Source organism: Salminus brasiliensis, chromosome 17, assembly GCF_030463535.1.
Source record: "Salminus brasiliensis chromosome 17, fSalBra1.hap2, whole genome shotgun sequence".
Classification (NCBI taxonomy): domain Eukaryota; kingdom Metazoa; phylum Chordata; class Actinopteri; order Characiformes; family Bryconidae; genus Salminus; species Salminus brasiliensis.
Genome location: NC_132894.1, coordinates 9,796,321 through 9,912,498, shown reverse-complemented (window position 1 = coordinate 9,912,498; position 116,178 = coordinate 9,796,321). Strand labels below are relative to the sequence as shown.

The window sequence follows — 116,178 nt, the reverse complement described above, 5'->3', positions numbered from 1 at the left end:
GTAAGGATCTGCTGACTGGCTACTTTGCATACAAAAAAAGAATTAGCAAACATTTCCAAAATAAAGACATATTTAGTTAGTATACTCTGTCTACACTCTGTTTCACAAGTAACATGCTAACCTGTGAAATCAGGGTGGGAACGTGAGACCAGAACCATCCAACAACAGCAACTGTCGCAAAATTATTATGAGGCTCTGTGCCCTTCCTGGTCCTGATTAAGCAACCATTAGTAACCATTTGGTCCTGCGGTGAAAAGAGGCCTTTGTTGCAAAAGTTACAAAAGTGCTGATAAACAAACACTTCTAAACAAGGAACTCAGACATAATGATTTTATGATTTTACTTTTCTGAGAATATAAGAGATACTGTAAAAGCTAAAAGCTAACCCAGCCAAGCAACTACAAATTATTCAGCTAGCTAACTACACAATGCGCCGAGTATGCAAAGAGGATAGCAACACTATCCAGTAAGACTAATTACAAAAAACAAATACAGTGTTTTTGTTACAGTGCTGACTTATACTGAGCTATGCAATTTTGAAGAATCATCAAAATATATTTGTGCCATCCCTTTCTACACAATTCAGCAAAAGTGACATGAAATATTAAAACACAGTTATTGGGTTTCTGAAAGTAGCTCACGGTGATGGACATTAACATGTGTGGCTGTTCAAGATTAAATACAGAATTGTGAAGCTTATAAAAGATATTCTGTATGATTTTCTTAGACTTGTATCGGACACGGCCACAACCTTTTTCCCTTTGGGAAGTGTTCTTTACATTGATTCAATATTTAATGATGAATGGACCAAAATAAACTTTTTACATTCAGGATTCAAGGCTTTATTGTCATATGCACAGTAAGGAAACTAGTTTCCCTGTACAATGAAATTCTTACTTTGCTGCCCACATTGGATGTCATAGAATAAAAAGTATAAATATAAATAGACAAATAACAAGGATCAAAAATTAAACATGCAGAGAATATATAAAATAAAATATAAAATGTAAACAATTTAGAATTATACAGGCTATATACATTGTGCAGGTATGTGCTACATTAGTTACATTGTAACAGTCTGTAGTAAAGTGGTGCTTGTGCAAAATGAGCTGAAATATAACCATACAAGAACAGTTACATGTGCAAAACGATGTGTGCAGCTGTATGCAGACACAAACAGTCAAGTACAGTAGTGCAACTATTCATGTGCAAAATGATATGAGTTAGTGCATTGACTTCCATTCAAAGTTTTTTTTTTTTTTTTAAGATACTAGGTCTTCCATTTCTGACAGAGTTATGAAGTTTACCAAAAATCTCCAGCTTAAAGTTTGCTAAAACTAAGTAAGACAGTCTTCAAATGAATTGTTGCCAGTGTCAATTTTCATATGTCTGTCTTTAAGTTTAAATGGCCAGGACATGACTTTAAGCTGGCTATCAGTGTGCCATTAAATGTTGATACACACTTTTTTCGGCTGCTTCATAACTATAGTTTCCTTAACATAGCTATCTGCTCTTGGGTTTCCAGCTATTCAACACCAGGACAGGTAAACATTCATAATATGCTTCATTTTGTCATTTTCTAAAGAAATAATTAAAAACTGCACCCTATGACAGAGCAATTATGTAGGAAACCATAAAATTGCAACCACATGACTGAAGCCTTTTTAGTTTACCACTTGTGTTTTAGCCAGTTAAGCATTTCAAGATCTTTACCCCTTAAAAACAACTAGTACAATAATGCAAAAGAATATAAATTACAGACATTATCTGACGGCCTAGAAGGCATGAGGATACCCTTCTAAAAAAGTGTACAATGTAGCCAGCAAAAAATGTATTGTCCATCTATCTCCAGGAATATATCCTGACTGTAAATTCTAAATTATGTGTAAAAAATAGAAGCTAATAATGTGCTAATTAAACCTGCTGGTCTGGATTATAATTTTCTGTTTTGTTCTATGACCTCTGACATATGTCCACCACCACCTGCCTCTGTCTATTGGTAAAACATAACCCACTCAGTGACCTAAGGCAGCATTAAACGTATGATGATGACACTTACGATTATTCATATCTGGCAGCGCTCCATAAGGTGCTGTTGTGCTGTACAGGATCACACGTTTAGTCCAGGGCCACACGTTTGATCTGTTTAAATGTAATGTAAATGTTACTTGCGTCCTGCTGATTACAGCTGACTCGCCTTGCTTTTTATCACTGTTTTTGAACACATAAACAGCAACTGACTGCTGGTCAAACAAGTGCTTGGTTGGAATAAAAAGGCAGCGCCATCGTCGAAAAAGACTAGACAGTCTGGTTTAAAAGATTATTTCCATCTGAGAGTCAAGATAAAAAAAGCTGACATACGGTAAGTAGTAAGGCTGACATGTGTTCACAAAAAGTTTGCCACTGATAAGATTCAGCTTCTCTATTTTTAAACCCATGACCACTTTCAGTATGTGAAAGAAGATGGGGTGGGGATTAAATGTCAGGCAGAATTGTATGGCAGAAAGATCAGCCTTGAAAATAAAAAAAGAGGCTTAAACAAATGTTCATGTACATGTTCATACTGTACATGCTGTGATGAGTCCAAACACTTTTTAAAATCCAACTTAATGCTTTTTAATACCTTTGTAAGTCGTCAACAATGAACAAATAAAATGACTTCCACTACACAGATGTGTGGACTGTGTTAATGTTATTTTTTTTTAAACATATTTTTTTGGCTGAAGGATTGCTGTAGGCTGTATTTCGTATAATACACTATTTATGGATTAGTTAATATCCACAATGACTGTTTTCAACCTGGTCTTTTTGAATCATCTTGGAAATGAAAATCGCAGACATTTTAGACATTTTACAAACCTAAACAACCTATTTTTAAAACCCGTTAAAGACTTTTTAAAGATCTGTGGGAACTCGGTGAGGCCTTTACTGCAGGCCAACTCCTTTCTCTACATTGCACGTTTGTTTGCTGCTATTAGTTCTGCAGCATGTGAGGTCACAGGAAATGCTTACAGAATCTCTACTGTTTCTACCTCTAAGAGGAATATGTGGCAAGGCCATAAGCAGCTGGAAAAATCCCCCCTAAGTGAGTTCCTCTTAGAGTATACAGGTGTTGCATTTATGAGGTTAGTTAGAACGGCAGCAGTCCATGTGCAGGCACACACTTGTATCTCATCATCTCAAGTGATTTCCTGTTATTTCAGATTAACAATGAACGCCCAGGAACATTTGACTAGACACATGCTTCTGAATTAAAAGTAAAACATGACAAGCTGGACAGCTGCTTCTCACTCTCCAACATAATTATATCTCGCCCAGCGCAGTCACATGACACAAGCTGTTGTTTCACACTTACAAAGCGAGAAAATATTCCCCCCATGTGAAGGCCAAAAAAAAGTAAACTGATGAAACCAACAGTGTTATATCACACAAGAGCAGAATCCTACATATGTATTTGTATAGGCTACCACCCTTACAAATGAACAAGCACACTACGCAATGACTGTAATTAAGAAGTTACAATTCATATTGAAGTGAAAAGTGAAATTTCTAAAATTCATACTTTGCACTAAGTTCTCCTTTCCCCTCGCCTTTCATATGCTTTACTGTAACTTGGTGGAGTCATGTGACAGCCGACCCACCCACCGTGCAGATTGTTTGCATGCATGGACTTTTTTTTTTTGCTTGCCTTCCGCTAACGCTGAAGATGGGCCATCACTAAGAGAAACGGTGACATCACAGGCAGCAGCGACAGTTTCGTTTCCTCATGCAACTTTCCTGCTCGGTGAGTGCATAATGTTCTTGTTTGACATTGCTTGCTATGTGAACACTAACCCTTTCAGTTCTAGGATTTCATGGAAATGCCACCATGACACAATCAATTCTGCTTGTACTGTAAAGAAAGTGTTGCCGAATGGACGTGATGAAAAAGTGAAAGATTTAAATCTTAACCCTAAAATCAATGACAAAGGTCAGCCTGGCTTTAAGTAAGTTATAATAGAGACTCACCACTGCTACTGTAGTTTAACCCACAATTTAATCACATTCACCTTCATCCACAGCAGTAAGACCCACCTATTTCACACTGAAGTTATAAGGAGTGTTTCAGGCCAGACAGTTTGAGGGACAACACAGGTCAGCAAATATACATATTCATCAGTATTTAATAGAACAGTACCAAAACTTGACTGATCAATTGTAAGAGTATGCAATATGGTCATGTAAAATTTATTTAGGACAGTTTTTTGTACATAAACCCACATGTCTGGTATTAGTGAACAATTGATCTTTTTTAAATCTAAGACAAAAGTAGCTACTGGGCCCTTAAACCTGCAGGACATCTAGTAAAGTGATGGACTTGAAATCAAAGTACCAGTTTACGCCACTGGATGGCAGTGTGCATCCATCTCTACTCTTAATGCCTTTATTCCAAAGACCCCTTTCTTCGTCTGCCACTAAAAAACAACCTGCGCTTTTTACGTACCTGCATGGCCTACCTCCGTCCTCAGCGTTACACACAGGGTGACACGCCACATCATCAGCTACAGTCTTTCACTATGAGGCCTCTGAGTACAGCACTGGTCCCTGAACTGACACCTCCTCAGAGCTTTAGAAGACTGTTGTACATGGGCTGTGCTGAACACTGCATGTGTCTCGGGGTCCAGGCTTTCTGCACATTTTTTAAAAAACAAATTCAGTGTTTTTACAGAAAAAAAAAACATTTCCACCACAGTACACACACACACAACATAAATATGGCATATGGTATAATAATAGCTGTGGTAGTCAAACATTTGTTGAAAATTAAATATGGGTACATGCTTTGAGATATACGCACGACAGATGCCAAATTTATTTACAATTTCCCTCTTTAATATGTTTTTGCTATCAGTTCTGCCACCATTTACAACATTCATCACTGGTATAACTGTGACCACAAGACCGTAGTCAGCAGGATATTTCTAACTGAAGGACTACATTGAATGAATGTGTAATGTATTTTGGCATCATGCAGGAATTTATCAGAGCTAGAGAAAGTACTTAAGAGTGCGTCTGTAAAAGCAAATACCTCTGCCGACATATGGTTATGGTCTCAGTATTGTACTTAATTAGAAGTGTGAAGTAAAAGGTAAGAAGCTAATTATATAGTTAAGTGTACATGCATTGATCAGCCATAACATTAGTACCATATGCTGAGTACACTGACTAGACCCCCTTGTGCTGCCACTGTAGGTGTCCTGTGGTATCTGGCACCAAGACATTAGCAGCAGATCCTTTAAATCCTGTAAATTGTGAGGTGGGCCCTCCATGAGCATCAATGAGCCTTAGGTGCCAGTAGTCTAGCCATGACAGGTTATGACTTCACCCATCAGTGGTGCTACTATTATGGCTGGTTGAAATACATACAAAATAAGGTTTTAAGACAATATGCTCAAATATAATATTTTGGTCATATGTGATGTAGCTACTAATTTTACATTCAAATGAATGTGGCTGGATATTTTAATATCACAATTTGGGAGAAATTTGAGAGCCCGAATAAAAATATTAAGCAGTAAAAGTACCTCTTGGAAATGTAGCGCTAACTAACAGATTTCCCAGACAGGGATTAAGCCTAGTCCTGTACTACACAGAATCCTGAATAGACATTCAGCTAATATAGCATTAGCTATAGTCCTGGATTAGGCCTAATCCCTGATCAGGAAACTGACCCTTCCCTGGCCAGTCTTTTACAACCAATACACAAAAGCTGTTCATTTTGTACCTCAATAACACTGTAAACCTGGTAGCTAACATCTTTATACAGGTTTTAGTAGCTACAGGGACTAGGAGTGCTACTGTGGTGCACCCAATAGAGCACATTTGGCTAATGCTAGCTAGCTATCTAGCTAATTTAGCTAGCTAGCTACCTACTGGCGGAGAGTCTGGGCTATCTTAGCAGTGATTTCTGGCTAAACTTGTCTACCTCAGTTACAAGGTTCTCTTTAACGGGGATTTGATGGGGTTTGTTTCTGTCCATAACCAAGTCTGTGTGTCCTGCCACGTCTCCTCTCAAACCTGACCGAAACTTAGCTAGCTAGCTAGCTAGCACTAGCTCTGCTGAGTTTACTCATGACAGAAGCGGTCCGTTTACCAATGAAAGTTTCGAAGGGCTTCATCTTTGCAGCTTTCTCCATTCAATGTATAGAAATATTTATTTATAGAGGACATTACTTCACCTCCTCCATCAAACTCCTCTCATTTCGCTAGCGCTAGCTTGTTTAGCTAGTTCGCGCTCACTCGCTAACCGTAACGGTCGAGCGCGAGAGCGGGTAAGACCGGCAGCGGAGACGACCAATCACCGTCTGCCGTGTCATGACGTAATCAATCATAGACTAACCAGCTATACACGTATTTATTAAATATTATCTATTTATAAACTGGTCATAAGCACACACGACATGGACAAAAGTATTGGGACATTAAAAAAAAAGAGTATTAAAAAAGAGTTTATCCTGCTGTTGTTGGAGTAACTTTCTCTATAGTCCAGGGGAGGCTTTCTACTAGATTTTGGAGCATTGCTGTTTGATTTGATTGCATTCAGCGATTGTTTTTTTGTTACTGATATGCATAAGCAGAGACTACATACTAAATAACACAAAAAGGAGATCACACATCCATACACATCACTGCTGTCTAATAAAAAACAAGAACATCACCAAAATGGTAAAAAAAATAAATAAATAAAAAGTCCTTAGCTTTGAACAGAAGTGGTAAAATTAAAGAAAAAAGAGCATTGCTGTTTAATTTGATTGCATTTAGCGAGTTTTTTTTTTTTTTTTTGTTATTTATTATTTTACCTTTATTTAGCCAGGGTAGTCGCATACATGTGAGTCCTGGCCAAGACAGCTATGCATAAGCAGAGACTACATACTAAATAACACAAAAAGGAGATCACACATCCATACAAATCACTGCTGCCTAATAAAAAACAAGAACATCACCAAAATGGTAAAAAAAAAAAAAAAAAAGTCTTATTTTAAAATAAGACTCTTTTTTTTAAATAATAAATGTACAATAAATGTATTCCAAGAGCATTTTGTCTATTCATCCAGAATTATGGAGATACATGTTTTTCATTGGACAGCTGTAAAATATACAATAACAAGAGCAAACGCACGTCTAGATGTTTGAGACAGCTACTTTAAAGTTTTAGAAAGAAATAAACTGCTAGCACGTTTCTGCAGGTCATTCCATGTGAAAGGTGCACTGAAACTTTCCGGACAAAGTGAAGTTTAGATCTTTTTAAAGAAGGTCCGTGAAGACATTTTGTTGGGGTTGAGGTGCCTGGTCTTGACTGACAGCCTCCTAACGAGGACAGCCCGAAGCTCCCCTCCCACAATACTCTGGGATGCAGCATGCGGGCCACACGGGTGGTTGCCTTCATCCTTCTTTACCTGCGCACACACACACAAACACTTGTGTAGGAGTCTGACACCACACACACCACAGACCAAGACGTTTGGAAGCTAGCTGTTTTATTGTTCAGAATCAGCATCAGAATCAGAATCTCTTTATTTCACCAAGTATGTTGCACATACAAGGAATTTGTCTTGGTGAGAGCAACACGTATGACAAGTCACGTGTTCTGACATCTAGTCAAACCAAAGCTGTAGTTTCATTAAAAACACTTTACAGAAAGGTAAAAGCACCTCCTTTTTCAGAGTGTAAGCCATCTTGAAGTCATTCACAGTCTCAACAATAAGGGTGCTTTGGAGTGAAGCTATAAAAGACAGAAAGAAGAAAGTATTCAATTAATACTTTGTAAAAGCAACCTCAGGACATGTGACTGTCCATACCATTTCTTGTCTGGAATATATTTTCTGTACTGTATTAACCAAGAACCCTTAAGGAACCCATTAGGAACCTCAAAATAATCTTAACACACTGAATCTGAATTTGAGCTCAACAGGCCTTCAGGGGCTTCTGATTGTGAGAATCAGCTGAATGTGTTAAGGGGGTAATCTCCAGGAAAAGGCTGACCTTGGTGTAGAAGCTCATTCTGGAAAAGAGGATATAAAGAGAGGAGTAAACAGATACTATAGGTCCAAAAGGTCAGGTGTATGTTTGTCACCCCTTTGTTGCAGTAACAGCCCCAACTCTTTTAGGGAAGACTTTACTCAGCACCCTTAAAGAAGAGGGATTTTATCTAGTATACCTCTAGTACAATGCTTACATTGTTCTTTGCCTGAATGATTGATATCCATGACAGTCAAAGAATCAGATAAAATATTTTTGCTTGTGGGTACTGATGTTGGATGATAATGATGGAAGACTGACCACCGGACTGCCCTCCCTACAGATACTGCTAGTTGCCCACCCTCCAGTATTGACGATGCTGAAGATTACATGGACTCTGACTATTTGCAACTATTATTATTGCTATTACCACCATTAACCATCATCTTTACTTTCATTATTCATTACTTTCATTATTATTAGTTCTTTTATATTATGATTATTTCATCTCACCTGTGCAGAGGAACAGTCTCATGTTGAGGTGCGGTGACTTTTTATAAATCATTTATAAATAGTTCTTTATAAAGAGTCGTCTTTGGCTCGCTCACTGGGAATTTTCTGTTTTTAATGTTTTATGTTTAGTCCATCTGTTGTTGTATTAACATGTTCCTGTAAAGCTGCTCTGCAGCTATACAAATATTTCTTAATCATTTAGATCGACCACTTCTTTATCATGAACACCACTACAACTCATCTCAAAGGTATTGGATGGAGCTTCACAACTCCCGTTCCACTGCACCACCGCCTAATGCTGAAATGTTCTTATTGACTTCTAGACATGACACTTGGTCATTTCCCAGACATGCAGACTAGTAAGCTTAGTTTTGAACTACATTTCAATGGTGTTGGTAAACCACTATTGTAAATTGGTTTTTGGTCAAGGCTTGGGCTTAATCTGGCTCTGGGAAACTGGTGCTAGACATGTTGCCCTTCTTTCAGATTACCACAGACAAACCATGCACTAGATGTAGGAGTTGGCTAGGGTAAACACTGGTAGATTATTGCTACACAAGTATGGGAGGATCAGGAATTCTGATTTGGTGATTTCCCTTCTCAAACATTTCCAATTTAACTCTTTCTGAGCAGGGAAATCACCAGACTATGCAGAACACCAGCCCTTTAGGACCGGGACTGAAGAACCCTTCTCGACCCAAGAAAGAACAAAGGTTACAGCTGCTGTGCTTCTGTTTGTGTTGTGTCTTTACAGAAACTACAGATTCAATATTAGCAATTAAGTTATCCCTACACATTTCTGCATTATTAAAGTCAGGGTTTTTTGGACGTCTTGGTCAGTTGATGAACCTTGAAGCTGCTGAATCGTTTTTGCATCCTTTTTCTTGAAGAATGTTTCCAATGGTGATGAAAGGTTTCTAAGACCAAGGCCTGTGTCTGCTTCTTACACAGATTCGTTGCCATGACACTGTCTTGAGGATGCATATTTGGTGTCCCTCACAGGGAATGAACGTAACAAACACACACGAGCGTGTTCATTATGTACCAGCAGAACGGGACTAAAGCAGCATAGCTGACCGGTAGAAACCTGAAAACCGAGAACACCTGTTCAAAAGCCTGCTTTGAAAACATTCTCTGCGTGGTGTGGACAAAAAAAAACCCTACAGATTGCAATTAAAATTCCACATCGAGGGATACAAGGGTGTGAGCCACTCGTTTGACAGCAGCGAGCCTGGTCCGTTTCATGTGCATGTGAGCTGACCACTGCCTCGCGTCCCACTGTCAGCAACACTGAAGAGGTGGTGGAAGAATAGAGGTAGAGAGAGAAAGGGGAGGGGGCGAGAGACATACATCACACATACAAAGAGACATATGAAAGGCTGCAAACACCATAGTGGATGCAGTTTGATCCAGGCATCTATTTTTAAATATATACATACAGATCATATAGTTGTATGATTCTTCAGACTGTGGTTGTATAATCCCTTGAGACACCCATCTTCCTTCAGCCACAAGCAGGCCCAGTTTAATCCTTCGCTTCTTCCCCCATTCCCTCTTCTATATGGAACCAGCTGTTAGTCTCCACTCCCCAGCCTAGAGCCGTTGTCTTTGCTTGATCATCATCGAATATTTCATATGCTTTCGGTGTTCCATTATTTGTAACTATGGCATGGGGCGAAGAACCCAGAGGCAACCAACCCAAGCCTGAGGTCTCTACAGCATGGACCACTGCAGGCCAGGAGCTCTTGCTTGTTCAGTATAGGACCGCCAGTGCTGACATCAAATGAATGAAGGTGAATTACTCACTGACTCACTGATTCTAGGATTGGATGTGTGGTTTTAAACTCTTAAAAGGGGTTCTTCAGGGTTTTGTTTAGAACCATGACACCTCAAACAACCATTTTAATGCTTAATGGATTTTCACAATTTAGAACCATTTTGCTTAGACTGTAGAGAAAAGGCTTTCATTTGTATACATTGAGGTTCTTCACACAGCTCAAAGAACCAAAATGGATGTTTAAAGAATTATCCATTTAAATGCTGAACCAACATAAATGTGACAAATAGGGTTCTTTACATGATGCCTTTTGGTTCCACTAAAAGATTCTCTTTTAAGAACTATTTTGTAATGTTAAACCCTGAAATTATTAGAGGTATACGACTACCCCATCTCTTGCACATAAAAAGATTCTATGCTAATTGTAGTGTTCACTCATATTTCACTCATAAACATGGATGCTACTTCTGGTCATCCAGCTGTAACAGAGTAAATTCCCAATGTGGTTTACTGGTTCTCTAGCTACTGGAAACCAGAAAATTAAGAGGGTTTATTCACAATCCCCTTCAAGCAGGTAACATTACCAGTGATTCCCAAATCAGAGTAGAACAAATCAGTCTTCTAAAGAACAAATCAGTCTTCTAAAGAACAAATCAGTCTTCTAAAGCCTTTGTTACAACGACACTTGCTGGAAGCAATGTCTTGGCCTGTGGTGGTTTGACCACTGCAGACAAATAGAGCAATTTAAAGGTGACGTACAGTCGTTCAGTGTGACTACGGGAGCTCCCTGGGCTGCCCAGAGGGATTTGAGGTAGAGCGTGCTACTGACCGCATCTAGTGAGAGATGTAGCAGAGCCGAGAGATTCAGCGACCTAATGAGGATCTATGGCCTCCCCCAGATCCTGCTCACAGCCAGGCTGGGCAGACATAGGTGGCCTTTATAATGACTACAACGGCCAATGCTGACACACCGCAGAGGTTATATATATATATATGTGTACACACACACAGACTGGACTTGTGAATTTTTGAGGGGGAGGCCAGCACTTAGACAGCTGTGCCACCCAAGGCATTGGTTCTATAGGCATTAATATAATCATGTTTACTCACCGGTAGAACCATATCATTTTTAAGAACCTTTAAAACGGTTCTACATAAGGGTTCCGTTATTCTTACATGACATGCAATCTTTTTAGCACTGTATGGATCTCTTTTTGCTAACAATGTAATAACATTTCAGCCATCAGCCTAGAGCACCAGTTTGCTTGAGCCATAGCAATATTGTAGCAAACAAACGATGAACACTGTCTTTCAGGCAAAGCACAGTTTAAGGTCTAATAAGATCCTAGTCACTTCCCTAAACACGAACAATGTGATTAGGAGAGAAGTGGTGGTCGTTATCAGGAAATAATGACCACTCGTTGACTAGTCAGTGCATACATCATAACAGCACTGCGGAACAATGCACAACACTAGCTTATTACTAAGACAGGGACTGTGCTGTATCGGCTCTCATAAAAGAACCCTGAATATTAAATCAGGAATATTTAGTCGTATTTACCGTCTGATAAAAGAGGGTTAAATTGGTGATTCTGAGGCGTGCAACAGCACTCCCGAGAGAGGCGTCCTTTTGGAAATGTATAATGTGGCTGCACCCCAGAGACACAGTTCTCAAAGCTAGCCACACACAGGGTGCTGCCTTTGTTCTGCTGCTAGTGTTCATCTTCAGCAGAGGAGCTACAGTGATCCTGGGCTCACAGAAAGGGAGATAACTAACAGACTGTATGGCCACTCCCTCCCTTCCCCTGCTGGGAGCCTCAAATACAATACAAAATGTTGGGAGCTTCAACATCAAATTCTCAGTCAGTCACTGTTCAGTGATTTAGATGCATGTGGAGAAAGCCTTACTATTTCCATGAGGACCTTGGACCAAATGGCAGACAATGGGGATATTACCCTATGGTATTACTGTAAACAAACAAATTTAGCGAATAAATAAGGAATTAAACAGTTTAACCCTTTAAATGATACTCCTCTTATTCCGTTATTAAGTTTGAGGCTTATTTATTCTGTGTTCACCCTAATGATTTCTGGGAACTGATCTATAAATTTGTACTTTATTTTAAATCATGCTTGTATTTAACAGTTGGTTAACTTTTTGAAATTCCAAATAAAAAATGGGAACATTTTTCTCACTACTATCTACACAGACATGCATCTCTGAAGGGTCTCAAGCAACCTGCTTATCTCAGAGTTGAGTGAAGTCAATTGGTGGGGTTAAATGACCTGTTGTAATCATGCCTATTTGCCTCTTACAGCGGTGATGATAAAACCCAAATATATTTTATTTACATGACCTGTATTGTATGTCTCTGATAAACCTGTGATTCTCATTACTTCTCCTGTCCACTGCAGGCAGTGTTTTACCAAATACAGAGCCTGTTTTTTTAAGTAGAACTGAGAAAACAGGCTGCAGCCTGGTGGTTAAGGTTAGGTTTAGAGGTGTATGTTAGAATTAGGTTTAGGTGTAGTAGGTTAAGTTTAGGTTTAGGCTAAGGTTAGAATTAGGTCTAGGTGCAGTAGTTCAGGTTTAGTTACATTCAGATTGTGTTATAGTTCGAATAAGGTTGAGGTGTAGTAGGTTAAGTTTAGGTTGAGGCTGAGGTTCAGGTGTAGTAGGTTAAGTTTAGGTTAAGGTTCAGGTTCAGGTGTAGTAGGTTAAGTTTAGGTTGAGGCTGAGGTTCAGGTGTAGTAGGTTAAGTTTAGGTTGAGGCTGAGGTTCAGGTGTAGTAGGTTAAGTTTAGGTTGAGGTTCAGGTTGAGGTGTAGTAGGTTAGGCTTAGGTTGAGGTTGAGGTTGAGGTTGAGGTGTAGTAGGTTAGGTTTAGGTGGAGGCTGAGGTTCAGGTGTAGTAGGTTAAGTTTAGGTAGAGGCTGAGGTTCAGGTGTAGTAGGTTAAGTTTAGATGGAGGCTGAGGTTCAGGTGTAGTAGGTTAAGTTTAGGCTGAGGCTGAGGTTCAGGTGTAGTAGTTTAAGTTTAGGTTGAGGTTCAGGTGTAGTAGGTTAGGTTTAGGTGGAGGCTGAGGTTCAGGTGTAGTAGGTTAGGTTTAGGCTGAGGCTGAGGTTCAGGTGTAGTAGGTTAGGTTTAGGTGGAGGCTGAGGTTCAGGTGAAGATTCTGGTAATAAAATGTCACTGGTTGTTTTGAAACATCCTCTGTTCAGATGGTTTGATTTCTGTGGGTCTGGGTTGTGTCAGTAATTAGTAGATATGCAGGCTAGTCGAGCTATATTTAGTACAGATTGTAGAAATCCTGAAATGCTCTTTCAGTCACATACTGTATGTACAACTTCCTCTCAAATTCCTCCAGGCTGGGATAAGAACTTGCAGTGTTTATTTGGAGCAGCTTAGTAGTAACACTGTGTTAAAACTAACCCCACTGAATGGAGACTGTACTTTAACCTGGCTCGCTCTCACTGTGAGTTTCTTTCCCCTTATTTCAAACCCGTGCTTTTGTGTGACAGCGACAACATATATTATAACAATAACAAAAACGCTTGTTTAATGCTAAGGGATGTAATGCTAAGAGAAGTAACAACCCGCACACCTCCTTCTTACCTTTTTAAACTCAGACAGGTCTGATCTGTGTGCCTTTGTTTTCTCTCTCTTGTGTTATTATTACAGTGAGAAACGAAAATGTGGAACCACATACGGACCCTTAGGCTTTAAGGGTTTAAACCACTATGAAGGGCATCAATTGAAAACAAGCTTTAAAAAGAAATGGGTGTCCCTGCAGCTCTGCCTGTGCGACCGGCAATTTCTGGAGGATGAATGAAAGCTATCATATTTTCTGCATTAGCAAATCCTTCTCTCTGCCTCCAGCCTGTTCCCTCACCTGCCAGAGCAGAGCACCCCCCCTCCCCCCAAGTGCCCACCTCCCCCTGCCCCCGCCCGCCCTTTCCGCCTCCCCTCCAGGTTAACCCTGTGTGTCCGAGCTAATGAGGAGTTTCCGCGGCGTTCCAGGCGCCCGGCTTGGGCTCCAGCTTCTACACCACCCCTTCCCCCACTTTTCCCTGGCTATGGGGCCTGAGGAACGGGACAGCGGCCCCAAGTCGCGGTGTCAGCCACCGCTCCATCGCACATACATCATGCTGGTCATTAGCAGAGGATCAGGCTAGACCTTTGGCCAGTGCACCACTGGCGGCAGGGAGAGCAGGGCTTAAAAAAAAAAAAAAGAGGGCAAAAAAAAAGCCCAGGATCTGTCACTCATTGTCACTTAAAGTGAGAATTTATCAGGGTCCTCTGCCTGCGCGCACATGAATAATGAATGCGCTTTCGGAGCTTTGCCATCGCACCCAGGTACTAATGGGGCCGGAAAGCAGCGGCAGAAGCTTTCTTTGTGCTCAGAGGCGGCTGCGGAGGAGAGGTATGTGTGTGGGGGCCAGAATCTGGCCTAGGGTTCGCCGGCCACCTCAGCTTCCACTTTTGGATCTCACATTGGGCACAGTGTTCCATGTGGCGGACGTGGGAAGAATTTTTGCACTAATAGATGAGTTCAGAGTCTTGTTTTCTACCTCATATGTTTCTTTCTTCTGGCTGATCTGAGAGCCTCTGCTGACCCTTTACACTCTAAGGGCCTGTGTGGGGGTTCACACTGCAAGTCCTTACTCTCACAACTATCTGAACTACATCAATTACATATTAGTTGCTGAACAGTTGCCAAATAATTGCTAAGTGAAAAAAACAAGCCTCAAGATTACAGGAGCCTGCACCTTATCCCCACCCACTCAGACTGAATTTATAACAAGTGTTTCAACTCTTAATGCTTTATGAATAAGGCACAATGCAGGCCAGCCAATCAGAACAAAGCTTATTTACATATAGCAGTCTTAAAGGCACAGGCTATATAATTACAGTGAATAAAGAGGGGCTGGAAAATGGTCACATAAAAATTAAGCATGACTTATTTTGATACATAGAGCCACATAAATGTTGTGAACCTCAACCTTAAAAAAAGATACAAAGCAGAAGTAGGACATGTTAACCCCTTAAATGGCCAATGGCTCACGACGGGTAGAAGATTTTATTACACACTTCTATTACCAGCGAATAGCCCCACCTGTTTGTACAGAAGTCACTGTAGTTATTCACCTTAGTGTGTAATAAGCCTTGGTGTGCTAAGGGATTAAAGTGACTGTCCGATTCAGAGGAAGCAGCGCACTGTTGGCCACAGCCTTCTTGTTTGAGGGCCCAAATACTGTTATATATATATCCACTCTTATTAGTATATATTGACAAACACAGTGAGAACAACTTTTGGTTCCCTAAAACATACTTGTACATAATAGTTGATGTTTCATTGAGGAAATGAGATGCATGAGGGTGAAGGGTGAAGTTTCTCTAACAGGCCCAATTCAATTATAAAAAACTAAGCTGCAGAAACAGCCCCTTTTGGATTCCCTGTTTTTGTGATAAAACCAGTAAATAAAAAATAAATTAAAAAGATGTAGCTCCGTCATTTCACTGCAACAACACAAGGAGTGATTCAGGGCAGACTGCTAAACACATGGTTGCCAATTAAAACAGAATCCATTTACATACACGAATATGTCCAAATGTCTGAGTTTCACACACTGCTGACACAGATGTGCAAATGCACACACAAACACTTAGTCTAGACCCTGTAGAGAAGTATTGCCATAAAATCCGGACTCTCTGGAGCAAATAAACATAAACTTACTGGAACAGCATGTCTAATGCACGTTCAATGACGTTGGCTAGAGGTGCATAAAGCCCCCCAGCATTGAGCTGTGGGGCAGTCGAAGAACTATGTTCTCTGGAATGATGGATGGTGCTCTGTTCAATGCATTTGGGAAGAGTTGAGGAGTTGGGGATGAGATGGGCTGGAAAGAAAGTTACTCTAACAGTTACTCCAACAAAAGCAGGACACAAATAACAAATAAATAACACCCTTGACTCCAAAAGCAACAATGAATGACCAGGTGGCCCAATACTTTTGTCCATACAGTGAATATCAGTCTTAAAGACACAGTAACAAAAACAGGCTGTTTGGAGAGGCTGATAAATGGTCATGTAAAAATGAATTAGGAAGGTTGGGCGAGAAAGGCACACAAACAGCATGCGTGACTCATAAAATAGAAGCATATGCAAATGGAGAAATCGCAAATGACCATCCATTTGCATGAGTGCTGAAGATTGTTGCACAAAAGAAAGCGGAACAGATGTGCAGAGGAAATAAAAGGGGCAAATGAGTGAAAAGGCAGACTGCAGAACTGACTATTAGATCATTTCCAGTCCTCAGCATACAATAAAGCAGATTCAGGACAGACAGAGCGAGTCCGGCTCCGTTTGACAGCTCTAATAATTCACATAACTCAGAGGGGGAGCAGATGGAGAGAATCAAGAAATTTCATAATCTATAAATTAATCATAGCATCTCCACGCTACACTTTGCCTGCAGGCCTTGGGTGTAAATTAAAAGTGGGATCTATACGGAGAGCGGTGGATTGCAGGAAATATCATCAGAAAAGTCGGAGAAGCCACAGAGGCACGCAAGCTCATCGGAACGCCGGGGTGTCTTGGGGGATGTTTGAAGGGATTTTTGTTTGGACTGTAAAGGACAACTCACTCTGCGAGTTCATTCTCTAATATGCTGTAACCGAGCGTAAGGCAGGCCTCGCTAATGGAAACGAGAGACAGAGTGAAGGGCTGAGACTCAGGCTTATATAGGCCTCTATGCTCTGAGAAACGCTTTGATCTGATGGAACATTCTTGGAGGGGTAAAAAGAGAGAGGGAGGGGAAAAAAGGGAAGAGGAGAAGACAGACAAACAAACAAGGAAGACATTTCTGAGCTTCAGCCTGCACTCGCCTTTATGTCAGGGCTTGGAAAAAAGTTTCAGCTAATTACAAGCGCTCCTTCCTTCCAACACACACACACACACACACCACAGAGAGCTAGCACCCATCACCATCTGAGGATGACAAAAGGCGAAGAGAGGGAGAGCGCGGGAGTGCGAGAGCATGAGAACGCAAGAGAAACAAACAAGGAGTGAGGAACAAGAAAAAAAAAAGCTTTTCCAGCTAGTGGGACTCGAGTGGCGGCGAAGCCTAATCAGCCGCGTGTGTGTGTTGTGTGTTTCCAGGGCGCGCCTTCAGCAGTGTGTCGGTGGCATACAATTCCTCTGATCGGTGCACACAGGGACTCCCCCTGCTGAGCCCAGTCCCTTCCCCTGGACCACTGGGGTCAGTTCTGGCACAGCCCAACTTCCAGCACTGCCTTAACTGCCTTCATGTTAGTGCCTCTCGCCCTCATTATGGCACTTGGAAAACGGGTGCCGGCAGTAACGCCACCCCGGGTGTGCCTGGAGGGGGCTGCGCTGCACGCAGCCGGGTGGAAGCGGTGCTGTTCAGAGGGGTTCTGGGGGGGGAGGGTTCTGTGAGGTTTGGGGGTGGAATAGAAGGTTCGGAGGCACATCGAGTGACTGTGCGCCTCGGGGTCAGAGTGGAGGCGAGGCAGCATCTACCTCGGAGTGCAAGCGCAAACAAGCAAAGGACCGTCAGATCCCAACCCCCTCCTCCTCCTCCTCCTCCTCCTCCTCCTCCTCGTCCTCCTCCTCCTCCTCCTCCTCCTCCTCGTCCTCCTCCTCCTCGCCAGCTTTATTATGCTGATTTGCGCCCAACAGTGTAAACTAATCAGGAGAACTTCCACCTCATCCTCGCCGCTGGGGAGAGCGCGCGTAAAGGTTACAAGAAAAGGGAAAAGAGCTTCGCATCCCAAACTTCAGCGCCCCCAAGACCACTCGAATGAGCCTGAAAGTGTCTGAACTGTCTACAGGCACAGTTAATTGCCAATGCAGAGGTTTGATGGAGCTCTCTGCTGCTCCAACAGTAAAAAAAAATTACATTTGGGGGCGCTCGCCGGGACTCAAGTTGTAAATAGTTAATTATGACTCTGTATGCAAATGTTGGCCTTTAAACGTATTCAAGGAATAATTCCCATTCATGCATTTGCATAAATGCATATTACATGCATTTTTCACACCGAGCTCCTCAAAATGTCATTAAGAGTGACACAATTAAGAGAGCTCAATTCCAGTTTGTCCATTACTGCTCTGGCAAACAAACATGACAACAGTAAACAAAAGCAAAGTGCATTTCTTTGATACACATCAAGCAGGCTTACTGGTTCTCTCCCTTGATTTTTTCCCCAAACAAGGCCAAACATTACTTTTTTTTAATTAGTTGTTTGCCCCTAATTAAATTTCCCCTTTTTCTCCTGAATGGACACTGTTCATAGCTCCCCCTAGCACTTACAATGCTCCTGCCACAAGTCCTTACGAGTGTCTTGCGATACATGCTTTTCGAACTGCTACTGATGCAGCATTGCCAAGCAGCCAGCATGCTCGGAGGAAAGCGCTGAGTCCCCAGCTCCACCACACCAGCCAAGATCACTTAAGAGTAAGGAGAGGAGAGATCACCTTCTACCCACCCGGAGAGAGCATGGCCAATTGTGCTCTCTCAGATTCCGGATACTCGAACTCGTGACCCTGAGGCCCTAGTGGCAGCGCATTAGACCGCTTAGCCACTCAGAGACCGCCAAACATCAGTCTAAAATGAACCAACTTCAGTCTGGTTGGTAAAATGAAACGTTGTCTGGTGAATCATTCAGGAACCTTTATTTGTTGTAGCCACACCCTTAAAATGGGCTTCTTTAAGGGTAAAGACGGTGGTTCTATACAAATTCATTACAACTCAAGGAACCATTTGAATGGTTAAATTGGTTCTTGTCTTTGATAAACAGGCTTATATATATATATATATTTTTTTATTATTATTATTTATTTATTATTATTTTTATTTTTTTTTTAAGCTGTGGTTTTCAAACCAGTCCTTAGAGACCTCCAGATCCAGGTCCATACATTTGCTCTGTATCTAATTATTGCAAGTTACTTTGTTACACTGTTACTTTGAATGAGCAGGTGTCTACAGACTTTTGGACACTGTCAATTAGCAGATGTTTGTATTGCATTACTGGTCAAATAGAACAGGGCTTACCGTATCAGTGGAAGATCTACAGGCTCAGTGAATTACAGAAGGTAGTTTTTACTGTCACACCTGTAAAAATACAGATATTGCAAATTCATACTGGATAAAAACCATGGATCTCATTGGCAATTAGGCTGCAGTAGTCAGCCTCCTCAGGTGAAACAGATTCAGATCCAATAAGGCTTTAGGGCAGAGGAATATATGTACACCAGAAGTAGCCTGCTGTCACTCTCCAGCCTGGTGGGCTCCAGCAAGCTCAAATAAACGCAGAGCTGAATGCTGGAGAGAAGCTTCAGGCTGACGGCGTTAATTGGGCTTTACGGTAACAGCATGGCAGGTGTTTGGAAGGGAAAACTCTGCAAACACTTAGCGCCAGGTGACAGGGAAAGGATGCTCTTTCTTAGCTTCACCACCTACCCCCCTCCCCCCCCTAGTTTCCCCAGCCCCTTTCTTTCTCTTTCTCCTCCTCATCCTCGTCCTCATCCTCGTCCTCCACACTGCCTTAAAAATAAAACAAACAACTTGTTCTTGTCTACCACCTCGGTTACAGTAAGGGATGTAGAGGCCTGCCTCCGCACACCCATTTGGCCCTGGCGTGAGGGGGTGGGGCTTATTTTAATCCCCTGTGATGTAAGCCTGGGCTATACAAGAGGAACGTACACCCCCAGCCAAAGACAGCAGCTATAACTCTGGTATAACAAGGTGTTTTCTCAGATTCGGCAGGTCATGGCGCTTTGTTGTTGTGCTCCTGTCAGAGAGAACCACTTTAAAAAAAAAAAAAAAAAGAAAGAAAGAAACACAAGACGTCTTCTCTCGCAATAAAAGCTGTCAGCTCTCCGTGTTGGCAAACTGCTCGTTCTCAGCATTCTCCCCGGGCAAAGGAATTTGTCCAAGACAGGCGTTTCACCTCTAAATATAGTGCTGCGCGCACCGAGGTTGCGCACAAATAAGCGGAACGCAATTTTTTGTTTTCTGTAACTACTGATACACGCAGAGGATTCTGCCAGCCTTACAAAAACCCTTTCTCCAGTTCTGTCATCTCCAAATGGAGCGCTGCATGCTGTGCTTTCATTCACCAAAATGTATGTTAAAAGTTATATTATGGGCATATTTCTGCCCAAAGGAATACTGCAGGTTTTTTCCCCACTTACAAGCCACATCTGCAGTGTACGGTTGCTTATCACAGACAAGAGTTTCCATGCTTTTCTCAGTACTTTGCACCAGTTTAATGGGAACACTCTTACTAGAGGCCGTTGTTGAAATTATTTAAAAAAACTGAATGTGAAAAAAGTTTATGAATTTGCAAATGTCCGGATTTTAACACCTTTGGAACGGCAAAAGTTTGGGAAGATAACTTTTACCAAGGTCTCGGACCTTAATTAGCATATTAGGGCTATGGCTTGTTCGCAAGTCATCATTATTGGGAAAGGCAAGGAGATGCAAATTTGAAAGCTTTATCAAAACTTAATCAATAGAAACAAACGACTCATTAACCTCTTAAAGCAGAAAGGCTTATTACACACTAAGGTTTGTTATTTAGCAGCTACAGGGACTTCTGTGCAAACTGGTGGGGCTATTCTCTGGTAATAGAAGTTTGTAATAACACTTTTTGGTCCACCAGCAGTCCATAGGCTGTGAAAAAAAATCTGCAGTCATGGGCTCCTCTAAGCAGCTGCCTAGCTGTCTCAAAACAGCAACAACTGATGTCCACAAAGCAGAAGGCTATACAGTTAGAAAAGCATTTTCCTCAGCAGTCATTTCCTCAGTTTGTAATGTAAATTAGAAAATGGCAGTTACGAGGAATGGTGACGGGGAGGTCAACTGAAGGTCTGGAAGACCAAGAAAATTTAGAAACTAATCAACCCTGATTGCAAAAAGACCCTTCAGGAAATTCCAGGAAAGTAGACTGTGTAGTGGTGGTGCACTGTTCTACTATGCAAATATCACCTTCATGGAGGAGTAGAGAAAAAACATTTTCGCATCTTCACCACAAATAAAGAAAGGTCAGTCAACAGGATCGGAGGTATGAAAGATCAAGAAAACTTCAAAACAGAACTGCTTGTTTTCTAGGATTTCTAGAAAGGCTAATCAAAACCCCTGATTGACTACATAAGACCTTCAGGAAGGTTTATTTAGGGAAATTTCCCCACTGCGGGACTAATAAAGGACTATCTTATCTTATCTTAGTAGACTCTGGAGTGGTGGTGCACTGTTCTACTATGCAGCGACACCTGCACAAATATGACCTTTATGGAAGAGTCAAATGAAGAGAAACCCTTTCCTCAGTCTTCACCATAACATTCTGCATTAGATGTATTCAAAGGAACATCTAAACAAACCTGACACACTGAGCAAAGGTACGTTTGGAGAAAAACAGGTGCTGAATTTCATGAAAAGGACATCTCTCCTACTGTGAAGCAGATGGATGGATTAATTAAGGGTTGTGTTGCAGCCAGTGGCACAGGGCACATTTCAGTGGTAGAGGGAAGAATGGGTTCAGTTAACATAGACTGTTCAGTTCAGTTAACAAAGACTGTAAGGAAGAAGAGGACAGTGAAGAGGAAAGCTTCTACAGCAGGATAACACCTCAAAACCCACCTCAAAATCTACAATGGACTTCCTCGAGAGGCACAAGCTGAAGGTTTTGCTATGGCCCTCACAGTCTCCTGACCTATACATCATAGAGAATCAGTAGCTAGGCCTCTTAAAAGAGCAGTGCAGGCGAAATCCCCTGAACAAGAGCTGAAAAACTCTTAGCTGCTACAAAAAGTGTTTACAAGCTGTGATACTTGCCGAAGGGGGTGTTGCTAAGTACTGGCCACGCAGGGTGCCCAAATCCGTGCTTCAGGTCCTTTTCTTTTTGTTATGTTTACTCTGTCAAGAGTAATCTCGCTTAAAATCTTAGGTCATCAGGTCATCTTTAACTCATTTAGCTATTCACATTAGCACAGCCATTTGGACGAGGGATGCCCAAACTGTATACGTGTGTTTTCAGTCAACAAGGTTTCATTTATTTGCTACTTGCAAGGAAACATGTTGTAATTACAGTCGCTGGTAAGATACAGATGTGGCAGACAGAGCTCAGGCTAAAAGACCACACCAACTCCTCCTGTAATGACAAACGAAGCTGCTTGTCCTTTCAGCTCCTCCGCTGTCCTCTGCCCCTCCTTTCCTCGCTTCCTTTCTGCTCCTAATGGTTGGAGAGCAGTGGAGCTGCCTATGCTGGCTGGCAGAACAGAGGAAAGCGTGGGAACGGACGAGCGCACACAGGCTGGAGCTCCAGCGGGCCGCAGAGTCGTGGCTTTTTTACGCAGGAATGTCTGCGGTGGCGCGCTGGCGGTGTAAATCAAGGCCCCGAAAAGGCCCCGCCTCCTGAAGCGCAGCTAGCCAGCATCTGCTAGTGGTTTTGATTTACTAGAGACCTGTACAACATTACAGCGCTGGAAAACGGTGGGAGCCCTGAGTCCAAAGGCCTGAGACGCAGAAGGAAAGGGCGCAGGGGAGGTGGGCTTTACCGGCTGGCCTCCAGGAGTGCTTCATCATTCCAGAGGATATGAGAAAAGGAGTAAATATGCTGGGGTTGATTAGCCTTTAAAACTGCACGACAGAGTCAGTGAACAATCTGTTATGGCAAAGCCTAGTCTAAGATCGAGTCTGAACACTGGGATGAGTGCTGGATTAAATTACATTACTATTTTTCTAACATCTCTTTTACAGATTTACAAAAAACAGGGTATAATGCTCATGTCTATTTTATATGTGCTTGTTTCACATACAATCTTATACAAAGGTTTGGGCACCTCTGGACAAAGCATCTTTTTGTTTATTTTCTGGAAGTAGCCAAATAAATTGGGAACATATGTATGTGCTATATACATCTACATACAAAACATATTATTTATTTATATTTTGCAATATGCAAGTATGCTACTAAACTGTAAAGATGCTTTAGAGCATGCTGACGTGTGTTCCCAAAGACTGTGAATGTATTTTCATTCATAAAATGTAACTTTTGCATAACATTTTATATTTAAAAATTTTTTTTAATTATTTTGTCATCGTTTTCTTTTTATAATAAAGCATTTGGAAATCTTTGAAATATATATATATTTTGTTACCAAACAGTAAATTCAATTTTTATTGTTAAATTAAAAAATTATAATCAGTAGATTCCAGTCAAAGGTAATTTTAAAGCCTTAATTTAAAGACTTGGCAATACACTGTCTATAGTGGGTAGTGGGTGTCAAAACTGCTCTCCATGTGGCAGACTGGGGTTCAATCTCTTTACATTTATTGGTCCACCATTTGGATTCAAATGTTAGTCGCTCTGGATAAGCGTGCCAGTCACATGGTGTAAATGCCAAAAATGCCCAAAAGAGTGTAATTTCAATGAGTTTACTAAAACACCATACAGTTCACAAATGTGTTTCTTAAGTGTTCACATTCTCTGCGTTTTATTTGCTAAATATTTTCATTGATTTCATTTGCAAAAGTAAGGGCACAAATTTTGTTTGTACACGTTTTAGTTTGAGTTCTGTTGAGGATTTTGTGAAGGTTCACTTATGTACATGCTTGCAAAAGCAAAAAAAGATGTATTAGTCCAGGGGTACCCAAACATTTGCATGAGGCTCGACAAACTCCAAAGTAATTGGTAATGCTTTATTTTAATGTCCCACTGTAGATGCTTACCCTGTTTTGACTTCCACTGAATAAAATATCAGTTAAATTCAGCTAACGCTTTCTCCAACGCTAAACTTCTCACTCAGTCTAGTCATAGGTCTTAACCTCAATCCAAAACCCTGAGAATCCAAATCCTGAGCTTTAGCACTGTACATAATTTACTGAATTTCAAAAATCCTGCATTTGTAGATATGCTATAGTGGATCACTGTAATGAAGTGTCACACAATAAAACCGCCCAACACATTAGAAATACAACAGTGATGCATTACAAAACAGTTCAGCTGGAGGTGCATCAGGTCTATCTGAAGGAAGCATGCCTTACTGCAGGCTTTAGGAGTAAGGTCACTTATCAGATGTCTGCGAGCTCTTGCTGGGAGGAAAAATGCCGGACATCTTAAAACTGACTCTTTAGTTGCTGGCTAAACAGAGGGGACAGACGTGGTTATTTGAGGACAGGTCATTGGCAAGTTTACGACTAGGGTGCTTATTTTACTAGAGCTGGGCATTAGTGGAAGTGACAGTGAGGGAAATCCTTTTAGAAGTCGGCCGTATATCTTCCACACAGGACGATTACGGCCCCACAAAACAATGAGATTACACCGACCTGCACTAAGCTTAAGCTTCTGAGACATACACTAAATAATGCTCACCAAAGGGGAAGCTACACCTCTGCTGAGGAGGTGTGCTAGCATAAAGGTAAACCCTGCAGAGAATGAATGAAATAAATAAAGGATTACAGGAGATTACAGCCTACAGCTTACAGAACTACATTAATAAACAGGAGGAAAAGAATCTCAAAAAGAAAGCTGTTCTTTAAGCTATGACACAGAACAACCATTTTTTGAAGAACCTTCACATTACGTAAAGATCATAGACTAGTTTCGAGGTTCTTCCTAGAACATGTGCAGTGGCATGCAAAAGTTTGGTCATCCCGTTCTCAGATGACTTTTACCAAGGTCTCAGAACTTAATTAACTTACGGCTATTGGTTGTTCACAGTCATCACTCTGAAAGGCCAAGTGATGCAAATTTCAAAAGACTTCTCAAACCTTGCCTCCTACAATCAGAAGCCATGGATTACTCTAAGAAGCTGTTTTTTTTTTTTTTAAGTGAGGCCTAGTTTGTAATGTAATTAGCAAACAGCAATTAACATGAACGGTGGAGGTTAAGTTGAGGTCTGGAAGACAAAAAAAAAAAACATTCCATGAAAACTGCTCATAAGATTATTAGAAAGCCAAATTTAAACACCTGTTTGACTGCAAAAGACTTTCAGGAAGGTTTAGCAGGCTGGGGTGGGGTGGTGGTGCACTGTTCTACTGTGCAGCAACTCCTGCACAAATATGACCTTTTATGGGCATCAGTCATCAGAAAAAATCCATCCCTACATCCTCACCATATTTGTTTTTATTTTTAGGGAACCAAATGTGGTTCTTCTAGTTTGTGTAAAGAACCCATTTTGTCATCTTTATTTTCAAGAATATAGAGCTTTCTTTAATACCAAGACCACTCAAATATATACCAATGCAGCATACACTTCTAAACAATAATGGTTCCTAAAGGGTTCTTGACTGAGATGTAGGGTTCTAAGAAAAACATTTCACTATTATGGAAATTTCCCTTTAAAACTTAAAACTTTTAAAAATGTTCTTCATACTCACATCTCATTCCTGAAAAGGTGATTCAAAGGTCCATCTTCTAAACCATGTTTTAGATGCTCACAGTTTAGGCATCTTCATTGTTCTCCAATGGTGCTGATAAATTTCTTTGACTGGCTAAAGGGTTCCTCTGTAATCCTGGTGCAATCAAGAAGTTATACAGAAGCATCAAACGGTTTTCCACCAATGTAAAGAATCCGTTAACCAGGCAAAGAACCATTTAAGCACACAATGGTTCTTTAAGTTTGTATAGTTTTATACAGAACCACTGTCTTTACTAAAGAACCCTTGAGGAACCCCTCTGGGTGCACTATGAATGATTCTGTATTCTGCAGACTAGTATTTAAGTGATATAGTTATGAGGGTGGGGGATTATTGCAATTTGAGGGTTAACGCTGTGAGCATTTCTTTGCTTTGCTTTTTTTTTTTTTTTTTTTAGCAGAAGTCTGCTCTCCCTCCCAGTCTCCCTCTCAGTCTCCTTCAGCAGGCTGTCGCAGGAAGGTGACTGGATGGGACGTGACATTTCGGACGGCTCCACAACTAGAATCAGCTGTGGACAGCAGCCACCTGTAAAGGCGCTCTCTGAATCAAGCTTCTTTTGAAACTCTGGCCAAGCATTTGTTTCCAATAGTTCCAGCATGGGAACAGGCAGTAATGTTCAGGTAATGCGTTCTTGCTTGGGCCAGGGTGGGCCAAGTGTGCCACGCGATGCCAGACCAACAGTAACCAGCAGAGAGGAGGGCCTGATCGCCTATGAACCACAGATAGTTGAACCACAGATAGTTGAACCACAGATAGTTGAACCACAGATAGTTGGCCGATTTGTTTTATGTATTTACTAAATTTACTACACCTACATATAATCTGGCAAACATAGTTGTGTTATTTTTTTCGAGGGGTGGATTTTCGCTTAATTAACTCTGATGCAAAGTCTATTTATACTCAAATGTGGCTGAGAAGAGTCACTGATCACGTCCAAATGTGGTCACGTGAAATCCGAACATGATCCGATCACAAGTTGTCCTGAGTGGTTGTTGGCTTTTCATCTAATCTTGTGAAACCTGAAAACCATGCTCTTTGCAATCAGCAGCCTGAGTCAGAGAGAGCACAAATGGCCTTGCTCTCTCAAATGGTGGCACTTCCTCCCCACATCGCTTCTAGTGTGATGTTGGCCAGCACAGGCGTCTATTAGCTGTTGTATCAGAGCTGGGGAGCCGCACACTGGCTGAGCGCACTGGCTGCCTAGCGATGTTCGAACAGAGACGGTCACTGGCTTTACATGCTAGTGTTTGCCCTCCTAGTGTTGGGTACTGCTCGTGATAGAGGGAGTTCACATGAATGGGGATTGAGTAAGTGGCCTTCCAAACTGGGTAGAAAATGGAAAATTTGTAATAAAAGATGTAAGAAAGAAAGGAATTCGTATGAGACTGTAGAGATGCTTCACTTCAGTTTTTTTAAGTACAAAATGTCAGCAAGACAGCTGCAGTATTCAAAGCAAATGAGGAAAGAAAAACAGATTTCTTGCAATTATGGTAAGAAATGAGCAGAAAAGACAACAATCTGAAAGGATTCCGGCACAGCGATACAAATGATAAACAGGACTGTGAGTGCTGTATGTTTGGAGAGTATCTCTTGACAATTCCTTTTTTTCCCTCACAAACTAATATGTTTGAAGTATAAGTTGCCAAGTGTGCGCCATGAGCTATTTCGAATCGGCGCGCTATTGATATTTCACACTTCAGAACAAACAACACACAAACACGCTCAGGCCTTGTGAGGACTTAGCTATTTTCCTGCCTGTCTGTCCACTGGGGGCGAAAGAAAAGGCATGGTTTTTAAGCAGCAGCTATTGTTTATGCCCCCCACACCACTTCTCATCTCCCCTGCCCTCGACGCTCCGAAAACTTGGGCCGACTTTCCGGCTTACACAATGACATGCTCTGCTGACGACAGCCCGACTCAATAAAGTGACAACTTTCTGGCGACTTCAAACGGCTCCACATCACAGCACGGAAACTTGTTCCAAGAAGGAGACACAAAGTAGCAGCACACTTCTCTCCCTGCCTGAACGCTGAAAAAATCTATGAGGGAAAAAAAAAAAAAAAGTGCTTCCAGCAGCCGATTCCAGCACCAGCGCAGAAGGGACACTTTACATGTGCTGGTCCCTCTGGCAAGCCGCTAGATATGGAAGCACCTGGACGGAGGGTTTAAAAAGAACACTGATAAATGCAGCACATTTACAGTTTGGCATGTACTGGGACAGAGTCAGGCAACGCACTGCCACAAACTAGAGGTACAACAACAACAACAACAACAAAAACCCTTTACAAAATTCATTACATATTTTGTGTGTGTATATATATATATAGCTGGAGTTTATAGCTAACATCAATATCTGATATTTTTCATATACAAAGGTTTGGGCTCACTTGTTTTGTTGACTTTCCAAGAGAACACAGTTCTCATTAACCTCACAGAATTCTGCATATTTTACAGTATAATTACTGTTTATTTATTTATTGTACCTTTTTTTTATTTACCTAACAAATTTATTTATTTTTGGGAGCATCTACAAAGCTCATACATTTTTATGCATTTTTTCTCCTAATTTTGTGCAATTCAGTAAATAAACAGACCCACTTATTATTATTTTCACTTTCGAAAATCAACACATCAGTACGTCATTTGGGCAGGGGACCTCAAACTTTTGCACATGACCGTATCTGCAGCTACTGATCCATTAGCAACTGTAAAAAAAAATATATAGAAACTGGGATTTAACTGTTGTGGTCGGGGGTTTACATAAACTCATCATGGACAGGAACATCATAGCAAAATTAGGCAGACGCCTATGGTGACCATCAACAAGCTTCTGGCAGAATTCTGATATCTGGATTTGGACCACTTCTCATTGCAGAACTAAAAGAGTTCAATGAAATTTCCTGTCAGGTTTCCTGGAACGGACCTGACCGTTCACACATTTTCAACAGGGTTAAGGACAGGACTTTGGGAAGGCCTGCTTTATGCCTTTCACAGCCACCTGTGATGCATGTTTGGGGTCACTGTCCTGTTGGACTAACCCATCTAGCTGATGGTTTGAGGTTATGCTGAAAAATGTGGAGGTGGTCTCACTTCTTTATTAGTCCATTCACTCGATCAGTTCCACTGGCAGCATGATGGTCCCACCACCACCGCTCAACAGCTGGAACACTGCTCTTGTGGTTGAATGGCAAACAGGAAGTTAGGAGGCCTTGGCAAGTTAACCCCTTAACGCAACAAGGCTCATTACACACTAAGGTGTATTACTCAGTAACTACAGGAGTTTCTGTGCAAACTGGTGGGGCTATTCTTTGGTAATAGAAGTTTGTGGTAACAGGCCATAGGCAGTTTAAGGGGTTAAGAGACATTTTGGGTATATGTATGTAGGTGTATGTATATTTTTGACACTGTCTGTATAATTTTGACTCTGTGTTGATTTAAGAACCACCGCCAAAAAGAAAATGTGTAATTAACTCTGTTTTTAATAAAGGCATATTTTGTGACATCCATGATGGGTATTTGCAAACTTCCAACCACAGCAGCAAACTGCAGATATTTTAAGGTTGCCTTAACATCTGAAGCCATTATCGGTCAGCTCTAACATCGTCCAATGTCATTTGTTGAAATTAGCCCAAACAAACCCAAAACAAAAAGCTTTTGCTGAAACACAGCACAAAAGCCATTACTGCCAGATCCTCCTGTAAGCAATACAGTAGTTTCATCAGACAGTTTGGCTAACACTGCTACACTTTATTTAACATGACTACTGCAACACTGCATTTCATCATCACGCATCTTATTAAACTTTGATTTCCTCTCACTTAAGTACCCTGTTAAAACCAGAGAGAGCGGCTTGTGTTTGAGTGTAGTTCAATATTCTCACCACTAGATGGATGCGTATGACTTCAAAGGATACCTTCCATATAGTCCATCAATGAAATGCTTATATATGTGTTCCCAACTTTACATTAAGCAGTAAAACAAAAAAGGTGAGCCAAAACTTTCTCAAACTGTTCACACATCCGACACATCTGTTCGCACATCCGACATTGCCTCAGCCTGTTACTGGGGGTAAAAATAAACTTTTGAGAGGTGCAAAACCCTCAAAAAGCCTCATATCAATTGCGAGGCTTACTTTTGTTTGTTTTCATTGTGTGTGCAGTTTCATGGGAGCAATTTCCTGTGATGACATTGAACTGTACTCCTCCTGGAATTCATTAGAATGCACGAGCAGGGAGGGGGGGGTGGTCCCATGCCTGTGTCTGTCCACAGGGGGAATAATCTAAACGAAGACCCGGGGGCATGACACTCCGCAACAGCCCATTATAATGCTCGGGGCTAGCAGAAGGTGCTTGTTAAAAGGATACAAATAAACACAATCAAACGAGAGCGGGTGGGGCTACGGGAATTGACTGGCGTGCACAAGCGAGATGATTCTATTAGCAGGATAGCGGATACATTGTCACCCATATCATTTCCACAAGCAAGAAATGAGCGTTTATTTTGTTAGTAAACACATCAATTATATGTTCAATTTTGTAAAACGTTGTTGTGTGCCAGGTTTTGCTTAAATTCAATATTCTGATATTCTCGGAGTATTAACAAAGAGAATCTTGTACAGTATCTTGTAGGAAAAAAAACACAAAAACCATCAGAAAGGACTATTCATTTAATTTTGTATTATTTTTTTTATATAAGAAAACAATACCAGTACACTGGCACTGAAGCACAGAGGTGATGAGAGTAGCTCAAAGCCATACTCATGACAAAATATAGTTACTGTAGTGACGTAATTGTAAACGTGAGCATAAGAACCTTTTAAAAAGTAGCAGCTCAACCAAACTATTTAAGGCCCGAGTAACTACAGGAGAACATCTTGGGATATTCAGCCCCTTTTAGCACAGGAACTAAAGTTTGGTGTGTGTTGTTCTTCTCCTTTGATCTGATCATAACCCTCAAAAGTCGTATATGTAACCAAAGCAATCCAGATGCTGTTGCCAACATAAATGAATAAGAAAATACATGACTAAAAAGTGAAGAGAAGAAGTGAAAGTAGTGGGTATTTAAAAACACACATTATTTCACTGAGCAAATCATAAGAAATTGTCAGTACTTATCCCCCTTATGCTCCTTGACTTTTACTACACCTCAAGGATTGCTAATCGGAAACTGTATGAAAAATGAAGTAAACTGTCTGAGTTGTAACAGTTGTAACAGTGTGGGGGGGAAAGCCAGAAACCACTGGCGGTTCAGAGATATTTAAAGGTTATTATTCAGAATAGTATAATTCGTCATGGATGTCATGTGATTTAGTCAGTGATTTTGTTTTTTTTGGCAGTTTTACTTTTTTATATGGGGAACTGCAGGGTTTGCCATCAGCAGCAAGTTTCAGAGAGAGCACAATTGGTCTTGCTCTCTCAGGGGTGGGCTGATAGCACTTCCTCTCCACATCACTCCCAGTGTGATGTTGATCAGCACAGGTGTCCGTTAGCTGTAGTATCGAAGCTGGGGAGCCACGCTTTCCTCTTAACGCACAGGCCACCTAGCGATGCTGCACCAGTGGCAGTTGGAAACAAGGAGGGGGCTGGCTAGTTTTCACCATCATGCTAGGAGACATCCTAGTGTTGGAGGCATTGTTCGCATGAACAGAATTTGCGTAATTGGCCTTTGAAAGATAAAAGTTTAGATCAGGGGAGGGCAACGGAGGCCGGAGTCTAGCATGGTTTGCTAATTTCCCTGCTCTAGACCTACTAACCCTGGCAATTAACAGGCGAGTTAAATTAGGTGTGCTTGAGCAGGAAAAGCAAAAAAATGGTGCAGGAATCCTGCCCTCCAAGACCGGTTTTGCCCATCCCTGGTTTAGATTGTCACAAAAGAACTCCATTATCATGCAATAAAAGGAATTAAATTTTTATTTTATTTTCAGTTAGCGTAGAAAGTATTAATGTGCATCTTGAATGTTAGACATGTAAATGTTCAACTGATCCATTGAAAATAAAAGAGAAGAAAACAAAAAACCCAACATAAATAAATAACAGGTGTCTTTCCTCCCCACCCCAAAATGATTTGGGTGTAAGCAAAAAGAGTAATGACTGGGGCACGTTCGGCAGGGCATTATGCTGTGCAACGTTCAGCTGTATGTTTTGTTTATAGAACAGGCGGCTTTGTCATCCGGAATAGGGGTGTATATATCCACTTGTATGAATGGTACCTCTGCACTCAGCGTTCCACAACATTGCACTGGTGAACGTGACCCGGCTACGAATGTGACACTGAGGATAGCCAACAGCAGATCAGTCCACAACACACTCGCTGTCAAGTTTCGCAGAGGCTTCGTTTGTAAACACATCACCATGAATCCCGCTGGAGAGGCACTGGAACCTAAAAAACAAACAAACAAACAAACAAACCACACACACACACACACACACACAGTCCGACCTCTTTAACGAGCACTACAGACGCCTCGGCCATTCTACGCACACCCTGTGTGACAATTCCTCAACCCGACCCTCTGCCTCAGAGTTTAATATCATGATAAATACGTTTACAGAAGGCAACAAGAGTCAACTCTGTTACTGCGTTAACAATACAAGGGAAAAACAACGACCAAAAAAAAAAAAAAAAAAAAAAAAAAAAAAAAAGTTATGAACTGATTAAAGCTAAATATAACAATAAAAGGTAAACACTTAAATGCTCCGAACTACTCTGTTAAAACAAATACCATTTTACATGAATACTAGCACAGCAAATCAATAATTTCACTATATGAGAAGGGTGGTAGACTATATAACTGTTACAAACGTAAAGCCCGACCTCAGACGCTCGTGTAATCTTTATATCCACGTCCGTGACGCATCACAAACCACTTCATCAAGCACTTTTAACAAGCGGCACAAAAGACCAGAGAACTGAGTCGCAATGGGGCGAAGTGTGGTTGAAATGGAATATTCTACAGAAGCTTTTCAAGAAGCGTGACAAAGCAATCGCTAACCAAGATTTTGTAAATGTACCTCTGACAGACAGAGCTTCGCTTTCAAGACTAATATTGCTTGTAAACAAGCTTAAAAAAAAACAACTAATAATAAAAAAAGAAAGGAAAAAAGACCGACAGCCCAGTGCTGCAAACATTAAGACAAAAACACATTGTCTTATTATGCGCTGGACAGACACACTGCTCTGAACACTGCTCATGTTTTGGTTTAGGTGAGAAAAGGCACTTTATCATCCACGCTTTTTTCAGTTAAGGTCCACGCTGGCAGGACAGTCTTTAACAGTGGGACAAAAAAAGAAACAAACAAACAAAAAAAAGACTTCATTACATCAAAGATCCGTTCATTTCAGATAACCACAATTCATGTTACGACTGTCAAGCCATTTGTCACATTCTCTCGTGTCCGTTATCAGAACTAATCCATCATCACATCACTGTCATTCAACCGCTTTTGTACTTCTACACTTTTAAATACAAAAGGGGCTCAATGGTTCTTTGAGGGATGCCACAGAACAAACACTTTCATAAAGAACCCTGTTTGTAATACAGGTGTGTATGTTTAAAGAACCTTCCAATTTCTGACATTTGTTTCTTTACAGAACCAAAAGTGGTTCTTCTATGACATGGTTCAAAAAACCATTAAAAGCACCTCTCTTCTAGTGTAGTTGTTTACGTAAACTCTGCAACTGCTTAACCTAAGAGTAATAACAGACGACTGCCTATATTTAGCCAATAAAACCAATAGGATTTAAGAGTTGATTAAAAACAGAACAGAGCCAAAAAGAAAAAAGAATAAAATGAAAAAAAAAGATTTTGTTAAGAACGCAGAAGGAACACAACAGTGCAGTGTAAGCACTCGCTAAGGCACGGGATTAGCTATGAAGCTCATGCAACCTGCAACAAATACCACAATGACTTCATTCGCTTTTAATAGAACTAGAAGCCTCTAGCTGTTCAAATGGGGAAGCTTTTTAGGGGAATTTCAGTTGACTTTTATAGAGACCAAGGGAGCTTTTCTGCCTTTTTATAAAACTTGTTGTGAGATGGTTTTGCAAGGAGTGTCATGGGACCATGCAAAGCATATCTAACCTACAATTTCTTTTTAAATAAGAAAAGGGGGGAACAAACCCTTCCTCTCTAACAGAGGTAAATTTACATTCAGTGATCAGGGTGTTGCATCATCTGTACCAATAACCAAAACAGTGCAACAGCAAGACTTTAGCTTTAAGGCTGCGGGTTTCTTCTGTGTTTAGGCACTCTTTTGTTCATTTTTTGCTATTTACTCTTGCATATTCAGTTTTAGTTGGTAAATGGGTAACCAACAGGTAAGCACCCATGGTAAAAAGTACATGCACATATTGTGGTCATCTTCAGCACAGTTTTTTTTTTGGTTTTTGTTTTTAACTCTATGCAAGTGAGTCAGTATTTTTTGGGTGCTCTGTGTGTATTGATATCTTTGGTATTTGTGGCTCAGCGTTTTGAGGCACTCTCACTCTTACTTGGTGGTTACGCTATTATGTGATTGAGCAAAGGAGCAGTTTACATGACTTCTACAAATGAAAAAAAAAAGGCTGGCAGGACGTCATCCCAGAGTGGGTCGTACAGCGGAGGAGCAAGCAGACGGAGAGGCTGGGTAATGGACTCAGTTCGCGAGCGTCAGAGCGTGCATGTGCTTGGCGATGCCGTACACGTAGGTGATGTCGGGCCGCTTCTCTGGGTCCGGGTTGATGCACATATCTACCAACTTTCTCAGCTGAGGGATGGGAGACAGAAAAAGCAGAGAGAAAGAGAGAGAAACAGAGAGGGGAGAATTACAACTCATTCCACATTTCAGTAATCAATCATTTTATCAAAATAAGGAAAAACCTGGATAAAGTGAAATGCCGAGTATTTGTGGCCACACTTCTCCTCTAACAGCCAGGAAACCGGCTCGAGGCAATGCCACCTCTTCCAGCTTCCAGTCTTAAAGCCTTCCTCATGCTCGTTTAACCGCCTCACACACAATCCCCAAAATTCACAGTCATAAGCCACGGAAAGAAAGTGAGACGCGACCTCAGCCACAACGACCGGCATCATTAAAAGCGAAATGGAAGGAAGGGGGAAAAAAAAAGAAAAGGAGCAAAGAGAAAGGAAGGAAGAAGTATCCCCCCAATCCCTGATCACCATGGCAACCGGCTCTTTCGAGCCGAGGCCTGGCTGGTGCTGCACGGCGCGCCGTCTCCTAATCAGCGCGGCATGTGAAATGCAAATCCAGCCAGTCACAGAATTAGTGGAGGAAAAATATGGAGGCTGGGGGGTGGTGGGGGGGAGAGGGGGGCAAATCAGGATGCAGATATGTAAAATATTCATATGCTCGGTGAAAAAAGATGCAAGGGGGGTGGGGGGTGCAGAATTTTTGATGGGGAAAGGGGTTGTCTGTCAGGTGAGAAGCAAGGAGACGGTAAATGACACACCAAAGATGAGTGGCTGACAGTTTTTTGCCATTCGCCTTCAGGAGCATTGTTTACACGCAGACAGGGGAGGATGCAGGCCCTCTGTCTCCGCTGGAGGGAAAGGGTGTGTGTGTGTGTGTGTGTTGGGGGGCGGGGGGTGGGGTGCAGGGGGGGGGGGTGTTCGGAAGGGGAGGGGGGCAGTGAATAAGAGGATCTGCAGTACCGAAGTGATGGAGAGCAAATCTCATGAATGGGGAATAATGACTCAAGCTGCCTGCAGGTGAGGCTTGCTATGGTGGGGAGCCCTCGGATTAGGTGCTGAGGAGGGTAGGTACGGATATAGGAACATGTGAGGAATATAGGAGTTACAGCCCAACAGCTGGGTTTAGGAACCCCCAGCAAAATGCAAAGCCAGGCTTTTTGCCCCCATTTCAGAATTTGACCATATGTGGGTCTGTGTTCTGCATCTACAGGATGATTCTGGGAAACAAATGCTTCTGAATGTGCACAAAATAATACAAGCACTGTACATGACTACTAGCACAGCAAATTAATATAATACAAGGGCTGTACAACACAAGTTACTCTTCGTTCAACTGTCATTGTTAAAGACAGTTGTGTACACCGTTACTGAATACGGTTTATACAGACTGTCCTGCGTTATTTATGTACAAAATGACCTTTGCTGATCATGTGATCATGTGAATGCCTTATTTCACGTGATTCCTTCCCAATTGAGAATTGGGAGGACTGGAGAACTGGAGCCCTCTAACAACCCCCAACCCAATCATATAATAGTTTTAAGATATAGTTAGTAAATGCCACTTTGCCACTGTCCATTTTAACCTTGCTTACAAACACTAGACTTCTGTGTTGGATTTAAAGTGCCAATTTTGTATCCATCATATGTTCAATTTTCGCCTGAAACAGGTGCAAAAGGCATATTTCATTTGTGGCATTTAGCAGAAGCTGCCCACAGGATCCATACTGGCATAGAAAAACATGCCTTTGTCCACTTAGAAAGTACTACTCCTGGCAAGAATACCCTGGAGCCCTCTAACAAGCCCCAACCCAATCATATAATAGTTCTAAGATATAGTTAGTAAATGCCACTTCACCACTGTCCATTTAAACCTTGCCTACAAACACTAGACTTAGTCGATTCTAAGTCTAGTGCATGGTTAACACATGTATAAATAAAACTGACACTCTCGCATCTAAAGACAACTTCTCATTACTCTACGATTTTGCAAAGAATGCCCCTGCACGGTGCTGGAGAGAGCGCAATAATTAGATTTTTAGTAAATACATAAAATCTTAATTTATTTGCATCAAAAAGCAACATAAACAAAGGACAAAGCAGTAAACTGTCGCTAAAACTGAAATTGAAATGTCGTACAGTGTTTTTGGGCGTGTATTTACAGAGATGAAATTGGTGACAAAGTCCTGTGTGTTAGCCTAGCATCTCCCTTTTTAAACTAATGATTTATACTCCTGATATCACCTGGAGTCAGTAATCTATCATTATCATTTGATTTTTTGCCAATTTATTCATTCATTTAATCCAATTGCCTGTAGAAACTAATCTGGAGCGTCTAAGACCGCTTAGATTGCTTACAGTATCCAATAATGATAATAAAAAAAAACTTGTTGGTTGTTTGGTGTTTGGTTACTGAGTTCAGCTGCACACTGAATCTTTTGCAAATGGCCAGCTTTACCAAATAATACTATAAGACACTTGACCAGCACAGGAGTAACCAGTCTGATCTATAAAGGGCTGATGGGGCTGCAGGTTTTCATTACAAATAAGCTAGAGCACACCTGACTGGAGCCCAACTGACAAACTTTGACCCTACAAGGTAAGAGGACCCTACAGTCTTCAGTACAGTAAAGTGCATACTTTGCCCCTGCCATTATTTAAGGGTGATCTGAGTGTCTTACCTCTTCTGAGTAGTGATCAGACGGGAGGGGAGGGTAGTCACATTGCTCAATCTTTTTACACAGGGAGTACAGGTTCATCTTGTCCCCATAAAATGGGCTCTGGAGAGCAGCCATCTAGAAGGGAAAGAAAGGAAATGATAAGTTTTCTGAAGGATCCAACTTTCCAGCATGTAGAGAATAACTGATTCTATAACCCATAAACATCATACTTCCTTTGACATTCTTATTCTGCTCTTGCTGTAGCACTTTACATCACTGGTAATTTTGAGTTTTGACTATGACGTGAGCAGTTTTGTATACTCAACTCAATACATAATTATAATTCTGAAGTCCCAAAACCATACTTTGGTATATGCATATGCGTATTTGACCTATGCAGTTATGTGCCAATTTTGTATCCATCACATGTTCAATTTCCGCCTGAAACAGGTGCAAAAGACATATTTGTGGCATGTAGCAGATGCTGCCCACACTATCCACACTGGCATAGAAAAGCATGTCTCTGTCCACTTAGAAAGTACTCCTAGCTAGTATGAACTGGCAAGGATACCCTGGAGCTAAGACACTGCCAGACACAAGAGCTAGCGCTGGTACAAAGATGCACAATACCGGATACCTAAATACCAACACACACAATATCTGAAATCTAAATACATTAATACAGACTTCAGAAATGAGTGTTTACTGAAAGAGAGGAGTTTTCAGTTGGTGTTTGATGACGGCAAGGGACTGAGTTGTTTTAGACATTTGGAGCTCGGGCACCTTGGTTTATTTCACCACCTCGACGTCAGGGCTGAGGAGACTCTAGATGCTTGTCTCTGTGGCATCACAAGGCTTTCACAAGATTTAGTTCCATGGACATTTTGTGTTTTCTGCCACACTCACCCCACTCTGAATTCAGTATAAGTCTACCAAGTGGTGGGACAGTCATTTCATCCATTTATATACACTGATCAGCCATAACATTAAAACCAGGCGAAGTGAGTAACACTAATTTTCTTATTTCACTGATCTACATATTAGACAGCAAGTGAAAAGTTCTTGAAATCGAAACATTAGGCAGATCTTGATTGGTCATAACCGTCCGAAGGAGCTCCTAGAAAGGACAACTGGTGAATTACCACCAATCATGAGCCCCCAGGGCTCATTGATGCAATCCCTGGAAGCCCCATGTCACAAGAGGGACTTCAGAAGTCTTGTGGAGACCATGTCTAAAAAGGTCAGAGCTGTGTGGCGAGGAAAAGAGGGAGCTGCACAATATTAGGCAGGTGGTTTTATTGTTGTGGCTGATCGGCGTCTAGTGCTTTGAATTTACACAATAAAATCACAGGTCTTGCCTTAAATTGTTGGTCTCTTCAATCTTTTTTGGTCACCTATTTGACAGTGAGTCAGGCTAGCTGACAAGTGATCTTAATGAGTCTGCAAGTGCAGCGAAGCTATGAGAGCGCGCTTTAACAAACCTGCCATGAACAACTCGACTGAGTGACTGCAACAAGGATGCAACATGAAACAAATAGCCATTATGGTAGGAGTCACTTCCTTTCCAGATGTTTCTCTCTCTCTCTCTCTCTCTCTCTCTCAGCATCTTTGTCATTTGTCAGATTTTAATAAGACAGCTGCCGTTCCCTAGCAACGCCATAAATCCGAGATGATGTGCGTGGAAAGCTTTTACTTGCAAACTGGTGGAAATATGCACAGAGGAACCTTTGAGAGTACGAGGTAGCAAACTGTACAAGGATGTGGCCAGATGCAAAACGTGGAGGAAGCCGAACATTTGATCAGAGATGACACGGCAGCACTTACTCTTACTCTGATGCAAAAACTCATGTTTAATTCTGAAAACAACCCAATATTTGTTTTCATTAAAAAATAGCTAATTTTATCATTTGGTACTTTTAAAGGAAGAGATTCCTACTGAAAGATTAAGAACAATACTAGTATTATGCTAGTTTAATACTTACTTAGCTACTGGTTATGTTAAGCCAGCATCATGTGTCCTTTACATGGTTTTGCATTACACTGTGCTGATAGATATTACAAAATGAATTGTAAAGAAATCTGTAAAGGAAGTGACTCCTATCATAATGGCTATTTGTTTCATGTTAATAATTTGATTACATTAATTATTTATTTGAAAGTTTAACTTCTTTCGATTCTGCATCATTTGTAGAAGAATTTTGTTTAACCTTAAAAACGAACACTGAAATACTGTAATTGCTACGGATTACTTATTTAACTGAGCTCAATAACTATGAAAATAAAAAAAACACATGTCTAAAAGGTATTCCTAAGCACACAAACACCTTGTCAGACATCCCTCTTTAAGAGCACATCACCAATTATAAATACTGGTCATTTTAAAACTGTAGTATATTAATAAGATTTGCAGTGCTTGGTCCCCGACGATTGCCATTTACAACGCAAATCTTAGACTGTGGCTCATGGTACTTTTCAACTTTCTAACAGTCCACAGAAATTAGGTTGGTTGCTGTACATCTATTTCGGAAAGATCTACATTTACACAAATGGTCTCAGTAGCTTACAACAATCATTCAGACCCATTCACCTTGATGAAGGCAGAAACTAAACCAACTGAAATGAAACCAACGACACTCATACAGGTTTGTGTGTTGGACATCAGTATTGGCAGATATGTGCATTAGAGAATTGCAAATATTGGCATCAGTCCAATTTCCATGTTAATGCATTCCTAACATACGGTCGCGACTGTGTTTTAGTAACTGTACAAACACCCAGACTTATCTAGAGCGGTACAAACACTGGAGCCACTGTAACATTAAGTTTTCAACAAGCTTGACATTTCAGATATTTAAGATTTTATGTGAGTGCTAGACAATACCGTGTGATTCTGAGAGCAATACCACAGAACTGGAACATCTGATATAATACCACATGGGTGGAGCTGCAGGGTTTAGAATGAGCCTCAAGAACCTGGCTAGCTTTGTGGCTTGGCTAAGGTTTCATCCTGACTCCTAGAAGTTTCTCATGCACACACCACACACACTGCCTCACAATCTCTTTTCCTCTCACTCTCTATCTCTCTAACACAAACACAAACACACACACACACACACACACACACACATCCAAAACACTCCAAGCGGAGCCACTCAATCTTCATCAAGCAGTAGCTGACAGACTGGCTGGAGTTGCGGGACAATAAATAACAGACATCACCGAATGACTGCCTTCCGTTCGAGTGAGACGCCAGGCAGCTGAGACACAGCCTACTGAACCTATGATGTTAAGATTTTTAAGTGCTACAGCCTCGAGTAAAGCTTAGCTCAGGAATACATTTCACAGAGTCTGTTAGAAGAACCAACACTTTCTCAGAATCCCTACCCTTTTCAGGAAGTCATTATGGAAGCGGATCAGACTACACTGATGGTGCGCCCAAAATGAAATGAACAAATCTAGGGCCAATATTATAATATAATTATAATTCCCATGCTACCTGCGCATGGCGGGAAGAGTGTGGAACGTCTTGCTTTTTATTTCGGCGACCATGTTAACAGGTTAGCATTCGCACAACCTGCGTGAGTCTAGAAAATAGGCATTGTGCCTATTTTTAGCGAGTGTCGCACACGCTACGGAGCCAAACACAACTAATTGCAATTAGTAAATTTGTTGGTGTTCCGGGTGTACTGTTGCATTAACGGCAATGTGCATGTTCTCGGCTTGGTTACATTATTTACATCATAAAACCATTACACAGATCAAACAAAGGTACATTTAACTGATTAAATGTTGAATACCAGTCCTGGACAACCGTGCACCCCTAGACACACCACCATTTAACCGTTCTACTGAAACTAAGCTTATCACACTCTAAGGTGTATTACTGAGTAACAAACTGGTGGGGCTATTCTTTGGTAATAGAAGTTTGTAGATCACAGTTCAGTTCACACCACTGTTTGGACCTCATGTGCAACAGGTGTATAAATATAATAAATATTCCACCTAGTGTTGTATACTCCACCTTGAAGCAGTTGGTATATCCTGTGATGTATTAAGGAGTAAAATGTCTCGTACAGGTCCTATTTGTAATAACAAATTTCCTAATTAACAAGATGCAATAAGTCACAACTTGCTAAAAACTAAAAAGCATAATTTTATTACAAAGTATAATAATTTATTTGTTAAACTTAAGCTATATTTAAAAATATAGAGCCAACCCTCCCAAAGTAAAGACAGAGGAAAACACTTTTACTGCTTTGACTAGAGTCATTTCAGCACTGATATCAACGATATGCTCTGAAGGGTATATTGTGCATCACGATAAAGTTTATCATGATACGATATAATGCTGTCATATTGGCCACCCCATTTGAAACACATACAGACACACTTGAATGCTTAGTTTAATCCATGTCAACTACAATCAAGTAAGCTGCCGCAGTTAAATGTGCCAGTTCATCATGTAACATAAGTAACATAAGAAAGGTTACTTTAGAGTAGAAGAGTGTGTGTGTTGTTGTTGTTGTAGTATAAAGCATGAAACATAGAAAACACATCTGGAAGCTTTTCAGTTGGTCAGGATGCTTACAGTGGTCAACCAATAAAAATAAATAAATAAATGTAAAAAGTCTCAATCGTTGGATGGCTCATTTGCATATTGCTGACAATGTTGCGAGCATAACTGACAAACGAGATACGGCGCAGACCCAGTGCTCTTATTTACAGGAAGCAAGGGCTCACACAATCACTCAGGTCTGCATCCCTAATGGTATTCACGCTGCTTTTATGTTGGCTTTTGCCCCCTGAAACAAAGCAACACCTGAACTACAACTGAGCACTTTAACTCGGAACAGGAGCTCGCTAAAGCGGACGTCCCAAAACACACATTTCTCGGACTGCTTCCACCATAGGCAGGTAACACATGCCTAAGGCCACCTTAAAACACACACACACACACACACGTTACATGTCTGTCTCATTCAGTCAAGCAGTTCCCTTCCAGACAACAGAAACCCAATGGCATTTGGTGTTTCCAGACGAGGAAAGGAAAAAAACTGAGCTCGTCTTTACCCCCAAGCTGATCTTAGCATTGTAGAAGTGCTGCTTGGTAATACATACTCCATAGCTAAGGCACATCGCAGTGACCTCGCACTAATCTCAAAACAGTTCAAGGTTTCAAAGCAAATCACTATAATAAACAGGCCAGCGAATGATTTGCAACAGAACACAACAGGCAAGCCCCCAAAGCCCTGAGAGCTCACCTACGAACACCTGTTGATAATAAAAGCCATGAGCTCAGAGCCCTTTTGTTGTTTGTTTGAAGAACATCTACAGCAGCCAAATATCGATGTATCATTAGAATATCATAGAGCTCGCCCCGCCACACTTGGTGACATGAGTAAAAATCTGAGCCTAGTATGGCCCACCCTCTTTCCTTCCTCATATACAACATATGGTCAAACGTTCTATAAAGATAGAAGCTCAGCTGCAGTAACAGCCTTACTCCTCTGGGAAGTCTTTTCACTGGTTTGTGGAACACTGCTGTGAGGAGTTAACTGCATTCAGCCATAGAAGCACTGGTGAGATACTGTTTTTGGTTGACCGGATCTGGATCACAAACGCCACTACAATTCATCCCAGAGGTACTGGATGAAGTTCCATCACTCCAGAAAATCCAGTTTTTTTACTGCCCCATAGGCCTAAGCAGGGGGGCTTTATACCCCTCTAGCTGATGCTTGGCACTGGCCAACCTGGTAACCCTAGGCTCATGTCTGGCTGCTCCAGAGCATCCCACTCTATTGGTAATGCTTGGTAACAGCTTCCACAGCTCTGCTCAAGTTCTCAAATCAATAGAACATTTCATCTTGCAACTTATGCTTGCCCTTGTGTGTAAACACACCACAGTTGCAGGAGCAGCGGAAGAGAATGAAGGTAACTAGGAAAAGTGTGAGGTTAACTGAACTAGACATGAAAGTAAAACCTGAACTCTAAGGCTTAGTTCTGAAGCCACGTCCATGCGCTTCACAGATTACAAAACACAAGGTGTTTATCATGAAGTGGGCTTATGTTCTGATGAATTTACTGAACCAAGCGATCACGCTGTACGGAAAATGCAAAGGATTTCCGTCAGATGGTGTAGCAGCCTCGGAAAACCCCAGACAGACTGGAAATATTGTCGCCTAATGGCTTATTGATACCTGTAATAATCTACTGGTTTAACAGTAAAAGGGAATACAAGACATAAGCATATCACTTCATATTTAAACAGGTCTTCTCCACTTCTCCATCAGTTCTCTTTTCTGACATACAAATTATCTCCTTTTAAGATGATCGTCATTATGTCACATGTCAGTCATCGCCAATAACCGATGGCATCGCCCTATCGCTCCGGCCCAGTCTTTAGAGATAAAAATATGATCACATGTATCAGCGCCTCAGAAGTGCAGAGCTTCGAGTGAATATTTCACAAACTTCAGGGTGTTCAGAATATTCAGAATATTCATAAGCACTACTGCTGCAAGCGAATTGTGGAGTGCCAACTTCACTTTTTCTGGATGAAGGACATGTCTGCGGAAACTCAGCAAACAAAAAGTAAACAGTAGGCTTGTTAAAATATATTGTCCAAAGAATGATGGTCAAATTAGCCATTTAAAGACAACTAGATATACCATGGACATAAACACACAGTCGTATCAGAATATAACAGCCATCCCTGGTTTGGAATGAACTCTGCCCATTTTATCAGCTCCACTCACCACATACGAGAATTTCATCCCATTTGGTCAGCTCCCCACAGGACCACCACAAAGGAGGTGTCATTTGGTTGGTGGGTCATTTTCAGCACTGCAGTGACACTGACATGGTGGTTGTGTGTTAAGAGTAGACCCAGTGTTTAAAAACTCCAGCAGCCCTGCTGTGTCTGATCCACTTGTACCAGTGTAACACACACTACTAGACACCCCTACCTAGTTGATCCATTTGTAGGTGTAAAGTCAGAGACAGTATCCGTTGCTGCACAGTTTTTGTTGGTCATCCTCTAGTTCTTCATCAGGGGTCACAGAATGCTGCCCACAGGATGCTATTGGCTGGATATTTCTGGTTTGTGGGCTGTTCTCAGTCCAGCAGAGAAACTGAGGGGTTTAAAAACTCCAGCAGCACTGCTGTGTCTGATCCACTCATACCAGCACAACACACACTAACATGTTACCACCATTGCAGTGGAGTCACTGCATTGCTGAGAATGATCCACCATCCAAATAATATCTGCTCTGAAGATATTGAAGAACAGAGTGAAAGGGAATGCAGAGAATTAGAGGGACTACAGTCTGTAAATACAGAAGTGCTTCTAAATGGTGAGTGGAGCTGATAAAATGGGCAGAGTTCATTAAAAACAAGGGGTAGCCCTAATATTTTGATATCATATTTTAAAGAGCATTGGACTAATAAAACATTGGAATATAAAAATGTTTAAATCAATCAATTAATCCACTGTTTTAAACAAAGTCAGCATGTCAGCGTATTCACAATAATGATAAGTCAATAATGGCTGCAAAGTGTATATAAATGCTTATAAAAAGGCTTATATAAACGAACAAAACTGAACAAAACGAACAAAACTGATGAAGTGGCCAAATACTGTAGTGGACAAGTTTGTCAAGCAAGGAAGGAATGCAACTCAAACTCAACAACATTACAGAAAAAAACACTGTTGAAAAAGAAAATGCCAAAAACAAGTGAGAAACAGTGGGGTTAGTACAAGGACGTTTGTGAAAAAGCTTTCCAGATGCAAACAATACACACACACAAAACCGCACACATGGAGAGGCATAAGCAGACTAGCCGAGAACTCAATTAAAATGAAAGAGAGAGAGACAGACAGAGAGAGTGTCAGAGCGAGACTGCATGGCAGTCTGGGCTGTCAGTGACGGAGCGGAGGAGAGGAGAGAGGGGCTGTGGAGCAGAGCTGGCTGGGAGGAGCTGTGACGAGCTGAGCGGAGCCGAGCGGAGCAGTGTTTTTCTCAGGAGCCACTGCTAGCTTCGCTCTAACCACTCACCAGCCCAGTCACAGCGCAACTGGAGCTACCACACAGCCAGACCACACTGGGCCAACTCACGAGGTCATTCACCACCTCTCCACCACCGTAATATAGCCAACAGCATGACAGCATCAACAGGTTACACTAAATATTAAAAATACTTCACTTAACTAAATAAAAACAATAAATAAAGCATAACAAAATGTCCAGCTATACCAACACCGGGTACGGGACTTCCTTCTGCCTTCCAAAAACATCCCATTAAAATTCTGCTCCATGTTGGCATGCTGCAAATCTTCCTTTCTACCATATCCCAAAGCTGTTCTACTGGATTCAGATCCAATGGGGACTGGGAAAGCCACTGAAGGACTCTGAAGGCATTGTCATGTTCATTAAACCAGTGTGAGAAGACTTTTGCTTCATGACTTCACAGCCATTAGAAGATGGGTAAATTGTGACCATGAAGGGCCTCACATGGTCAGCATTGATTGGTGTTAACGGACCCAACGTGTACCCAGAAACACAACCCTTCCCCACACCATCTCACCACCTCCACCAGCCTAGACTGTTGACACAGGGTCGGCTGGGTTCATGGATTCAAGCTGTTGGAACCAGATTCTGACCCTCCCATCTGTGTACCTTAGCAAAAAACAAGGTTCATGAAACAAGGCTGAATTTTACCAGTCTTCAACTGTCCAGTTTTGGTAAGCCTGTTCCCACTGCAGCTTTCTGTTCTTGGCTGACAGTACTAAAACCTGACGTGGTCTTCTGCTGTTGTAGCCCATCCACTTTAATGTTTGACGTGGTGTGACAGCCTTGCCGTCGGCTCAAACCACCACTGCACCATTCTGCGTAAACTCTAGAGACTGTTGTAAAAACCTCAATGAAAATCTCAGGAGATCAACGGTAACAGAAAAATTCGAACAGCCCGTCTGACACCAACAATCATGCTCAAAAACCCAGAGATTTTCTCCCCTATTCTGATGGTTGATGTGAATGCTATATGAAGCTGCTGATCGGCATCTGCAAGATATGATGCACTGCAGTCAGCTTTGCGTAAAGACTATCGGGGTAGCTACATGGGAAAGCTTTATTTTGCACTGTAACTTTCTTCTCAGCATCCTTTAGAAGTTATTATTGACTGATTTAAGATTATAAACATTAGCAAAAATAATTAGCAAAAAAGACATGGGGAAGATTTGGGGCTGTTCCCAATAAAAAGACATTAGATTAAACTTGAAGTTGTACTGTAAGAAAAACCATGAGGACCACTAATGCAGAGGCGGACCCTTCTTTCGGGGATTTTTACTTTGCTGTGTATTAGCATACTGGGTCTAGACTGGGTCTAAGACTAGAGGACTGTGTTTATAGGTGTTAATAAACTGAATATAAGTTTTTGTTCATAATTTAAATGAAATTAAAAAGTAGCGTGACACTTTTGAGCAGTATGGCTTATAGCTCATGAAAATCAGAAATCCAGTATCACATTATTACAATATTTAATGAGCTCAAACAGGAAATGGTTATGACGTTATGACACATATGTTTATTTATACACTCAACACTTGGCTGGGGGCTCCTTTAATACTGCATCAGTACCAGCATGGAGGCAATCAGCTCGTGGCACAGCTGAGATGTTATTGAAGCCCAGCTCACCTGTACTGCTGGGTTGGGTGAATCATCCTCCTCTTGAAAACACCCCATAGTTTTTTTTTTTTGGAAGTTCAGGTCAGGAGAGTTGGCTGGTCAATCACGTACAGTGATGTCACTGTCCACAAACTACTTGGTAGTAGTTATGGCAAATGTGAGCTGTCTTCTGGTCTGAACTTCCATGCATTTGTGTTTGTGTGGGCTGAACTAGACTGAGAGATACATGGTATTTATTTATCCATTTAAATAGTAAATTACTCCAACTCCAAAAGTAAACAAAGAGATTGGCTGGAAATATGTCACTTTATGTGTAATGAAGACAAAATGTGATAGTTTCACCTTTTTGAATAAAATGTTGAACAAAAATAAACTTTCACAATAATCACATTTTTTGAGATGCACCAGTACATACGTCCACACCAACAGCAGCCTCCAAAAAGACTGCTGCAGATGGGAAAGACGCAGATTTCTCGAGTGTACCTACGAGTATGCAGAGGAATACGCTGCTGTTTTACTGCAACATCTGGCTCTGTTCAATACGCCGCTGCTCTTGCAAAGAGCTCCTCGGGATAATTACAGTGTGCTGCGTTCTGCAGAGCTCTGTTTAATGTAAGCTAAATGTAGTTAGTTCTTGTGTGTGTGTGTGTGTGTGTGTGTGTGTGTGTGTGTGTGTGTACCTGTAAGGCGAGGGGAGCGGTTTTAGGAAAGGAGGGGGGGGGGGGGGGGGTGTTGTTAGCACATGCGCTCCCAACACAGCTTTCTGTGTTTGCCTGGTTGTATGTGTATGTGTGTGTGTTTGTGTGTGTATGCACATGCTGAGGTAAGGTGTGTGCGCTTTGTGGCAGTGGGAGTGGGGTGGGGGGGTGGTACAGCAGCAGCAGTAGTGGCAGCTGCAGCCAGCAAAGGGTTAAACAAGGACCACAGTATTTTCATGCATCTTCTGCTTCTGACAGATGAAAAATGTCAACTGTCCTGTTTTTATTTTGGAGTTTTTGCACTATTCATCTGGTTCATTAGTGCCTGGGTGCTCCTGGCCCTGACAGCTGCTCGCCCCGTGCTCCTGGCCCCTGAATTTTTCAGGCTAATTTGATTCGGTGCGCCGGGCGATGGTTGAGATGATTGACTTGCTCCCTGACCCCCGGAGCCCAGCAGCTCTCCTCATTGCTATTCCACAGCAGAACACACCCTGCTCCACGCTGGCCTGCTGTCTGTCTGCGGGGCTGCTGCTGCTGGAGCACGGTGGCGCAACAGCGCGAACACACACTCACTATCTATCTCTCTCTCTCTCTCACACACACACACACACACACACACACACACACAAATACAAATATACACATACAGACACACTTACACTACACACTCTTCCTTCTCAAAAGCTTTAGTGTGCACGGACTACCACACTAAAATACACACACATTATGCTCCACCTCTTCAAAGGTACCACACCCACACAAAGACGTGTGCACATGTGTGTGTGTGGCAGGGGAATGCACGTGTGCACACACATGTACACACTGCCAGACATACATACATACTTACATACACACACCAAAAAAAAAAGGAGAGAGAAAAGACACAGCAAGCACAACGAGACACAACTGGGTGCATGTACACACACACACACACACACACACACACACACACACACACACACACACACACACACACACACACACACACACACACACAGAACACGAGGATACAAACACAGCTACAGCTGGACAGTGCATTCACTTGGTCTCAGCCAGGACTGAGGGGTAAAAACTAAAAAAGCACGCCATTAGCTTCACATTTTCCTTTCTTTTTCCTCTGTCACGCCTCAGTCTCTGCATGTCAATTAAAACCGGAGTGGGGGCTCCACGTGGCCCCTCTCTTAGGAGCTGCAGCGTAGGTTGCAGCCCCAGCAATAATTCAAACGTGGGGGGAGGGGAAGAAAAAAAAAAAAAACTTTATTCCATCCCACCAGTTTTCTTCCAGAGTCATACTTTAATGATATATTAATAAAACGGGGGCGCACGCGCAAGACGCCGGAAACAAAATCAAAAAGGCATCCGCCAAAGAAGTCCCCATTTTGGCAGCGACTCTGCGAGCGCGACGACCACACGTGGCGCCTGGTTAAAAAAACAGCCCACTTTCGTCCTCTTCCCGAACCAACAGAGAAGATTTGCCTGCTTTGTAAGACAAATTACGAGGAGATGCGCTTTACCAACGCTGTGTTTGTGTATTTGTCTACAAAAAAACAAAAACAAACAAACAAAACAACACGGCAGAGTAACGAATGCTGCATTTCCAGGTTTTATGCTTCATTAGTAAAACAGGGGAAAGACAGCTTATCAAAACCTGAACGGTTCGCCAACCGGCGCAATTCTCACCCTCAACGCTCCCTCAGCATCTTTAACATGTGCATTCCGCGGCTGTACATACCCCAGTCAAATTAATTCACTAAAGCAACACATTAAAATCTGAATACATGGAACGGAGGAGCCGAAAGGAAATGTGCGGTAGAGTATAATGCAGATGTCAGAGCGTCAGATGAAAAACATCATCTTCACTCCATCATATTTAGCAAATCCTTCCATCCTTCTCAGGAGTATGTTGGCTAAGCACGACCCATGGTAGGCAGGAACGAACTCGTATGGGAATTCTGGGTCAAGGCCAATATTCTATAGTTTTAAGCAAATGTCTTGAGTACATGTAGGACGGGTGTGATAATATGGGAATATTGGAATAGATCTGTCAGAATTGAACAGATTTAAAGTGAATCTTGTTGATCCAGTTAAATCCTGATCCAGTACTGATCCTTTGTTTTCACTTTCTTTTAGCAGAGCGCCCTCTGGTGTCCTTAAAGGGAATTAACTGACATTATTCCCAGCCCACAGCCGTAAGGAGCATTTTCAGAAAGTAATAGAACTGTTCACTGTCTGCATTGTGGAACTATTTTCCAGTGGGAAATGCACCACTCACCATACGATATTCAAAAAAGAGGGGTAGGTTAATGCACACATAAAAATTATAGAAAAAGAAAATGCTATTTTATCAGTAGTGGGGGGGGGGGCAATTTAGTGTGTATAGCACACACGCACATACACACACACATTAAATGATCTGACTAAAGTGATCTAAAAAGACTACCAAATAAATAAATCAGTTGATAATATCACATTATATTAAATTATTTTATTAGAAGCACATCTCACCTACAATGTGTGGCTGTAGCATTTATATAAACACACAGATCAGTTTAGTATCAGCCGACACTCCGTATTAGAGCGGATTGGATGGGGGGGTAAAAACACTGGATTGGGTCATCCCTACAATAAATACATCAAATATAGTTTAGAAATTTAAACACATGTATGAAAATGACAATCTTTTGAATCTTTTTGAAGATTTTCAGCAGATATCGATATGACTCAGATCCACGAACAACAAATTTACAGTTTCAAAATCCTATGATGCTCATGAACTTCCATTAACTTCTTATATCTGCACACAGATTATGTTATTATCTAAAAAGCCAGAAGAAGGTATTCACATTGACATCCAACTTTTTTTCTCCATCATTTTTATATTAGCTTTGTGTTAGTCTCAGATGGCCTGTTCACATATGAGGAATTATTTCCCCAAGAGTCTCTGATGACTCTTCTCACTGACTGCTCATCCAGTCTGGAGGAACAACCTGTTCTATGCAGCCTAGAAAGAGCAGCATGTGCCTTTCGATTCCTAGTAATCATTTTAGCAGTATTGTAACCCGACAGGCTAGTCCATTCCCTGATTTATGTCTCTCTGTAGTTTTCACATCGGTCAAATGTGACATTTCTTTTGTGTGTTAGCTTTTAAACAAGTTGAAGAACTTTTTTCTAGGATTTTATTTTATTTCTTCCAATAAACGTTTTTTTATAACTGAATACGGAGGTGGTGATAAATAATCTGCCACATAACTCTGAAGGTAACTGTTTAATTCCTCATATTTGCACAGAGTAGTAAATACTAGGGCAGCTACACTAATTTAAGCTGTTTTATTATTCAATATTTCAATATTTCATTAACGTAGAATATCAAGAATAATTAGGATTTGCTCTTGTATTTGGTCATAAACGGTGATCCCGGTCTCAGAGTTATGTTTTAATTCTAAAAGGCCTGATCAGTGCGCTCAGGCAGTTGTTCCGTGTTGAAGGGAGATGTAACAGACTGCGGCTCTTGATTTATGTTAATATAAATTCTTAACAGTCCCAAAGACAGCTATTAGTTACTGGTTTAAGAGCACTTCAAAAGACCAGGCCAGACCATGGGAGCACAGATACAGCAATATGAATGCAGGCTGTACTTAACAGAGACTGGAGACAGTAAGTGGAAGACACCGACAGGACCATCTGGTTAGCCTGAAACGACCCTTTTATTTCAGGCGTCATAAAACCCAACACCAAAACCCATAGCATGGAGTCCCGCCGAGACGAGGGAACAAGGATCCTGTGACGTACTGCATAATCATATCTCTGCAGGTGAGATGGAAACAAAGGGCGTGATATAGGACAACCTGTTCAATAGGGTTTCTTCCAGAATTACTGATAATCATAGTGGTGTTCCAAATTCATGGGAAGCTTATGCCATGAAGTACTGCTTCATTGTTCCTCTTATGCTGCACCCATAAATATGTTCATTCAGAAGGTATGCTGATCGGGGGAAGAGTAGGTTGGTACACCTTGCGAAATCTTAAGAACAAGCCTTTAGCATAACTGTTAGCTAATATACTAATGTCCTGCAGAGTAACCACAGTGGCCTAGTTAGCTTACATATATTAGCTGGTTAGACAGCAAATACATAAACAACCACGACAATAACACAACTTCCATAACCACAGGAAATAAATACAGTACGAAATGAATAAAGCACAATAAATGTTCATATTTTAGCAAAAACTGAGTTGTGCAAAAAAGCTCAGCCATTTAGAAGAAGGAATTATACTGATCCCTAATATTGACAATTAGTACAAATATCTAATAATCAAAAGGCAAACTTGTCCAATGGCCAACCCTGACTTAGATCTGCAACCAGCGATCACTGTTAACCGAGAAACAAAGAACCAAGGTAAACCTGGGTCTCTAAAACAGGCTAATAAATTAGCATATTGATGTGCTTGTAAAATGCATCTATAGACCTCCACTCCTTTGTTCATCCAGCACCTCAAAATACCAGCTTAGGCAGTCCCAAGGCTCCCTTACTAACCCAGAAACACACACTTCCTCCTTAGCGCAGAGTGAGGTGTCAATAATGGAAATGACGTGCAGTGCGTGGCTGAAGCTCCAGCGGTATTGACTGAGAGCACGTGCCCTGCCCGCTGAGAAGGTCAGCTGGGAGCTGGCCCCCGACGCCAGTCCGGGCTCCCACCCAGTTCTCATCACAGGGCCACGCAGTCAGCTGACCAAATGAGCTCCAGCAGAGAGGCGGCATCAAACGGAATAACAGATGCAGATGCAGGAATACAATGCGCAGGTATTGATGATTTTTAACCAAGGCCTTATGACCTCAATCACCACCCTACTCCACCATCACCCCCCCCACACACACACACTACCTCAAACCCAAAACCCCACGGCAGACTGGCTGAAAGATTCATGCTTTCGGAAGGCAGAATTATGTGCATACGTGTAGGCCCTTCACACAAAGGAGATCAATGGAGATCAATGGTAGATGGCACATGTCTCCAAATTACCGCTGCAGCTATTCTAAGGCTGCAGTGGTGCATGGCAGGCTGTCGTCTCCCACTTCAAGACACTGGTAATAAGGCAAAGTGTATTTGGGTGTATCGTCAAACAACAATAGAGCACATGTATAAGCACATACACAACATGGTTAACTCCTGTGATGTCCAGTTTGTGTGTGTGTGTGCACGTGTGTGTGTGTGTGTCTAGTAGGCCTTCTCTTAGCACCAAACCGCAACCACTGAGTGTGAAGAATCCGCCAGCTTCCAAGTTTGCCACAAAAACAGAGACTCCCTGGCTTCCACACAGGCACACACACACACAGACTCACTGCCAGCGGGTTCGCCCATCATCAGACCTGTCACTCGAGCAGATGTCAACTCATCACCTCCCAACATTCCCCCTCAGGTCATGTGACCTGCTAGAGGCGGGACAGGATGAGAGACCCCCTCTGTTCTGCGGGGCGATGGGAGCGATCTGTTCTGTTCAGGGCCCAGCGCTCCGGCCCGTTCTTCAACAGAAGCTTAAGAGATCACAACCGTTCCCCGTTTGCCTCGGCGCTGCACTTGGCTGACCCGTGGCCGCTGCCAAGCGGGGCACACTGCCGGGCCTGGTGCATTGTGGGAGACTAATTAGTGCCAAGAAGCGCGGTCTCCGAGCAGCGGTGAACTCAGATGGATGTTTTTCAGCCCCAGGCACTTTGGGAGGTGCAGCTACTGGTGAGCTCCCCAACAAGAATAAAAAAGATGAGTGGAGAAAAAAAAAAAAAAATCACTCAGGGGAATTCAGGCAAGAATGGGTGCTGGACTAACAATGTGTCTATTTCTACTCTGCACTGTGTGTGTGTGTGTGTGTGTGTGTGTGTGTGTGTATATAGACATACACAAAATTATATATATATATATATATATATATATATATATATATATATATATATATATATAGTTTAATTCATTCATTTTTCTTTTTTGGTCTTACTGCAATAAACAAAAATGTAATTATTTATTTTTTACAGGTAAATAATTCTTGTAGTTTCAAACTTTTGAATTTATGATTTACTAAAAAACAAACAAAATTTTATGCTGATAACCTGTACTTTTTTAACCCAACTGATGATGAAACAGTAAGGATTCATTCCTCTATTATGTAGTGGTGGGTGGTGACCCTACAAATGTTTGCTGCAGTCCTTATGATTACATTAATGTGATGTATTGTGAAGTATTGTGTCACTTCTTTGTGCATTGCTTTCTATTCCAGGTTAAAACCAAACCACACAAAACATCACTGTCGCACAAACATCAGAATCAGAATCAGAATCGAACTCCATTGATCTCCAAACATACTGTAGCTATGCTTCAAAAGCCTCAACGATTGACCACTTGATCATCACTTCATACTATAGCACACGCTAAACCCGGCGCTCAGTTGGTTTTATTGCCCAGTGCAAAGTAATTTGCCTACAGCTCAGAATAATAATACATGCAACTAAGAAAGAATTGAGTAGCTAGCTACCACCTCAGACTGGCAACCTATGTTGACCAAGTAGAAGTTTGTTATCCAAATATATTATCTACGTATTATATAATATCTGTTGCAGGCTTATTGATCACATACAACCACGCAAAGGAATTGCCGATTGCCCATTGTAGGTGAAATCTTCATAATTTCAGACGTCTCAGAACTCTCATGGAAAACCATGTATTTTTTCCAGCAGTTTTTCCACTTGTTGACAAAATTTGAATCAGCTTGTTCTTTTTATACTTAAATTTTCAATTTGAACGGATGAACTAATAGAAATACTCCAAAATGACTTGCAATCATTTTTTCCACGTTGACTTCCATTGAAAGTTACAGTTCTCCTGTAAAATGTATAATTTTATAGATACTACTGTTCTGTGTGAAACCTAACCTAGCTCTCAGTTTAAGTCTGATAGATCTAGCAGTAGCAAACAGACACTGATTAAAGTATGTGGCAGCGGGCTATGCTACAGTAAAACCACGCAAAAGATCTCTATGCTCAATGCCAATGTTATTTTATCCCAGGATAAAAAAAAAAAACCCTGCTGACCTCTGTACAACTTTAACATCAGTCTGGGCTGAGGGCTGAGCAAAATCTCCATCCCTGGAGCCAAAGGGTTTACTTCGCTGTGCGTCCAATAATGTGGTGCACGTTATTGTGGAGGTATCATTTCAGAGAAGTAAGCTATGAGTCTTATCTAAAACACATGTAAATGTCATTCGGACTCCCCTGCCAACTTCGAAACACACTGCAGGCTTCCCATGCAGGGACGTTTACCTCATAAAGTACAAAACCGCACTGTAATTTTCACGACAGACGGCATGGTCCGAGTCAGAGGATCAGGCAGGGAGCGCAGGGCCGAGTCTCGCAGAAGCATCAGTAGGGGGTTTGGGGAGAGTTCAGGGGGAGAGCGTGTGCTAGTAATGGTGGAAAGGGTATGGGTTTCTATACATTACCTCGTAGAGCAGACAGCCTAGCGACCAGATGTCAGATTTGAAGTTATATCCGTTTTCGTGTATCCTCTCGGGAGACATGTAATAAGGGGTGCCCACTGGATCAGAAAAAAGGGAAAAGAGAAAGAGAGAGAGAGAGAAAAAAAAACGAAGTTAAAGGCATGTCTGGTTTGCTAAGTGAGGCGTTGTGGAGGTGAGAGGTTCACCCATGGATGCTTCATTGACGGGAGTTTCAGATTGAGAAGAAGCAGCAGCCTCGGATGACTAGAGAGCAGAAAGAGACTGCTGAGAGCTAAGAGAGATCCTGATTCAACGATGCATGCATACAGTGAGGAGTGACAGAAACAAACTTAGGGCGGCGTATCTGAGTGAGAGGATAGGGAGAGGAAAGGGTGTGTTCATTAAACCCAGCTAACTGATAGTGACTCAAGATCAAGAGTGAAACCTTATTCAGAGAATGAAGTTAGTTCCAAGCTGTATCTTCTAAAACGTTTTCTAAAAGTGAGAAAAATGATTTCTTACTAGATCACTTTTGTGATCACATACAGCATTTTTATATGACATTTCCATGGCTAACTATTTTCAGTCTAAAGCAGAGACGCAGGCTTGGTATATCAGAGAGGTACTCAACGTGTATATCGTTGATGCACAGTAAAAATTTTACAAGCAACATTGTATCCATTCTAAATTAATAACCACCTGAATTGCTAACTGCAGACAACATTTCAAAGTCTTCCAGACATATCTTGTCCAGGCCTATTGTCAAAGCAGACACCAACTAGTCTTTTAGTAGCTTTTAGGGTCCATATTTCTCTTGTATTGTATTTTTCCCCTGAAGCCATTTTCACATAGGAATGCCAGAAAATGCCTGGAGAATCAGGTCCGGACATTTTCCGCAGGTGCCCTTTCACACATCAAGCATACAGCAGGAAATTCTCCAGATCAGACGTGTTCTCACTACAGGAAATGTTTTGTGTGGTTTAAGCAAGGGCGGCGCCTGTGTAACAAGAATTCACCCACCATGAATTCTCTAGAAAATTACCTGCTCAATTCACATTTGTGCTCATGCGTACATTACCCGGACTTTGCACTAGAGGGTCGGACATACTGGTTCACACATGCAGCTCCTCCGGGTGATGGCCGGAAAAGTTTTGGGGTGCTGAAAACATTTGAATCATGAGGTCTTAAAAAATAAAAAAATTAAAATAAAAAAAATAATTGAACTAGCCAGTTTTTACAGCTTTGTCTCCATATAGGGACAATATATATTAGACAGTAAGTGAACAGTCAGTTCTCGAAGCTGTTGTGTTGGAAAAAACGGCCTCCCCTTACAAGGTACAGGACTTACAAGATTGGCTACAAACATAAATTGTGGTACCAAAAACCACAGGACACTTTGTAGAGATTTTGTGGTGTTCATACACAATTTTAGGCATATTACGGTATTATGGTTTAAATGTTATGGCCGATTGGTGTATTTAAAGTATATACTGGTGAAATTAGGTCAACACGTGTGAGGCTATACTGGAGGAAAATAAATCTTACCACCCAATACAAAAACACAGGCATGACTGATGCCTGAAAACTGATAGAGAGACAAACCTTTAAATATCTTTTTTTTTCAAGGCCTCATTCAAATCATCTTCCCTACCTAATCACACTAAAAAAGCCACAGCAGCGGTGTCAAAAACCCCAACCCTCTGTGGGTCTGCCCCAGCCTGTAGTTCTGCCTCGCTTCCACAGGAAGAAGGAAGTCAGCTTGTGGGCCAGTTCTGTCTGCGTACTCACACGGTGGCCAATATACTGTGGCTAAACCTCCACATAGTCTACATTTGGGCTGTCATGGTCTGTAACCTTTCTATTGTTTTTGTGTGTGTGTGGGGTTGGGGGGGGGGCTAAATATACTACAACTAGGGCAAGGTGAACACAAGTTAACCTGCCCAATATGAAAGAAACTACAGTAAAGTACAGTAAATGCATTGAAGAAGCAACGGGACCTTTTAAATAGAAGGTCTATCCCCCCTTTGTCTTTGGATAGACAAACTCAAAAAATAGACGATCCCATGAAATTAAAGTACACTGGCTGACATTATGAATATGCAACTGTAAGTCAGCTTGCACTGAGCTAGCAGTCGACTATACAGCATTGCACCACTCATCAGAGATGTTTACGACTGTAGAGAGGTCTTAAGTGTGAGCTGAGTTTTGAGCGCCTCGGAGTCAATCAGAGTAAAGTCTAGATTCTCTGCAGTCTGGTTGGTGTGGCACAATGGATAACACCACTACCTGCCAGTGAGCTACCACACCATGTGGGAGGCTAGGGTTTGATTCCTGGTCAGAGTGCCCATGCTGTGCTACACCATTAAGAGTCATAGGGCAAGACTCCTAAGTACATTACATAATAAGAGTAACTTGGAAGTCGTAACTGTAAAGCTGTAATAAGTCGTAACTGTAAGCTGTAAACTGTAAAATAAGCTGAGCGTCTGGGATGCCAGTCCGACTTGTGTCTTAAATCTGTTCAAGTCCAGAGTCTGTGATGTGAGCCTGATGTGAGTCACACTAGAGTGTCAAGTTACTGCAGAACAAGTAAAGTCGATTGAGTCCTGAGTCTCTGGGATTCGACTCTCAGTTGAGTCGTGAGTCTCTGCAGTGAGAGCCTGACTCAAGTCCAGAGTCTCTGTGATACGAGTCTAATTTGAGTCTTGAGTCTATAACAAAAAGCTTGCTATTTGAATCCACACTGAGCAGGAGTTTCTGCTGTGCAAGTCCAAGTCGAGTCTCTGGGATGCAAGTTTGAGAAAAGTCAGGTCTCTGCAGTGCAGGTCTTATTCAAGTCCTAAATCTCTGTGATACAAGTCGGAGTTGAATCATGAGTCTATAACAAGAAGCTTGCTATTTGAATTCATGCTGCTTTGGGGGCAATAGTAATGTTTCTGGACACTTTACCATTTAACTTTTTGGTGAAATACTTGATAAAACAACAGAACTGAGACAACAAAAAAGAAAAGGAAAGAAAGGAGAAGAAAATGGGAGTGTTTTGCTGTGTGGCGGTGCCAACAGTGGGCTAAGAAAACAACAGTAAATTCATAACAATACACAATGCTATGCACTCAAAACCTTGACTCTCTTGACTCTATATTTTTCCCTCCCAACACTGCACATAGCAGTAGCAAAACTGAAAGGCAGAGTCACTCACAAGCCAGGGATTTTTCAAAAAATAAATAAATACTGCCTTAAGTTTTGCAGTATCCAATAACTTTATAAATAAATAACTTTTTTTTTCTTCTGGCTGAAATTCGGTCTGAAATCTCGAGTCAGAGTCGAGTCGTGAGTCATTTAACCACGAGTGCTGACTGACTTGCAAACCAGGTCCAAATCTCTGATACTTCGTCTTAAATGAACACATTGCCAAGATCCAGAGTCAAAAATTGATCTCACATTCTGAAGCTACTAGAAAATCAGTTCAAAACCAGATTGTGTTGATGCGGCTCTTTGGAAAGCTCGGTACTGCCTAGCGCTTGCTGAAATACCATGAGATGTTGTGCGTGGCACAATAGCGTGAAGGCCAAGCAGTGGCGGCTTTCTTGGTCCACAGCCCTGCGCAGGGAAAAGCAACTAATTGGCAGTGACTAATAGCCATCAGGCAGAAGAGCTGGACCCAGGAGGCCAGTCAAACTCCCCGTGCTGCTCTCTCTGGAGCCAGCCACAAGTTCCAGGTTGCATCATCGCAGCAACGCGTAGGCCAACAAGCGTGAAAGATTGATGATGGAGCGAGGGGCGAGTCACGGAGGGGGAAAGCGAGAAAGGAAAGCGTTCTGACAAATGCTTGCAGTTTACAAAAGTTTAGCCCTGGCACAAACACCTCAGATCTGACAGAGCGCGCGGAGGTCTCAAGTGGCGAGAACAAAAGCCAGGCAAACATTTCAACACCAAACGGCATCAGGATGCGAAGGTAGCGGAGCTGAGGAGATCACTGACAAAACGCACAAGGTAGCGCCTCCTCCGGCTTGCTGCTGACGCAATTTCTACTGACAAAGCCGACCACAACTGCTGCCCTTTTGTTAACAGCAAAAGAAAAGTGGTAGTCCGAGGAATTAAGATCTAAAAGCCTGTACGTAATCACTATGGCTGTTCGATAGCATCGCACATGGAGACGGCGCATTGTTCATAATTTTCATAATAAGCCAAGCACACAGATCTATGCTATGTCCTTAAGGTTGTTGCATAATAACGGCTGACCTACAATTCCAAAAAAACAGCAATTAATCTCTTTATTGACTGAATAACTAGCGAGGTCTTTTAACTGGTGCTAACACTCGCGCTTCTGCGATCGCTCGGGTCTCCCAGCGCTGTTTGAACAGCGTCCCTCAACAACCATTGTTAGATGATTAAAAATCATCTTCTCTTATGCTAATAGTTTCATAAAAGCCAGATGCTACAGCGAGAGCATTCCAGCTGCATACCAAATTAACAGCACATCACTTATTCATGCAAATAAATAGAAAGTCATGTTGGGATTGATTTCCATTATTATGAATTGTTATGACATTAGGGTGCATTCTTTGTAAAGGGAGCGAAACCGTTTTTTTCTGAGGGGGCGGATGCTTATAATGCAATTACCAGTAGTTCCACGTAACACAGCAATTAAAAGATAATTAATGATCTTGATTATATTAATATACACACCGATCAGCCATAACATTAGCACCACTGACATGTGAAGTGAAAAAATGATCATCTATCTATGATCATCTGTAGACGACTTGGTCAGAGCATCTCCAAAACATCAGGCTGGTCTTATGGGGGTTTTCAGGTATGCAGTGGTTAGCACTTACCAAAAGTGGTCCAAGACAGGACAACCGATCCATCTGAGGCCCCACCTAAAGGATCTGATGCTAAAGTTAAGGTGCCAGAAACCACAGGATGTCTTTAGAGGTCTTGTGGAGGTCGAATGGTCAGATCCATTACAGCAGTATTAGTGGAGCCAACTCAATTTAAGGCAAGTAGTGCTAATGTTATGGCTGATCAGTGTATGTCTGACAAAAACCTTGTCTCCAAAATCTCCAAAATGGTAACTTTGTAGGAGATGGAAAAAAACAAAAACAAGACTCAACTACTTCAAAATGAATTTAAAGAGCAAAGAAGCTCTATATAATAATATTATACATATATTTATATGTGATCTACAGTTACATGGACACCACAGATTGGAATTAGGAGCTAAAAATGTTACTGATGTGAGTCCCAATTCTGCTGTTAATTGTAAAATATTTAGACCCTATTTCTTTGTTGTTTTTCTCCTCACCTCTTTCATTGTTATCCTCCTATCCTAAAATCTTCTTTTGCACTGTAGCCCCCCATCCCCTGCTAGCCCCCCCATAATTTAAAGGGGAAGAAGCCTCTGGCAGGAAATGCAAAGAAAAAGAGTGTTTTTTTTTTTTCCTCCTTCTCTTTCGCTCCCCCTCTTTGGCTTTGTTTGTATCTGTGGGCTGCAGAGCCACTCTGAGACAGAGTTAAAAGGCTACGGCTCGGCTTCTGAGGAGAAGAATTGACAGGCACGGAGCGGCGCTTCCTGGACCTCCATCCAGTGCGCATCGCAGTGTTCTACCACGGTGGTTTGTCTCATTACAGCCCAAACTGTCAAGCCACAATCCCTCCTCCAGCACCCTCCCTGCCCGTAACCACCACCCCCATGCAGGGAGAGAGCGAGAGAGAGAGAGAGAGAGAGAGAGGGGGGGGGGGGGGGGGGGGGGCAGAGAGAGCAAGAGAGAGAGAGAGAGAGAGAGAGAGAGAGAGAGAGAAAGCTGGAGCAGGGGGACTTTAGTGTACCCACCCAGAGGGAGACATAGACCTGGGTCTCCATGCCCCTGGGTGAATTTAACCTGCCAGGAGATGCTCATGAATTTCATACTCTGCTACAGCTCAGCCTCAGCACAGAGAACCCGGCACGACTCTCAACAGTGGGAGAGTTCTATGACGTGATCACACAGACAGCAGGTGCATGATGGGGACAAAACAGCATATAGTATTTACATTAAATTGAAAAGACTAATCCTAGTGAACACCTGGCCACTGAATCATGTGCAAGGCCGCAGCCAAATCTGCATTCTTTAAAAGTTGCTCCAGACAGGCCATGGAAAACACACTTTCGTAAAAGATGAGTGTGAAGAACCTTTAAATTGGTAAAGGACCTTTTTTAAACCTCCAAAGGGTTCTTCTCACGGTCTTTTACAAACTGTTCATCTATGGAATTGCTCAAAGAAGCATTTGCAGAACATTTAGGAATGAAAAATCGCAAAACGTTAAAGACATACAAAAGTAGCTGTTAAAAAGATAACCAACAATAAAAACTGTGGACTTCTTGCTGGGGCACGAACTCCTGATCTCTGAAGTATGGAACAAATGCTTAGACTATTACATTCTGTCCCATTTCTAAACAAATAACCCTTTTTAGAGTGAACACTGTACATTTTCACATCTTCTAGAGATCCATAGCAGCACATAGATGTAGATGTTCAGTCTGTATTAAAGAGAATGTGAGTCAGAGCTTGTGTGTTGCCATGTCTCTTCGTTGTCATTTTCATCCATAATAAAAACACAGGTGCTGTTCATGTGCGTGATTCAGACAGCAGAGGGCTGAATGAGCTATAATAGCTAAAACCACAAAGGTAAATTAGTAGGTTTTCTTATTATGAATTATTTATGTGTGTTGGATGACTTTGGTTCACCCAAACCCAGGCTGAAACTCATCTGGGAGATAACGTTGGAGAACTGGTCAAGATTAAGGCTGCCACGAGTCCTTTAATTTAGGTAGTTGTTCATTAAAAAAAAAAGCACATATCCAGATCTGTCCTTTACTTACATCTCTGATTACTTGTCTTATTGTATAAATAATCAGTAAATGTTGCTACTACTATTATAAACCACGATGCTCAAAGCATAATAGCACACAATATTACATTTAGTGACCTGTTTAAGGACTCCACATATTTCGTAAGCCTTGCCAAAATACTAAAGCAGAGGCTTATATTGGAATAAAAATTAACAAATGACACACAGTACAGTCCTGGCACATGCAAAGTAAAAACAATTACAAGACAACTACATGCAATATACCCTCACCTTCATTCTCATAATTAGGTTGTCTGTCCAAAACCGTCGGAGTGCTTGGGAGTTTGCAAGTCTAAAACGAGCCTGGTCATGACACCAGAGCACAGGCGTCTGCACATGATCTGGTAAGGCAACAGCGTCAATAGTATGTGCAAACGGAGGTGTACTACGCTGGTAGTCCTCTTGCGCCTCATCAATTGACACTACTACCAAGTCCTGATTAAGGCCTTCCTTGCTTCCTTTCTAAATAAAGTCTGACTGAGCGAGGACTTCGCTGAGCTGTCCTGTAGAGGGTGCTGTGGACTCAGCTTTTTGTGTCACATCTGTCGCATGCATTTCCTGAGTCTGGGGTTTTGTTGTGAGCCGTGCTGAATTCGGCAAAAACATGCACATCCTGTAGAGCCATTTAAGACAAATGGCAGTTTTATAGTTATTAGCCAAACTGTCAAATTCCTTCTCTGTATGAAACAGATCTTCAGGTTAGGTTGGAAATCGAGTTTAAGTGACCTAAATACCTATATCAGCTTATGACGATGCTATGCTGTTTTTTAAGCTACAGTACAGAATAGCAAGGGTTGTGGAAACTGCAAAAACAAGTCATGCTGGGTTCATTTTTTTGGGATTAACAGATATGACAAAAGGACATATCATGACATATGTAAACTGCTGAAAGCAACAACTCCTAAAAATAATTATTAGCGTCCTGCTTGAGGAAGGCCTCTCCACGAAGTAAGCCGTCTAGGCCAACACCTCCTGAGTCAGCCGCTTAACAAGAGAAGGCGAGTATGATGACTTCATCCGCCACGAGTGTCTCCTTCCTGGGCGGAGCGGTGTAACTGGACTCTGTGGGGTGTCGTAGACGGAGTGGCACTGCCAGACTAATTTTCTTTCTTTCATTTTTCCACTCGAGTCGTTGCCCGGCCGGTGTCCCTGCACAGACATTGTGTGCGAGGAGAGGGGTCGAAGGGTCAAGGCAACAGGAAAGCCCTAACTGCTCAATGAAATGGATACACAGCCTGCCACGCTTTGCTCGCAACTGGCCGCGGGGGCCGGCGGAGGGTGCTGCTTTATAACGGACACATGGTTCTGCTCGCAGCGAGGCCTAATGAAACACATCCAGCTCCTCCGGAGTGATTAAAGGGCCTTACTGGTGTACTCTGTCTCTCCCCTCCCCTTTTTTGTGGGAGTGAGGGGGGGGTGGAGGGTTCATAGAGTAAGAGAGTGTGAGAGAGCGAGAAAGAGAAAAAAAAGAGAGAAAGAGAGAGACAGCGAGAGAGAAGATGAAGGGGAGTTACCTAGAGAGTGTGCTGCAGTGGTTTTGGAGCTGAAGAAACGGCCCAATCCCAGGTCACCCAGTTTCACCACTCCAGTGGCTGTGATGAACACGTTGGCTGGCTTTATGTCTTTAAAAAGAAATGAGAGAGAGATGGAGTCACTTATCAGACTGACACATACTGCACGTGAGTGAGGAGAGGGAAAACGCAAAAATAAAGTGAGACAGAAAGTAGGTGGAGAACTAAAAATGCTCCCTAACTAGAAGTGAACCAGAATTGCGTGGTGCTACACCGAACCAAAAGAAACATCCCTAAATTCAGGAAAGGACAAGGTATAAATCACCTTTAAGAGTCTAGGGGACCAGCATTAGACATTTTAAGGGCAGTGTGTGTGTGTGTGTGTGTGTGTGTGTGTTTGTGTGTGTCACGTTATCAGAACCATGTGCTTCAGGACACACTGTACCGTTTTAAGTTTAGCACCTCAGGACGTGAGGCCTTCCAGCTACAACAAACACAGATATAGGTTTAGAAGCTGAGGTGTGACCGAGAGAATCAGATGTGAATTGGACGAGTCAGGTGCGAAATGGCTGTATATAAAGGTGGTGAATGACTGAGCAGTGAAGCGGTCTCAGTAGTGTTAGGTTGGGGAGGTGGAATCTCAGTGCAGTGCTGGAAAACTTATTTTCCCATATTCAGAGTTCTAACAGTAGGTTAGAGTATGAATGGTACTTGTTATACTAGTTAAGGCTGCACAGCTGTGAGGATGAAGCTATACTGTATGTCCTTTTAATGAATGCATTCCCCTACTTTATGTCACACCCACTGATGACACAGATGTGCAAATGCAAAACACACAGAGCTGTAGAGAAGCACTGCCAATAGAATAGGACTCTCTGAAAACAGATAAACATAAACCTATTGGCACCATGCCTAATGCCAGGCGAGGGCTATAGGGGGTATGAAGTCCCCAGCATTGAGCTGTGGAGCAGTAGAACTGTGTTCTCTGGAATGATGGGCGGTGCTCAATCCAGTATGTTTGGAATTAGTTGGGAAATTGGGGATGAGGTGGGGTGGTGATCAACGAACACCCTGACATCACTCCCTTTGTTGTTGCTGAATACAACCAAATCATCACAGCAATGCTCCTCCAAAATCTCATAGAAAGCTTCCCTTGGCAGCAGAGACAGTCACTCAACAAAAGCACTCCATACATTTCAGAAGAAACATTGAATGGGCAGGTGTCCCAATATTTGCTAATATTGATGTTTTATAAAAGACTACTTTATTATTATTTATGTTTATTATATTTATTTTTAAAGGACTACAATGCAGTACCATAATGATGTAATAAATGCTATACATAATCTTTTTTAGATGTCCTCTAAATATAAACATATATCCCAATTCTAGAGGTACACATTTAAAGGTGGGAAAAAAGGTAACGGTAAACAGTAAGCCGATTAGCCAAATACATGCCTGGTGACAGAAGGGTTTCTTAAAGATAAATGCTAGGTGATCGCCACCAATCACATCTCTGTAAATACAAGCCCAAAATGTCTCACATCCAGATTACCTGGTATGACTTACTAAGTCAACAAAAACAAATATTGCTGAAAGGTGGGAAAGCTGTTTTGAGTAACTGGAACCGGTTTACACACCCAAATTGTGGCATCAGTCCATCTCTAGCAGTCCAGTTGACATGAATGACAATAAAATAGTACTTTTACCAAAAATTGTTGATGATTTTAAGCATATATTTACAGAGATGAGATTGGTGACAATCCAAGTGTTTGTTAGCAACGTTAGCCTAGCATCTCCCTCAGCAAATTAAAAAAGCACAACTCAGATATCAAACAGACTGACTGACTGTAACTATGTTAAGTGATAAATCAGGTTAATTAGATATTTCGCCAAATTAATACTTTAATGTATATTCACACACTGATGAATTTTGGTCCATTTCTATTAGCCCATCCATCCTCTAATACTCACACAGCCCAAAGGGCAAGTGGTGGTTTCAAATGAAATGAAAACTGAGGGTTCTAATGAGACAGTAGCAATAAGAATAAACTAGAATAAATATAAATAATTAATAAATATTTACATCACAATGTTCATGTTGAGATACAGGAGAAATAAGCCATCATGTACACCGTTCAAATGGGACCTGCATGTACACAGTTCAAATGGAAGCACGAGCATGTACACAGTTCAAATGAAACAAAAACGTGTGTGTGTGTTTGTGTACCTCTGTGCATGACACGTCGGGAGTGCATGTGCTCCAGCGCACTACACAGCTGAACAAAGTACTTCCATACAGTCTTTTCAGGGATCAGCCTCCTCTGTTTCTTGAAATGCTGCAGAAAGAAGAACACACATCCCTCAATGCAAGACAAACTCTCTCTACACAAGGCTGGACATAAAGGCCTGAGGCCTATACCACCAAAGACTGTCAGTGGAGAATCCCCACAATCAAAACCACAAGAAAACTTGGATTTCTGACATGGCGTGAACACTTACACACCCACCGCCTCCTTGGAGAACATTCCTGAACAGCCCACCTTGTGATTTATTTATTCATTCATTGCAAAAATTGTACATTTGGTGAAAAACAGAGTTTGAAAATTGTTAAAAGTGTTTGCAAGTTTGGCCAATATTTGTGCGGCTTGTGTTTTGAATTCTAGAATCCAGCTTAAAGAAACAAGCTCAAAGAGAAAAACTTATTACTATGGGGTTGTATTGGTCTGTATTGAGAAGGTGATACTGAGATGGGAACTGTGGGTGCTGAAGCAAATATCAATACATAAGCATTTATAAAAAAAAAAAAAAAAAAAGGCAGTATTCTAAATTCACTTGGCACAGCAAAAAAAAGTACAATTAATGAAATACTGGTCAAATCTAACCATCTGTCTGATGTCTGATATGACTGTGCATTCTTATTTCCAGATAGGGATGTAAAAATATCAATACATCAAAGTATTGCGATGTTTTGCACAGTATTAGCTTTTAATGAATAGTTTGCATGCAGAGACTGGGGACAGTGCTTTATTTTATAACTGCTAGATAGCAATGCTGAATTCTGTATTCGGATCTCACCTTTTTGATTGGATAAGAGGTAGAGGTTTCTTTTAGTGGGATTTAGTGGGAACACATATGGTGGAGCAATACATCATCATAATTACAGTATCGCTTGTAATTGTATGGCCAGGTTCTTGCCAATACCCAGCCTTACTTTCAACATTGGTACAATTATGATGACTCACAATTATGCTGAGCTGTAAGTGAGTGTGTGTGTGTCTCTCTTGCTGAAGTCTAAGTAGGTGTTTTACCTCTGAACAGCCCATTTTGACCTCACTTGACCTGTGTTCACCTCTTAAGCCAATGCAGGGCAGCAATTAGTAACTTAATGGGGGCTTAATGCCCTTCGTAATGGACTTAATTCTACCTTAGCATAACATACCTAAACATTCATTAGTAAAGTATGTGTCTTCTCCAAGCCAAACTGAGCGATCAGAAGCTTCTTCAGAAGGTTAGATGAGTTTAAAGAAGGACTCTCTCAAACATTTTAGACTTTCACGCGAGTAAAAGAGTGGTGGAGCTTTTGGCGGCACCATTACCAGAGCTTCATGGAAAGTCTTTGTGCTTTTAGCACCACCGCTCTCAGCTGCTCCATTCAGAATAGAGGAGGTGCATGAGTGGTCGTGAATCCAGCTTCAAAGTTGCAATTAATTCAATACTACACAATTAAGATAAAATGAAGCTTACTTAACCAAAACAACACCGTAATTATCTGACCTTTTGTACACTGACTGAGTCACCAGCAATTAGGTGATCCTACTTGTCAGCACAGGTAAAAGGGGTGGGGTAAACAATAAATAAATAAATAAATAAATGAATGAATGAATAAATACATCTATATTTGTGTGTGTACGTGTAATGTAGTTGTGCAGGTTATTTAAGGCCGGTTTATTATTCCATTGTGCAAATGCTCACTTTGCCTGTTTTAACCCCCTCCTTTTTATTGAAATGATTGGAGCGGGCTGTGAGCATGCAGTCTCAAGCCCAGGAAACCTTGGCCCACATCCAAACAAAGCCGGTGGATCTATTCTTCCCCAGCCCTTCTATTTGCATATCAGAGGGCCGTTTGATGTCAATGGGGGAGCACAGCAGCCCCCTCCGTGCCTTTAAAAAGCAAACACGGCACATGCAATATTCTGTAAGTGCATGCAAATGAAGGGGCCATTTGATTTCATTTGAATCCTGAGATGGACAGAGAAAGAGGGGGAAAGAGGAAGCGAGGAAAAAAAAAAAAGAAATCAAAAAGAATAAAAAATGGTAAATTCATGCATTTGGAGCTTCTGTTTTACATACGGCACACTGTTCAGTCATATTTACTTCAGCCTGCTGAGAGGATTAGCCCAGATGCACAGGTTTGGAGTGACATTATTTAATAAATAAAAAAATCATACTAATTAAAGGTGTGCAGAGTGATGCACGGACATGAACAGGCAGGGAGAGGTGAGAGCGAGGGCCCAAGTGCGAGGAGAGAGGGGCCCGCGGGGCGAGGAGCTGACGCAGCCCTAATATCCGTCTGAATACATTGGTATGTTATGATGCCTCTTAAAGGCTGCCAGGCTGAAGTTTTCGTCATACTAATCCTCCATGTCCTCATTTACCAGCTCCAAATCTCTCGGATACAACTGAGCACTACCTTGCCCAGGGAGCTTGTTTGCAATACACATTGTTTAAGCAGGATGAGATTTGGTGAAGGGCGCCTTTTACATGCAGGACATTAATTTGGAAGCATCACGTTGTCAGGAGTGGAGGAAACGCTGAAGGAGAACAGCCCGCATAGAGAAAACATAAGATGGAGGACACTGAGGGGTATATTTACCAAGGCGTATAAGATACCATCCAAATATCAGCCGGCATCATTTACACTACAAGACTGAAAGCTTGTTATGTCAAATGTCGGCACTATTTCAAAGAAAAGTTGTATGTGAGCCCTGGAAAGAAGTTGCAAATTAGTATCACTATACTACTAAGGAATATACAACGGTCAGATATAACATTAATAAAGGTGTTTAAAAAATAAATGAATTAATTAAAAAATATGAATTTGATTATCTTCATCTACAGTGACATCTGTCAAGGAGAGGCAATATTAGGAAGCAACTTAGCAGTCCATTTCTGAAGGTGATGTGTTGTTAAATTCAGGAAAAATGGTCATAATACAAATCTGAGCCACTTTGACAACAGCTATTTGTGATGGATAGATGACTGGGTCAGAACATCTCCAATATTGTGGGGTGTTCTTGATATACAGTATCAAAAGTGCTCATGTGCCAAGGGCACCTAAGGCTCACTGATGCAATCCATGGAGTCTCCATCTCTCAACTTACAGGACTTAAAGGATCTTACGGAAGTTTTGTGCATTCCACGCTTCGAGTGCAAAGATCTGTTTTGACGGCAGAAAAGGAACCTACTTATATTATGGCTGATTTGTGTATCATAGCAGTCCTGCAAAAAACTTAGATCTCCAAAATTGGTCAATTCATCATTAAATTCTGACATGTTCAAAAAAAAACTGGCAGAACCACATTATGTCCAAAAGTTAAAAAAAATGTTTTGGAGTGACAGCGATGATACGATTAATAAGATTAGCTGGCAAAATGAAACATGTTTTATTTCATATATCAAAGATTAGCACTTTGAGGCTTTTTTGAGACTTTTGAGCAATGTCCATAATACTTCAGAATCAGAATGTACATAAAACCCCTACACTACAAGCTACATACATGTATGCGTAGAATAGCTATATAAACAAAAGGGGTGTAACAGTACAAAGGGTCATGTTGGTCAAGTTATCAGTTAATGATCTGTTTACATTTTTTAGCCTCTGATAACTGGTATATATAACAAAACTTGCATATAAGTCTTAATATTAAGCTTGTGACTAGTTTTCAAAACAAAATCAAATATATATATATCAAATATCAAATATATATACACACACACACACACACACACACACACACACACACACACACACACACACACACACACACACACACACACACACACACACTCCACTTTTGAGTTCGGTTTTTACCCTGCGTCAAGTTTTACAGTTTTTACTTCAGTAAAGACTTCTCAACATACCTGTTGGTGTAGCACAGTAGCTGCCCTCCATCTGGTAGACTAAGGTTTGATTCCCTACCCAGGCAATAAACACAACACCATACCAATACCAGTCTTTGGGTAAAACGTCTTAAACTGTAGGTTCCCACCTTCGCCAAATTATCTGCTGTAAATTTGAATGTAAATCTGTTTACGTGTTTATTGTACATGAGTACAGCAATACAGCAGTGTCCGGTATCCCCATAGCATTTCACCTTTCCAAATGATGTTCCAGAGACACCAGAAATCATCTCTTTTTCCATATCATAAGTGATAATAAACTGATAATAGTGCTTAACAACTATTCAATAGTTCTGGTGGAATTTAAATGAATAGTTACACTCCAATTACATAGCTACAGTACATGGGTACACTTGGGTAGAGCAAGGAAGATTTTCTGTTAAGCATTCGTGAGCCATGAACTAAGCTCGTTTATTCCACTCCACAGCAGTCCCAGTGCAGAAAACAAGAACGCACAGTAAGAATGTGCTGACACAACGCCGGGCGCCCATACCTTTATCATACGTGAGAGGTCCCCAGCGTCTGCAAGTTCCAGTACTATGTTTAACTCGTTCTCTTCGATGAAGGACGCGTGATATTTAATTACGTTGGGGTGGTTCAATTGCTGTGGAAGGGAAGAGGTGAAAGAGAGCAAGGTATCAGTGACTGTTAAATATTAAATAGACTCTATGGGTCAAACTGAGCTTTCAAAAGCAAAGACAGCAGGAACAAAAAGGCAGATGCTGGATCAGAAGTCGTACGGGCTAGTGTCCGACACAAACCCGGGACACCTTCAAAAGCCCGAAAAGGCTCATTTACAGCAAAGCTCATTGTGGGGATGGCACTGAAACGAGGGGGAGAAAACGAAAACGACATAAACAGTTGCTCATGTAAAATGCAGGAGTGTTTCACTCCAGCTAACTAAGCCAGGCAGGGAAGAAGGGGGGGAGGGAGGAAGGAGGGGAGGGCTAGGAGGAGAGGGAGGTTTATTTTGGAGGGAGAGCGCCTTGCCTCGGCCCGCGACAGTGTACTGAGCCATGTGGCATTTCAAATAATTAAATAAATAAATAAACAAATAAATAAATAAACAAACAATCCCTGGCTGATGCTAACATGACGGGCCAGGCAGCAGCAGTGCGTAGCATAATATCTCCCTCCTCCGCTCACCCATACACACAACCCACCCCCCCCCCTCCCCATCCTCCCTCCCTTCCACCTCTCTTTTTCGCTTTCTTTTTCCCGTTGGTTGGTCAATAAGTGGAAGCATCCAACATGGTAAACAACAGTGAAGACGACAGCGACAGGCAGGAGGCATAAAAAAAATAATAAAATAAAATAAATAAATGGAAACCACAAAAATAAGCGTATGAATGGAAAGCAAGACGAGGAGGAGAACAGCTATACACCCACCCATACACCCCCTGTCCCCCCACCCACCCCCTTCCAGGGCCATGAGCGAGTGAGGGAGTGAGAGAGCGAGCCGGGGCCGGGCGATGTGCTGTGACATGGCAGAGGAGGTTATTAAAGAAATGTTCATGCTCCGAGCTGATATAGAGCAGGACGCGGGCGCGCACACGCACGTGCGTTTCCGCCGCCGTCCCGCGCCTTTTCTTTAGATGTATTTTTGGATCACACAGCCGCAGTTTGAGCAGTCGGCGGTGTCATCCTCACTCCTCTTCCCCTTCCCGACCCCGAGCTGCCGTGCCGAAATGTGGCGAACATGAAACGCGACAACGTGCACAAATTGGAGCGCCGCGTTTGCTTTAATCACGCTGAGCGCTGTAATTTCGCCTTCATCTCGCATTCCAGACGATACGCAGTAAACCTTCTGTTTGTGACGAGGCAGATTAAGGTGATGCAGTAATATCATGCTAACTTGGAGCTCTTTAACATTTCCCCACAGTGACTTCTCGAATGCTACGTGCTTTATAAGATAAACGATCGACTGCATGATGCTGATTAAGGCATCAAACCTACAAACTAACCCAAAAACTGGGTAATTTCACATCTTTCAGAGATAAAATAATTAACAAAATGAATGAATATAAGTTCTGCTATTTCTACAGATTTCAATATTTCAATATTTTTAAGCATCAGTAGAAAGGAACAGAGTACAGAGTACATGCGCACAGTGTTGGTTACAGTATGCGGGGATGAGAAAAGTGACATAAACAAATAGGTAGACACACAGACAGACAGACAGACTGACTGACTGACTGACTGACTGACGGAAGGGGCGGGGGGCTCTGGCAGCTCAGGTACTGCCAGTCTTGCTCATTATTTTTGATTCGTGACTCTCCCTTCTTTCCTTTTGTTTTTTGCTCCCTTCCCTTGCTCTGTCCGATGAAGTAGAAGACATAGCTCCCCTTTTGTAAGCAAATGCCTTATTAGCCGTTTGAGGCGGCTGGTCATAATGACTGCATTCATTAGCAGGGCAGAGCTTAGGGAAAAAGAAAGGGTGGGGGTAAAAGATGGGGACACAGTTTTTCAGTCCCTCTTGACCCCAGTGAAGTGTGAGCAAACGCCTGGCAAAACGGAACTAAGAGGTGTGACTGAACACTCTTCTCACATTATGAATCCTTTGTCCCCACCATCCTACTGCTGCTGGAAGTCTTCCACCTTCCACCAACCTCCACCAAGCTTAATGTAGCTCTACTTCAGAAAGTAGGCATGGTGCCTTAAAGGGTTCTCTGGGGTGATGCCTTATATTCTTTGCAACAATTTTCCTATTCAGTAAAGAAAAATGATTCTTATCCTAAAGAAGCTTATTTTGAAGGAAGCCTGTGAATAAGTGCTGCTGCTACGATCCGAGGATCGCTGGTTTGATTCCCAGGTCATGCTGCTTGGCCATCAGCAGCCGGAGTCAAAGGGAGAACAATTAGCCTTGCTCTGAGAGGTGTGTTGACAGCACTTCCACCCCAAATCCCTTTAGTGTGATTATGGTCTGTTAGCTGCTGGAGCTAGAATTATTACCAAAAATGTTGCAAAGACCATTTTAATGGCCTATCCTAAAAGGATAAAAATGACTTTCATCCTTTATTAAATCATCAATATTATATGTGGGTTTTTTTTGTTTTTGTTTTTTTACATGGCCGTATCTTGTATGCTTTATAACAGTCAATACTATGCTTGAGCTGAAAATATAATAAAACATATCACAAAAAGAGTAAACAGGTTACTTTTACAGCTACGTTTCCATTTTTGGACCATATGGCTTGATGAACGAAGCCTGTTTGGACAATGTAATAATGTCAAATCCTAAACAACTCTTATGAATTTAAGTTTGAGCATCTGAAGATCTGATCGCCGTTTGGCATTATGTCTTACTCCTAAAAGCACATTTAATTATGGTTATCAGTCATACTGGCCTACTACTGAGCACCAAACACACTAAATTAGGAATCACCAGAAGTCACCAGTTATCTAGTCTAATAGTCATCTGCACTCAGACCAAGCAGAGGAATTTTTGGACAATCACGAGAACCTGCCATGACTGAACAGTGATCTGGGTTGAAGCAATTAACATTACGCTGTGTGTGTGTGTGTGTGTGTGTGTGTGAGAGTGAGTGTGTGTGTGTGGAGGGGGGGTTGAGAGCGTGTGCATGTTGGCGGGAAGCTAATCTGACGAGAGCTAGTAAGACAAAACAGAGCTGAGTGCAGTGAGACACCTCTGATCACCCAGACGCTCCGTCTGATTGGACCTGTCATTAATTTGTTAGTTAGCTCTCATGCTAGCATGATTCTCAGCCTACTTAAGGCAGTTTGATGAACACAAACGATATGGTCTTAAAACAAGAGAGAATGTTGTGAGGGAGAGGACGTGCAACATCAAAAGACACATGAGGGAGTTAATGTGAGGGAGCTAAATTTCTACGCTGTTGCTCTTATGCCCTCCACTCATCCTCCCCTCCTCCCAATGCTAAATATTACAGAACAAGATAAAAACTATAGTTTTGGCATTAAAAAAAGAGAGTCAATCTCAGCCTGGAGGAATGACACGAAGAAGCCCGTGATCTGTGCTTGCCTTACACAGGGAGAGTAAGAGGGAGGGAGGGAGGGAGGGAGGGAGGGAAAGCAAGCGAGAGAGAGAGAGAGAGCGAGAGAGAGAGAGAGCAGAGCGTCTGGTACAGATCAATTGTTTTCTCTGCCTCTATCTCTGTCTGTTTCTCTGGTATTAGGTCTCGGCAGAGGCACCTTTAGAAAGCGTAATAGCGGCACATGGCGCCGCTCTCTCCCTCCTCTGGTTTCTTACCTTCAGGAGATCTATCTCTTTGATGCAATCTTGCCGAGCTTTGGCATCCATCAAATCGAATATCTATCAAGAGATCAAAAGGGAAGACAAGAGAGAGAAAGAAAGAGGGAGTTATGGCATACAGAAGAGAAAAGGGAGGAGGGGGGAAAAAATGAATATGGCCATGTGGTTCAGACTGGCGTGGAGAGGTAGGGAGGGTGGTACTGAGCCATTGCCACACTGCTTCAGGCGACCAGAGACCGGGCAGGCCAACCTGACCACCCAAACACCTGCTCAGGCCAATCACAACAGCCTCCTCGCAGCCACAGACAGAGCGGTTCATTTTCAGCGCTGACTGGAAGTGAGGAAAACACTCCAGAAATGGATGTTTGCTACACTAAGTTTATGCATTGTGACTAACAGGGTGGTCATGATACCAGAATTTGAATTCAAAAATTCAAATTCAAAGTGTAGTCCCACAATGATCAGCACCCAAAAAACATTTATCACTGTCTGAACACCAAGAGCCAGTTTCCTAAACGCTGATTAAGCTTAGTTTTGGATTAAACTGCAGTGATAACTGTTTTCACCAAGGCTTAGCATTAATCTGGATCTGGGAAACTGCTCTAAATGTTTACTGGAATAAAGATAGAAATGTATGCACCAATACAAGAAATGTATTCTCAAATGAAAAATGTTTTTAATTAATACGATAGAATATTAAATGGACTGTAATGTTTTGGGTAGTGCTATTAAGATCAATCTTAACAGTAAATTCTTGCAACTCTAGTGAAAAACGGCAGAATGCAAGCATAAAACCTGTAATATATGTAAATCTTTGACTTCACAACTAATTTAACTATTTAAACCCTGTACATAAGCCCACATTTTAGTTCTTCACTCTGAGAACTACATTGCTGTCATTAGTGGTACTTTACTATAATTTAAAACCTTGTATAGACCCTAAACAGAACCCTGTGGGACTGCACAAAATACATTCATTAGGTTAATAACTGAATATTATACTAAGGATTCAAGGTGTAAATAAGGAATTATGAAATCTCTAATTTAGCCATAAGTTGATTATTTTAGTACAGATCTTAAACTAAACAGAAAGCACAAATGTTTTTTCCCTTTTTCCCCTCTTAGTTAAAGAGTCAAATGTGAAAAACAGGGACATTCACTCCCTGTTCTTACTGGAAACACACCAAGCCTAATTTCCTTTATCTGAAGAGTCCCTCTAGTCACACAAATACACTTTAATATATTTATATATTTCTCTGAGGAATGTATAGGTTTTTCTAGCACAATAACTCGCAAAAATAATAAATAATAAGTATTTATTAAAGGTTACTGTAAGGACTTCAAATTCTAGCCTACCAAAATCAAAGCCGAATCGCCAACATTCAAAGGATTCATCTCAATTCTCAGTGCTATTTCACACCCCTAGTGACTAGCTGCCTGCCCTGACAGCTTAATGTGTTGTTTTACAGTTTATCTAAAACACCGTTGGGGATAGTCGTTCCTGTAGTCATATTGGCTGATTCAATTTATTTCAAGTATGAATGAAGTTACAGAGAACAAACTGTTTAATCAGGCGGCAAATATTTATTTTACTACTCAAACTAGAGGTTTAATAGTCAGTGAAGTACTACAGCAAATCAAGAATCACAGAATGGTGTTTGCATAAATTTACTAGTATTCATTGTGTCATTATTACAGTTTGAAACTAATCAATGTTTAATTTGATGCAAAATAAGTGAGACCAGAATAAGTGGCAGAGCAACACTGTGGAAGACAGCCTTTGACTTTAGACAGTTCTTACCTGCATATGATTTCAAATATACAAGTTCTTCACATGCAATGATTGTGGTAATTCGTCCAATTACTAATGACTAATGTCACTGATATATATAAAAAGTCCTATATAGCAGTGGACCCTAAAACTGATTCTGGACACCCACTGCTCTGCATATTTATTTAAACGTAAATTTAACGTTTTAACTCCAGGACCAGGGTTGGGGACCACTGCTATATGGCTCACACAATATATCAATACCCTCAAATTAAAGGTGAAGCTCTGCACTTTGACCTTATAGTCACTGACCTATTTCAAACCCAATTAGCTACAGTATAATACGATTACTTGAAGACTGCTCTGAACAACCCTATGCTTGCAGACCTGCTGTGCTGCAGGAGAGCCGCTCATTTTTCCAGACAGCAGACTTTTAATCTAGCTTGGAACAGTTATTTCTTCCAGCAAGTCTGTTTTCACAGGAAGCTGAAAAATAACACTGTGCACTCAATGGAAACACCTGAATCACTGCGAGTGTGTCTCTTGAGAGGTCAGGGAATGGAAAGACTCAACACTGAATATTTAGCAGCAGGATTTCTAACAGGTGATCAGTCTCAGGTGACGTCAGTATTTAAACACACTGCCGTTTTCATGACCTAAAGATTCAAAATGTTTTGTGTGTGAGAACAGCCAGAAACAAAAACTAAAACCAGGTTTCATTGTTTTTCTATAGAAGCTAACCAACATAACCGTATTTAATCTTCAATGTTTGGCAGTAATATCACTAACATTAACATTTACTGTTGGGGAAAAAAAAATGCAACAAATCCGGTCTTAGTCTGTGTAAACAAATACATTAAACAATTTTGTATTTTTAGCTTAAAGCATTAAAATATTCTCTTGTTCACATGCAGCTTTATTTCTATTTTTTTTTTTTATTTGAATAAATGTTACATAACTGAAATGTTACTTGAACTGCCCAAAATGAGCACTGGGAGTGTGTTTGTGAAATGAGCTCATGATAATTGACGATGGCAAATAACTATAGTATAACTATATAATAAAACACTTGAATAACAAAAATAAGGCATCCTCGATAGCATGCAAGGTTATGTGTAGCCACAGAAGCAATTCACAAAATACTTTATTAATACTACTACTAATAATAATAATAACAATAATAATAAAATAAATAATGGAACTCAAACTACATTCTAAACTATATTTTAAGTAATTTTTAAGTAATACAGCAACTTTTTTTGTTGCTGTTTGTTTTTGCCAGGAAATTAGATTGTATCTTGCTTACTGTTAATGCCAGTTGTAAAACTGGCAACTGGTAATAGCCTAATTTTTTCCCCTCAAAGAACAAGTGTGTAAACCAAGCAAATCATGAGCACCTTTGCCCTTACTCTATCACATTTCACTGGCATGAAAACTAATCACAATAGCATTACCCAAAACACTGAACTCAAAAACATGCATTATAACAAAAAGTCAAGTCAAAGAATATTCAGACACTGATGTGTGATCACCAAACACCGTCTGAAATGGCACAGTGGTTACTGAGGTTAAAGTTTCTCAGCTCTAATTTAAGCTTTCTCACCAGTATTAGATGGCTCACATTGAATTCATTCCACATTGCACACAGATAAACTGCATTTTGAGTGATTCAAAGACACTTAGTGTATCATTATGTGCAGCACAGAGCGATATTTAATACGCCCCAGCATATAATAATATAATAACATGGTAAGCCCAAAAGCATTTTAAATGGGAGCTGACAGTTTGCGTTAACCTTTATAGTCCCAGTCAGCCAAAAAAAGAGTTTCAGGTCCAAACAATTTTTTCATTTAGTCGTTTAAGAATTACTCTTTAGTAAGATAGTTTGACTGCAACTCACCTGTACTTTTTTCAAAGCTACTGCAGTGTTGTTTATCAAATACGTGGCTCGATAGACCTCACTAAACTGGCCCCTCCCGATCTTCTTCTCGATGTGAAAATTGGATAAGGTGTTGTAGCCCATGTCTACAGACAGCGTAGGGGCTTCAGACTGTAGTTGCTTCTATTACAAAACAAAAGGAAATAGAATTAAGAGACGATTATAACCAGTGTTTTAAAGAATCTACCAGAATTGTACACATTCAATTCAAAATGACAAAGAACAAGCAAAAAAACACCACACATTTTCCTCAAGTTCACATTTCTAGTAAAAGAAGAAGAGATATTATAGGGTGAATAAGCGAGATGTCATTAGGGTAATATGTGAGCAGCTGAAATTTGCAGCAGCCGCGTCCAAAACTTAATGAATATTGCTTTCTCTCCTTTTGTCTGCCCAGATGCATCAGGCCAGCATGACATTCTAGCTTCTGAAGTGACTTATGTTGAACCAGTTAGTGATAAAATCGCCCACAGTGCTTTTCATGGAGAATCATGTGGCGCTTTGACACTTGCGCTCTAAAATTAAAAAGCTAAGCAATAGCCAGAATTAGCCCCTCGGATATAATGTGAAATTACTTGACCTTTAGAGTGTGTTTTTTTTTGGTGGGGTTGGGTGGGGGCAAGCTTCCATCCCATAAATGCTCAAGCAACAAAAGGTGACACATAAAGAAACACAAAGTTGTGTGTCACAAACTGAACTATCCTAAGATGGCTGCAGGATAGCCTTGAGGCCACACAACACACCACACACACACACACACACACATATATACATATATATATATTCTCAAAGTTTAAGAGTCAAGTGTGAAAAACGAACCCTGTTCTTACAGGAAATCACACAAAGTCTAATTTCCTTTGTCTGAAAACCCCCTTTATTCAGATAAATGCATTTTACTATTTTAATGCTTTTAAATATTGATATATTTCGCTGACAGAGGTATAGGCTGTCTGTTGAATCTATCAAACACAATAGTACATGACCGTGTAAACCAAAGGGGTGCAGAGAAAGCTTAAGAAGCAGCTCAGTGCACTACTGGCTGGGTGCTAGAGGGATAGATGTAGATCAAGGGGCAGCCAATTCAAGCATCTCATTGTTTCCTAACTTGACAGCTTTAAGGAGAGGGGAGAAAAAAGGTGAGAGCTAAAGAACTGCCCCATCCAATTAACACACTGAGGAAGCCGGTTTTTCCTTGTGACACCACACACTCCATGTCCATATTTTAGGGACACATCTGGTGTGAGAGAAGAAATTCTTTCGACATTAAATTGAAGGCAATTTAGATGCATTTTCCCCTTTATTTAAGAGAAAAAACCCTTCATTTAAATTAGTTTATTGCCGTTGATCAAAAATGACTATAAATTAGGAATAGCTGTGAATTGTCCCTGATGAAAGATATCTCACTCCGAACTGAGCTTTGATCTATTGTCTAATTATTAACAATTTTTTCTGGAGTGGTTATTTAAGGACAGGATGGAGGAAAGGGTTCGCACAGGATGGGAGGTCGAGTGACAGAGAAATGGTGTTGGGGGGTGGGCAAAAATGGTGTTTTGGGGGCATTGGTTGGTTGGTCAGCAATGGAAGGTCCACACAGCCAAACAGTGAAGGGGTGAGGCATTGCTTTCACTCCCCGCACGGTCGCTTGACAAATGTTAGCATGAGCCTCTAAAGCGGCGTGACAAGCGCATGCTGAGAGCAAAGTCGCGCTAATGTGTTCTGGCATGCGGCTCGCTAATCACACATTTACATATGCAATGACCTACATTTGCATGTCAGCTTGCACACTGTCCGGCCTGATTAACGATGGGCACCTCCCAGCACTGGGGCGGCCGGCAGAGCGGCGGGAGAGGGCCAGAGGGTGGCGGCTTTTTTGGCAGCCGAAGGGACGCGCTGCCAGCCAGGATTAGGCCTGACGCGGCCTGAGCCCCAGACACTTCATTAGAGGTAATCTGTTTAGCAGTGGGCAGTGTATGTAAACTTCACAGGCCATTTGCGGCACCTTTTCGCCCCCTGGCCTCGCCTTCAAAGGGCAGTGGGGCGCAATGACTGACAGGCCGTCTCATTCAAGGCTTTGCGCTGTCACACAATTTAGAGCGCCGAGCTGAGACAGGATGAAGCACAGCAGCCGAGGACCCTGATGACCGCCGGGGTCACTCACCGCAGACGCAACGCAATTTGTACAGATCGCAGCTTGCGGAAGGAGAGGTAGCGCAAAGGGCTTGTTTGGGAGCGGCAGGGAGGGCAAGAAAACAAAAATAACCGGCGGGAGTGAAGACAGGTGGACTGCAGAGGAGGTGCTGACCCCACAGAGACACGGCTTCACCGCAGATGAGCCAATCCGACTGGCGACTTTTTGATACTATCTATAGAGGCATGCTTGTAGTGGTTGCCTTCTTTTGATTGTTGATTGTTTTTATGGATACTGAAAAAAAAAGCTGGCTCTCCATGTCAGCAGACAGTCTGCTGGAAAAAAAGATCTTTCTGAAGGTCCAGGAGAAGGTCCTGGAAGTCTTTTGCTAGTATCAAATGAAAACACAGCAGAACCACTCCAGTGTAGTGATCCAGACAGAGCATCTAACGATGCTAATGTCTTCCCTCTGATCTCCAGTAATGTCTGAGCAATCGCCCCACAACACCTAAAACATACCTGTTAGGAGGCACAACAAGTCTAGGAGATGCCTGGAAATGCAGGCAAGCCCATGACGACAGATGCTGTCTGTAGCTGAATTACATACAGCATGGAGGGGAGGGACTGGTCAGAGGGAGCCACAGATGCAACAAGGCATGCAGAGCGATGACTCGAAGGGAAAACACATCATAAGAGGAATGGCAGGGTACGGGGGGTTGGCCACTGGTGACATGGGTGTAAAAAGAGAAACACAGGCATGCGGCCCAGTGACAGGAACATAGGAGACAGGGGTGGGGGAGCAGGAGAGAAGAGCGATGGAGGATGGGGCAGTAGCAGCATGGAGGACTAGGTGTGAGATGACAGCACAACACTGCCAGAAGCTGCCAGGGAAAGGACAACACAAGCAGCGAAGAGGTGCGAGATCAGCGAGCCAGGGTTGGTGGCGTTGGTGGGAGGAAGAGAGTTGCAGGGGGGTGGGGGTGGGAAGTGTGACAGGGTGCGAGGAGGGTGGGTGGTGGGGTGGTGGGGCAAAACATGCAGGAGATCCAGTTCCCATCCTTTTCATCAGCCCGCCTCTCCAGGCCTGGCCCATACAATATTTATGCCTTCTTCACTCCGACAGTGTTTCTGCTCCTCTTCAATCTGTTTCAGTATTTAAAGCCCTCCTTGCTTTACACAGGGATTTTGCTCTGTCAAAAATCCGAAGTGACGATCAAAATCGAAGCTGAAAATCTCACCCTCCCACTCGCTCAGCGAGCAAATGCACCATTAAATATGCAGGTCTTACCAACTCACCCGGTATCTCTAATGCATATGCATTATACCTTCGGGACTCACCAGCATGATCTCACCAGCAATACCGAATATCCATGACTGCATACACAATTCAGCTGCTCAGCCATTTTTTTTTCTTAAGGCATGAGCGTTAAGGGGATGCTTGTTGAGTGTAATCCATCAGACTTATGAAAGTCATCTTCTCCAGTTGTGGTTATCTATTACAACAGGAGGCTTTCCTTGGGTATTGTTCTTTTACTAGTTTCCAACTTCACCAGAACATGCATGACTAATGCTACCGGACCAATAGCCTATTGGATATTCAGGAGAAAAGGAGTTCTTTTATGGTAACAGTCACTCATCACAATAAAATGTAATTGACTAAAGCAGTCAATCGGCATGTGATCGGTCTGATATCAGAGATGTTCTTTGTTACAACCTCCAGTCACAATATTCCTTTTGTGTGCCTACTTGTGTTTTATTGTGTATAGGCTGTTTCTGTAAGTGCAGGTCCATGGTTGGCCAAAAGGCGGGCTCTGTAAAAATAGCTTCAAGAAGCTTGGTCAAGAGAGATATGTTAAAGGCTCCCCCTCTTTGATGACCTGAAAGAACATCCTGCTCAGACTGACCGAGCACTTTGAACAATGTCCTTATAGGAAAGTCAGTCGGTGCCAATTTGTGTAATGCTGCTGGGCAGTTAATTCCAGTCATAGGACACCAGCATTCGGTCTTATAAAATGGGGAAAGGCCAAAAAATGAAATGTCAAATTATAGTTTCAACCAAATATGACCAGCAAGCGTATTGGCCCATTTTGTTGAAAGTCAGGACCTTATCTGTAAACAGATGCCATGTTAAAGATTGCCTTTCATATTTCAAGCAGTGGCTGGTTTCAACATTTATAACATCTCTGCTTCCACTTTTCCCTCTGGTTGCTAGCTTTGCTACATGTTCCAACCTGTGTGCCGTTTTGTTTTAGCTACCTTTCTCCTGTTGTGCTAGAAGGATGTTAGGGTACTAATATTTCCTGCACTAACTGACAGATTCATACTGGTTTATAATTCTATACAGTGTCTGGTGTTTGGTCTGGCAGTGGGTCTGGGGAAAGAGCCCACCCTCACCCTAACAGTTTCTTTAGTTTACAACAGGAGATTCTCAGCTTACGCTGCTAACAAACGATGCACTTAGACGGTCACCATCATCTTGGTAAAAGCTATGTAAAGTAAAACTATATAAATAAAGCTATGTGGAGAAGTACAGACTAAGTAAGCATACTGTGGCCTCCTGTACCACATCGGTTTGCCTGAATAAAAACAAATTATGCGTTTTAAGCGAGTCAAATAATGTTTTTTTGGGCGTGTGTTTACAAAGGCTGCATTGGGGACAGTCTATGACCAGTGTCTGTTAGCAACATTACCACAGCAAATCTCCCGCTCTAAACTGCAGAAGCAAACTTCAGACACCAAACAGATCTTGGTTAATTGACATCTGGAGTAAGTGATACATTCTTTTTACATCCTTTAAGCCCTAAAGGTTGGCTACTGTATATATTTATGAACTGGGGCTTAATATTGAAACAGAACCTTCTACATATTCAACATTCTCAACATTCAACTCATTTGTAGATAAAATTAAATTAGCGCCTAGTGGGAATTATTCTTAATTCAGGAAAAAGTATGCATAACAGAAAGTATGCACATAATTTTTGTAGTAGGAGACGAGAAAACGAGGAGGAGAATGAGAGACAGAATGTGAGAGAGAAGGACAAAGGCAGAGCAAAAGGGGTGAGAGAGAGGGGGAGAGAGAGAGAGTGCTAGCAGCTGAGCTTCAACACCTCTCCGTCTCTGGCAATGCAGTGGAGAAAACACATGATAGCTTTTGTGTGCAGGAAGCAGTGCTTGTGCAGAGAGCGGAATCTCATTATCACTTCTCATCCAGCACACAGGAGGAGCCAGAGAGGAAAGACAGTGTGAGCAGACCACCGCCTGTCTCTCTGCAGGAGGATTGACAGTCGGAGAGGTTTCGACGGGGGCAGATGTGGAAGGGGGCGACAGGCTCGTGCTGCATGCTGGCAAGCGAGCAGGTTGTGGCTAAGGTTGGTAAAATGGAAATGAAAAGAGGAAAAAACTGAAAGTTTATGAACAATCAAAAAACAAGACAATGCAAACAAAACAGCCAGATTTCACTTAACCACTTATACCCTAAAGGCCTGTATGGAGCCCTATACTTCAATTCCTCACCCTCAAACTATTTAAGTTGCATAATACCTTCATAGCAGTGACTGGATTATTTATAGTAGGTACTGAATAACCTCTAGCAATTACTGAACTATTTATATTTGATACAGAATCTGAACATATTGACGTACAGAAGTTACAGAATCATTTATAAGATTTACTGAATCATTCACATTTGATAAACACCTATTTAAAATAGAGTCATAAACAGTAGTTACAGGATCATTTACAGTAGATACAGAATCATTTATATTGGGTACTGAATCATGCATAGTTAGTGAAACTTTTATATTAAACATTTATGTATAGTAGTTACAAAATCACATAACTTTTACTGAATCATTTAAAATAAAATATATGTAATAGTTTATAGAAGATACTGAATCCTGTATAACAGATACAGAATCATTTGTGTTACACAACCATTTATAACCGAATCTTGAACAGTAGTTACAGAATCATTTATATTAAATACTGAATCATGTTTAGCTGTTATTGAAACTTTTATATTAGACACAATCATGTATAGTAGTTACTGAATCACATAACTTTTACTGAATCATTTATATAATATACAGAAATGTTTATAACAGATACAGAATCAATTATGATACTAAATCATTTATAGCAGATACAGACTCATGTATTGTAATTAAGCAAAAAAGGTCTTTTATTTAAAATTTAAAACAAGTCTTTGGTTTAAGGTGTTTTCAAATAGTTATTTCACTTTGTCATGTCATTAGTTTTGACATAAAAAAAAAGTTCCCCAGTATAAGTATGTTTCTGTCAATGTACTGACAAAAAATGTGGCAAAGTTCCACAGTAATGCTATTCTAGACTACTACTCCAAATAACAAGTGAACACCAGGGTCCCCTGATAATTAATTAACACTGGGCAAATGATCATCATTCATATGGGGAAATGAATCATGGTATTTCATGTCATAACCGAGAGGCAACAGCATCAAAATGAAGCCTTCTGAAACAGAAGGCTAAAATGCTGCACGCAACAGCAAGCAAAATGTGCCTAGCACTGACTAACCTATATGCCAAATGTATTAGTTATTTACAGTTTCTGTCAGGCACTTTAGGGAAGCAGCAATTCTTTCACTTAAAGCAATTAAGTCAATGAATTGCTGCTTCCCTAAAGTGCCTGAGAATTCCTGCCAATACAAAAATCACAGATCCTTCGCTACTTTTGAATGAACTTCCATCGGAACTCTAAATTATGATTTTCATAACAATAAATGAGGTGAGATAAAACTCTTGGGATAGAATGCTATACACAATTGCTGTTGTCATCTGTGCCAGCCTCTGTGTGTGTGTGTGTGTGTGTGTGTGTGTGTGTGTGTGTGTGTACCAACCTGTGGTTGACGCACCGTCATTGATGGCTGCTGGCCTTGTGGTTGTGCATCCATACTGACAGGAGCTCAGTCCCTTACACCCCTGTCAGAGAAAGAAAACACACCAATAAATCACATGAACATGTACCATTTCCCATCAGTTCAGTCATCTCACTCTGGTAGAGGTAAGCCTGTGAATCTGGTAATAGAATTATAGGAGAAAGCGGCACTCTGGCAATCACACGCTGCCAAGGAAACGCTGTCTGGCGTCACCTTGTCACAGAACTCTATCCGGTGAGAACACGACACCTACTGTGATAATGAGACCTGTCAAGGAGCCACCAAGCCATAGAGCAGCACGCATTCAATTTTAATCTTAAAACTGAACCGCGTAAACCTTAATGCAGAAGAAATACCTATGGACAATCTTTAAAAAGGTAAAGATTGTCAAATAGGTATTTCTTCTGCATTAAGGTTTTTTGACTTTGCTGTTTTATCTGAATGATCACAAATGTACTGATTTAATAATGTAATAAAAGCATGTCTTTACTGTAGTTTATACATGAAATTCTGTTCTTCACATATCTTAGTTTAGAAAGCTAGGGTCAGACATGCCATAGCACCCCGGGAGCATAGAGGGTTAAGAGCCTTTCTCAAGACCCCCAACAGACATTTTTCTCTCTTATTTAGTCATTTCCAATACACACCCACTAATTAGGACTACCCCTATCAATCGATGGTACCAGTAACCAGGTTCCCTGTGCTGGGAAGGTGAAGGCTACCACATGAAGCACCACCACATGTTTTAGGACTGCCGCCAACACAACGTCATTACAGGACAAACCTAACTGCATGTTCAAGCTAATTTCCACTGTACTGCCATGCAATGGCTAAAGTGTGAATATCGTTTTAATTTTAACATGGATGATCTAGCAAGATGCAATCTGATCTGATCTAGGTTCTTGTTTGCTTCAAGTTCATCTGCTATCACACTACCCGATGTCAGACATGAGACATGCCATGACCTATTGTGAATTTCCCAGAAAATGACCTGCACTATGCTCACATGAGGTCACTTGGATACTACCTGGACTTTGTAGGAGGTTGGCAGGATAAATTCTAGGTCCAGTAGCAATGATTTGGACACTTCTGTTCACACATGCAGCTCCTCAGAAAAATTTTACACATACAGCGTCCGGACAGGTTCTGATTAGTCCTTTAAATATTGTCTTGTTCATTCTAGACATGCAATTCACGTACCAGACAAAGCATATGCACACACTGACGCACAGAAAACATTAAAGAGCCAGACACAGCAAAAAACTCAAGTTACGTCTCAACAACTGGGCACATATTGCAGCAAAAGCATGTGAAGCTCAACTGTGCCAAGGCTAGCACAAGCAACTGGAGAGGATGGCTGATTTCACTGGAATAATGCCAATGCACAATTTACTATGATGAAATCACGCTCAACTGACTGGCTAAAGGCATTATATGTGGCCGGTCTTTCTGAGTGCAATGGCAATTACAGTGCATTTCACAAAACCCTATTACTGGAAAAATAGATATTCCAAATGACTTCAGGGAAATGTTCCTGGAAAGGGGTATACAAGGATAAAACTTCCTCCAGCTTGACAGAGGTGAACCAAATCACCTGGGCATACAAAATGCAGCCTGAAATCTGTGTGCATCAGCATCATGAAATCTCTTGGGTACGTGTTCAGGCCACACAAATTCCAAACTGGCCCCCGCACTTTATTTTATTTTATTTTTTGGAACAAGAAGATTTCTTCTATAGAACCTACATGGGCTCTCCTTGGGGGGTATTATTTTTATCACCGTCTTCTGCACTGTTTTCCAACTTTGAACACAACGTGTGACAGCACCCTTGGCTCTACACCTGGATGCACTAGTAAGAACACATCTGCTGGTGATTTGAGGTTGACTCTACTGCCTGAACATAGTCTCACCTTTTCTCTGTGGTGAAATGATACGCAAGTGTTAACTGGAGCTCTGCACACTGGAGCTGAGTGAACATACAGGTCTCTCTGTTCCATCAGCAGTGTGGATGGTGGCTCGCTACCCTTTATTTCACCCCTACCGTAAGTAGGGACGAGGGTTGGGGGACAGGGACAAGGAATGGGGGTCTTGTAAGGCCACACACAGCCTTAATCTCCAGGTGTTTTGGCTCAGCTGAAGGCCTGATCATATGCACTCCCAGCCTAGATCTACAAAAGGCACAGCAATGAAGGATTTGGATACAGCCCTTTTGCACTGAACAGGATGAGCCATCATGCTCTTAACTGTACCACCATAGTGTCCTTTCACACACATAGACACCCATTTTATTCAGAATCTGCATAGATTGGAACTAGCCTGGAAGACCTCTCCTCCTTTAGCTCAGTTTAATATTCCATGAGCATAGATGAGATGGAAAGAGCCCAAATGACCCTCAGTATGACGGGTGATGGGATCTTTTGTTCATGGAAGCCTTGGAGACTTGGAATGGGAGCTGGGCCAACAGAAGTTATACCCTTCCACCCAAGGTCCCAGAAGGCTACCACAAGTCTACTTCTTTCCACGTCCACACAAACCAACAAAAGACAGGATTTTTGACAGAGTCAGGCTTGCTCCCTCAGCAAGTACCCTCTTTGTTTTGGGAAGATCGGCAGGAGCTTGTCTCAATCATCTTCTCAGAGTAGGAACTGAAAGCCTCTGGTCTAGGTTAGGCAATGGAAAGCCCAACTCTTGTATATCATGTTTGTACACATCCTTCATATCCAAACTGAGAGGTGGTGGTGTTCTGCTGTCAGTGTCACTGCTATCAACCACTGGAACCTTGACTTGGCAGCCTGAGCCCAAGAACAGTCAAACAGTCCCTCGGATTCTCTGCAACAAGTCACCCACATCCGTGAGAATCTGTTGCACGACCACAAGGCCATCACGGGACTCACACATCCACGGATGAACATTGTCAAGGTGATCACCCCAGTTAACTCCAGAAACCGCCTCAACATGTGCATGCTGCCGACGGCCTATGTGGGCCTCCCAATAGTAGGTCCAAACCATACAGACCGGCTTGAAACAAGGAGACTGAAAGTGCAGACTTACGCAAAAGCACCCCTGGTTTAACTAAATGTGGTTTTGATGGTCCAAGTAAACAAAAACAAAAGCATAATTACAGATTATTGGCATAAATTAACAATTAACATTAACTGTGCTCTAAAATGTGCCATATTTAAGTCTGTTACCTATTTGCTAGGATTTGCTTATGTGATTTGACCAAATCAGAGTCTTAGACCAAACCATTGCCTACGACTATTCAGGAATCTAGCTGGATTCAGAACATCCAGCTGGATGCTAGTGTTTGCACCTCCAGATGACACAGATAAGCCAGTATCTTATAATGGCATAATTAACTCAAGTTGTGGAGGCTAGTCATGTTGCCAGAACACGTGTAGCAGAGGAGTGGCCCCTCCAAGATAGATTGGTCTTGACCGTCAAGACAGTAAGGCCTGGTGTTTTTACAGAAGAGCTGTTGAAACCTAAGCAAATAGATGTACCCATTATTGGATAGCCAATATGGCAAATATGGCTGTCGTAGTTCAACACTGCCTTGGTGGATTCACTCTAGTGTGGCACTTTTTCATTATCAGTACATTGTTTCTGGAACTGCAGGGCTGTTAGTGTGTATGATCGACACAGCTGACAAAGCTACATTTCATTAATTGAAAGTGTAAAAACGTTGAATTAATGAATTGGAAGTGTAAAATGTTTTGTAAATGACCTTGTAATGTGAAGTAGACACTCCTCCTACGGCTCCAACACGTACAGCTTAAAAAAGAAAGAAGAAGGTCATGGAAAATTACGTAGCAGGACATCGCAATCAGGTTACTTTGCCCGAGATTCTTAATGCTAAGTATCAGCCGATACCGATCCAATCTTTGTGTTTGTATAAATAACACAGCCACACAGTTCAGATAAGACATTCTGCTGATTAATACTTAAGTAAAATCCCTTTATTTTTAGTAGCAGTTTCTATAATGAGACTAGTGATGTGAAATAGCCGTTATAGTTATAGTGGGTGAATGTGCTGTGATATGGGTTTCTATAGCGTGTCTGTATTAGCATTAGCGTCAGCCTTCAGAGCTGGTTTCAGAACAGAGAAAGGCGAGCGGATCTCCCCCCAGTAAAACAGAGTGTGTCAGTAATAGTTTTATACAGGTTCAGATATTATGGGCTATTTTCATGTTCCACTTTATTTACCTTCGAAAAAAAGGCTGCACTGCTGCCGACTGGGCACTAACGTCCATTACTGGGGCAGTGAGGACACCAGAATGGCACTCTGAACACAGTGGTTAAAACTCTGGATTGATTAAAAAGAACTGGACTGATTAAAATCAGTCCCAATCCTAATGAACTGGATTGGATCAGAAGATCCCCATTATGTAGACTAATCTGAATATTATGGAGGTCTTCAAGCTGCTAAAAAGGTACAATGCCCATTATTCACATAACAAGAAATGGTAAATGTCAGCTTTAATGCTACATAATTAATCCTTAAACTATCACATTCACCTTATAATAAGAAACATCCTGAGATAGCATGTCAGTAATGGCAACGTTTTATGAGCAGTACTATAATACTTAAAATTAATATCAGAGTTCTTGGTCTGCTGTACAAATACAGTAAAGTGGTGCCATACCACACCACCACAATGCATCAATGCACAATCACGGAGCATACCTAAAGAAAACCCTTGCAATATATAATTGAACAGAAGCAAACAGATATGAACATAAGTTTGAGAGGGTTAGGAAGAGAGAATAAATTAGCTCCAACTGGTGACAGAGCGCAGATACAAAAGACAGCGGCGCACTCTTAAGCTGCTGGAGATAGGCCTATACATGGCAGCCATCAGAAATTTTAATGATTTGTCAGTTGTCACAAGACTACTCTGCACTGCACAGGGAAGCTGAGTGTCCCACCGTAGTGAAAGGATATGAAGAGAAAGAAATCCCCCCTTTTCATAAAAAGGCCATTTACATGTCGCTCACCTCAGAGAGCATCCGCCTCCGCCATGCCGTCAGGAGTGTGGCGAGCATGGAGCTGGAGCCAATTAAAATGCTTCATGCAGGAGAACGGGGGGATACAGCCCAAGTTGTCACCATAGCAAAATAAAACCAGCCTGATTTTCCTGAAGGTTAATAATGCTAATTAAGCACAAAACCCAGGCCTGGGGTTTGAGTGGCAGCTTAAGGAGGATTGGATTTCTCCACCATTGTTTATTACTGTTTGTTATTTTCTACGTCCTTTATGTTGTTTCTGGCCACAAAGTTTCAACAAATTGGATGATAACTTTTGACCAAGACTGATTACTAGTTGTACATGCTTGTTTGGAGCTACAATATATACATGTGACTTGGAGTTATTAAAGGTGCATTTTAAAGGTTATATGTGATTTATATGATAATTGATGATGATTTTGAAGATAATGCATAATGTCTGCAAATGTAAAGGTTTATTATTCATTAACTCAATGCTTTAAAGTAAACTACTTATGCATATAAGTATCATCTCCCCAATGCCACCAGGTTTGTTTCAGACCAGTGAGTAACACTGTTCTAGGTACATTCAGTAAAAAATTGATCTTGATACACTTTCTATTAATTAAAGTCTTTTTGGATGTTAAAAACTGGGTCAGTGATGCATTAACGCTCAGCTGCTGCACAGCAAAACCATAACTACATTCAGTATTATGTAGATTCCTTACATCTCTTAAACTGAAGAGATCAAGAGAAGAGTTCATGTGAAAACATTTATCAACGGCAAACTCCTTCTATGCGCAAACAACGACTTGTGAAAGCCACCGTGGCTCGTTTGGACCTTTCACATTGCCGCCAGGAGAAAAGTGAACTTCAGTGGCAGTTCCAAGGGATTCTCACTGAGCACTACTGATTCCTTTCCTGACCTGATATACGTGCCAAAACTCTCTAGTGCATCAAGGCATTTCATTCACAACTCCCTCCAGGCTCTTTAACAAAATCAATTAACAATGCCAGATTACATCAGTGCAGCAGTAATGAAGCCAAGGGTGGGGAATCAGTTTGGGAGCTCACCATTTAAAGATATGGCTCTCAGTTAAGGGCAGGCAGCTTAGCTCTACCAAAGCCCTATCACAAATTCACCAAAATTTTGCATTGCTTAGCATAATGAGATGGATAGAAGATGGTGTAGAGTGTCAATTCTTTTAATCTCCATTTCCTTTCTCTGCATTATTCATTCACCAGGAAAGGATTAAAAGAGAGAGAGAGAGAGAGAGAGAGAGAGAGAGAGAGAGAAACAAAAGGGCGTTGGCTTCATCACTGGGAGATCGCTGTTACCTATTTTCTGGCCTCGTTTTCTGAGTGAGTAGTATGGCCCTCACTCTCCCCCATTACAAGTGCTGGCTAGTGCAGGCATCAGTTGGCTAACAGAACTGGTAGTCTGTGCCCTCTAAGTGTGTTGAGCTGTCCAATGAACTACTACATAGCTACTGGCTGTTATGTGGAAATGACTAAACTATGACCAAGTAAATAAATTAGCTAAAATAATGAGATCTTTGCATCTTTGGAAAGTGAAAAGTCTGGCCAACGTGTATTTGCACTTTTTGTGCTCAGCATGCAGCAGTATGGACAGACTACGAATTCCAGAAAAGCTTCATGTAATTTAGAAAATAAGAAAACTTAAATCAATTCTCAACTCACTCTGGAGCAACATCTTCAACAGCTGAGGAAAAAGGAGGAATTCGACAATAGTGGAACTTGGTACATAAATCAAAGCCAGCTTTGAGCTTCTGAATCCACTAGAAGTGGTGTCCATGATTACAAGAAAGAGAGAAACCTTTAAGGTTTTTTCTTCCTTGCATGAAAGCAAAGACCCATCTGACGATTCTGCAGTCTTTGACTGGAAAGAGGCTAATGATGGAAGGGTCGGAAACGAAAGGAAACACATTTGGCCATTTATTTATTTTATTTAATCCTTTTTGAAAATGAGGAATGAAAAAAAGCAAGCTTAAAAAGTACGTACTACTGAAAGAAAGACCAATTACACTTCCCAGCATTTCTGGAACTGCATCAGCACTTGTATCAGATGCTCGTCAACCTCTGGAAGGGTCTGCACAAGCAACAGCTTCAAAAATGCTTGGGTTTCCTCCTGAGATGAAGAACGAAATACTTGATATTAAGCAAAATAAGAAAACCCTTGGTATTCGTCCAAGTCCCGCGCAAATTTTCCTTCTTCTGTGAAGGAGGTTCTTTTCTTCTCACTTTGCCTTTGCTGATCAGCTATTCTAGGTCTGCTGCAACATGAATTTCAGCTGGAGACACTGAACTGCCTAGACATCTAGCCTAATCTTCTGTTAAAGTGAACAGTCGCATGGATGAGACCAACTGTAACAAATTAAAAATGCAAAACAGCGTACAGAACCCTCATAGCCTTCATTTAATAACATGATATTATCCAGCAGTTCCAAACCTGCTTTGAAATAATAATAATAAACAAAACTACAACTAGCAATGAAATCTGAGAATCATCAAACTGCAGTACATATTCAATTAGAACAATACATTCTTTAAAGCAACAATACATAGCATTTTACCTAACATTACAGCTTCAGAATCATGCTGATGCTCCTCTGACTGTAATAGTCACAACACCTTGAAGTAGTGCCATCATTTTTTAGTCAGCGCCATGCTGTTATGCCCAGAGATGGCCGCTAGGTCTAAGCTGAATTTTGAATAGCAGAGATGAACGGGGTTTAAAAAAAAAACTAAAAAAAACAAACAAAAAAAACCTCAATCACATTTTGTGATAAAATAAATGCGTTCAGAACCCTATACGCTTTGTTCTGTGTGCATTTTTCTCTTGTATATCCCTGGATTTTAAGAGGCGCAATACTAAAATTGCTACATCCAGTGATGTACAGGAGAAAAATGTACACAGAATAAACAGAATCTACGTCCGAGTGTATTTATTTTTTCACAGAATGCGATAGAGGCAATTTTTGGAAAACCCTATTAATTTGCTATTCAAAATCCAGCTTAGACTCGAAGTGCTAAATATGGGCATAATGAGGACCACAGAACGACACACAACCTCAGTGGTCTACGTAAGGAGAACAGGGTCTGTATCATTGCTACTCCCGGCTCGGCATGTTGCTACATGAACTACATAACTTTGGGGAAGTGGGCAGGACAACGCCAGCATCATATTTGTGTAAAATTCTGTAATTCAGTGCACATGCTTCTCTCACTTTCAGTGATGCTTCTGTATCTCAGCTTGTCTAGAAATGCATGCAACAGTGTCCTTCTTAAAGGGGTGGCACAAAGCACGAATTACACTCCCTGACTGTAGGGGGGGTTCTGGAGTAAGAAATACCATTTCCCGCATAATGCTGCTTTAACCCTATTTCTGAAAAGGTTTGACTTAAATATACAACATCTATGAGGAAAGGAGAGAGTGTGTGTGTGTGTGTGTGTGTGTGTGTGTGTGTGTGTGTGGGTGCTGAGAACTGAGCAATCCATATCTTCTGCTCATTGGCTATTTATAGACCCCCTTTACATTTTTCATTTTCAGATTTTATAGGGTAATGATTATTTCCTCGCAGAAGTAAATAGCACAGCACAAACTGCCTCTGCATGTGAGGGCCACGGCTGATTTATACCCACACACAAAGTAGCTCACTAGTTCATGCCTTTATGGCTGATTCCTCACCACCTTTTACTGTTAGTCCCTTGGGAGCCAGTACCCTCCTTAGCTTCACAAGTCCCACCTCAGCACCGTTTTCCCCCCTCCTGCCTGTTCTCTAAAAACAATGGCCACAACCTACTCCTGCAGAGCTGTGCGTGTATGTAAGTATATCCCAAATTCAAATTTGCCTCTCTCGACCAGTATGCAGCCCACATCTTTCATGGACCAGGAAGATGAAGTGTGTGCAGCTGTGAAGCTCTTCCTCTCTTTGACTCAAAGGGACGGCTCGGATGAGCTGGCATAGCAGCGATAGGCCACGGCCATCTCGCCATCTAGCCATTGTTGGGTCTCCTCTCAAGTACGAGCGTAATGAATCAGGATTGATCTGAGGCTTTTGTTGGTCTGCTGTCAAGCCTGCAGGTGCTTTATAGTTGAGACTCTGAGTGGAAACAGTTAATTACACTGGAGGGGAGAGCATGTCCTGCGCTACCGTTTGATGTGTAGGATCTGAATGGAGTGGAGGGAGGGACGTCCAATGCAAATACTCTATTAGAGACAACCCAGCTGATCTGTTTGTTATGACAGCAAATTTAAATGGCGGGGGAGGCGACACACGTCTTGCATTGAAAGTTATTTAACACTTAAAAGGGGGGTAGACATGACAAGGACTGTAGATTTTACGGCAAAAAAAAGAGGCCAATAACGTAACGAACTGAAAAATTTAACATGCATAAAAAAGAAAGATTAGCAACTCCTGCAATACACCATCACATATATCCTGCAGGCAGGAAAGCATTCACATATTACTCATTTGTGCTAAAGCTGGCTTGTAGCACTAGACCAATAGGTTTAAAAAAAAAAGCCCACATAGGGTAGGGGTGGACGATATGGCAACATGTTTATGTCTCATCCGTAAAGACATTTTCCTTATCCGCTATACTGACAAAAGTATTGGGACATCTGCTCATTTATTATTTCTTCTGAACTCAAGGGCTTTTTTACTTGTCCTGCTTTTGTTGGAGTCACTGTCTCTACTGTCCAGAAAAGGCTTTCTACTAGATTTTGGAGCACTGCTGTGAGGTATTTGATTGCATTCAGTGACAAAGAGTGTTAGTTATGTCAAGATGTTGGATGGTCACCACTCAACCTCAACCCCAACTCCCCAACTCATCCCAAAAGTATTAAATGGAGCCCCATCCATCATTCTAGAGAACACAGCTCCACTGCTATACAGCTCAATGCTGGGAGGATTTATAACTCACCAGTCCATGCCTAGAATTGTTTGAAATTCTGCCCCATTTTTCTGCAAACATACCTTTGCTTATTTTAGTGCAAGTTTAGATGTTGTTTAGAGGATGCAGAAAATGTACTCTTCTTCTGATGACTCTTTAATGATATTTAATATTTGAAGAACAGTGCACCACCATTCCAGAGTTCAATCTTTCTGCTAATGATATCACCAATGTTCTCTCAAAAAAACAAAACAGCATAATAAAACTTATCATGACTCTGGCTTTAAAACATTGCCATATTACACACCTCAAGCTGATGTTGAAGACACTGTGTTAATAAATATCATTATCTAAAAACATCCAATGGGTACTGTCTTTGGGTCTTTGGAGGAGGAAGAGAGTTGCCTGCTAGGTCTTTACAGATACAGACGAGGTGTAAACAGGCTTTCTGTCACCTGAGCAGAAATATATGTGGATATCCTCGGATTCTTGGATTTACTAAAATGCATCCCCAGTGTGACCAGAAGAGATCCGATTTCCCTTTCTCCCGTCATCTACTGGTGTATAAGCACAAGCTCAATCGTGCACATGCTCAATCAGGCAAAAGCAAGTAGAGAAGCCAAAATGTTCAGTTATTATTACTCATAACCTTTTTTTTTGGACTGTTTGCATCTGCAGAAATGGTAGAACATGAACATGATTTGATCACCATGCCAGGTGTAAACAGGCTCATTGTGTCAACATGTCAGTAAAATAAATAAATAAATAAATAAATAAATAATTTACTGTATTTTTATATAATATACAATCTCAGTAACAACAAAACAAAAAGATAATATCAGCTACAGAAGTTACAGCCATCGGTGTCTTCTCAGTCCTGTCTTTAACAACACGTCCTTGGAAACAGGCTCACATTCAGACACTCTAAATAATACCCGTACCCATAATACCCATATTTTATATATATATATATAAAATTGTAAGAAATGTTTGCTGCATGATAACGGTGACCTGCATTAAAAAAATTTATTATAAAACGCCAACATTACACACATTAGATTACCAGTCTCAGTGTTGTACTATATTATGTCTAAATCAGGGCTGTTACCATACTGTAACATCACAGTTCATAACTAAAAAGGCAAAGAGATTGTAAAGAAAAGCAATAATTGCGGGTATGAACTCCTAGACATGTCTGACCCTCTTTGTTATTGCACACAACTAACATAACCTAATGAGGACCTTTCCTTTTGTTAGCAATGTCACAGAGTACAAAATTATCCTGTTAACCTTTGACCACAATGGATTGTGACAATTCCCAGCACAGGGCTAAATCCCTGTTATTTGTAGCTAGAGGGTCAGCCCAGCAGCTGTAATCATGCTAATCTGAGTCTACAGTCCTTTAGATCATCCTACCTCCATTTCTAAGCTTTTGTTTTTGGTGGTGGAGTTTTTTTTTGGTGGTGTTGTTGGGAGTTAGATTGTGTGGTGGTCTAGAGAGAGAGAGAGAGAGAGAAACAAAAGCTTAAACATATACTACACCATTCTGCCAATCACTCAGCATACATAATCCCTCATTACTGCTAAACTCTGCATCTATCGGAACAAAACAACAGCTGTTGCTTATGGCTCGTTTCATGCAAATGCTTGTGTTGCAACAATGTCAAATGTATTTATATACAGCTTCAGAGCTTCCAAAGAGAAAACTGGAAAGACGACACATGGGAAACAGGAATGGTTCTTTATAGACTAAATATAAGTTAATATGTAGACTAATAGATTTCAGTAGAGCTGCACAGATCAGGAACTCTGTGTCGATGCAATAAACCAGATTTCAAACCTTACTATGACTGACCCCAATATTCCAATTTGAAATTGTACTTTGTAATTTAATTATTTTGTTGTTTTACATTACTTCCTTTAGCTGTCACTTTTATTTCTTCATTTTTCTTAAAGGTCAGTGTAAACTAAGAGTTAATTACAGGTGACATATAGCACTTCTACTGGTCTATTCATCCAGAGTTATTTACGCAGTGTACAGAGCAGCTACAGGATTCATGGAGAAACCTGAAAATGGAGATGGAGATACATGATTTTCATTGGACAGCAGTGACCTGCATTTACAGCATAAGGTAATGAACCTTTAGAGCTTCACAGGATTGCTGCCCATCCAAATGCACAGGTTTAGGCAAAATGTATTAAGACAACCTGAACAGACACATTTCACAGTGTCTCTACAACCTAAGGCTAATCTTCAATAGCCCACACAAAACTAAGCCACACTGGCTCCTTACAATACTGCACATCTCCATTGTTTTCTGGTTTATTCCTTGCTCACTGTAGTGAGCAAATGAAATCTTGCACTTCACTTCATCTGTGGCATTGCTTTGGATTCAACAGCTTCCAAAAACTGGAGGGACACACATACATACATACATACATACACATATATATATATATATATATATATATATATATATATATATACACACACACACACACACACACACACACACTATATATATATATAGTGTGTGTGTGTGTGTGTGTACAGGATTTTCTTTTTCTCACTGTGTATTTCTACTTGGTACATTATATATATATATATATATATATATATATATATATATATATATACACACATTTTATATATAAGGTGCATCTACAGTCTTTTTGTGATTGCATCACAGGTGCATCCAGGAGATCCACACCTGTAATGATAATAATCTGCCATCATTTTAATAATGAATAAGTTTTCCATTTAGCAGAGAACAATACATCAGCCAATGATGGGTCACGTTTTATTGTCTTTCCCCTAAAAGTAGTGAGCAAGTTTATCAGGGCACAGACCAGCCCTAGGGGGAAGGGACAGAAAGGTCATCACGCACTATTTGTTGACGTTTTGCCAATGAATACACTTAAACTTATGTTTTGGAGGCTTTTATTTGTCAAAGTCTTGACTAAAATGTATAACACAAACAAATAAACAGCAGAAACGCTAATTCAATGCTGTTCTTCCATGAAAACCCATTCACCGAAACCACTCGAGGTCCTGTTGTCATGCCCTATAATGCTCGCTTAAAGAGAAGCTGTAAAGGAGGTTAGCATGTAGAGCTGCTCACTCACAGGGGCTGTTTATTTTTTGCGCAGCCCATTCGCCTGGCATTCCTGCAGCGCAGAGTAGACTGGATCACAGTGCCCCTGAGGGGCTCTGTCTCCTCTTCCCTTCATGCGCCTACAGGGACTTCCCTTTTTAACTACGGAGAGTATGCCATGTTCTGTACCCCTGCTACGCTGCCACACAGCTTCATCAAGTCCCCTCTGCTCTCGTTAACCAAAAAGACATCCTCACAACCACAGCCATCTCCCCCCTCACACCTCGGTTCATCCTCTACCGCTTTATCCTTCACACAGCATGACTTTGGAGTCTCGCTTCCTTCTTCATGCTTCATCAGGCACCAAGAAACCACACTCTCGATGAAGAGGAGGGTGCCCTTTATTCCAAAAATAACCAGAATTACAGTGACTGATGATATTCCTGAGATTACTGACTGAAATGTATAAATCACAGTTCATCAAAGTTGCAGTACTTTCTGCTATACACTACACTTTCTCAGGGCATTCCTTACAATCTCACGTGTCACCCGGCTTGGAAGGGGTACTTAGGCATTAGAGCCCCTTTAACAGGAAGGGCTGTAAAAAAAAAATTCCAAAGACATTTCAAAACTGGAGTGTAATTTAACAGTGGAGTGGTGTGAAATGCTCAGTTTTACAGAAACTTACCAAGTCAGATTTGTTCACAGGGATCCCAACGCTTCATAAGGTCATCACACAAAATGATCACAAGTTCATGACCTAATGAAACATTACCACACTTACTGTTGCGGTAACAAAATCCCTTTCTCTCTCCAAAACAACTACATGAGAAGACAAAAACCGTCCTAACTCTCAATGGAAGTCAGGGCCAAAAGATTTGACTCCCACTTGTTATTTTGAGGCATTTCTAGATTGTAAGGAACAACTGCCAAAGTAACAGTATGCCAAAATGTAATCTTTTTTTGGATTTACCACCACTGACCAGTGACCTTACCCACTTTACATTGTGAAACACAGAAGCCATGTCACTGTCCAGTTGGCTTAAAGTAAATAAAGTGTCTAGATATGCACTGTAGCCCATGCACTCTATGCTTTTTCACCACCACTGTAAGACTAGAGCTGAGTATTGGCAAAAATCTGGTGATACCTTGTGTATCATGATACAGGGGATCTGATTCAATCTACTGAGATATTTTTTTGTTTCTGTTAACAAGGCTATATATTGCAATTTTAGGACAACTGTCACAGTATACAAAATGTATATTTTATGCAGTCAGAACAGTGGGACCTGAAGCCAGAGTACAACCCTGCTATCCAGCGGCCCGAGTTTAAACACAACACAAAATAACCCGCTGTCTGCCACCAACCTTTACACATAAAACATTCCTAAAAAAATAATACTGTGTTTTTGAAAACTGCTACACTACTGCAAAATATCACAATACTTACACCCAATATTTGTACATTTAATCTAAAATGTGCATTCAGATTGTTTCCACCCTAAAGAAGTAATCATGTAGACATTTTGAAACATTAGTGGAATTTCCCTTTAAGTGTCAATGCCACAAAATGACCCTTTCCATGTCGAGAGATGCTGTCATTCGAGTATACGGTGCCGCTACTGCACAAAAACACTGAGGCACAGCTGGCAAAGTGGAACGTTTCTGTGACTTGTTTATTTGTACAGCCAAACTTTCAGGTTTTTTTTCTGGGAGAGCAATGGAAGTATATTCTGTATATGATCTAGAGCCGACAGGCCCGTTGGTCATTTATGCTAAAGACAACATATCCTATTTAACAGGACTTTCATAGAGAATGTACACATTTGCTCCTTGTAAAATACCAATATATTATATATATATATATATATTATGAATAGTAGTAACAGTGGACAGTGGTAAATCTAGTAAATACTAGATAATAAGTGTGAAATGGGCTTCAGGTTGTACCTGGCAGGTTAACAGCTGCAGCTTCGAAAAGATTACCATAATCCATTAAAACAATGGATTATTAATTTGAAAAATTATTCTTCAAAATAGTCGTTAGTTGTTGCAGCTCTAATATAGAACACTTTATAAAACATTTTCCACAAACAAAGAACACTTTAACCTCACAAAAAACATTTAGGCATCCAATGGCTCTTGTAGGCCTCATGGTTCTATGTAGAGAAATGCTTCAGAGTAAAACACCGTATCAGCTTATGTTTCTTATGTTTGCTTAACTTGCTTAATGTTCATTTCCCTGCCTGCTGGTGCAAGGAGATGTGATAAAAACTAGGGATGCATCAATCCGACTTTTTCTGATCTGGTTCCAATATGAAATTGGTCGGACGATACCAATCCGATACCATATACTTTATACCGAAATCTGGAGTCTGTGAGACCAACAAGAAGCTAGCAGCTCCTCCCTCTTTGGTCCTCCTCATATGGAAGACCATCTGTGGCAGTGACGTCATTACCCCCAACCCTTCGCTCTCGGCTGTCCTCTATTACAGGCTCAAGTCTCCAACTGAGCAGTTCAACAACAGAAACAGCAAAGCTGTGGCTTTTAAAAAGGTGACAGGATATTTTAATCTGGAATAAACTGATATTCAGAAATAATACATAAATTAATAAAAATAAACAAACAAAAAAAATCTGTAGGTTACTTTGATCCTGAGCTACGAAGCCTAGAATACCAGCGGTGTGGGAATCGGGTTCAGTGTTTTGTTGGCATCTGGACAAATATCTGATCCTAGTATCGGATCAGTGCATCCCTCATAAAAACTATAGACATTTGTCTTTAAATAACATGATCCAATGCCTTAGGTGACCCGTAACATGAAGACAATTTTAAAAATGTCCATTTGATTTGAGGTCAACTTCAATGTTTGGTAAAATAGCCTGATGATGACGCGTTGGGTTTACGAATGCATACGTACACAGAAACCTTTTCATGTAGCATGCTTCAAGTTCCTTGGTTTCTGGAACAGCTGCACCTGCAATTTCTGTATCTTGATACTGTCTACTAATTAAAGTAGGCAGATTTAAAGCGAGAGAAGTGGAACTCAAAAATGTGCCAAGCAAACATTCACCTCCACCCATACGGCTACAGCTGTATCATGACGGTGACATTTCACAGAGTAGGCAATAATTTGAATCCCCCCGGAACCCCCCGAAGCACAAAAAAAAATATTGCATCATTGACACTGCTTTATGCAAGAAATGTGATTAACCGTTTCCCCCGTTTTAACAAACTTAAAATAAAGAAACAACTTTGAAAATTAGTTTAAAAACATGAACAAGAGCTGTGAATATCCAACACGCACTGTAAACTAATTACTGTAAGATTCCACTACAGACTCCCTACAAAGGCCTGCTCCCAATTCATACGAACATTACAATTCCTCAGAAATATCACTACAGGCATCTGTAATGTTTTTTCTTTCACAGTAATAAAAAAGTATATGACCAGTAGAAATGTAGGGGTTCCATAATCTGCTGGTCTTCTATTTTTTATGGTTCTGCTAATCATAATCATGACTGATTAATTTATTACAGAAAAAATGGTATCTGGAACCGAGAAATTGGCAAGCATCATATTCATGAATGAGCATTACAAAATGCTGAAACACTGAGTCAACAAAAACTTCATGTATTCTTCAGCAAACCATTGTAGATCACCTTAACATTAAAATATCAATATTAATGAGATGCCCTGGGAATATTTTTGGCCAAGTCCAACATGAAAAAGCATGACTTCCAGCGGCTCGGCACACAGTTTGACCTGCTGGCCCGCAGACACTAACGTGACAGACTCACTGTTCAAAGAAACTGGCCCTCTTTCATCTCTGGCTTTTTTTTTTTTTAATAGCCACACTGGCCCATGCCATCTGCTTTATTCTAATACGAGAGCTTAAAGATGCACATTTTTGAGGCTTCACGAGCACGATAAACAGGCTTTACGATGCTCACCCCTGTTTACGGCACGCAGTATGTTATGCTGTAAAATATTCACTGTTAAACTGCCAGCGACGCTGGCCACCTGCCTGGTCTTCACAGGATGGCGGCACGAGGCCTATGCGCTATCCACCCCCCACCACCACCACCCCCTCCCCTCCTCTCCCTTCGACCTACGGCCTTATTCCTTCTCACCGTCAGCTGAGAACGGTCCCAGCTCCCCAAGACCTTCCAGAGCTGTTCCAGTCCCCCACTAGCTAGCATGCCTGGCTGCAGACATCTGTAAAATATTTTTATTCAGAGCCCCACAACCGCACTGGCAGAGGTCTCTGAGTCGCAACTTGGCATGACTTCTGAAAAAGGGGAAAAAAAAGAAAAGCTGTGACTGCTTCCTGCAGCTTTCTAGCAGAATGTCTGTTTCCCTCAGTGATGCAGTGCAGAGTGCATCGCGCATCGAGGGAGGAGAGAGCCGCCGCTCGTTCCAGGCCAGGGGCACAGAGCCCCTGTGCCGGACAAGCAACAGAAATCCTGATGAGTGCTACTATGCCAGGCTGGCGTAGCCAGCTATCCGTAACACATGTGGTATTCCATATTTAGAGAGACAGCCTTTCAAAACACGCTGCCTCCTCCCTCTGCTCCACTCCATCCCATGTGAAATATTAGGACTCATTTGCAGCGAGGACACAACAAATGCCAATAGCATTCCGTATGGAGAAGCGCAGATTATTTTCAAATAGCACAGATTCGTTCTGATTAGGCCTCGTTTCGTGACAAATGCTTTCTGCCACTGTCTGTGTTACTGTGTTTACGCTGCCATATGCATCGTGTAATTATTCCATGAAAGAGAACTGATGTCCTGGGGGGTTTGTAGAGAAATCAAAAGCAATGCGAGGGGAAAAAAGGACTGCTGACAAATCTCATAACACAGCTTTGTGCCTTTGAACATGCTTTAAGCAGTCTGACCTGCAAAAACGCAAAAATAATAATAACACTAATAACCAGCTTTGGCAATAGACAGCCAATGGTGTTACAACGCATCAAAAATTCATAATGAAACAGCAATGCAAAAACTTGACAATGTATAATGCAGAATAAATATACTATTAATTGTAATATCTAACGTGACTGCTGAAGTGTGCAAACAGGCAGCACCAATCAATTACCCACTCCAGTAGGGCATGTCATGTACCCCACTCTTCCTGACCCCAAGCTCTAGTCTCATTAGCAGATTAAGCAACAACATGGACACAGTATTCAAATTTCTTCATAAATATTTTATTTAAAGAGCAACACCAGCTGCCTTTAGCCCTGCCTACTTTCCCATACTCATTCTGGAGGAACGGCCGCTGGTCAGCGTGATGTAATCATGGGCGGGTCATTTTACGCGAAGACGCGATCCAAACAGAGCCATAAAGTTACTCTCATCTCATTTTAGTGCGTTTCCTGCCTTAAAACTCCCATTTCAACTGAGTAAGGGGTCGTTAATGGTCACAGTAACATTAACCACATTAAATGACCACACTTTCGGGGTGCCCTCTTTCGTCCAGCAAGCTCACATCATGGCGTGGACCGTAGCAAGCCTAGCATGCAGCTCACTTCACGCAGTCTGAGTGAGAGTAGGGACTGTGGCTGGTTTCTCAGTATTAGCAGGGTCTGCCGATGGTAGACATCAGTTGGACCAGTCACTTTGGAAGCAGGGGAACACTTTAATGAGCAGAGCAGTGTGGCACGGCCAGTTTTGGGAAACGCTTGTACAGCTAAAGGAGAATGTGAAAGCGTTACATGCACAGAGCACACGGAGGGCGGGTTCACTGATTTTGAGCCGGGCCCCCTGTCCGTGCTGACGTCGCCTCATGTGAATCAAACCTAGCGCTGTTCTGAGACCGTTTTCTGAAATTTGCTGGCAAGGAGATATTAATTTTCTGCTACATTTTTCACTGGTGTGGCTCTTTAAAACATTGTGAGAATACTGAATTGTGAACCCACAGAGAGCATATTGTAGCACTCTATCATCATCATCATCATCATCATCATCTAATATGCAAACAACCATGTGTCAAAGCAAAAGTGAGAAATGCAAGAAAGGTGTATGTAACTACATTTCGATTCAAACACTGAATATTTGTAAGCTGTGTTCCCCCCCCCCCCCCCCCTTATTATAATAAAGCAATCCAGTGCCCGTTAAAATGTTATGGGCTATAAATAAAATCCAACGTACTTAAGCAAAAAGCAAACTTTAAATGAGGAACTTTACACCTTCTGTCCACAAACCAAACTAGGCTCACTAGAAAATATCATTAAAGGTCACTGCAATCGCTTTGTAGTATGTGTGTGTATGTATATTTATTTTATTTATTTATTTATGTATACATGTATTTTTAAATGTTGAGTATGAGCCAATACTGATCCAATCCAAGCTTTGTGGTTTTATAGATAATACAATTTCTGTAACACATAATTTAGGTGAGATGAACTGTTAATTAATAATGAAGCTAAGTCCTGGGTTAATTTTGCTTGCTTTGCTGGAAGCCTACTCTTGCAAAATAACCATTTATAGTGAAACAAGATGTTAAAGCAACAATATGCAGCATTCTACCTTAAAATAACAGCTTTAAAATTGCTGCGATGCTCCACTAATTTCTAATAACGAGAAAGGCACCACCGTCATTGTTAATCTAGGCTCCGCACGCTGCCAAACCCAGCAACAAGAGTAACACATAATTGTGCAAAATCCAATATCAAATGTACCACCATCAGATTACATGCTTCTTTCACGTTCAGCAATGGTTCTGTATCTCTCAGCTTGTCCAGAAAAAATGTGTCTTTCAGTGGTGGCTCAAAGTGCAAATTACAAATCACTTTCCAGCTGTAGGAGGAGCCCAGGAACAAGAAATGTCAATTTTCCATAGTGTTGCTTTAATATTTTACAATACAGTCTGACTGACCTCCCTGAGCCTCCCTCAACATTTGTCTTGTCACTCGACATATATAAATTTGTATACAAAAGGGTTCCCCTGTTTGATCTGTTATTTAAAAATAATTTGAAAAAAAATGCATTTTAAGGCTGGTAAAATTATACTTTTTATTATGGCCCAATTTATTTTTATTTAAACTTAAATAAAATATATATATTACACTTTCATAAGCAGTATGTTACAGGGCAGAAAGTTACAATTACAAAATGGGGCCAGACTGATATATTGCCTATACAATAAAACTGATACTGATAACAGTTTTCACAGCATAGACAAATAATAACTTTTGGCTTTGGCACGGACACAATACAATCTTCCTCTGTTTAAATGTCAATGATGCACAGAGACACTGATGCAGCTTACCAGGAGCTATTTGAGTACCCCTTTTGGAGAGTCTTCAGACGCTAAACATGAGCCTGCTCTATCTCCGCCCACAGTGAAAATATGAAAATATTTATACAGGACTGAGTTTGTGCTGTTTATGAGAATTAACAGTGTTATGATTATTATGTTGTTATTGTTTAACACCATATTAGCAGCTGAGGATATAATCATGGCAATTAACAAAAACACAGTGTGCAGTCTATACGACCATTAAAGTCCATAAGTATAATCAGGATCTCATAGCTGTAGTTTTGAGTGAGCGTCTTAAATCGGGTGTTGGTACCTGGTGTGAGTCAAGAATGCCAGCAACTTCGCTGGCAGAGTGTTATTAAAATTAATAAATGAATAATTAATAATAATAAATGGAAAGTAAATGGAGTGTCTAACAATCCAGTGGTGTGTTTGACAGTGATGTTCTACGCTCAGTCGTGTTGTCTCCTTTGGGAAGAAATAAGTTTGTCAGCCTCGAGTGGCCTATGCATCTTGTGATCACTGTCTGACCTCTTCGATTTGGAGAGGTCGGAGTCGGTCTTATGTAAAAGAATGGATTCATTCTGTGTCCTGCTCATCCCATTCTTCCAGCCAATTTTTCCACACATACAGATTTAGGGTAGGTCACAGATCGGATGGTAAAAAAAAGTTTCTTAGCAGCCATATCAGCCAATTTCACAATGTCCAGTTACCCAGCAGAACAGTATACCTGTGCTTTTCCACGTCACTTTGGATAGTATTACAGTGTTTTATTATAATATATTCTAATTATTTTGAATTTTAAAGTTATTTAAAGTTGACAGTGGACATCTGATAAGTACAGCTGTCAAAGTGTCACGATTAAACTAACTTCTAAGATATACAATTAAAATCTAAATAGGATATAAATAAAATGACTACATGGGCCAACATGATTATTTATCATTATTTTTCTCCCCTTTGCAATGCTATCATCCATTTTTATGAAAGTCAGGCCCTTGTAGGAGAACGCTTTTGCTTACTTTCACCTCTACATTACCAAGAAGAGGTGCCAAGATCCACACAGATATGTGGTGAGCTTACTGGTTGCACGTCTTTGCGAAGCAGTCTGCAAAACTGAACACATTACATACAGCTTAATTATGGCCTGGAAAACATTTCACTAATAGGAAAAGCATTCCTGTCTAATTGAACACTAAATGTCAAATGAACGTCTCAATTAAGGATCATTTCAAAGATTTAGGAGGACATTCTGCCTGCAGATTGGTTTCTTCTGACACTGCTGAAACAAGCCTGGGATCAGTCAGCCAATACAGCCCTTTTTAGTGAGTAAAGATTGGGTTCAATCCCTGGCACCTGATCTTTGGTTAGAAAGGCTCAGCGGTACAACAGCCCCTTCTCGAACACACAGAGAAAGCTGGCACACAGCTCATGAAGATGCAGTGATTGGCTTCACATGCTTTGAGGCATCCACAGCAGCAGTGTTTGCCCACACCCTCCAAAGCTGGCAGCTGTAATGTGATAAGGGACAGATTTCTGAAATGGAGAAAGCTGTGAAAATTGGTAAAGGGTGAAAGGGTGCAGGGTGGAGGAGAGTAGGGTATTTGGAGATAACATAACTACATCTGCTCTACCCTGCCAGTTCCTAAGCACAGAAAACACAAAAGCCCTTTTATTTATATATATATACTCATTTCTGAAATGTAATTGTGCAACTAGTCCAGGAATTACACAATGCTGACGCAGAGTCAAGTCCTCAGCTTTCAAGAAAGCAAACTGTCAGACCTGAAATCCAAGGGAATCCAGAATAAACTACACGACAGCACTTCATCAGCCTGACAAGGTAGCCAGACAGCTTTTTTTCTCCTGCGAAACAGACACTCAGAGTAAAGTGGAACTGCAGCGTTAGGCGGACAAACTTGAGACCAATATTGTGAAACCTCCTGTCTGAAAGCCACTGAATGCTAAAAAAAAAAGGGGGGTGGTAGATTGTGTTAGACATGCATCAGTAAGACTCAAGCTGAAGCTCGAGTTGAACACTCATTTCTACTGCAGGTTCTACAAACGGCTTCTTTAAGCGATGCCATAGAAGAACCAGCTCAGCTTCAATAAACAGCCATACATTTTTGCAAGAGAGAGAGAGAGAGAGAGCTGTATGTGTGAAACCCCCTTTTCAGGTTTAATCAAGCCATGGTAAAGGTTCTTCGCCAATGTAAACATTATTCACGCTCATAGCTCCTTCCCAAAAATGGATCTTGATGGACGCAAAAGGTAAAGGTAAAAGGTGAACACACACTCACACACACACACGTTAGGGGCAGTGAGTACACACACACACACCCAGAGCGGTGGGCAGCCAACTCCAGCGCCCGGGGAGCAGAGAGGGTAAAGGGCCTTGCTCAAGGGCCCAACAGTGGCAGCTTGCCGAGCCCGGGAATCGAACCCACAACCCTGTTATCGACATCCCGGCGCTCTAACCGCTGAGCCACCACTGCCCCCCCCCAAAAAAAGTGCTTCTTCTATGGCATTGCTTAAAGATGGGCCTGGCATTGTTTATAAAGGGCACGGGTTCAATCCCCATGACCGGCATTCAAAACTGAGGTGTCCTAGAGCTAACCTAGCCTAACCCCAAATTTCTCCCTGGGTCCTGGGGTGACTGCCCACCGCACTAGTGAGTGTGTGAGTGTGTGTGAGTGTGTGTGAGTGTGTGTTCACTACCACTGATGGGCTGAATTCCGTTGTAAACGTTGCTTAACCTTAATCTAACCACGTGTCAACGTGACCAGCCTGTGCTTTACAGCTAAACAGCAACATAAACAACCGGAAGCCGCATTTCATGCCATTAAGAAAATCTCATTAAAATGATCTAACAAGTTATAACGTGTTAGCTAGCTAACAGGTTCCTCAACGGTGCCTCTGCCATTAAGTTTCACTAACTGCTGGCTAAGCCAGCTACTCAGCGGCGTGTGTGTGTGTGTGTGTGTGAGACACCTCACTGACAGGTCAAGACGTTAACAGCGAACAGTCATTTTACGACTTGTTCAGGCTTAAACAAAAAAACAGGGGTTTTTTAAAGGCAGAAGCTGCTTCTCAGTGATAGTGTCGTCTTCTGAAACTCAGGCTCTTTCGCCAACTTGACTTTTAAGCCCACGTCAACCGAGGACGCTAGCAACGCTTGACTGCTAGCTATAAGCAGCTAGCCGAAACTTTTCCCGGAGTGAGCATTTTCCACATTTCCAGCAAATTCGCCCCCTAACCAGCTCAAATCAACACGCCGTCGCCCTTAATTGCGTTTTCTTAACATATATTCGCGCTAAATCCGCGCGGTGCTCGGTTCCAAACTCGACTTCTAGCTAACTTCTGAAAAGCGTGCAGGCTAGCTAGCTGTTGACACAGGATAACACGGTGTCGTTAGCCGGCTAGCTAACTCCGCTATATCCTTACCAGGAAGTGCCAGCTTAGCTTCCACACGCTCGGCGCTGAAGTCCAGATAGTCGATGGCGCCGCCGCCGCTCGAGTCAGTCCAAGGTCGAGCTTCAGCTCACTTCTCCTACTTCAGCTTGTGCGGCTGGTATAGCGCGCAGGATTGTGGAGGGTAGTCCGAGACTGGAGACTGCCGAAAGATGTGCGTGTCCCCCGACCGATCTTCTAGCTCGCCATTCCTGAGGTGTAAAACACACATCCCAGCATGCCCAATGGAAAGGGGCGGTCTCCCGCACAGGCTCAGTCAACAACACCAGCGAGAGCAGCCGGAGCCAGCTAGCGACTCTCCCAGCTACAGGAGCTCCGTCTGCGGCTAGTGGGTTTCTGTGCAGTGTTTTGACTGTGGAAGTGACCTGGTTTATGTTTAGGTCCATCTAAAACGCATAAAACGGCGGTGTCCTGAAATATAGTGCTGCTGATTTCACAGAGAAGCTGTTATAGCTGAATTACTGCTGGAAGAAATGTGAATAACACTTGGACTCTACTATATTAATATTTTTTAATATTTTCGTTTTTTATTTTAGTATATTAATATTATTTCTATATATAACCCAAAGTAATTTATTATTTGTATAGGTGCATTTTCTTACACATTAAAGTATGGTAAGATTCCTCAGGGAAAGCTAAGCATCTGTATTATTTTGCCTTGCAGTCTTCAGAAAAGTCAAAATGGGAATGCCAGGTCATGTAAGGTTTTCCAGAGGCCTACCTGTACATGTATACTTCTCTATAGCAAACTACGTTTTTACTTAAAGTAAATGAACGCAAACAAATTGTGTGTTTAACCTCAGTGTTATTTAATGTTGGGGTCTTGTAAAGCAGTTCTCCACTAACTGCAAGGAGAGATGTTTAATACTCAGATTCAATCTGTAAAAAAATTATAAATTAATTAAAACAAAAATATAATAAATAATATATATATATAATATCTGCAACAAACAGCATGATGTTTCTTTCTGAATAGGTTGGCTGGAAGTTGCTGGAGTGCCAATATTAGTTACTAGGTCTGGTAAAAATCACTTAAACACAATTCATATAACACGGCTCTGTTAGTAGAACAAGACAAGCTTTCCTCCCATAATAAATGATAATATCTGCAGCAAAATAAATGTGATTAATGAAAATATGCGGTGTTAAACCTATTGTTATTTTATATTATTTGTTTGTACATTTCTTCCCCATTTTCTCCCAATTTGGTACTGTATTTGGTGGGCCGTTTATAGCTCCCCCAAGCACTGGTAATGCTTCAGAGTGAAACCAGTCACCGCCTCTGTTTTGAGCTGCCGCCGATGTGGCATCGCTTGGCACTCGGAGGAAAATGCCAGGTCCCCAGCTCCACTGCACCAGCTAACAGACGCCTGTGCCAGCCATCCCTTTAAGAGTGATGAGGGGAGAGAGAGCATGGCCAATTGTGCTCTCTCTGTCTCCGGTCGCTGATGGCAAAGCGTCATGGCTTGACATTCGAACTCTTGAGCCACAGTGGCAGCGCATTAGAGACCATCTAATATACTTATTTCCATAACTGTAGTACAGTAATTTCTATTCATGAATCATGAAAAAGATAAATTCATATGGGAAGGTTTGTGTTCATTGTTTTATTTGGGAGGCTTTAACCCCACCATGTGGAGTCTGTACTTTAGCCTGGCTGACTCTAACTGTGACTTATTGATGTGCTTCAAAATGATGCTCTAACAGCCACTAAGAAAGCTGGTACACAGCTGTGACTGATACACACAACTCAATGATCAAAATAGTTACTTTGAATGTTTTCAAATTATTTTACAAAATTGATGTGAACATATCCATCTTACATATGACCCTCTGTTAGTTTGTGCTCGCTTTCCCCCGTACCTCCACAACTATTAGGACACCTTTATTCATAGTGAATTCAACCACTTTAAGGTGCACACACCTCATATGTTGCAATACTGTATGTATTCACTGTACTCATAGTTGGCACTACTGCATCTAACTGTTTTTGTCATGGTTTGCCTCCAGGTTGGTGTGCAAAATGAAAGGTCTGCTGAGAGCTTCTCGTACAGTCAGCAGAGGAATGTCTGGAAAGCTGGTGACCTACACCAATGGCTCCAGGGCCGGGGCCTACAGGGCTAGGGTTGGGGAGCACTGGCCTACAAGATGAAAACTGCAATCCAGGTACTATTGGTGGTGTCTTAGGCCTATTGTGTGGCCAGAAGTTGCGCCTAATCACGTAGGTATTGGATAGTTGTGCAAGACTTGACAGTCAGCAGTTCCTGACTGAGCTGACTGTGCAAAATATTATCAATCTCAAGCTCCAGTTCAGTTCATGCAGGGGAGTTTAATACCCGGAGAGGTTCAAAGGACAGTGAAGTGAATTTAAGAGGAATTCAGAAGTTTACGATGTTTTATTTTAGTTTCAGAGTCAATGTACTTTATAGAAGCATTGAGAATTAAATAAACTATATGGACAAAAGTATTGGGACACCTGCTCATTCAGTGTTTCTTCCAAACTCAAGGATATTAAAAATAACTTATCCTGCATTTGTTGGAGTAACTGTCTATATTGTCCAGGGAAGGCTTTCTACTAGATTTTGTAGCTCCATTGCTGTGAATATTTGATTGCATTCAGCAACAAGAGTGTTAGTGAGGTCAAGATGTTGGATAATCACCACCCCACCTCATCACTAACTCCCCAACTCATCCCAAGATTATTGGATGGAGCACTACCACTCCAGAAACCGCTGTTCCACTGCTCAATGCTGGGGGGCTTTAAACCTCTCCAGCCCAAGCCTGGCATTAGGTATGATGCCAGTAGGTTCAAGTTGATCTGCTAGCTAGGGACTAGATAAGCTGTGTCTGTGTGTGAGCATTTGCACATCTACGTCAGCAATGAGTACAACTTAACGTAGCTGAATGCATTCATTTGAAGTGGTGTCCACAAATATTTGGACATACAGTGTATATACAGTACAGCATATTAAATCTTTGCAGCGTCTGCATAATTCACTAACTTTATACTTAAGTTTACCTTGTACAGTCTTTGTTGTTTTCCGAGTGGCTTACATGACAAATCTGTTCAACTAGCTTTAGTCTGAATTTCTCAATCTGGCAGGTTCTACAGTTTTGTTGGATTTTAGGTTCAGTCTTCTGAATGCAGAATAAAAAATGGATCAATCCTGAATTTGCAACAAAAAAAAAAATGCTTTGTAAATATGCTGTTGAAGGCTAACAAAACTCAGAAGGCGTTCTTTTTTTCTTTTATCCTAAATGAGCTTGATTTACTGTGGTAAAATTGAATACAGCAAGTTGACACCAGATTCCTTACATTGCATTTAATCAGACGATGCAGTCTGAAAGATATTTTTTCTCTGTATGACAAAGGAAACAATATTATCCACCTCTGTTTTGACAGTTGATAATCAACAAGTGATGTGTGCTGAATTTTTTTCCCCCCCCGCCTGACACTTCAATAGCGCTTCTGCTAACCTTCGCACAAACACCATATGAAAAAGGTAAAGCATGCGCTGTGTGTTTTCTCCTCTTCTTGAACAACGGCTGAAGATTAAAAGAAACATCTCTGGAAAATCTGTCAATTCTGTTGCCGAATAATGCTGGGTTGGATTTTAATGGTAGGAGTTATATTGGGCTCCCTCAACACCCACATTTTCTCTCAATGAGATCAATGCCTTGCCATGACAGATAGGGACTGTCTTTAGTATCTTCAATTTTTGGGTTTCTGAGGGAATAATTAGATGGATGGATGAGAGGCAGCGCTTCTGACTGTAAAAGGGAGCTCTATCAAGACGCTGTGGTTCAACACGCGAGTCTGTTTTGCTGAAATCTGTCTAATAATCGCGTGGAAAAGTCTATTGTTCTAAAAGTAGCACACACTGCCGGTGCTGCATTCTAAACGTATTGTAAACTTTTTCTCCTTCACCGATATTATTTGTTTTGCCGCAAGGACTTTTGTTTGATTTGGTTTTTTTTTTTTTTTTGGAATGCAGATTAGATTCACTTCAGGGATTTTTCTCCCCCCTTTTTTCCCACTACAAACTTTGGCTTATCTTTTCAATAATACAACACAGTTTTTATGGGTATGAGGGAAAAGATCACATTATAGATAAAAAAAAAACAAAAAAAAAACCAAAGCATGACTCCATATTATTATATCTGTCGATAAAAATCAATAGCCATGGATCTGCCTAAATGATTTTTTGTGCATGTGCGCTTGCTTGCGTGCCTCATGAGATGTTTCTTAGTCAAACATTTTCTAATGCATTAACTGAAGCATAAATGACAATGATAAAATGCCCCAGGGGAAGCTAGGCATTTGGATTGCCTTGCCTTAGTAGTCTTACAGTGGAGAATGGAGATGCCAGGTTATGTAGGTTTCTCTACAGTACTTCAGCTGTAGGATGTACACAGGATGTCTGAAATCAGAATGGTCAATTTATGGTCAATTGCTGGAGGGGTGTAATGCCCCCAGTCTTGGGCTATAGAACAGTGAAACTGCATTCTCTGGAGTGATTGAATTGGAGTTTTAGGTCCAGGTCTAAGCATCTAACGTCAGTAACTGACCTCACCAATGCTCTCGTGGCTGAATGCAATCAAATCCTCACAGCACTGTGTCAACATTTAGTGTAAGGCCTCTCCAGAAGAGTAGATGTTGTTATTGTTAAATGGTGACAAACTCCCTAATAATACTGAAAGCTGTAATGATGTTCTCCAGCCTCTAGCAACACCAGAGCCACTGGGGCTATCCTCCTCACTTTCTGCCTCCCTTCCACTTCCACTCACTTTCTCTGTGAGTAAATGGAGGACATAGCATGCTTGAGAAGGCCTCTTTTTTGGTGTTTCTTGAGTTCATAAGAAAGATGGGGTTGTAGCCTATATATTAACAATTTATGCTGTTAATAAGTATCTCCATATTAGCTTATATTAGTATATATATATATTTTTTAGTATATATATTTCTTAGATATTCGTTGTACCATCTACCATTAATCTTAAGGGGGCACAGTCTCTTCTAATGATGGTTATCTATCCTCTAGATATCCTTCCAGACATAGGTTTACTTGAAAAAAAATGTGTGCTACTATCAAAGATTTTAACTGACAGTGTGATACTGCCTTTGAAAAACTCTTGGATCCTGTTACTGATGACTTTGTTATCTAATCCAATTGACCTTACTCAGGATGTGTCAAGCTCCACACATAAACATGGGCATACCTTAGACCTGGTTTTATCTCATGGGTGTCTACCATCCATGATGTGGGAATTTCAGATCACTACTGGATCTTTCTCACCAGACTTACGTTAGTCAATATAAAATATCTATTTTATATTGACCTTTTCTGATCTATTTGGCAAACTTCTTCCTATCACTGAGTCTACCTTTGATAGTCTAGTTGAACGTTTCCCAACAAGACTTAATGGAGGCATCAAGATCATTGCCCTGTTAAAAACTAAGCCTGGGCCTTATACTTCTAAAGACCCTAATGGAGGAACTCAACCACCATAATAAGGTTAAAGAGAGATTGAAGGAAAGCAGAAGGGCAATAGAGTTAGACTAAGTTCGCTGCCCATTGTGACATTCATAAAAAATCACCTGGAATTGATCAGTAACCAGTTAAAAATGGCAGGGTCAGCTAATGTGTGATGCTTCATTGACAGTCACAAAAACTTTGGTAGTGCAGTACTTTTCATCAGGGACTGCATAGCTAATGACTATTGCCTGCCCACAGATCCCCTGGTGCACAGTGGAGCAGGAAGTACTATGTCAGCTTTTACACCAATCAGTCATGAAACACTTAATAAACTGATGTCACATCAGAACACTGCTAGCTGCCCTCTTGATCCCCTTGAAACCAACCAAATTTTTCAAACAAGTATTTGACTTACTCTCAAGGGATGTCCTTAGCATAATTAATAATGAATCACTTCAACAAGGAATTTACACACTGAAATGCTGTTCCCAGGCCTCTCCTAAGAAGGAGTCATTTTGACCTCTCCATTCTGAATACTTATAAATCAATTTCAACATTATTTCTTGAGCAGGATCACTTAAAATAAAATAATCTTAACGTTACCCAGGATGCTAATAACCTGACAGTATTGGTTCTCATAGGCCTCAGTGCAGCTTACAACATAGTCACCTACAAGATATTGACTTGGTTTCTCTGTCCTTGAATATCTTGTAACACTTTGTACTATGGAGTGCTCCAAGGTTACGTTATAGGACCAACACAATTTAATCTCCATACAGTTCAGCTTGCAGAAATGCAAAAAAAGCTGCATTGGTTACCAGTGTCATTTATAATTGATTTAAAAATAAAATTCTCTTGCTATTTTTAAATGCCTTTATGGTCTTGCTCCACAGTACCTCCGTGATATGATTATTAGTTATGTTCCCTGAAGAACTCTCAGATCAGCCCACAGACAAATGTTGACCGTACCAGACACCCAGCCTAAAAGTTTAAAGACAGCCTTATCCAATTACAGACTTAATCTGTGGAAGTCTCTTGCTATTTTATTGCTTTTTTATTTTTATTTTTTAAATGGAAAAGTGCAATCTACATAAAATGTATTATTATTATTATTATTATTATTACAAAGACAGGCTTATTCAGTAATTGTTAATACATTATTATTAATGTCCTAACCTTGTTTTTTGGGCCAACAATTATGTACCACAGTTCTTTGTTTATACTAAAAAACTGTGATTAAGGTATTAAGGCATTGTCATTTAAGGCCTCATTTTTTCATTTATCAACAACTAATTACATTTATATTATATTATGTTGAAATCATTGATCAATGATCATTGATCGTCATTGATGAAGTTAAATAATAAAAAAATAGAAAACACATTTGATTAGTTATCATTGGATTTACAAAAACAACAAAAATCATCATTTGAGACAGGCTTGTCAGTTTTGTACTTTTTCTGCCAAAAGCCTATTTAACAAATGCGAGCGAAAATGATCAAATTGAGGGGTGCGTTTACACTGTAATAAGCATAAAATGATTTTATGTGTTAATTTTCTGTTAAACCTTTACCTAGTAACTAGTATGTGATGAGAGGAAGGATGCTACAGTGTGTAAATAGTAAATACAGTTACATAAATAATATTATAAGACACCACAATGCACCACTAGCCAGACTATAACCAGCACTCAGCAGTTTGACACCTTGTCTGAACTGCCAGTTGGACACTCAGCTTCAGCCTCTGCTCTGTGCTAATGGAGATGGTTGTGCAGCTCAAATACCCTGTAAGCTAAGCTGGCAGGTATAAGAGCACCTGGTAGGTCCTGATTTGAGTGAATGGGCCCCTTAACATTGAATTCATTTGGGTGTTTAATTACTCATTGCCACATTTATTTGTTTATTTGTTTGTTTGTTTACTTCATTGTGTCCTCCTTATACCTGTTTAATGAACCTTCTTGGTGAGATCGCCTTTCAAATGGGCAGGGGTGATAACAGCAGGGGACAGTCAAGGACATCCCAAGAAAATAGACTTTATTTAAGTGGCAAAGAAGGTAAAAATGACGTTGCAGGACCAAGCAATTTTAGCAGTTTGTGTGTGTTTGTGTTTCGGGACTAAAACAGTTTTATCAAGAGCATCTAAATACTTTTTAATATTTAATATAAAAAAAAACATGAAGGCCTCATTTTTGTTCTTTTACAGAGGTTACGCTTAAGGCTAGTTTTAGGGTTAGACTTGCAAAAATGTTCATTTACCTGGCTAACATCCAAAATCACTTGCCATGTTAAGAAGTTTTTGTTATTATATATAGAGAGAGATTAATAACTATAGTAATATTATAGATTTGAGCATTTAAATATTACCAACTATTTGACAAAGTATCTTTACATGTTTTATTCAGTATTGAAAGAATTCTGTATGTAAAAACTCACATCATTTAATGACCTGCTTTTGAGACGT

At 41.2% G+C, this 116,178-nt stretch overlaps 1 protein-coding gene across 3 annotated transcripts; it reads right to left on the bottom strand.

The window, feature by feature from the left end:
* Positions 1-31,552: 31,552 nt before the first annotated feature.
* Positions 31,553-108,450, bottom strand: nek7 (NIMA-related kinase 7). 3 transcript variants are annotated; one of them, XM_072660016.1, is made up of 11 exons: positions 108,215-108,450; positions 88,232-88,278; positions 84,466-84,547; positions 77,425-77,586; positions 73,751-73,813; positions 70,013-70,123; positions 65,567-65,675; positions 63,340-63,447; positions 54,938-55,032; positions 37,093-37,206; positions 31,553-34,472 (listed from the first exon to the last, which is right to left on the bottom strand). In XM_072660016.1, exons 3-11 carry the CDS (start codon positions 84,517-84,519, stop codon positions 34,362-34,364), a joined length of 927 nt encoding a protein of 308 aa, XP_072516117.1. In that variant the 5' UTR covers positions 84,520-84,547; positions 88,232-88,278; positions 108,215-108,450; the 3' UTR covers positions 31,553-34,361. The 3 variants fall into 3 exon arrangements, with proteins under 3 accessions (XP_072516117.1, XP_072516116.1, XP_072516118.1); XM_072660015.1 differs by lacking the exon at positions 88,232-88,278; XM_072660017.1 differs by lacking the exon at positions 88,232-88,278 and having other exon boundaries at positions 77,425-77,583.
* Positions 108,451-116,178: the final 7,728 nt, after the last annotated feature.

What these genes read in the sequence shown, in the direction of transcription:
- nek7 (XM_072660016.1), bottom strand. Translation starts at nt 84,519, where the DNA reads ATGGATGCACAACCACAAGGCCAGCAGCCATCAATGACGGTGCGTCAA. An exon ending in TGACGGTGCGTCAACCACAG is followed by an intron (nt 77,587 to 84,465) that starts GTTGGTACACAC and finishes GTTTTGTAATAG; the next exon opens with AAGCAACTACAGTCTGAAGC. An exon ending in CTGATCACTACTCAGAAGAG is followed by an intron (nt 34,473 to 37,092) that starts GTAAGACACTCA and finishes CCCATCCCTCAG; the next exon opens with CTGAGAAAGTTGGTAGATAT.